Below are 116,014 nucleotides of genomic sequence, written 5' to 3'. Positions count from 1 at the left end.
AGCCAGCCAAGTGCACGCCTTATATATGTTGTTGTGAAACATGTCGGCGTGTTTTCCTGCCGATGTGGGGGGGGGGGGAATCGATTCCGGCGAGTTGGCCTTATAATGAAGCTGATGTATAAGAAAGGGGAGAATTTTCTCTCCATCAGGCAGGCCAGTCAGGAGTTGGCGCAGGCAGGAGCCAGAGCCGATCGCGCCCGCAATCAGCTGCACACCACCATTTAACGTGGGCGGGCCAATTAAGGCCCGCCCAGCATATCGCACATAGCGTTCAGTGCTACCTGTGTGGGTGGGGCAGAAGGGAGAGTCTGGGCCTGCGCTCTTTCATGCCCACGAAAGAGCACAGCAATCTCCCTGAGGCAGGAGATTAATTTCAGAATGAGAGTTTTAAATAAAGAAGGTAAAAAGTAATTTACGCATGTCCCCTCATGTGACAGCAATACATGTTTATGAAATGTGTAAAAATTATTTATTAATTTAATAAAACCTTCATGAAACCTCATCCTGCCCGTGGATGAGATTTCATGAAAAATGCAAAGGGCTCTTCGCCTGTCCGCCAACCTTAAGGTTGGACGGGCAGTCCTGTCAAATGAGTTAATTGCTTTATTAATGACCTTAACAGCTCTTTGACAGCCTGCCGAACGACAGATCGGAAAGACGCGCTGTGACACCGGGCACACAACATCACAGCGCGTCATTTTACACATCAGCGTGTGGGGGCAGGCCCCGCATGCTGAACAGAAGATTCTGGCCAAAGAGTCTCCTGAGGCCTGATGACAGGGAATTCTGCCAAGTGCACAATTGCAAACTGGTTTCATGACGTCGTGAAAACAATTTTTGGCCTTTTCATCATATTGTCCACTCATGCCACCAAACCAGCAGGCATGGAAAATCCCGGCCTTAGTTTGGATTCAAGTTTCGCAGAAACATTATAACTGCTCCTTCCTTGAGTCTAAGTTTGTGCGGTAGCATGACCATAAAGTGTTTCAAAACTCTTGAGAATATAGGTTGTTATCATCTTCTTCATTTATGGAATCAACGCTGATGCATTTTTAAAATTCATCTGACAGCTTTACTCAAACATTTTCATTCAAATCTCATGACAGTTTTCAAATAATGAGTTGAATCAGATAATTGTCCCCGTTATTTAGTCACACTTAACTAATTCCATCATCTCATCCAACTCTTCCATGCCAACCCTCACATGCCACCCCTTCCCTCCCATGCCTTTCTCATCCCATGCCTTCAATCCTTCCCATCCCATCTCTGTCCTACCATGCCCATCCCATTCCTTCCACCTCTCCCAAGCCATCCCCATTCCCTCTTGCCCTCTCCCTCCCATCAATTCCATCCCATCCCTCACAGAAACCACCTCTCCAGCCAGTGCAAAGTTATTGTTGAGATCCCCTTACCTTCTGCTATTTTTGCTCTCCATTAACCCCCTCAAACCTCTGGTGCCATCAACCATTGGGAGCTATTACTAGATTATGCTAAATTGTCACAACTGGTTATTGCAGAAGAAAGTTCTGTTGGATCCGGTGTCTACTACCTGAAAACAATTCCTGGGGTAACAGTCATTCCCTTCGGCTTTAGTGAAAAAAATGAGTCATCCTGCTGTGATACAAAGAATAGAAGACTCGATGATTAGTAGGTTTTGAAATAGTCTGTTTACTGGACGTGGGTGTTGATGCAATGGAAAGACAGGCAGGATGGTGATGAAACATTTATCGTAAATCAGGTTGTAACAGCTAAAGACAAAATTGGAACAGCAATAATGGATGAATGAGTCCAAGGAGTGTCCAAGGAAAAGTTCATAGATGCTTTCGATGTGATTCTACATATCATTCTGCAGTGAATTGTCCAGAGCAAAGAGGCAGGGTTTTTGGAGACTGATAGTGGGTTGGGAAACTGTTTGATTCAATGGAGGATTTTGCTGTAACTCTTCTGGCTTCCGTGTTTCCCGACTCCTCAGTAAGGGTGGTCAGTATAGCGTGGTGAATTTGTTAAAGATTTCTCTTGAAGCTCGGGTTTTCATGGCAGAACGTTGTTGACATCTGCGGCATTTGAACATTTGTCCCTAGCAGGGGTTAGAATGGATGAACTGTACATTGATTCCTGAGGATTCATCAAACACAGGAATGGAGAGGAGAACTGGGTAGGCTGTCTCCAGATCTCGAACACTTAGCTCGAGGTCCTGCTGCGGGAATTAAGGGATTGAAATGAGGTGATATTTGCCATGGAATAGAGGAACAGGCCAGCCTATTGAACCTAACAGGTGTGGATGGGAGTGGCTGAGGAGTTGAGCAGCAGGGGTGTGGTCCTCAGCCCTGGAGACAGCAGCCCATGAGGTTCAAGGACATCGGGAGGTGAGCAAAGGTAACTGGCAGAACTCATTCAACTGCTAAGCCTCAGCATTCACCTGCACAAAACCCTCAGACCAGCACACCTTGCAGCTCCACTCATTCCTCTTTCTCCAGACACCTCCTCACATCCCCATCTGAACGCACAATACAAACACTCACCCTCACTTTGTGCCATCTCACACCCATAACTCCACAAATGTGGTCCTTTCTTCTCCACACAATCCATTTCTCACACTCACCGTTTCTGCTTTCTCTCCTTCCAGAAGAAGAGAGCGCAGACCTGCAGTGAGAAGCAGAGAGCCAGGGACTGGCCCTCCAGTCACAGGCACCTTGATGACCACTGTCAATGTGTGTCCACCTGTTCCACTGGCAAGGAGGCCTTGTTCCAGGAGGCAGTAAATGTCAACAACGACCTGCCATGAAAGCCCAAGCCCCCAGATGTCCTGGTAATCACACATATCGAGAGAGCTGACCCTCTGCATGTAGACCCTGTTTTGGGGTCTCGCCTCCTTCCAGCTGGATCTCAGTGTTCAACAGCACTGCCCTGTGGAGTGGTCAATGGCAGAGGAAAAGGTGCTGGTGTTGCTGCTGGATTTGCTCCTTCTGCTGCTGGTGCTGTTGTTGTTGGTGTTGCTGTTCCTTTTGTTCCTCATCAGAGGTTTAAGGTGGTGCTGTAGAAGCTGTCCCTATACTGTGGGGAAGGCTGCCTTGTCTGCACTGAGTGCTGCTTTGGGCTGCGTTTGAGTGCTTCAGCTGGAATTTGGTGAGCGAGGGAGTTTGGTGAAGAGGCAAAGCGGTGATCCTTTCATTTTCTACCTTTCCTCAGAAAGAAAAACAGCGGCCATGGTTAGCAGGGCTTGATGAGTATTTCTACTGTCCTTAATATTCTCTAATCAATAGGAAGTAAAATTAAAGGGAATAATTTAAGGGTAAGTCATGGCAGGGCACCTCGGTCACGTGGAATGTTCCTCCTGTGCAATGTGGGAAGTCAGGGATACTTCCAGTATCCATGGTGACCACGTGTGCAGGAAGTGTCTCCAGCTGCAGCTACTTGAAATCAGTGTTTCAGATCTGGAGCAGTGGCTGGAGTCACTGTGGAGCATCCGCAGGCCTGAGATCTTCATGGATACCATGTACAGTGAGGTAGTCACACCGCAGGTAAAGTGTGACCACCAGACAGAGTAAAGGCACTAGGCAGGTAGTGCAGGAGTCCCCTGTGTCCATCACCCTCTCTAACAGATTTTCCATTTTGGATACTGCTGAGTGAGATGGTTTCTCAGGGGAATGCAACGAGGGCCAAGTCCGTGACACCATGAGTGGCTCAGTTGCACAGGGTGGTGGGGCGGTGGGTGGGAGATAAAGGAGTGGGAGACGAATAGTGATAGGGGAATCTATCGTAAGGGGAACAGATAGACGTTTCTATGGCCGCAGGCAAGACACCAGGGTAATTTTTTGCCTCCATGGTGCCAAGGTCAAGAACGTGACTGAGGCACTGCAGGACGTTCTGAAGGGGAGGGTGAACAGCCAGAAGTCATGTTCCATATTGGTACCAACGACATTGGTAAAAAAGAGGGATAAGGTCCTGCAAGAAGAATATAGGGAGCTAGGAAATAAATTAAAAAGCAGGACCTCAAAGGTAGAAATCTCAGGATTACTCCCAGTGTCCTCGTGCTGTGAGGTCAAGGATAGGAGAATAGACCAGATGAATGTGTGGCTGGATCGATGGTGTAGGAGGGAGGGATTTAGATTCCTGGGGCATTGGGACCAATTCTGGGGAAGATGGAACCTGTACAAGCTGGACGGGCTGCACCCCACCAGGACCGGGACTAATATCCTCGCAGGGGTATTCGCTAGTACTGTGGGGTAGGCTTTAAACTAGAGTGGCAGGGGAATGGGAACCTGAGTGAGGAGTCACAAGTGAGGGAAGCAAAGATAGAAATGAAAGACAGAAAAATAAAAAGCAAATGTGGAAGGCAGAGGAAACAGGGGCTAGCAGTAAATAGGGCCACAGTACAAAAAAAAGTGTAGAAAGACAAGTCTAAAGGCACTGTATCTGAATGCACGGAGCATTTGCAATAAGGTAGATGAATTAACAGCACAAATAGATGTAAATGGTAGATGTGATACATTAACTATTTGGCAGAAAAGAAGTAAACAACATGTAACAGCTTGTGATAACAACATTCCGCTCTCCAGTCAAAGTGTTCGGAAACTCTTCCCTTGATCTTTCGATCTTCCTCCTCATCCTCTAGTCCATCTTCCATCTAAAGAAGGCATCTGCCCATTGGGCACTTCAACCTCACCAGCACTTAGCAGCACCTCAGCCCCCTACCACCAATATGACACCAATCTATATTCCCTTTCTGGGGGGCTGATAGCTTACCCAGTGTCAATCCCTTGTCTCAGCCCTTCAGACCAATAGCTACAGGGCAGTTACCCAACAGGTTGGTTACCACCCTTCCCCTGTTTGTCACCCTGCTCGAGGTCAGTTTTAGTTTACATCACGCTGAGGGTCATATCCTGGTCTTTTCTAAACACTTGGGAGATAAGGGGGTGAACAGGACACCATTTAACAACTCAAGAATGCCAACATGACAGCCTAAAATAAGACCGTTTAGAGGTCAAAGTGTTTAGGAATCCTTTTTCCAGAAAGAAAATCAATGTTGCTTAGCTAATCCCATAAAATGCAGAAAATACCTGCTTATTGAAAACCCCAATTTCTTACAGCTGCTATTTATAGGTCATCAAACGGTAGTGGGAAGGTAGAGGATGGCATGGAACAGGAAATTAGAGATGCATATAATAAGGGTGCTGCAGTAATAATGGGTAACTCTATTCTATGTATAGACTGGGCAAACCAAATTAGCAGTAATTCTGTGGTGGATGACTTCCTGGAGCGTGTACAAGATTTTTTTTAGACCAGCACCTCGAGGAACCGACTAGAGAACAGATTATTCTAGACTTGCTTTTGTGGAAGGGGTTAATTAATAATCTTGTAGTGCAACAGAAAAAGTTTTAGGGAACAGTGACCATAACATGATGGAACTCTTCCTTAGGTTGGAAAGTGAAGTAGTCCAATCCAAAACTAGGGTCTTAAATCTAAACAAAGGAAACTACGAAAGTATGAGGCATGAGTTGGTTAAGATAGATTGGGGAACTTCATTAAAAGGCATGACAGTGGATAGGCAATGGCTAATATTTAAGGAACAAACATATGCATTGCAATAGTTATACATTCCTTTCTGGCACAAAAACACAACAGAAAAAGCAGCCCAATCATGGCTAACAAAATAAATTAAGGATAGTATTAGATCCAAAGAAGAGTCATATAAAGTTGGTCGAAAAGGTAGCAAGCCTGAGGATTGGGAGCAATTTAGAATTCAGCAAAGGAGGACCAAGAGATTGATTAAGAGGGGAAAAATAGAGATATGAGAGTAAACTTGCAAGGAACATAAAAGCAGACTGTAAAAGCTTCTATAAGTATGTAAGAAGATAAAGATTGGTGAAGACAAATGTAGGTCTCTTACAGTCCAAAATGGGAGAATTTATAATGGAGAACAAGGAAATGGCAGAGCAATTAAACAACTACTTTACTTCTGTCTTCATGGAGGAAGACACAAATAACTTCCCAGAAATACTAGGTAATCAAGGGTCTAGTGAGAATGAGGAATTGAAGAAAATTAATATTAGTAAAACAAAAATAGTGCTGGAGAATTTAATGGTACTGAAAGCCGATTAATTCTTCAGGGCCTGATAATCTATGTCCCAGGGTACTAAAGAAGGTGGCCATGGAAATAGTGGATGCGTTGGTTGTCATCTTCTAAAATTCTGAAGGTTCTGGAACTGTCCCGGCAGTTTGGAGGTGGGAAAATATAATCCCACTATTTCAAAAAGAAGGAAAGGGAAAAATGGGGAATTACAGACCGGTTAGCCTAACAACAGTGGTAGAGAAAATGCTCAAGTCTATTATAAAGGATGTGATAACAGGACAATTAGAAAATATCAACGGGATTAGGCAAAGTCAACATGGATTTATGTAAGGGAAATCATGTTCGACTAGCCTACTGGAGTTCTTTGAGGATGTAACTAGCAGAAAAGATAAGGTAGAACCAGTGGATGTGGTGTATGTGGATTTTCTGAAAGCTTTTAATAAAGTTCCACATAAGAAGTTAGTGTGTAAAATTAAAGCACAAGAGATTGGGGGTAATATATTGGCATGGATTGAAAATTGGTTAGCAGATAGGAAACTGAGTAGGAATAAGTTGGTCATATTCAGAATGGTAGGTGGTGACTAGTGGGGTACCATAGGGTTCAGTGCTTGGGCCCCAGCTATTCACAATATATATCAATGATTTGGATAAGGGAACAAAATGTAATATTTCCAAATTTGCTGACGACACAAAAATTGGTGGGAATGTGAGTTGTGAGGAGGACATTAAGAGGCAATTTAGACAAGTTGAGTGAGTGGGCAAATAAATGGCAGATGCAGTATAATGTGGATAAGTGTGAAGTCATACACTTTGGTAGGCAAAACAGAATGACAGTGTATTAATTATATTGTGATAGATTGGGAAATGTTGATGTACAAAAGGACCTGGGTGTCCTTGTACACCAATCACTGAAAGCAAGCATGCAGGTGCAGCAAGCAGCTAAGAAGGCAAATGGTATGTTGGCCTTCATTGAGAGAGGATTTGAGTATAAGAGCAAGGATGTCTTACTGCAGCTGTACAGGGCCTTAGTGAGACCACACCTGGAATATTGTGTGCAGCTTTGGTCTCCTTATCTAAGAAAGGATATACTTGCTATAGAGGGAGTGCAGTGAAGGTTCACCAGACTGATTCCTGGGATGACAGGATTGTCATATGAGAAGAGATTGGGCTACTAGGCCTGTATTCAGTGGAATTTAGAAGAATGAGAGGTGATCTCATTGAAACATATAAAATTCTGACAGGGCTGGACATACTGGAAGCAGAGAGAATATTTCCTCCGGCTGAGGAGGGTCTAGTACAAGGGGTCACAATCTCAGGATACGGGTTAGGCCATTTAGGACTGAGATGGGGAGAAACTTCTTCACTCAGAGGGTGGTGAACCTGTGGAATTCTTTACCACTGAGGGTTGTGGAGGCCAATATTTAAGAAGAAAATAGATAGATTTGTAGACTCTAAAGGTGTCAATGGGTATGTGGAGAGAGTGGGAGTATGGCACTGAGATAGAGGATCAGTCATGATCATATTGAATGGCGGAGCAGGCTCGAAGGCCCAAATGACCTACTCCTGTTCCTATTTTCTATGTTTCTATGTCTCTGGGATAGCTGGGAAGTGAGGGTCATGGTGAATGAGCTGTCAGGGCAAGTGTCATGAACGGCAGCCTCTCCCCTGGACATGTCTGCAGCTCTTTACTTTCACTCTTTGAAGGCTTCCCAGCTTGTCAATTTCACTGAACAAAACCTCCCCACTCTCTCTCACCTTGCTGCACCTGGTGAGTTCCACACAGCTTGGGAAACCCTGTTAAATTCAGAATGCCAAAATCCTCAAATAATTAGAGATTAGAATATTTCAATTAATTACCTGATCTTGTCTTGCTCCCAACCTGACATCACTTTTTTGGGGCTTTAACTCCTGTAAAGTACATGCACCCACTTGCCCAAGGTGTTATCTTGACAAAGGGTTGCAGAAAACTTGTTTTTTTTTCATGGATTGTGATGCCTGACCACACTGAGATGGCAGTGTTAATGAGGAATGCCTCTGTTGTCTTGGCTTCAATCATGGCTTGTATCTACCAGTTGATATGTTACCCTTGTTCATTCAGACTTCCTTCACAAAGTAAACTTGTTCATATCTTCTAGCCAAACATATTCACTCCTGATTAGATCAGTCAGCCAGTCAGTATAGCTCCATTTCCTTCACTGAAACTGATTGTGCATCCTCCTGCCTCAAATTTCACCAGCTTACAAATGCATTTTGATGTCAGATCTCACTGTGATAGGCATTGTGAGGGGGAAACTAGCACTGTGATGTCACAGCTTGAACCCTCAGTTAGAATGGCCACACATGAAACTGTGCCTGGTAAACCTTTGGGCTTCATTTAGGGTACAATGACTTATTGCACTAGAATGACTTATTGCATCAAAACGACTTATTGCATCAGACTGCATCAGAATGACTCACTGGAAAAAAAAGTGACTCACTGCATCAGAGTTACTCATTGCATCAGAATGACTCACTGCATCAGAATGACTTGCTGCACTAGAATGACTTACTGCATCAGAGTGACTCACTGCATCAGAATGACTTGCTGCACTAGAATGACTTACTGCATCAGAATGACTTACTGCATCAGAATGACTTATTGCATCAGAATGACTTATTGCATACGAGTGACTCACTGCATCAGAATGACTTGCTTAACTAGAATGACTTACTGCATCAGAATGACTTGCTTAACTAGAATGACTTACTGCATCAGAATGACTTGCTTAACTAGAATGACTTACTGCATCAGAATGACATGCTTAACTAGAATGACTTACCGCATCAGAATGACTCACTGCACTAGAGTGACTCACTGTATCAGAATGACTTGCTGCATCGGAATGACTCATTGTATCAGAATGACTTGCTGCACTAGAATGATTTAATGCACCAGAGAACAAGGAGCACATGGCAGTGGTGCAGTGATGGATAGATAAGACTCACTGCCTCCTGCCATTGATGTTCAAAGAATCACAGAATTACAATGCAGAACAGGCCCTTTGGCCCATCGAGACTGCATCGACACGTGAGACACACCTGACCTACCTACCTAATCTCATTTACCAGCGCTTGGCCCATAGCCTTGAATGTTATCATGTGCCAAGTGCTCATCCAGGTACTTTTTAAAGGACGTGAGGCAACCAACCTCCACCACCCTCCCAGGCAGTGCATTCCAGACCGTCACCACCCTCTGGGTAAAAAAGTTTTTCCTCACATCCCCCCTAAATCTCTTGCCCCTCACCTTAAACTTATGTCCCCTTGTGACTGACCCTTCAACTAAGGGGAACAGCTGCTCCCTATCCACCCTGTCCATGCCCCTCATAATCTTGTACACCTCGATCAGGTCACTCCTCAGTCTTCTCTGCTCCAATGAAAACAGCCCAAGTCTATCCAACCTCTCCTCATAGCTTAAATGTTTCATCCCTGGCAACATCCTGGTGAATCTCCTCTGCACCCCCTCCAGTGCAATCACATCCTTCCTATAATGTGGCGACCAGAACTGCACACAGTACTCCAGCTGTGGCCTCACCAAGGTTCTATACAACTCCAACATGACCTCCCTACTTTTGTAATCTATGCCTTGATTGATAAAGGCAAGTGTCCCATATGCCTTTTTCACCAACCCACTAACATGCCCCTCCACCTTCAGAAATCTATGGACACACACGCCAAGGTCCCTTTGTTCCTCAGAACTTCCTAGTGTCATGCCGTTCATTGAATACTTCTTTGTCAAATTATTCCTTCCAAAGTGTATCACCTCACACTTTTCAGGGTTAAATTCCATCTGCCACTTATCTGCCCATGTGACCATCCTGTCTATATCTTCATTCTTCCCACTCACTCCTCCTGCACCCCCCCCCCCAAGCCCCCCACTACCCAACAAAAGTTGTAGATGTGGTGGGATGGGGTGGGGGAGGAAATTGATTCTATCAAGACTGAGATAGTTTGTTTTTATTTTGTAAAGTAACAAGGGATTGGGAGCAAAGGTATGTAAATGGAAGTGAGTTTCAGGTCAGTCATGATATAATGGAAAAGCATAATTGGAATGAGAGCTCAACGGCTGCTCCTGTTCCAAACGTTTCTGTGTAATCCTCATTGAAATCTATTGATGTGCAGGGTCAGTGTGGAAAGTCAATCCTTTCATGCCCTAACTCCTCCTCCAAAAAATTCTAAAACACAGAACAACATTACTCATGAGGATCTGTTCACACAGAGAGCCAGTGCTGGCATAATGGGCCGAATGGCCTCCTTCTGCACTGTAACAATTCTGTGATCCTGTGAACATCCATTGCAATTTCTGTATTCAGAATTCGGATTGAACCCAAATCAAAAATACGGCTTTAAGCCCCCAGTGTCTGAAAAACCACATCACTGGCAGTTATCAGTCATGAGCATGTAACATATTTCCAGTCGAGAAGATGGAGAAATTGTAGATTAGTAAGCACAGAAGAAGGCCATTTATTATACCGAGTCTGTGAGGGCTGTTTCAAACAGCAATCAGTTAGTCCCATTCCTTGGCTCTTTCCCCATATCCTCATAATCCTTCATTCCTTCAAATATTTAGCTGATTCACTTTTGGGTTAACATGTTTCAAATTCAGTAGAATTACAAGAAATGCAAGGTATTTTACTTTGTATTTAAGAAAGTTCTTTGTACCCTCTCTGAACCATCGGTAACTCATAACCCTACTGAGCTTATATCAATGTTCATACAACTCACCATTCACCAGCAGCAAAATTATTGCTAAGTTGAGTGCAGTTCCAACACTTCCAACCATTACCTTGGGAGTAATTTTTATTTGTATCGCTGGTGATTATAATATTTTCACTCTCTTTCCATCCAGATTCAGAATCTTAATCTTCCAGCTCAGATTTTATACAGCCATGAAGCAGTGCAAAGCTCCTACACTGCCTCAGACAAGGTCCTTGAATCGGCCTCTTAGAACAGCACCTGTTACTGTTGCAGAGTGACATCTCTACATCGTGCACCTGTTAATTTTCTCTCTAAATTTAAAAGGAAGTTTTACAATATCAGCACCGTTTAGGTGTTTCTTTTGTTGCCTACTTGCTGGATCAGCCTAGTCAACGAGGCAGTGAGCTACCTGCTTCCTGTTCTGTACAGGTGCACAGTGACAGTTTCGGTTTTCAGATGCAACCTACTGGAATGCAGAGAAGGCTGAAGCCACATCACAACTTACATTCCTTTCGGAATGTTTATGAGGCTTGTGAGCTCTAGCAGCACCAGCATTCCCAGCATTACCTGCATGGTCAGAAAATACCAGAGCTGCCAGTTCCCAGGTACATTCCTGTCTCTCAAACTACCCATAGAATTGTTGGCTTTCCCCTCTATCCACCCCAAAGGGCTGTCAGCTCCTCAGAATAGTGATAAAAACAAAAAAACTGCGGATGCTGGAAATCCAAAACAAAAACAAAAACAGAATTACCTGGAAAAACTCAGCAGGTCTGGCAGCATTGGCGGAGAAGAAAAGAGTTGACGTTTCGAGTCCTCATGACCCTTCGACAGAACTTGAGTTCGAGTCCAAGAAAGAGTTGAAATATAAGCTGGTTTAAGGTGTGTGTGTGGGGGGCGGAGAGAGAGAGAGAGAGAGAGAGAGGTGGAGGGGGGGTGGTGTGGTTGTAGGAACAAACAAGCAGTGATAGAAGCAGATCATCAAAAGATGTCAACAACAATAATACAAAAGAACACATAGGTGTTAAAGTTAAAGTTGGTGATATTATCTAAACAAATGTACTCCTCAGAATTGTGAATCTCCTTTTTAGTTTTTTTTAATTTATTTATGGGATGTGGTTGTTGCTGGCTAGGCCAGCATTTATGCTTGCCCCTAATTGCCCTTGAGAAGGTAGTGGTGAGCGGCCTTCTTGAACCGCTGCAGATCATGTGGTGTAGATACACCCACAGTGCTGTTAGGGAGGGAGTTCCTGAATTTTGACTCAGTGACAGTGAAGGAATGGTGATTTATTTCCAAGTCAGGATGATGTGTGCTTTGGAGGGAAAATTCCAAGTGGTGGTTTCCTCATGCATCTACTGCCTTTGTGCTTCTAGATGATAGCGGTCGTTGGTTTGGAAGGTGCTGTCTTAGGAGCCTTGGTGAGTTACTGCAGTGCATCTTGTAGATGGTGCACACTGCTGCTACTGTATGTTGATGGTGGAGGGAGTGAATATTGAAGTTGGTGGATGGGATGCCAGTCAAGTGGGCTGCCTTGTCCTGGATAGTGTCAAGCTTCTTAAGTGTTGGAGCTGCACTCATCCAGGCAATTGGAGATTATTCCATCACACTCCTGACTTGTGCCTTGTAGATGGTGGACAGGCTTTGGGGAGTCAGTAGGTGAGTTACTTGCCGCAGAATTTCCAGTTTATTCTTGTAGCCAGTATTTATATGGCTGGTCCAGTTCAATTTCTGGTCAACGGTAACCTGCAGGATGTTGATATTTGGTGGGTTCAGCGATGGTAATGCTATCGAATGTAATCTCATCATCTCATCAAAGATCCTTAGAGAGAAAGAAAGACTATGATAAAGACAAAGACAACGAGACAGATACATACAGAGGCAGACATAGAGAGAGAGAGAAAGAGAGATAGAAAGAGGAATTTAATTCCCAATAGCCTGGACTTGATTTGAGAACAGATCCTGTAATATGAAAGGGCCATATGAATCTATTCCATCACTCAACACAAAACATGTTCTGATTCTGCATCCAATCCATCAACACAACAGTTATAAGTCAGCGGTAGAATGATCATCCTGTGTACAGCACTCGGCTTCCTGATCTGATTGTGCTCCTTAACCCAACATTGGAATAGCACCTCTCACTACACCCTGTATGAATTTATTATTTTTTAAAATAAACTTTCTTAGAAAATATTTTGGCTTATTTGACCATAATTGACTCCAAATATTTTAAGGAATGATGAACAATTTTTGGGAAGGAACTGGATTGGCATTGGCTAGTGAAAACTCATTGCAAAGAGAACCGTCCAATAACAGGGATGGAGAGGCAGAGAGAAAGTTTTGACTTTGTTTGGGATGAAAGTTTGGCACAGGGTGAAACTGACTGTCAATTCCCATTGACAAAGGCCAATTTCATGCCCAACCCCCCCATCACCCAGGACTCTAGAACAATGCTTTGCTGCTGTGTGATAGGCAAGACGTAACTTGTGTGATGGGAAGTCATTCAATAAACATTGTTTTAAAATTATGACAAAATGATGAGCTGAGTTATAATTGAAGCAGGAATTTTATGCCAAACTAATTGAATAAATGAACTGCTCCCAGTGAGGACAAAACAATCAGGCTCAGGGTTAGAGAAGATCAAACTCCACAGGTCTCCCAAGTCATCCAGTTCCATAAGTACGACGCTCTTCCTATTGCCACTTGTGCTTTGTTCACCCTAGGTCAGGTTCACCCTGCCACAAAAGCTTTGTGGGTGCACCTACACCACACGGACTGCAGAGTTTGGAGACAAGGCTCAGCACCACCTTCTCAAGGGCAGCTAGGGATGGGCAGTGAAAACAGCCTTACCAGTATGCCCACATCCCAAGAAATACATGTTTTTAAAAAGCTCCAACTCTTTCTAGATCACACTACCATCGGCTTCATTTTCCAGCCTTGTGACTTCATTGTCTAACTCTGGAACAATGTGTGTCATTTCTAATATGCATGTCACCACAAGGGCTGCAGTGAGGTGAGTCCAAAGTGTTAAAACCTCCTCCATATATAGTGGTAAAAAGTGTTGTCATGATTATCAAACCATAACTGATGACTGGCAGTGAAGCAAGTGCAACATTCTCAGCTATTTATGGTTGCTGGGTGCAGAGGTGGGTGAGATTCAGTTGAAAATACAAGCGAATTCAATTTCTGGATTTTCCTGATTTGCTTCATCTATACTTTATGATGTTCAGTAACAGAATTAGGTACTTATAGACTGGTTGGACATTTCCTCTGGGTGGGTGAACTGTGACCAATTAACCTCAAATTAGGTTTATATTTGCAACATTCAGTTATTGTTGATTCAAGCTCCTGTCATGAAGATGCGTTTTATGTCAAATAATGATTTTAATCCACCATCTGAAAACTTGAATTGAACTTTTAGAATAGACTTCTTTAACACACAGATTAAAGGTGTCTTGAGATCACAGTCAAAGGTGGAGACAGTCTGCAAAAAACCATCAAAGCCAATGATTTCAGGGGGTGTATGAACGACTCACATATCCTATCTAATTAGCAAGGCATCTATGTCAATCACCTGAGGTATTCAAATGTTGGAGATCGAACAGTGGGGCCTTGGCTAAGATAACTTTCCAGACATGAGCTATTCAAGTCACCCAATGTCCTTATTTGGAACCCTCTAGCAGTAGGAGAAGGAAGGTCACATGACAAGCCAACACTTTGCATGTTTTAAGCACATGTTTTCTCAGCAGAACTGTGGACAAGCAGCTTAGGAATAAGTCTCAAGTAGGGTCCCTCCTGCATCCTTTCTTCTCCAACCCACCTGGTAAGCTTCGAGTCCTGTTTGCTGACTGTGATCACCCAGTGATGCCATGCTGCAGACAGAGATTCCTTAAAAGAATGCAACCCAGAACAACCATCTCCCGGAGAACAACCAACTCAATCGTCAATATCTTTAAATCAGAAGCATCAAGACCACCAAATTTAGCCTGAAGCCAGCCGAGTCACCAAACTATTGGTCGTATACTCTTTTTACTTTTTATGGACTCTAATTAGGCCAACATATCCTTCCCACTCTGTAATCTGTATTTGTGTGTGCAAGCTTTGAACATGTGTGTTTGTGAAAGTAGATGCGTATTTTATTATTTTACTTAGCTTCATTTAACTATTGGAAAGCTAATCTCTTTAAACTCAAGAAAACCTATCCAGTTTGTTCTTTTATGGTCATAGCACATGAACAGTTAAGTAGTCACAAAATTAGAAAGTATATCCTTTTCCAAAACAAAAAAAATCTGTTGTGGTCAAAGGGGGAGAGGGAAAAGTGTTGACCAATTTGATTCCCTCCTCACCTGAGCTTAACACTGCAAAATGAAATGATAACAAAAAGTAACTGGTACAAAAACTGAACTGTTCCCAACATATCCATCCTACAGAGATGTGAGCAAAAAATAGAACCAGAGCTAAAGAAGGTGCTAATTTGAGGAGTGACCAAAGGTTTTTAAGGCACAAAGGAAGATGGTCATGGTTTTTGGTAGCCAATCACCTCAGCTCTTGGAACGTCATTGCAGGCATTCCACAGGGTAGTATCCTCGACCCAACCATCTTCAGCTGCTTCATCAATGACCTTCCTTCCACCATAAGGTCAGAAATGGGATGTTCACTTATGTTTTCAGTGTTAAACTCTTTTGGAAATTCTCAGATGCTGAAGCAGTCTGTGTCCATATGCAACAAGACATGGACAGACCTGAAGAGGTGGTGGCATAGTGGTATTGTCACTGACTGGTATTCCAGAGACCTGGGGTAATGTTCTGAGAAGCTGGTGGTGAAATTTGAATTGAATAAAAATCTGGATTAAAAGCCTTGCTGATTGTTGTGAAATCCCACCTGGTTTACTAATGTCCTTTAGGCAAGAAAATCTGCTATATCACTGTTCCTTCACTGCTGTGGGTCAAAATCCTGAAACTTCCTTCCCAATAGCATTGTGCATGTACCTACACCACAAGGACTGCAGCGGTGCAGGAAGAAGGTTCTCTACCAACATCTCCACGACAATGGAAAGTTGTCTCAAGTGGTGTTCCACAGGGCTCAGTGTTGGGACCCTTGCTGTTTGTGTTATGTATTAATGATTTGGATGTGAACGTTGGGGGCACGATTGGGAAATTTGCAGATGACACAAAGATTGGCCGAGTAGTGGATAGTGTAGAGGATATCCATAATCTCCAAAACGATATAGATGGGTTGGTGGAGTGGGCAGTAAAGTGGCAGATGGATTTTAACATAGAGAGGTGTGAGATCATACATTTAAGGAGGTCAAACAGTTACGGGGATTACACAATAAATGGGAATATACTAAGAGAGGTTGATGAAGTGAGAGATCTTGGCATACAAGTACACAGGTCCCTGAAGGCAGCAGTTCAAGTAGACAAAGTTGTAAAGAAGGCATATGGAATGCTCTCCTTCATTGGCAGAGGTATAGAATATAAAAGTAAGGATATAATGTTGGAATTGTATAAAACACTGGAGAGGCCACAACTGGAGTATTGTGTGGTCACCACATTACAGGAAGGATGTAATAGCTCTGGAGAGAGTGCAAAGGAGGTTTACAAGAACGTTGCCAGGGTTAGAAAAGTGTAGCTATGAGGAGAGATTGGATAGGTTGGGGTTATTTTCCTTAGAACAAAGAAGGTTGAGAGGTGACTTGATTGAGATGTACAAAATTATGAGGGGAATAGATAGAGTGGACAGGATAAAATTGTTTCCCTTGGTGCAGAAATCTAGAACCAGGGGACATAGATTCAAGATAAGTGGCAGAAGGTGTAGGGGGAAGATGAGGAAGAACTTTTTTACGCAGAGGGTAGTGGGTGTCTGGAATTTGCTGCCCAAGTTGGTGGTAGAGGCACAAACTCTAAACTCCTTTAAAAAGTACCTGGATCTGCACCTAAAGTGTTGTAAACTGCAGGGCTATGGGCTGGGTGCAGGAAGGTGGGATTAGAAAGGGCACCTAAGTGTCCTCAGGCTGGCATGATCAAGATGGGCTGAATGACCTCCTTCTGTGCTGTAACTTTTCTATGGTTCCGAGGTTCTAACTAGGGATGGGCAACAAATACCAAATTGCCAGCAATGCCCACAAACTGAAGTGTGATTAAAAAATTATATTGAACACTGCTCATAACAAATTCAGGCATCTGAGGAGAAGTTGAGATATTAGAACAAGGAGTTTGAGCTAAAACTGATGGAAATAAATTTGAACACAAGCATTGGGAAGAATATGTTCACAAAATCTGACAACCATGTGGACTATTGTTTCTGGTAAGGTCATGTGGAGTGTTAGGGGGAATTAAATTTATTGAAAGAAGAATATAGTAAGGATAGAGATAGTATGGAACGCGTGTGTTGGTTACTGATTGGATGTATTCAAATGTGCTCAAATGTATCATGATAAGATAACAGTACAGAACTAATGGAATGTAATCGATCAGGGAGCTGTGTCGTCATTTTACGGAATGGCTGCAGCTCCCTTGCATATGCTCGAATAAACCAGTTTAAAGAAACCCGAGTCTCAGGTTGCTGCGGGATCAGAGAGCGTTTGAGCTCCACTACAGGGAGGGAGTCCTTTGATATATTCTAGATCCAGTTAGATGGCATCATGGGGGAGGAGTTTATATTCTTACCTGTATGAAAGTTGTAATCTTGTGACCCAACATTCAAACTGGGTTTCATCTTAATCCTCTGTGAGAGTGGGCAGGGGAGGATGGCACAATGTTGCTGTTGACTGAAAGCTCTTGTGTGCCAGATGGTTAGTATCTGCATCATGGTGGGGAAGCTGTTGATATGTCTGTCCCTGTGTCATTCACCGCCACTGTGATACACAGAGACACACTCAGAATGTACACTTTGTAATCCGGAGACTCCCACCCCTCCAGTCCCTTCTCTGGTTGGAGGGTTGAACAAACATCCACAAACCAGTAACGCATGTGACTGTTTTGTGTTTCATTGGAGTTGGTCAAACAGGAAGCTGCTTTTCTCTTCCGCCATCTCTAGGTGTCCCACTTCCTTTTTTATCTCATAGATAAGGATGTGGCTGTGAAAGAGTCACCCAGTTTCTGCAGAGCAAACACCATCAAGGAATCAGAAATGGCACTTGGTGCTTTGTTTGTGGGTCTCTTTCTTCTGCTTCAACATGTTACAGGTAAAGATTTATACTTTCCACGAACCTTCGACATATTTCTCATCTGGTAATAATAATCTGCTGTTCTTGCGTAGATGTTTAACATAGTCATCACAGTCTTTGGTATGCCATTTTAACACGCTTTGATCATCAGTTTAATATTGCCATTAACAGAGTGAGGAGAGATTAGGAGCAATTCTTTACACAAAGGATTGTTGGGTCATGGAATACTTTGATGGGCAGTGTTTGAGGCAGAGACCATTTAAGTGAGAATTGGGTAAAGATTTGAGGTTGCGAAAGATACAGGATGTAGGCGGAGTGAGTTGGTCAGTTTGTTCCAGTGAAGAACAACAATTAAAATTTAATACTTACAGGATCTGATAGTTAACATTCAGTATTTTAGGATGATTAAGCCCCTTTGAATCCAAATATTCACCATTTTCTGCCACATTTTGTATACCCCTCACTCTGACTCTACGACAATGTTCATGTTTCTGTTAAAGTACCGCTCCTAACTTGTGTCTTGTAGGTGGTGGAAAGATTTTGGGAAGCCAGGAGGTGAGCTACATGCCACAGAATTACCAGCCTCTGACCTGTTCTTGTAGCCACACATGGTTCAATTAAGTTTCTGGTTGATGGTAAACCCAAGAATGTCGATGGGGGATTTCACGATGTTAATGCCTTTGAATGTCAAAGGGAGATCACAGAATCACACAATGGTAACAGTGCAGAAAGATCCATCATGTCTGCACCAGCTCTCCGAATGAGCAACTTCTCCCCGAAACCTTGCACATTCTTCCTTTTCAAGTAGCAGTTGTCATGGAACTATTATTGTATGTATAATTGGAAATTATTTTTCTTTTAAAAATAGAGCTTTAGTCTGTGGGTATGTCTTAATTGGATTAAAGCCAGTTAGATGGAGTGCTTTGGTGTGTACTGGTTTTGTGATGTAATCAGAGAAGTAGAAATGCATTTGCATTTGTTGAATGGAGCATTCAAGAAGGGGAGTGAAAACTGGCACCTAGATGGCAGAGACCAAGCAATATGATAAAATTGGTACCACGAAAAGGGTTTTATTGTTAGAAGAAGTGGAGTTCAAAGGGGCTGGTGATACAATGAGAATTTACATTCAATGATCTGTGCTGGGTTTAACAGGTAGCAGATTCGTGTGTGCAGGGCAGAGGCAATATAAGATCAAAGCAGCTGTAATCTACAACGGTCTCTGGAACCAAAACGAAAGGAACCTCATTTTGAAATTGTAAGGTGAAGATGCTTTGCCTGGTGTCTGGTTAAGTCTGTAGGTTGTTGTTGCCTTAATGGAGATTAGTTTGGGAATCTGTTAAAAGTTATGGTTGTAATTTGTAGCCATGTGTATATTTTTAACTTGTGTAAATTAATAAATGTTTTATAATTTGATATAAAAACCTCTTGAGAACTGGTGGTCTGATTCCTGAATTTAGAGTTGCATCTCAGAACATACCACTTAAAGCTAGTGACTGCTACAAATTTGACATTATCTCCTTTCTCTTGTAGTTTATGCTCCTATTACTAAAGCCCAGTATACTGTATTCTTTGTGAATTCTTCTTTCAACCTGTCCTGCCACTGTCAATAATTTATGCACTTATATATGCAGGTCCCGCTGCTCCTTCATCCCCCCGTTATTGTTGATATTTTTGACAAAGATGCTCTTGATCATCTGATAACACGTTGAGGACATTTGAACAGGGAATGAGGAGGGAGGTGGGTGCAGAGCTGGTTCAACGGGGGAGGGTGTGGCACAGGTGGGTTTGGATGAACACAGGACAGTGGGACAGGTGGATATGTTTGGGAGTCTTAGTATGATGGAGGAGGTTGGGGATAGGTTGTTACCTGGACAGGAAGGAACAGAAGATTGGGCTGAGGGTAGCCTTTGTAATAAGAAGTTGTGTCAACAGTTTTGAAGTAGATGAGGCAAATACTGAGGAAGGGGAGCTTATGAAGAATTCGTGAGGACAGGAGTTGAGTGAGTTGGGGCAGAGAGAGCAAGAGGATTGAAGATGCAGGTGGATGTCATTTAGGTTGAGGAGTCACTGAATGGAAGAATGAAGCAAGGAGAATAAGGAAAATGTTTTGACAACAGAGCAGCTAGTGGGAGAAAGCTGGGTGGTCATTTAGCAATGAGAAATTGCAGGAGGAGGAAGATTGTGAGCTCCTCAAAGAGGGTGAAGTTACTGGAGGAGTAAGGGGTGAGATGAGCTCTGAGGATGAATGTCCATGGTGGTTTGAGTGAGAGATGGTGGAAGATGTGGTATATCCTGTTACTGAACAGTAAGGTTTCAGTAAGTCCCAGCCTGCTCTTCAAATAATCAACATGCAGGAAACTGGGGGCACATGCAGTTCCCATGGTTCAATTGGGATTTTGTCTGCTGCCTTTGGGCTACTGGTTGCTGTGGTCACTCAGGGCACTGGAGTGGGAACAATTCAACATTTCCACCAGGATTGAGCATTTTGAGAGGATGATGATTAAGACTGCGTTATGATTGGTTACCTTTAATACAATTTCAATCTATTGCTGTCCCAGTAATTGGCAAATGTTGACACATTCCAAAGATTTGTGAATGGAATAGCAATAAACTAGTCTAGTACCAGCTCATTGTGTGGTGTGTAACAAAAATCATGATTCCTTCATTTACTGTGCGAGGCTTTGATTCACATTGAAGCTTAATGATCTTTCCTGTCTGGAATGTTATTTATCTCCACTCGATTCTGTCATTTTCCCCTGCAGGATTCACCTATCTCATCGCCCGAGGATCAGGAGATTGCACCACTCTACAATGCAATGTCCCCACTGGTGCTGGGAATGTAGGAACCTTGTGCGAAGTCAGTATTTCCAATCATCAAGCAAAAATGAACAAAACGTGTAACAAAAAAGCAAAGGAAATGACTTATTCTGGAAATATCGATCCTGAGAAGAATAATGGGCAAAAGAAGCTGCAGTGTGTAGAATGCAAAACAAATGAAGGTGAAAATAAGTCACTGACATTTGGTGTGAAGCCAGTTCGCTCGATGATATTTACCTGCGCGTTTCAGGATTCCACAGAAAAAGGATCAAAGTGTCCATCCTGGAAGACACTGACAGAGGAGGGATGTGAAAACCACAACTTGTTCTTTGTGATAAACCTGGACGGTAAGTGTACTGGGGCAGCGGAGGTATCGGGGGAAATATGGGGGAACATTGGAGAGATTTAAGGTGCAATATTAAGGGAGGTTTTCGGACAGATAATTTGGGAAATTATGGAGCTTTTATTGAGATGAAATTACAAAGCATGTAATTCATTGGAAAATACTGAGAAACAACTGACACGGATTTTGAAGCGGATGATTTTTCTTGATTAGCTATTGAGGAGGTAACAGAAAAGGTAGACGGAGAAATGCAATGGATGTAGCCCAGAAGGAAAAAACACGTCAACCAGAACGGCCGAACCAACTGCCAACCATGAATCAGGACCAACTGAAAACAGTTGATCCCAGTTGCCGGGCTGTTGGTTTGTCCCAGTTGGGAAAGCTGATGCTGGCTGCTGACTGTAGCCTGTTGGAAACAGTCATCACTGGTCAATTTTTTTTCCTGGCTGAAAAAAACAGCCCATTTTATGAAAGGTAATTAGTGAACCCGCATTTGTGCATCAGCGTGATGAGGTGTGCAATAGCGAAGAAACTGAAAGAAACTAGCTCTAAGTTTCAAACTTTTATTGGTCTAACTCAACTAAATTAAACATTACATAACAAAACAAAATTCGTCCTCTGGCTTTGGAGAGAATTCCAGACTCTCTCTAGGATCTCGATCTCGCCCAACAATTGCGCCTGTAAGTAAAATCAGGGACGGATTCTTAAGATTCAAGTACTATGCAAGTTTCACGCTGCAGTGAGTACTGTGGCATTGATCTACTTCGATGGGCTGTTGTAGCCACAATTCAGGCCATGCTCTGAAAATCATTTAAGATTAATTATCTTGCCATCATTTAGGATGTACAGGTCACAGGCTGTCTCTCCAAGGCTTGGAAGCTTTTGAGTTGACTCTGCTTCGATGTTGTTGGGGCTCCAGTTGTTGCTGCCACTGACACTCTTGCTGCAATGATGAAAAATCATTAGTGCCATTTAGGGAGGCCATTGGTCCAATGCAAATTTATGCATCTGTTTCCCATTTGATGTTGCTTTAGTCATAGAAGAAGATGTAATTAATATACAAATAAATTACCCAATTCTGAGAGTACCACAATTTCATTTTGTAGCTTTACATTCTGAGCCTCCAGAACCTCCTCCCTCTGGTAAAGGATGCCCTCTCTTCCCTCAGCCTCCTGATCTTCTTATCCCTCTTCCAAAGCTGTGATTGGTTGTGGGAAAGTGGGGACATACGTTAGGCACCCACTGTAACCCGGAGAAACTTTCTGCTTCTTCCACCTGCCCTTGGGGCCAGGAAGCTTGTGTTGGCACCTGAGTAACATGCTCATTTTGCCCAGCTACCCCTCATCCACTTGCTCAGGATAGTGGCAAGCTGACTGTCTCAGGCCTCCTTCATTTGATCAGGCTTATTCTTCTAGAGGGCAGAAATAGGCATTTAAAATGCCACAGCATTCACAGAATCACAGAGTGCAGAAGAGGCCCTTCAGCCCATCGACTCTGCACCGACACACGAGAAACACCTGACCTACCTAATCCCATTTGCCAGCACTTGGCCCATAGCCTTGAATGTTATGACGTGCCAAATGCTCATCCAGGTACGTTTTAAAGGATGTGAGGCAACCAACCTCCACCACCCTCCCAGGAAGTGCATTCCAGACTTTCACCACCCTCTGGGTAAAAAAGTTTTTCCTCACATCCCCCCTAAACTTCCTGCCCCTCACCTTGAACTTATGTCCCCTTGTGACTTACCCTTCAACTAAGGGGAACAGCTTCTCCCTATCCATCCTGTCAATGCTACTTATAATCTTGTACGCCTCGATCAAGTCGCCCCTCAGTCTTCTCTGCTCCAACAAAAACCCAAGTCTATCCAACCTCTCCTCATAACTTAAATGTTTCATCCCAGGCAACATCCTGGTGAATCTCCTCTGCACTCCCTCCAGTGCAATCACATCCTTCCTATAATGTGGTGACCAGAACTGCACACAGTACTTCAGCTGTGGCCACACCAAGGTTTTATACAACTCCAACATGACCTCCCTACTTTTGTAATCTATGCCTCGATTGATAAAGGCAAATGTCCCATATGTCTTTTTCACTACCCGACTAATATGCCCCTCCGCCTTCAGAGATCTATGGACACACACGCCAAGGTCCCTTTGTTCCTCAGAACGTCCTAGTGTCATGCCATACATTGAATACTTCTTTGTCAAATTACTCCTTCCAAAGTGTATCACCTCACACTTTTCAGGGTTAAATTCCATCTGCCACTTATCTGCCCATTTGACCATCACGTCTATATCTTCCTGTAACCCAAGACACTCAAACTCATTGTTAACCACCCGGCCAATCTTTGTGTCATCTGCAAACTTACTAATCCTACCCCCCACATAGTCATCTATGTCATTGATATAAATGACAAATATTAGGGGATCCAGCACAGATCCCTGTGGTACACCATCACATGCCTTCATTTTAGCTCTTGAAGACCATTTGCGAATGAGATTCAAGATATTTAGAGAACGTTTACACTGGCTGTATGTGTCCTCTGGTGCCTTCTTTACCTTCATCAGGTCTGCACAAGAGGACATCATCACCACTGCTGTCTGTCTTGATGGTGGTGTCGATAATCCTTGGCACCCTTCACTCTTGCACCGCTACCCGACTCTTGAGGCAGGATTTTCCCTTCGTTGGGCAGGCGCTGTGGGAGGGCCTGGGAACAGCTGTGAAACGGACAGCTGCCTGTAATCGGGCTCTGACTGTGACTTCACGTTGGCCAATTAACGGCCAGCCAGTGTGAAATGCATGCTGAGAACCTCAGCACTGCCTGGGTGGGGGCAGGAGGAGCACGAGCGCTGAAGTCTGCGCATGTGCGGCGGTACAGAGCTGCCTCAGGGAGCTGAAGAATTTTAAAATGAAAAAATAAAGATTTTACAAATAATATAAACATGACCCCACATGTGACTCAGTCACCTGAAGAGGGACAGGTTAAAAATGATGTTTTTTTATTTACTGTTGGAAATCTCATCCTGCCCGTGGATGAGGTTTCCTAAACAATGCAAAGGCTGCCTGGCCTATTCTCCCGCTCGCCAACCACAAGGTTGGATGGGCAGTGAAAAATAGTGTTCCATAACTTGCTTAATGGCCTTAATAGGCCTCTTAATTGTCGGTGGGCGTGCTGTAAACCTTCACATATGCCAGCCGGCTGAAATATCGCACGAGTGCACAATGACATGGGGACATTCACTCGATATCATCGGGCGCTATTTTACTCCTGATCAGGTTGAGCATGCGTTCGCCCACAAGACGAAAATTTCTGCCCTTGATCTCCTGACGGGTCTTTAGAGGACAGACACAGGGAAATCAAGTTTGGTTTTAAAGACTGCAGTTTAGATTCACCCATCCAGAAACAAGCATCACATTTCCAGGCATGTACTTTCAATATAAGAACGTATGCTGAGATTTAAAACTGGGAGAGAGAGAGAGGGAAGAAGGATAGGGGAGAAATGGATTTAAAGAAATCTTTGCCAAAGTGCCAACTGGAGATTATTAGAGTAACAAATATTTTTTCAATGTTGCTTCTAGATTCAAATGGAACATTTTTGACTGATGAAAGCTCCTCGTCACTGACAGTGACAGAGAGAGAGAATGTGACTTTACCCTGCCAGTTTGAGCTTAGAAAAAGCCTACCCTTCACTCTGGTTTGGATCATATCTGGAAATAACAAGTGTCTGCATTCTGTTCATATTGAGAGTTATGCAGCACATTCTAACACACGATGCTGTGTGGGTAGAGAGTCATCACAAAGAATCTCTTACCAAAGCTCAAACAAGTCCACTGATAAAGAACAGTCTCACAACCTTACTATTCACTCAGTGAAGGTGATGGACACTGGGAGGTATCTCTGTGTTGTACACTGGGCGGAGTCAGAGAAACCTATCTGGATGATTGCAGCAAACATCTCCCTTGATGTGACAAGTGCAGAATCTTCAGGTACCCTCACCTCAACATCTGGAATATCCTCAGTGACCAGCAGTGGAACTCCTATCAACAGTAAAAGTGAGTAAGACGATCTGCAATATGATGTGAATCCTTTAGTATCAATAATTCCAGCTGAGAGATTCAGGATCTGTTGAACAGTTTATACCATTGTAAATTGGTCCAGTTTTCTTCCTTCACCATTTACTATTCCAGATTCCAGCTGGAAGGTTAGGTAACCAGGATAATAAGCCCAGCCTGAATTTAATTTAGTTTCTACGATGCAGGTCCTTATACCAGCTGCAGTAACACGTGTATCCTGGTTTTGTATGCGGTTGCACTGATTTGCATTGATGGAGTAATTTGCATAATCAGAAGAGTAAAACAATCTGCCAAAGGTAAGCAATAACTTTAAAACATTTCTGCTAAATCTTGAAAATTGTATTTTAGTATCAACTAATATAACCATAGAACCATAGAAAAGTTACAGCACAGGAGATCATTCAGCTCATCTTGACCATGCCAGCCAGGTGCCCTTTCTAATCCCACCTTCCTGCACCCGGCCCATAGCCCTGCAGCTTACAGCACTTTAGGTGCAGGTCCAGGCACTTTTTAAAAGAGTTTAAAGTTCCTGCCTCTACCACCAACTTGGGCAGCGAATTCCAGACACCAACTACCCTCTGCGTAAAAAAGTTCTTCCTCATGTCCCCCCTACACCTTCTGCCACTTGTCTTGAATCTATGTCCCCTGGTTCTAGAATTCTCCATCAAGGGAAACAATTTTATCTTGTCCACTCTATCTATTCCCCTCATAATTTTGTACACCTCAATCAAGTCACCTCTCAGCCTTCTTTGTTCTAAGGAGAATAACCCCAACCTATCCAATCTCTCCTCATAGCTACACTTTTCTAACCCTGGCAACATTCTTGTAAACCTCCTCTGCACTCTCTCCAGAGCTATTACGTCCTTCCTGTAATGATGATGATTTTTAAAGTCAAAGTTCAAACACATCACATATTTCCTGATCATAGCAACATAAGAGGCTGTTCAACCCCTCGAGCTTGCTCTTCCATTCAGTTTGATCATGGCTTACCTGTATCTCAATCCCATTTACCCAACTTGGCTCCATATTCCTTAATATCCTTAATCTACCTCATATAAAATCTATCGATCTCATTGTTTATTTTCAATTAATCCCTAAAACCAGCAGCTTTTAGGGGAGAGAGTTCCCGGTTTCCATTATCCTTTGTGTGAAGAAGTGGTTCCTGACATGACCCCTGTACAGCCCTGCTCTAATGTCAAGATTAGGCCTCCTAATAGAGTCATAGGGTCCTAGAGGTCTACAGCACAGAAAAAGGCCCTTCAGCCCATCAAATCTGTGCCAGTTAAACAAGTACCTAACTATTCTAATCCCATTTTCCAGCACTAGGCCCACAGCTTGTATGCCATGGCATCGCAAGTGCACATCCAAGTACTTCTTCAATGTTAGCAGGGTATCTGCCTCTACCACCCTTTCAGACAGTGAGTTCCAGATTCCCACCATCCTCTAGGTGAAAAAATTCTTCCTCATATCCCCTCTGAATCTTCTGCCCTTTAACTTAAATCTATGCCCCCTGGTTATTGGTCCCTTCACCAAGGGGAAAGGTTCCTTCCTGTCTACCCTATCTATGCCCCTCATAATTTTATACGCCTCAATCATGTGCCCCCCTCAATCTCATCTGCTCCAGGGAAAATAACCCCACTCTATCCAATCTCTCCTCATAACTAAAACTCACCAGCCTAGACAACATCCTGGTAAATCTCCTCTGCACTCTCTCTAGTGCAATCACATCCTTCCTATAATGTGGATTCCAGAACTGCGCACAATACTCTAGCTGTGGCCTGACCAACGTTTTATACAGTTCCAGCATAACCTCCCTAACTCTTATATTCTATGCCTTGGCTAATAAAGGCAAGTATCCTATGTGTCTTTTTAACCACCTTATCTATCTGTCCTGCTACCTTAAGGGACCAGTGGACTTGCACACCCAGGTCCCTCTGATCCTCAGTACTTCCCAGGGTCTTAACATTCATCACGAATTCCCGTGCCTTGTGCCTTGATGCCCAAGTGCATCATCTCATACTTATCCGGATTAAATTCCATTTGCCACTGATCAACCCATCTGACCAAAACAAAAACAGAATTACCTGGAAAAACTCAGCAGGTCTGGCAGCATCGGCGGAGAAGAAAAGAGTTAACGTTTCGAGTCCTCATGACCCTTCAACAGAACTAGGTGAATCCAAGGAAGGGGTGAAATATAAGCTGGTTTAAGGTGTGTGTGTCGGGGGGGTGGCGTTTGGGTGGGGGGAGAGAAGTGGAGAGGGGTGGTGTGGTTGTAGGGACAAACAAGCAGTGATAGAAGCAGATCATCAAAAGGTGTCACAGACAACAGAACAAAAGAACGCATAGGTGTTAAAGTTGGTGATATTATCTAAACGAATGTGCTAATTAAGAATGGATGGTAGGGCACTCAAGGTATAGCTCTAGTGGGGGTGGGGGGAGCATAAAAGATTTAAAAATATTTTAAAATAATGAAAATAGGTGGGAAAAGAAAAATCTATATAATTTATTGGAAAAAACAAAAGGAAGGGGGAAGAAACAGAGGTGGCGGGGGTGGGGATGGAGGAGTGAGCTCACTCCTCCATCCCCACCCCCATTCTGTTTCTTCCCCCTTCCTTTTGTTTTTTCCAATAAATTATATCGATTTTTCTTTTCCCACCTATTTCCATTATTTCAAAATATTTTTAAATCTTTTATGCTCCCCCCTACCCCACTAGAGCTATACCTTGAGTGCCCTACCATCCATTCTTAATTAGCACATTCGTTTAGATAATATCACCAACTTTAACACCTATGTGTTCTTTTGTTCTGTTGTCTGTGACATCTTTTGCTGATCTGCTTCTATCACTGCTTGTTTGTCCCTACAACCACACCACCCCCCTCCACTTCTCTCCCCCCACCCAAACCCCCCCCCCTCCTCCACACATCTTAAACCAGCTTATATTTCACCCCTTCCTTGGATTCATCTAGTTCTGTTGAAGGGTCATGAGGACTCGAAACGTCAACTCTTTTCTTCTCCGCCGATGCTGCCAGACCTGCTGAGTTTTTCCAGGTAATTCTGTTTTTGTTTTGGATTTCCAGCATCCGCAGTTTTTTTGTTTTTAGCCCATCTGACCAGCCCGTCTATATCCTCCTGTAATCTAAGGCTATCCTCCTCACTATTTACCACCCCGCCAATTTTTGTGTCATCCACAAATGTACTGATCAACTTCTACATTCAAGTCTAAATCATTTAAATATACCACAAACAGCAAGGGATCCAACACCGATCCCTGTGGAACCCCACTGGACACAGGCATCGAGTCACAAAAACATCCCTCAACCATCACCCTCTGTTTCCTGCCACTCAGCCAATTCTGGATCCAATTTGCCAAATTGCCTTGAATCGCATGGGCTCTTACCTTCGTTATCAGTCTCCCATGCAGGATCTTATCAAAAGCCTTGCTGGAGTCCAAGTAGACTACGTCAAATGCATTGCCCTCATCTACACACCTGGTCACTTCTTCGAAAAATTCAATCAAATTGGTCAGACATGACCTCCCCTTAACAAAACCATGCTGACTGTCCTTGATTAATCCCTGCCTCTCCAGGTTTAGGTTAATTCTGTCCCTCAGAATCACTTCCAATAGTTTTCCCACCACTGAGGTTAGACTGACTGGCCTGTAGTTCCCTGGTTTATCCCTTCCTCCCTTCTTGAATAATGGTACCACATTGGCTGTCCTCCAGTCCTCTGGCACCTCTCCTGTGGCCAGAGAGATATTGAAAATTATTGCCAGCGCCCCTGCTATCTCCTCCCTTGCCCACTCAACAGCCTGGGATACATTTCATCCGGGCCTGGAGATTTATCTACTTTTAAGCTTGCCAGACCACTTAGAACCTCCTCCCTTTCTATGCTAATTTCTTTAATTATATCACAGTCCTTCTGCCTGATTTCCATACCCACATCATCCCTCTCACTTGCGAATACCGACACAAAGTATTCATTTAGAACCCTACCTACATCTTCCGGCTCCACACACAAATTACCACTATGGTCCTTAATGGGCCCTACTCTTTCCCTAGTTATCCTCTTATTCTTAACGTACTTGTAAAATATCTTTGGATTTTCCTTTATTTTACCTGCCAATGTTTTTTCATGCCCACTTCTAGCTCTCCTAATTTCCTTTTTAAGTTTCCCCCTCCAAATTCTACACTCCTCTGGGGCTTCCGCTGTTTTCAGTCCTCGGTATCTGCCATGAGCCTCCCTTTTTCTCTTTATCCGATCCTGTATATCCCTCGACATCCAGGGTTCCCTGGATTTGTTGGTCCCACCCTTTGTCTTTACTGGAATATGTTGGCCCTGTGCTATTCCTATTTCCTTCTTGAATGAGTCCCACAGCTCTGACGCAAATTTACGTAAAAGTAGCTGCTCCCAGTCCACTCTGGTCAAATCATAACTGATCTTATTAAAATCGGCCTTCCCTCAATTTAGAATTCTGATTTCTGGCCCATCCTTGTCCTTTTCCATAACAACCTTGAATCTAACAGATCGCTATCTGCAAAATGCTCCCCCACTAATGCCTCTACCACTTGCCCGGCTTCATTTCCTAAAATTAAGTCCAGGGCCGCCCCTCTCTTGTAGGACCTTCTACATACCAGCTTGAAAAGCTCTCCTGGATGCATTTTAAGAATCCCTCTCCCTCTAAGCCTATCACACTATGAGTAACCCAATCAATGTTGGGGAAGTTGAAATCCCCCACTATTTCTAACGTATTATTTTTACACTTCTCTGAAAAATGCTTACATATCTGCTCTTCTATTTCTTTCTGACTGTTTGGGGGCCTATAGTAAACTCCTAACAATGTGATTGCTCCTTTTTTGTTTTTATATTCTACCCATATGGCTTCATTTGAGGGGCCTTCTAAGATATCATCCCTCCTTACTGTAATACAGTAATTACTGTAATTGATTTCTTGATCAATATTGTGATAACTCCTCCTCTTTTACCTCTTTTGCTATCTAACCTGAAGACCCTATATCCTGGAATATTGAGCTGCCAATCCTGCCCCTCCCTCAACTATGTCTCTGTGACAGCAATGACATCATACTTCCATGTGTTAATTTGTGCCCTAAATGCATCAGCCTTATTTGTCAGGCTCCTTGCGTTAAAATAATTACCATCCAACCTTGCCAAGCTCCCTTGTACCTTAACTGGCCTATAATTTCTATGCCTTCCAGACTCACTTGCTCCCTCTTCTAATTTTAGCTGTACATCTCTCCCTGCTGAACTTGCTCTCAGGATCCCAATCCCCTGCCAATTTAGTTTAAACCCTCCCCAACAGCACTGGCGAACCTCTCCACAAGGATGCTGGTCCCATTCCAGTTCAGATGCAACCCATCCACCTTGTACAGGTCCTACCACCCCCAGAAACCGTCCCAATGTCCCAGAAATCTAAAGCCCTCCCTCCTGCACCATCTCTCCAGCCACGCATTCATCTGGACTAACCTCCTATTTCTATACTCACTAGCATGTGGCACTGGAAGTAATTCAGAGATTACCACCTTTGAGGTCCTGTTTTTTAATCTGCTTCCCAGCTCCCTAAATTCTGCTTGCAGGACCTCTTTCTACCTATGTCGTTGGTACAATGTATACCACAATCTCTGTCTGTTTGCCCTCCACTTTCAGAATGTCCTGCAGCCATTCAGTGACATCCTTGACCCTGGCACCAGGGAGACAACATACCAACCTGGAGTCATGTCTACGGCCGCAGAAATGCCTGTCTGTTGCTCTTACTATCGAGTCTCCTACCACTATTGCTCTTCCCCTCTTTTGTCTACCCATCCTGTGCAGTTGAGTCACTCACAGTGCCATGAGCATGGCTGCACTCCCCAGAGGAACCGTCACTCTCACCGTTTTCCAACACAGAAAAACAGTTCTCGAGCGAGATGCGCCCTGGGGATATCCTGACTACTTGCCTGACATCTTTCTTCTGACTGATGGTCATCCATTCCCTCTCTGTCTGTACTTCCGTAAGCTGTGGAGTGACCACGTCTAAAAACGTGCTACCCACAAAACTCTCAGCCTCGTGGATGCACCTCAGTTTCTCCAGCTGCCGCTCAAGCTTCGAAACACGGAGCTCAAGTAGCTGCAGCTGGCAGCACTTCCTGCACGTGATCTGTCACAGCGCAAGGATCATCTAGGACTTCCCATATGTTGCAGGCGGTACATAATATGGGACTGAACTGCCCTGCCATGCCTCTAGTTGGGAAAAAAACCTTACTTTAAGTTAAATACAGTAACAAAAGTTAAATTATTTATGAAATTTAAATAAAATCTAGAACGCTTACCTTTTCTTAGCTTAAGCTATTTTAAACTGGAGAAAAAAACTGGAGAAAAACACTTACCCACTACTCAGCAATCAGCTCTCATCTTTGTGCTGGCATCACTTTATAAAGCTTCCCTGCATTCACACTGGTTCTGATCTCTCCGCCGTTCTCTCACGCTATCTTGTGATGTCACACTTGTGATTTTCAACAAGGACTGACTGCAGGACACTCTCCCCAGGTTGCTTCACCGCAATGCTGACTGCGGGATACTCTCCCCTGTTTGCTTCACCATGACGCTGACTACAGGACACTCTTCCCAGGCAGCTTCACCGCGATGCTGACTGCAGGAAACTTCCTCGTTTTAGACTCCCGCACCAGAGGGAGTAGTTTCTCTCTATCTGTCCAATAAATTCTTTACAACATCTTAAACCCCTCAGTTAGATCACCCCTTAATTTTTTATACTCAAGCCTCATCGATGTAACCTGTCCCTACAATTTAATCCTTTCAGCATTTTAATGGATCTCCGCTGTACCACATCCAAGGCCAACATAACCTTCCTGAGGTGCAGTGGCCAGAACTGGGCCATAACCTCTACCCCTTTGTATTCCAACATCTGTGAGATAAAGGTTAACGTTCTATTAGCCTTTTAAATTGGTTTATGTACTTGTCTACTAACGTTCAGTGATTTCTGTACATGAATCCCACATTCTCTCTCTGCTCATCCAGAGTTCTTAGCTTCTCAGCATTTAAAAATGCCCTAACCTGTCTGGGGTGTGCAAAGTGGGTGTCTTTATACTTCCACACATTGAACTCCAACCCTGCCAATTTGGAAACACACTTAATCTACCAATGTCCCTTTGCAATTACTATCTAAAACACTCAATGTGTCTCCTAACTTAGTGCCATCAGCAAGCTTATATATCTGTCTCTCTATTGCTTTATCAAAGTCATTTATAACCAATTCCGTATTCCTGTCAATAGGTTGCCTCCAACTCCATGTACGTTATTTTTGATAACAGCCTCTTGTGTGGAACTTTATTGATTGCCTTCTAGGCATCTAAATAAGTCACATCCATATGCACCCCCATATCTCCTACATTCCTCCTGACAAAATTAGATTAGTTAAACTGGACTTACAAATCCATAACAAAGTACTGGAAAACCTCAGCAGGTCTGGAAGCATCTGTGGGGGAGAGAAGCAGAGTTAACACTTTGAGTCTGGTATGACTCTTCTTTGGGCCTTACAAATCCATGCTGGTTCTCTCTGATCAGTTCCGTTTTGTTGTAATGCTCAGTCACTCTGTCTTTAGTAGCAGATCCTAGTCACTTCCCCACAAATTTGACGAACAGGTGCACTGTTTCCTGGATTCTTTATCCCACCCTTCCGAAAAAATGGAATAATAATGGCGGTATTCCCACCAAAAGATACAATTCCTGAATCAAGACAGTTTTGGGAGATCTTTACTTAAAAATACCAAATTCTACTTCCACTTCCAGTTGTTTAACATTGTTTGAATCTTAAGTTATTAAATGTTTCACATGTTTAATTTTCTGTATTCCTAGTCACGGAGACAAATGTGAAATTCAAGAAATAAAATGTTTCAACGTTTCAGTATAATCCTCCCAGTCAACACTGTATCTAAGGCTCCTGGGCCTTTGTCTCTTGTGATGGGACGCTTCACTTTATTATTTGTCCCCAGCCAGAAGTGAAACCCACTAAATGTGATCTCTTCTCTAACCAGCTGGGCAGACCACATGGACCATGAATGTGAGGGTCGTAAACGACCTCCCAAAAATCAAATGCGGTTTCAGTTTGTAACATGGGAGATGCTTGAAATGCAGATAAATCTTCTCAACCACCCCGCAAATGATATAAAACGGCTGGCAGCAGATCCTTGGCTTTCACAGATTGTTCTGAAGTTATGTGGCTATCAACACAAAACAACGAGACCGACTCTGATTTTCCACTCTCACCGACACAGGGCATGAGATCCCACAGTTGAAGAATGTTTGGTTACACTTTTCGGGGCTGAAATTGGTCTTTCCCATTTTGGACTTTGAAATGAAAACGTGACACGGTGTGAAATTCACTGTGCGTTTGACACCACTGATGAAGATCAAGCTCATCCCCCACCATCCCGGTTTCTCTTTAGAAAGGACAATGCATTGCTGCTTATAATACAAAAAATATAATTAGTGTGATTGGAAGTCACTGAATAAACATTGCTTTAAAATTATAACAAAATGATGAGCTGAGCAGGAATTTTATGCCAAACCAATTGAATAAATGAAACAAAAACAAAAATTGCTGGAAAAACTCAGCAGGTCAGAAAATATCTGTGGAAAGACAAAGTTAACGTTTCAAGTCCATATGACTCTTCTTCAGAACTAAAGAGAATTAGAAATGAGGTGAAATATAAGCTGTTAAAGGCGGGTAGGACAGGTGAAGCTGGATAGAAGGCCAGTGATAGGTGGAGGTAAAGGAGAGATTGCAAAAGATGTCATAAACAAAAGGTTGAAGGGGTGTTGATGGTGGTGATACTGGCTAAAGGAGGTGCTAATGGTGACATTAAGAGTAGAAAACAGGATGAGCAAGTGACGGGGGGTGGGAGAAAAGATCGAAATGGGCTAAAAGGAAGGGTTAAAACAATGAATGGAAATAAATTTTAAAAAGTAATAATTGAAATAGGTGGGGGGGAATTATATTTTTTTTTAAATTAATAAATATGGAAAAAAGGGGATCAAAAAGGGAGTGAGGATGGAGGAGAGAGTTCATGATCTGAAGTTGTTGAACTCAATGTTAACTCCAGAAGGCTGTAAAGTGCCTTATCTGAAGATGGGGTGCTTTTCCTCCAGTTTGCGTTGAGCATCACTAGAACATTGCAGCAGGCCGAGGATGGACATGTGGGCGTGAGAGCAGGGTGGTGTATTGAAATGGCAAGCAACAGGAAGGGCTGGGTCATGCTTGCTGACAGACTGAAGGTGTTCCGCAAAGCGGTCTGCGTTTGGTCTCTCCAATGTAAAGGAGTTCTGCTTCACTTGAAAGGAATGTTTGGGCCCTTGGACGATGAGGAGGGAAGTAAAGGGGCAGGTGTTGCACCTTCTACGATTGCATGGGAAAGTACCATAGTAGAGAGTTGAGGTGTAGGGGGTGATGGAGGAGTATACCAGGGTGTCCCAGAGGGAACGGTTCCTATGGAATGCCGAAGGACAGGGGGGGGAGGTGAAGGGAAAATGTGTTTGGTGGTGGCATCATGCTGGAGTTGGCGGAAATGGCAGAGGATGATCCTTTGAAAGCGGAGGCTGGTGGGTTGAAAAGTGAGGACAAGGGGGACTTTATCATGGTTCTGGGAGGGAGAGGAAGGTGTGAGGGCAGAGGCGCAGGAGATGGGTCAGACACAGTTGAGGGCCCTGTCAACCACCATGGGTTGGGAAACCTCGGTTAAGGAAGAAGGAAGACATGTCAGAGGAACTGTTTTCAAAAGTGACATCATCGGAACAGATGCGATGGAGCCAAAGGAACTAAGAGGATGTGATGGAGTCCTTACAGGAAGCGGGGTGTGAGGAGCTGTAGTCGAGGTAGCTGTGGGAGTCGGTTGGCTTGTAATGAATGTTGGTGGACAGTCTATCACCAGAAATTCAGAGAGGTCAAGGAAGGGAAGGGAAGTGTCAGTGATAGACCATGTGAAAGTGACGGAGGGGTGTAAATTGGAAGCAAAATTAATACATTTTTCCAGGTCCAGACGAGAGCATGAAGCGGCACTGAAACAGTCATTGATGTACCAGAGAAAGAGTTGTGGGAGGGGGCCTGAGTGGAACTGGAACAAGGAATATTCCCCATACCCCATAAAGAGACAGGCATAACTGGGGCCCATAGCCACATCTTTTATTTGGAGGAAGTGAGATGAGCTTAAGGAGAAATTGTTCAGTGAGAGAACAAGTTCAGCTAGATGGAGGAGAGTGGTGAAGGTTGGGGATTGTTTAGGCCTCTGTTCAAGGAAGAAGCAGAGAGGCCTCAGACCATCCTGGTGGGGGATGGAGGTGTAGAGGGATTGGACATTCACATACGTATGTTTAGTTTGTGTTTGAGAACATGACTATTTATACTTCAGAGCATTAAGCTCAAATTCAGTCAATCTAACATTGGTTACTGAAGCATGCCTCTATAAATATAATGTGGCTCATTCACCACTGCCCACAAACAAACCGAAGCTGACGTGGTGGGGAAAGGAACATCCTCAAGGCAGATTCGGCTTCACCACACATTGGGGTATTACTCTCAAATCCTAACCCTTAAAGTAATGAGTGAGCATCCCTTGGTAATGCATTCTGTAATCCCTTCTTAGTTATGTGTGTGTTGGGAGTTGTCCAGTAAAGGCCACAAACATCTGGACCAGGTTATGGTGAAGCTGTCAGTGACATGATCAGTACCAATTAGTGACCTCTGAATGGCATTTAGAGATCAACTGAGATTATTTGATGCTAAAATCACTTAGTAAAAGACTATAATAACTCCGCTACAGATAGCACTAGAAGCAACAAGATTATTCAGCATGTTGGTTACTGAGTGAGTTACAGTTTGTAACCTGTAGAACAATTACTCTTTTCAAGTTCAAAGAAAGAATTCAAAAGTCCTAACCCTAGTCTCAGTCATGTTGACTTGTGACTGCTCTCAAGGGGAATTGGGGATTAGCAACAAATACCGGCCTTGTCAGTGAGGTCCACATCCCATAAACAAATAAAAAAGAAAAATCCGTCCCCAATAAAATACATCAAAGCCAAGGCACTGCTGAGGGGCAGGCCAGGGGCTGGGAAATCTGTTGGTGAGAAACTCGCCCCGACTTCCCAAAGCCTGCCCACCATCTACACGTCAGGAGTGTGATGGAATATTCTGCACTTGCAATATTTTCTATGGTTTCATTTTGTGAATATGAATGTGGATACTACTAACATCCCCAATTAATATCACAGGCAAATTATTACTGAACATCATATTCAAGATTTTGATGATTTTTTTTCCAGCTGAAGAATGTGGAATTGTTTAAGGACAATATTTTAAAAGAAACTTACTTCCCCACAGGTTTAAAAAGATCAGCAAGTATTAAAAAAATGCCTCTTAAATCCGTATGAGCCAGCTTGTTGAAGCCATATCTCTCAATGCCTGATTTTAACTCAGCCTAGCTGGCAGAAACTGGGCCGTGGCAGAATCAGAATTGGCCTAGTCTCACTCCAATGCCACATTTATTGCAACTTTCCACTTGGTAGCCCAGGAATTCACCTGAATCAGGTTGGAGTCTCATTATAACACAAGGGAAACGGTGGCATAATAATATCACTGGGCTAATAAACCAAAGGCCCAGGCTAAAGGCTTGGGACATAGGTTCAAAACCCACCAGAGGAGCTGGTGGAGTCTAAATTCAATTGATTCATAAAAATCTGGAATTGAAAGCTAATCTCACTTGTAACTGCTCTCAAGGGAAATTAGCAACAAATGATGGCCTCATCAGTGATGTCCTCATCCCATGAAGAAGAAAAATCTGGCCCCTATCAAATAGATCAAGCCCAAGGCACTCTTGAGGACAGGTCAGAGGTTGGGAATTCTCCAGTGAGAAACTCGCCAAAGCCTGCCCACCATCTACAAGGCTCTAGTCAGGATTGGATGAGTGCAGCTGCAACACTAATCAAGATGCTTGACAACAACCAGCACAAAGCAGCCTGCTTCATTGGCACCTTCAACATTCAGTCCCTTCACCACTGATGCACAGTAGCAGCAGTGTGTACCATCTACAAGATGCACTGCAGCAACTCACCAAGGATCCTTTGACAGCACCTTCCAAACCTATGACCTCTACCACCTTGAGAGACAAGGGCAGCAGATGCTTGGGAACACCACTGCCTGGAAGATCCCCCTCCAAGCCACTCCCCATCCTAGCTTGAAAATATATCACTGTTCCTTCACTGTCACTGGGCCAAAATCTTGGAACTCCCCCCACCACCCTAATAGCAGTGTGTGTACCTACACCACATCGTGATTCAAGGAAGCAGCTTGCCACCACCTTCTCAAGGGCAACTAGGTTTGGGAAATAAATGCTGGCCTAGCTGGTGACACCCACACCCAGAATATTAAAAAAAATGAACAGAATTCCGTCAGTTATACTGGGAGGCACCAAGAAATGGGAAGTGCAGCTATTTTTGTAGGGTCTAGAGAAGCAGTTGGTCAAATATGACTAATTTAGTTTAATGTTTTTGAGATCACGAGTGCAGTTGCCTGGGGCATCTATGAAACATGAAAACTACAGCTGCTGGAAATGTGAAAAACACAAAAGGCTGGAAATACTCAGCAAGTCAGGCAACATCTGTGGAGTCAGAAAAACTGAGTTAATGTTTCAGATCAAAGGCTTTTCATCAGAATTGGTGTCTATGGATGTTGCCCATATGGATTTTTAGAAGGCATTTTGATAAGGCTCCACAAAACAGACTATTAACAAAAATGAAAAGCACCTGGAATTGGAGGGAGTACTGTGACATGCCAGTGATTGGTTAGGAGGTAAGAAACAAAGTGGGGATAAAGGGAACATGATCTGATTGGTAGGATGTACCATGGTGTGCCCCAGAGATTTATACTGGAGCCTCAGCTTTTCACCATAAACGCTGGATGAAGGAGCAGAGAGTTATGCATTTATGTTCGCCAATGACACTGTGATCGGAGGCATTCATCAGATCCGGCAGCACCCGTAGAGAGAGAAAGGGTTAATGTTTCAGGTTGATGACTTTCCGCAAGAAGTGGAAAAAGTTAAGAGGTGTAACAGGTTTTAAATTTTCAATCTGAGAGATTGAGGAGCAATGCTCCCACTCAAACACCACGCGGGTCTTGTTCTGTGACAAATAACGTGTACAGCTACTTAAGAAAGGGACCACACACTGAAAAAAAGACAGGCTGCACACAGCAATTAAATTTTAAAGAAACATTGGTCAGGAAACAGACCCAGGAGGAATGTTAACACAGGGTCTCTCTGATGTTCGCTCCAAAACCACTAAGTCTAGCTAAGTCGTGTAAATATCAGAAATGGTTCCTAATTTCTACGATATTCTTTACTTATTTATCTCTAGAAAAGCTCACAATGAAAATGAAACTTTGTAGTAAAGTAGCCTGACTGAAAGTGATGAGCAATCTAATGAAATGTACAATGTATTTCACAACGTAGCTGAACTTCATTCAACCTGAACCTAGAAAAGCTTCCCCCCCACCACCTCACTCCCGGTTTGAGGAGGTGCATTGCATGCTTCCCACGTGCCTAACCTTCAGAGTTGACCCTAACAATGTCAGAGGTTGATTGTCCACATGGGGCACCAGTGAATCAGGTCAAGTCCTTGCAAACCTCTACTTCCTTCAATCTTGCTCAATGCTGCGTTTCCTTTGACCCTGTTTTGCCTCTGAACTACAGCTGGGCCCTACCCTGTGTAGTGGAGAACTGGAGAAGGTGGGTGGTTGGGTGGGGGGTGCACGCAGGCACAGAACATTTGTCTGGTTGTTGTTGATGGTAAACTCAACCATCCTTACTAAGCAGTATTGGTAGACCTCCTCTGCCATTGCTCACAGGACGAGCGCAGTGTAATAGAGAAACTGTGCCACCTAGTGGCTGCAGCCATTAACTAATGGCCTAATAGGGAAATTCCATTATAACAGAAAGCATGACCAGAGAAAAGGTTAATTTAATATATAGAGCTTTAGCATTTTTCGATTGTTTTTCTGGATTTTAAGCATTACTTAAAAGTGAACATTTCTGAACCTTCAATTGCTTTTGTGGTCAAGTGCTGATGGTGGAGGGGAGTGGGCACAAGGATCTCTCAACACGAGGTCACTGAGGCAATGAACTGGGACAGTGGTCATCATGCCCAGAATCTTATGAATGAGCCAATGGATTGTGCCTCAGAACTCTTCTGTTCCAGATCTTGATTAGAAGATATTATTCAAAGAGTCTACTGCAACATTGGGTTTCCAGAAACTACATGTGGAAGCAGGTTGGAGTGATTTATGCCTAGAGTATTTTCAATTCATCTTCCTCCAGACTGCAGTGGTTGCATATCAGTCTTTGGGTGGGGTTGCTAGATTAAGGGGAGACAGAGTATACTTTTCTTCTGGAAGGAATATGGAAAGGAGATGGGAGAGAAAGGGAGCCACTTACCAATACAGTGAAAGGCACCTGACATGGTCAGCTGAACATCAAGCTAATAACATAAGTCACAGTGGAACGCAGTGATTCACTGCCTCCTGGGTGAGGTCCCATTCAGTCCCATAGTTAAACCTATTGCACCCCGTACCATTCACGTACAGTCCTGCTACAAGGCCTTTCCTACAAAGCAGCCATTTACTCCTACAACGCACAGTATTGAGAACGGCAAGACTGACAATCACATATTATTTCTGCTAGATCAGCAGAAATTCTCACCCTCGACCCTTTTTTTGGCCAGTGGCACGGCCTTCTCTCAAAGTTCTCGTTAATTGCCCCCGCCCCACAATCAGCACCAGCCCAGCTCAGAGTATCAAACTGCCAATACCAAACTCTAACATTGATCACGTAATGGCTCTTGCTGTACAAGGTCCAGTCGATCACTTGTGGCTACAAATTGCTAACAGTTTGTGTAAAATAAATATCAGAAAATTGTTTTTTTGCCTTTATTCTTTATTTTAAAAACCAATCTGGCAATTCCTAGTGCATATACAATTGGTGTGCGGAAGTGTATAAGAAGGTTGGGTGGTGTCTGGCTCAGCCAACTCGATACTGGAGAACCTGCAGTCACTTGGATTTTCAATAAACTTCTATTTTTACTCAAACGCGAACCTGGGCCTCAATCAATGTGCAGTGCTATTTCTCCTTCTCTTTTTGCTCCTTCTCCTTTTTCTCACGCTCAGATTTTGCTTCTTCTTCCTCATGCTGCTTAATCAAAGCCTCCACTTCCTTCTGCTTCAGAACCTTGATGCGTGTTTTCCCATTTTCTCTGGTCAGTGTCGCAATTTCCACTGCAGCACAAAGTCAAATGGTTCAAATTTTAAAAGTTATTTCAATATCAAAGCTCTCACAATATGTTGCAAGGGGCTTCATCGAAAAGAATAAGGTTAAATAAATGAAGAAACATCTTCAAGCTGTTCCAATTATCTGGTGGATCAATACAATTTTACAGCAGGCACATTGTAGGCCAAGGCTGGACTAAACAGCACTCATCTTTCTAAATAGTGCCTGAAACAGCTGGATAGTGCTGTGGATTTCACCTGGGAGGACTATTTGAATGCAACTCCGAAAGAATGAGTATTATGGGAATACAATGCAAGACTAATTTAGGCAGGCAGAATAACATTCGCATTAAAACTGGCATTAGGTTTCAGTATAATTAGCTGGTATCATTTGGAATTTCTGCACAGCTGGAGAGAGAAATTGTTGTCCAATCATTCTTCAAGCCAAATGGAATTACATTAAAACATTTAATGAATCCTGATACCTCAATCAAGTTGCCATTCTCCATGTACCCTGGACTGCACAGTTTATCCAACTACAGGCAGCAGGCACATGGTTGTGTTTCACCCTGTCCTCACTGGACATTCATATTTCCAACAGGAGAGAGTGGCTGGTCATTGGAGACTGGGAGCCCAGAATGGCCCTTCATCTCTGCCAACAGCACTAAGCAAACCACCTACCACCCTCATTCATTTAAGATCGAGGTGAGGAGGAATATCTTTTCTCAGGGAGTCATTAATCTTTGGAATTCTCTTCCCTCAGAGAACAGTGGAGGCTGGATCACTGTAATTATCCAAGGCCGAATTAGACAGATTTATGACTGATGAGGAAGTCGAGCATTATGTGGGGGGCAGACATGAAAGTGGAGTCAAGGCCACAATCAGATCAGCCGAGATCTTTCTGAGTGGCGAAGCAGGCTCGAGGGGCCGAATAGCCTAATTCCCACTCCTGTTCTTTTTGCTTATGTGCTTATGGTTAAGGCAAATAATTCAGCACATAACAGGAACTGAATCAGCAACTACTAGATTTCTTACCACACAGGTGGTTGATAGTAGACACAGATATCATTAAATAAGGTTTTGTTCCAATTCCCCTGATAATATCTTAAGACATTATATAATCATTTTATATATAAATATTTTAAACTCAGAAAATAAAACTAGGAATATAATGAGGATTTGATATTAAGAAATTAATATTTGATAACATTTGTGAATATGACCTTTAAATTATGGCTTGTGCTAAAACAAAACCTGGATAAAAGCTTATAACACAAAGTCCTCTTACCCTTTTCAGCTGATAGTTTACTAACATCCATGGTCTTATTCAACACTTTAACTGCTAATGCAAGGGCCGACTCCAAAGTCATATCTCCTTCTTTGAAGTCTTGTTTCAGCATTGATACTGCAGCCTGTAATATTAGTTGGACCAGATTAACAAATTCAATTATTGGTTTCAAGTTATCACCAACCACATCGTCCAATAGCTCAAACCAGTTCATCAACAATCACTCCAGCAAAGTACTTTCCAACCAGCCACCCAATGAAAATAAAAATGCACTGATGTAGCACCTTTCACAACCACCAGACATCCTGAGGCCTATTTTGAACTATAGTCGCTGTTGTAATGTAGGAAATGCAGCAGCCAATTTACACACAGCAAACTCCCACAAACAGCAACACGATAATGACTAGACCATCTGTTTTGTGATGCAATTGAGGGATAAAGCTTGAGTAGGACACTATGGATAACAGCTCTCCTCAGAAACAGAAACAAACATAGGAATGTTTGACGTTCGCCTTAGTGAGCAGATGAGGCCTCTCTTTAATGTCTCATCTGAAAACTGCACTTCAAACAGTGCAGCACTCCCTCAGTACTACAGTCAGCCTAGATTTTGTGCTCGAGTCTCTGGAGTGCAACTTGAACCCACAACCTGCTAACTCCAAGGCAAGTGTGCTACCCACTGAGCTATGACTGACACTTAAAGTATAGCGTAGCACTTGAATATGAACCAGGAGACAATGTGTACAAGGATTATTTTATTGATATTATTGATCCTTTAACTTTGTTCCTGTGAGGTGCCATGGGATGTTTTAATACATTAAAGGAGCTCTATAACTATATGTTATTGCTGATAATGTGTCATAATTCTCCATGTTTAACTCTGATCACTCCTGTCTGAAAAAGGTCCCTCTCCCAGTTAACTATGGTAGTGATGGAAGCTGGTTGGCAGCTATACTGCTTCTGGCACTGCGCACACTTCCACAAATGGTCATTCCTTACAGGAACTCGGAGAGACAGCAGCACAACACAGAGCTGCAGCCACCCAGAGGTGAAACTTTCCAGCAGCAGTGGTCATTGGATGGTTACCAAGAGTTGTAACCTTAATTGGCCCTCTCTCCTATCCCAGGGCACTGAACCCAGGTATTTGACAGCAACATGCATTTATAGAGCACCTTTTAACTGAAAAAGTCCCAGTGCGTCGCAGATAAGCAAACCAGACAAAAGGAGCGACAAGACAAAGGTGGTAATATTAGACGGACTGGCCAAGTTATATCAAAGAGGGTTTTGAGGAGAAGGTGGGGAGGCAGAGAGGTTTAGGGAGAAAAGCTCAAAGGGTGGGGCCTAAACAGCTGAAGGCACAGTCACCAATAGAGAGAGAGAGGGGTGCACTACTAATATTGGATCAGCAGTGACAGATGAGTGCAGACAGCAGAATTTTGTTGCAAGATTCAGTTTGAAATGGGTTTCTAAGGCACAGGGGATATTACAGGTACAACCTTAAGCTTAATCTATCTACAGGAGCAAAATGAGTAATTTGGCTGCCTGAGGAAATTGTGCAGTCACTTCAGAGTTTCTCCTGAATCGGCCAAAATTTATTTTATTCATCTCAGGAGTTATCAATATTAGAGGTTGGGGGCGGGGTGGGGGGGGCTTTGACTGAGATGCACCATTTATTGAATAGGGCAACCACAGATGGATGTGATGGATCTTTTATCACCTTTTTTGTACCGTTGCATTGGCTTAACCAATCAAACAAGAACCAAAAATTGCAAATGCATTATGCTGTTAGAGAATTTGCTGATTACAGTCCCCAGTTAACTTTTAGCAGGCTGGCAGCCTCTGTGGAGAGAGAAAGAGTTAACATTTCAGCTTTCTGATCTATCGTAGACTGAAACGTTAAGTCTACTCCTCCCTCCGTAGATGTTGCCAAACCTGAGTATTTCCAGCATTTCCTGTTTTATTTCAGGTTTCCAGCATCTGCAGTATTTTACTTTTGCAGCGAAGGTAAAGCCAATTGCTGACTCCAGAATGCCTGCACGCCTAATTCTCCTTGGGCCAAATGTCCTTGTCCAGAATAAGGGACCTTAAACCATTGAAATCTCAAGTTCAGAGTGCAAGAACCAGTCTGAAATCTTGTATCCCACTGAAAACCGAATAGCTTTGTTTAGAAATATTCACTGTATTCATCTCCATAAATCAATTCTTCCATGCTTTGCATTAGGAACTTCAGGATAACATCATACCTCAGTAAAAGATCAAACCAATGTATCAATGCACCAGTTACCATCGCTCTTTACAAAGTCACTGCAGCCCTTTAGTTAAGATACTTACAGCACTGTTATTCCCAATGCATGTGGCTTTCCACCCTCCGTAGTTTCCGCTGGGGTCACTCTGATATAGCTGATAGCCATAGTGCTTATCCCATCCCATGTAGAGCAGTGAAACACCAAAAGGACGTTTTCCTGTCAGATTGCCATGAGAGGACGGTATAGAAAATTTAAACAGCTTTTGTTAAAAAAAAACATGCATTTATTCAGCAATTTATCGTGTCTCTCAAATTTCTCAAAGAACTTCACGTACAGCAAATTATTCTGAACTACAGCGATTAGGTAGGCAAATGTGACAGTCACCCTGCACAAAGCAACATCGTACAGACAGGAAGGAATCAGGCCCCATACTCGGCGATGTTAAGTTCCAATGGGATTAGGTGGCAATCAGGCGTCTGCTGCCTATCGCCAGGCTTCCTGGGCCTTTGAGGACAAACAGGCCAGTAGCTGTTTAGTTCCAGCAGTGCTTCCAAGAGTGGTACAGCAGGCCCTGGAAGACAGGGTGAGTGGGTGGGGGTTTGCTGGTGACAGGTCTGTGCATTTGTGCATGTGTTGAGGTGGGGGGGAGGAGGAGAGAAAAGTTGCTGTGGAGGATGGGAGGAGGGGTCTTTTGGCAGGGGCGGCCCTCTGTGGAACCGCAGGGTGCTCGAATGGGAAGCAGCCTCCCACTCCAACAGGAGGCCACCAGTGTATACCTAGCAGCCTCCTCACGCGGCATGCAACCCCCATAACAGGGGCAGTGGGGTGAGGCCCTTAATTGACCACCTAAGGGCCTCACTTGGCATGCGAGCAGGAAGGCCTTCCTTGACCTTTCCCATCCTTGACTTAAATGGGACATGGGGGGTAGGAAAGAGTCAGAAAGGCGACAGGCTGTCCACCAATGCTCCCTCTAACTTTTTCCATTCGTGCACGGAATGGATTTTGTTATGGGCACTAAATCCAGGTAACGTGCAGATGTACGCCAACGGCAGAAACAAAAATCCTGTAATATATTTTTAAAAAGCTACCAAAGTTTTGGAAGAAGGAGAAAGAATGCTACCCCAACCACTCTCACAGTAACATGCCAGTCCACAAATTACCACACTTCAGAATCACTACACCACCGTACAGGAGAGAGGCATTTGTTAGTTTTTACATCGTAGCTTGTATATCAGTAATTTCACAGAAGAAAAGTTGAATTGGTAGCAGTGATTCATGACAAGATAAGAGTCTTTTCATTCAATTTGATAAGCTCAAAATAGAAAGAGCTAAGGAGCTTTTGCCTTTTAAACTGATAGAAAATGTGGAAAAGACAACTTTGTTTTTCAACTTGAGTGTTTTCTTTACTTAAAACTGCCATGAATAGTGAGGAAAACGGCTCAGTCATTTCTTCACATCGACAAACAGTCAGGCAGAGGTAAAGTGTAGCTGTGAATTTAGAGAGAGGTTGGCTCTTGTGAACGGGGGGGGGCGGTGAAGGTTAGAGGGAGAACTATCCCAGTAAATTGTGTGAATATTAAAGGGAGAAATTACATCTGGCAACTGGTGAAGAGAGAATGGAATCCTAGGAGGGAGAATAACTGTTGAGGTAGGTTTTAAGGAACGAGCGGCATTTATTCTACCAACAGTTTTTTTGGTGTTAATGAATTATAGATTTATGAATTGTGAAGTAATAAACCGATTGACCATTTTTAAAGTGACCGTATTGCACAATACAGCCAGAAGTGAATTGGGGGAGGGGTAGTTTTTGGAAGTGTGCAGTTTAATTTGTTCCATGAAATAACCTCACAAGAACTTTTGCATTATTATTTGGAAATCAGGGCCAAAGCTTTTCACAAACTCCCTAGAAATACCTTTGTGTCGAGTCTTTGGGATTAATCTTCCTACAAAACCAGCTGCAGCAGAATGACTAGATCAGTTGTATTAACTGGCCCAAAAATCCTCTTACTTTTAATTAACTCTTTCAACTTACCTCCTGACTCACTGTTTCCCTTCTCGACCCTCCTCCTTGCCACCTCCCTCCTGCTTCCCTCTCTCTGTGAGCGAGGGCTTCAAAGAGGGCTTTCGAGAGGAAGGAAGGAAGCAAGCAAAGGAGTGAGGGGAGCTTCAAGCAGGCTGCAGGAAAGACAAGTGCTAACATAGCTTCAGGCTCCAGGAACTGAAAAGTGAATTTTGGCTGTTATTTCCACCTGGCTAATCATGTCTGTTGAATTCCTGTCATGGCGGAGTATATCAGGTTTTAGCTTGTGGGCTAGAATGACAGCAAACCTCATTTAGCCATCAGAATTTGCCTGGCTGTAATAATTAAGTATGCGGTGCCTGATGGATTATTGTGCGGCTTAAAGGGAATACTGCTGTCCACCTCTGACCTTCCCTCCTGATTCCATGCCTCCCTCCCCACTGCATGCTGCCTCCCAATCCAATCCCAGGGATGGAATTAAATTCTGCTCAATATTTCCATTGTCTCAACAACGTTTCAAAGGATAATTCGTATTGGGCAGACCAGATGATTTTGTAACCGACCAAACAGAATTATTCACCAATAGTCACTTGAGTATTGCTGAAAAAGAGACATGCTGCTGAAGCTTTTTGTCCTGCATCTGTCCTGATGAGTGTAAGAAAACCGAATTTCAAAGGGAACAACAATTCATTCTGCACGAGAAAAGGTTGGCAAGTGGACTTTGATTGGCTTGTGGACTCTGATTAGCTCGTGGCGTTGCCATGGGAAATACACCAGGGAAGTTATCCCCCAAGCTTTTGTTTCAATTCAATAAGACAAGTGGATTCTGATCAGTCAAGGTATTGTCATGGGAAATGCACCAGGGAACAGTTCTCCCCCCATAGGCAGTCACTTCTAAAAGCAGAACAGTGATAGATAGTTAAGTTCATCTGAATGATACAGCAGCCTGCAACCAGTTTATAACTAATTTAACAAGTTAATTGATTCCTTTACTTCTCTTTTCTTTGAAATAAAACTATACATTTTTTGGATTAGGGGCAGCCGCCAGGCCAATCTGTCTTAGAAATAACATAGGTGCCCCACCAAGCTGTGACTTGCCTCTATCTCTTTGGTGAAAAACCAGAAATTAGAGCTAGATTGTTCTGGGGTAACATCAGGAAACACTTCTTCACATAAAGAGGGGGCAGTGAAAACATGGAACCCTCTCCCCCACTCTTTCCTCCAAACAGCTGTTCAGGCTAGGTCAATTGAAAATTTTAAACTGAGACTGATAGGTTTCTGATAGGTTTTTGTTAGGTAAGGCTATTCAGGATTACAGACCTAAAGCATGTAAAATGAAGTTAAGATAGAGATCAGATATAATTGTTACAAGTGTGAAGTTTGTAAGATTGTTATGTTTTGGGACTGTCTCTTTAACATAAGGTAAAAGACAGGGGTCACGTGACCTGTTCTGAATTCTGCCCTACAAGAAGTTTGGGTGACTTGCTTGTTAAAAGTTAAGATTGGGGGGGGCATTGTCTTACTGGAAGAAGGTGCAAAATATTCACATCTATGAACAATGACCAGGGCAGCTGTGGATAGACTGCTCTGTCCCCAAGTTCCACAAGGAAGAGTCGGGAATATCACGTTTTGTAAATGGTTATACCTTAAACTGTCTAATTAATTTCAGGCTGGAATGCAGTTGGGGATTTAGGAGGTAGTTCATCGGATTTCTACCTGGATATAAGATCCATGTTGTCATGGAGATGTCATACAACTTTAAATTTTATGGTCACATTAGCATTTACACATTTGCTTTAAAAGTGCTTTATGCTGCCTTACCTCCGAACTGTGTGTAAGCCTGCTTGATATCACAGAGTGTCGTGACCAACTGCTCACATGGGATTGGTTCCTGGTACTGAAGGAGATACCTGTGAATATATAAGGAAACCATTATTGCAATCTGGGCACTCTTCATTATTTAGTTTGTTGAGTGTGCATAAAGAAAACACTTACACTCCTGCAATAAAGTGCAAACAGCTGAAATGTTCCCCCAATGCATTTAAATGTATTAATTGACAAGTTCTTTCTTAAAGGGAAAGACACTTCTGCATACTTGATATAAAACTATAAAACCATTCTCACCTCCAGGGCATTAAAACTAGTTCAGGTCACATTAGAAATAATTGTTTCTCCTGTCAGTGCATAGCACACTGAACTTTTTCGTTTATTGATTTTCTGGACATGGGCATTGTTGGCAAGACTGGCATTTATTACCCATCACTCTTCACCCCTTGAAAAGGCAGCGGTGAGCCAACTTTTTGAACTGGTGCAGTTCGAGATGTGAACATGCTCCCACAATGTTAAGGTGGGAGTTCCAAGATTTTGACACAGTGATGATAAATCGATGGTGATAGATTTCCAAGTCTGAGGTGGGGGATAGCAGAGCAGTTATGTTACTGGTTTTGTAATCCCGAGGCCTGGACTAATGTTCCAGAGGCGTGAGTTCAAATCCCACCTGGGGGAAAATTGCATTGTTAATTAAATAAATCTGGAATAAATGCTACTCTCAGTAATGGTAACCATGAAACTACCAGGTTGTCATAAAAATCCATCTGGCTCACCACTGTCCTTTAGGGAGGAAAATCTGCTGGTCTGGCCTGTGGGTTACTCCATGCCCACAACAATGTGGTTGAATCTTAACTTCTCTCTAAAAAGGCCTAGCAAGCCACTAAAGTTGTATAAGAATGGCAATAAATACTGGCCTTGCCAGCGATGTCCACATCCCATGAATGAATGCAATGTCAAGAATTTTAAAAATTCATTTATGGGATGTGGGCTTCGCTGGCTGGGCCAGCATTTATTGCCCATCCCTAATTGCCCTTGAGAAGGTGGTGGTGAGCTGCCTTCTTGAACCGCTGCAGTCCATGTGGTGTAGGTACACCCACAGTGCTGTTAGGGAGGGAGTTCCAGCATTTTGACCCAGCACTGTGACAGTGAAGGAATGGTGATATATTTCCAAGTTGGGATGGTAAGTGGCTTGAAAGGGAACTTCCAGGTGGTGGTGTTCCCATGTGTCTGCTGCCCTTGTCCTTCTAGATGGTAGCAGCTTTCAGTTTGGAAGGTGCTAAGGAGCCTTGATGAGTGTCTGCAGTGCAAGTTGTAGATGGTACACACTGCTGCCACTGTACATTGGTGGTGGAGGAAGCGAATGTTTGTGGATGGGGTGTCAATCAAGTGGCTGCTTTGTCCTGGATGGTGTAAAGCTTCTTGAGTGAACAAAGAACAAAGAAAAGTACAGCACAGGAACAGGCCCTTCAGCCCTCCAAGCCTGCGCCAATCATATTGCCCATCAACTAAAACATTTGCTATTGGAGCTGCCCTCATCTAGACAAGGGGAGAGTGTTCCATCACATTTCTGACTTGTGCTTTGTAGATGGTAGACAGGCTTTGGGGAGTCAGGAATTGAGTTACTCACCACAAGATTCCTAGCCTCTGACCTGCTCTTGTAGCCACAGTATTTATGTGGCTGGTCCAGTTCAGTTTCTGGTCAATGGCAACCCCAGGATGGTATGGGATTTGGATGGGAGGGATTGTAGGTGCTTTGGCTGAGACAGTGCTGTGACTTTATAAACTGGTGGATGTATCCATGAGCACCCAGATGTCCACTACAGGTGTTAACAGGCTGCAAGGAGCAGTTTGGCATTGAACAGTTATAACGTTCTGAGATGAACTGTTATAATTGAAGTTAGAATGTGGTGGGAAGACTATTTCAGCGGAAAGCTCATTCCAAACTAACAGTTAATCTTACCTCTGGGCAATCAATCGCAGCTCATTCGTAAGAACATTGGCATCAGATGTTATTCCTGCAACGCTACAAGCCATATCGCTGGGAGACAGATTTTACATAAGATGGTCGAGTCAGTTTATATCTTTATATGAAGTTTTCAGTATTAGTATTTAACAGACAAACATTTACATATACAAGTAAAACTGACAGTATTAAAATAACAATATAGAAAATTCCATCACCAGTGGTAATCTTCTGTTAAAATTAACTCTCGGCAAATTATTTAAATAAAACACAAAATTTATGTGAGGTCACTACAACCACAGGCAACTAACCCCCTCTCGTGGATGCTTGCTGCACAGAATATAGGAAGAGAAGATCATTCAGCTGCTGCATCATTCAATTAGATCACAGATGACCTGTGTTACAAATCTTTTTGATTCCCCTCCTGAACGGTCTCCTATTTTAAGATTATGTCCTCTTGCTGTGGATTCCTCCACCAGAGAATATAGCTTCTCTTTATCAAAACCCTTTACCATCTTAAACACTTTGATCACTTCACTCTTTAGTCTTCTAAACTCAAGGCAATACAAATCAAGTTTACCCAACTCTAAAGATTATTGCTAATGTTAACTCAGATTGGTGTGATACAAGCCAACAGATTCATTATTAACACGAGAATTAGGAGGAGGAGTAGGCCATTCACCCCCTCAAGGTTGCTCCACCACTTGATAAGATCATGGCCGATCTGATTGTGGCCTCAACTCCATTTTCCTGCCTGCCCCCCCATAATCTTTGACTCCCTTGTCGATCAAAAATCTAACTCAGCCTTAAATATAGTCAATAACCCAGCCTCAACTAGACTCTGGAGAAGAGAATTCCACAGGCTAATGAAGCTGAGAGAAAAAAAATTTCTTCTCATTAAATAGGAGAGCCCTAGTTTGCATCTATGTTATACGTACTCGTTTAGTTTATATATTTTTTCAGAAAAGAAAACTTCATCCAGTAGCTTGTGTATGTTGCGTCTCTCTGCAGCCAACAGGACGCCATCATTTGCTAAGATCCCCAGGCAGGTCCCAGCATGGCCAATGGCTTCCATGGCATATTCCACCTGGTAGAGCCGCCCTGTTATTTCATTAAAAGAAAAGTTTGTATTTGAATGAAACACACAGTTGAACAGCAACAATACAATACGGACCAGTAAAATAGTAAGGATGGGGAACAAATGCTGGTCTTGCCAGCGACGTAAACAACCCATGAAAGGATAAAAAACTAATTAGTTTGAATACAGAAGTATACTCTCCTGTTAAAGTCAAATTTAAGTTTATGAGCAATTAAAATCTTTATAGAAGGCCGTCATTCAGAGAACCTCACCTTCTGGCGAGAAAATGGTCGTTCGCGAGTCATATCTTCGAGACTGCAAAGGCAAACAAAAACAAAATAGGTTTTTTACACTTTACATTTCATCATATTTTCAACAAGATGACGACTCCCTTTTCCACCCCTACAATCATTTTCTCCTCTTCCTCACCAATGTTGAGGCACCTGCTTCCAGATCGCATTCAGTTGGGGGAATTACCTTCCTTTACAATGTAGGAAAACGCTGCTCTTCAGATAGGTGATTACATCAGCGTGCTGGTAAAGCAACTTAGTATGTGAGGAATAACAAGCCACATCCCAAAGCAGATTGGTTCCAATGTGCAGCAACTAATAGTCTCAATACGAACAATACTGGTACCAATTTCTGGAACATGTACCAGTTGTACTTTCAGTTTGCAGTTTTACTTAAGTCTTTGAGCTCCTTTGACCACTCAGCTTCTACTCTAACTGGTTTGACCACATTGGAGAGACGGTGGAGTAGTGCTAATGTCACTGGACTAGTAATCCAGGGGCCCAGGCTAACGCTCTGGGGACATGGGTTCAACTCTCACTACGCCAGCTGGTGGAATTTAAATTCAATTAAAAATTCTACTCTCCGCAATTGTGACGATCAATTGTTGTAAAATCCCATTTCACTAATGTCCTTTAGGGAAGGAAATCTGCCATCCTTACCTGGTCTGGCCTACATATGACTCCAGACCCACAGCAATGTGGTTGACTCTTAACTGCCCTCTGAAATGGCCTAGCAAACCACTCAGTTTGAGGGCAATTAAGGATGGGGAACAAATGCTGGTCTTGCCAGCGACGTAAACAACCCATGAAAGGATAAAAAACTAATTAGTTTGAATACAGAAATATACTCTCCTGTTAAAGTCAAATTTAAGTTTATGAGCAATTAAAATCTCAGTCACTCACCATTGTGTTCTTAAATTAGATCAAAAATCTGGGAACAGAAAAATAAATCAGTTAGTGTGTGAGATACTTTGCCGAAACAAGACTGACAGTATCTGTACCTAATAGGTTCTTAATGTTGACAACAGAGGCAATCTTTCATGAAGCATTCAGACAGAAGCAGCTTGGAACCAGAAGGTCAACACAGATGAAGGTAGCCATTTGGCCTATTTTTGCTCATCCATGAAGGCAGAGCCAAGTAACAAATCAGCGTTTCAGGGCTAGAATCAACATTAACATGTACAGCTCAGTCAATGTGATCTTTAACTCAAAGCTGATGGAATTTTGGAAAACAAAGAAACAAAAGAGGTCATTTTATGCACTTTTTAAAACTTTTAACTCATTCCTTTGTCAGTAGAAGTATAGGTTGCAGTCACACACACACTGGAGCTTTATCTTGCTAACTTATGACTACCACAAAAAAGTTTCACAAATACCTCCCAAACAAAAGCCAGTGATGTTGTGAACTGCAATGTCTGGGAAAGAAAGTGAAAGCATTTTCCATAATTAATTCTCATCCATACTGAGGAAGACAACAACTGAATTTCTCCAATATGAAGACAGCAGACATAACTGGCCTGATTTTAGCCCATTTCAAGCCATTCACTTAAGAATTAAAATGGGGCCCCAGAAATTGGAATCATGCAGTTAGTCATGTGATCTGTCACAGAAATGGAATGACTATAATTCTCACCATGAGATTATTGAATAAAAAGATATTAAACTTAGAATTCTATTTACATTCCAATGACAGGAAGTTGCTACCAACATACTAATTCTAAAGGGAAAGTCTGCACAGAAAATCTAAAAATTGATAAAATAATATATTAGTTAATCTGTAATTGGAATGAAGTTCCAAATAATGACAGATTTGTTTCGCACAAGTTTTGCTTCATTATTACTCTACGATAATAAACTAGAAAAGTCAGCTTTCCATGTCAACACAGAATGGTCCTAAAGCAGAGGTGGGCAAGCCTTGTGGCCGGAGGGCCAAGTCTGGCTTTGGAAATTGTATGGAGGGCCATATACCTCGCATCAAATTTTAAATGAGGTGCATCTGTAATTTGTTCCACATCTGTACGGAACATGCTTCGATTTTCAAAATCTGGAATTAAAAGTCTAATGATGACCTTGAAACCATTGTCAATTGTTGTAAAAACTCACCTGGTTCACTAATGTCCTTCAGGGAAAGAAATCTGCCATCCTTACCTGGTCTGGACTACATGTGACTCTAGATCCACAATAATGTGATTGACTCTTAAATGTCCTCAAACAGCCTAGCAAGCCATTCAGTTGTATGAAACTGCTAAAAAGTAAATAAAAAGGAATGAAACCAGACAGACCACCTGGCATCGGCCCAGGCACCTGAAACAACAATGGCAAACCCAGCCTTGTTGACCCTGCCAAGTCTTCCTTACTAACATCTGGGGGCTTGTGCCAAAATTGGGAGAGCAGCCACACACACTAGTCAAACAACAGCTGAGCAAAGTCATATTCACGGAATCATATCTTACAGATCATGTCCCAGACATTACCACCACCATCCCTGGGTACATCCTGTCCCACTGGAAGGTCAGACCAGCAGGCGTGGCACAGTGACATACAGTCAGGAGGGAGTTGCCCTGGGAGTCTTCAACATTGACTCGAGCCCCCATGAAGTCTCCTGGCATCAGGTCAAACATGGGCAAGGTAACTTCCTGATTATCACATACCTCACCCCTAATCCCCTCAGCTGATGAATCAGTGCTGTTCCATGTTGAACACCACTTGGAGGAAGCACTGCGGGCGGCAAGGGCTTCAATGTCCATCACCAAGACTGACTTGGTAACATCACTACTGACTGAGCTGGCCAAGGCCTAAAGGACATGGCTGCTAGATTGGGCCTACTTCAGGTGGTGAGGGAACCAACAAGAAGGAAAAACATACTTGACCTCATCCTCATCTACCTGCCTGCCACAGATGCATCTGTCCTTGACAGTATCGGTAGGAGTGACCACTGCATAGTCCTTGTGGAGACAAAGTCCTGTCTTCACATTGAGGATGCCCTACAACATGTTGTGTGACGCTACCATCGTGCTAAAAGGGATCTAGCAACTCGAGACTGGGCAAACATGAGGCGCTGTAGGCCATCAGCAGCAGAATTGTACTCAACCACAATCTGTAACCTCATGGCCCACTTGTACCAATACCACCAAGACAGGGGATCAAACCTGGTTCAATGAAGAGTGGAAGGCATGCCAGGAGCAGCACCAGGCATACCTAAAAACAAAGTGTCAACCTGGTGAAGTTATAACACAGGGCTACTTGTGTGTCAAATAGCATAAGCAGCAAATGATAGGCAGAGCTAAACAATCCCACAATCAACAGATCAGTTCTTAGCTCTGCAGTCCCACCACATTCAGCTATGAATGGTGGACAACTAAACAACTCACTGGAGGAGGTGGCTCCACAGATATCCCCATCCTCAATAATGGAGAAGCCCAGCACATCAGTGCAAAAGGTAAGGCTGAAGCATTCGCAACAATCTTCAGCCAGAAGTGCCATGTGGATGATCCAGCCTGGCCTCCTCCAGAGGTCCCCAGCATCATAGATGCTAGTGTTTAGCCAATTCGATTCACTCCATATTTCATCAAGAAACGGCTGAAGGCACTGGATACTGCAAAGGCAATGGGCCCTGACAACATTCCGGCAATACCACTGAAGACTTGTACTCCAGAACTTGCCACACCCCTAGATAAGGTGTTCCAATACAGCTACAACACAGGCATTGACCCAGCAATGTGAAAAATTGCCCAGGTACATCCTGTACACAAAAAGCTGGACAAATCCAACCCCGCCAATTACCGCACCATCAGTCCACTCTCGATCATCAGTAAAGTGATGGAAGGGGCCATCAACATTGTTATCAAGCGGCACTTGCTTAGCAATAACCTGCTCACTGACACTCAGTTTGGGACCTGCCAGGTTCACTCAGCTGCCGACCTTATTACAGCCTTGGATCGAACATGGACAAAAGAGCTGAATTCTAGAGGTGAGGTGAGGGTGACTGCTTTTGACATCAAGGCAGCATTTGACCAAGTGTGGCATCAAGGAGCCCTAGCAAAACTGGAGTCAATGGGAATCAGGGGGAAAACTCTCTGCTAGTTGGAGTCATACCTAGCAAAAAGGAAGATGGTTGTGGTTGTTGGAGATCAATCATTTCAGTTCCAGGACATCACTGCAGGAGTTCCTCAGGGTAGTGTCCTTGGCCTAACCATCTTCAGTTTCTTCATCAATGACCTTCCTTCCATCATGAGGTCAGAAGTGGGGATGTTCACTGATGATTGTACAATGTATAGCACCATTCGCAACCCCTCAGATTCTGAAGCAGTCCATGTCCAAATGCAGCAAGCCTGGACAATATCCAAGCTTGGGCTGACAAGTGGCAAGAAACATTTGCGCCACACAAGTGTCAAGCAATGACCATCTCCAACAAGAGAATCTAACCATTGTCCCTTGACATTCAATCGCTGAATCCCCCACTAACAACATCCTGGGGGCTACCATTGACCAGAAACTGAACTGGACTAGCCATTTAAATACTGTGACTACAAGAGCAGGTCAGAGGCTAGGAATTCTGTGGCGAGTAACTCACCTCCTGACTCCCCAAAGCCTGTCCACCATCTGCAGGGCACAAGTCAGGAGTGCAAGGGAATACTCCCCACTTGCCTGGATGAGTGCAGCTCCAACAACACTCAAGACGCTCAACACCGTCCGGGACAAAGCAGCCCACTTGACTGACACCCCTTCCACCAACATTCATTCCCTCCACACCAACGCACAATAGCAGCAGTGTGTACCATCTACAAGATGCACTGCAGGAACTCACCAAGGATCCTTCAACAGTACCTTCCAAACCCACACCACTACCATCTAGAAGGACAAGGGCAGCAGGCACATGGAAACATCACCACCTGGAAGTTCCCCTCCAAGCCACTCACCGTCCTGACTTGGAAATATATCACCGTTCCTTCACTGTCGCTGGATAAAAATCCTAGAACTCCCTTCCTAACAGCGCTCTGGGTGTACTCACACCACATGGACTGCAGCGGTTCAAAAACTACCACCTTCTCAAGGGAAATTAGGGATGACCAATAAATGCTGGCCTAGCCAGTGATTCTCATATCCCATAAATGAATTTTAAAAAACTTTTAATGCTGAATGTCACATCCAGTCCTGCCCTCAATCATTTCCAGGTGAACAACATGTCCCGCCTTTGGCCACTGTCCTCTACAAACTGCACCCGACAGCAGAAATCAGGTTTACTTACATGGTGCTGCTCTCAGTCTCCTCCACATGTACTGCCCTCCTCTTGAGGACTGCCTAATTTGTCTCAGGTTATACACGCAGAGTAACATAGGAACATAACGAAGAGCAAGAGTAGACCATACGGCCCCTCAATCCTGCTCTGCCATTCAACACTATCAAGCTGATTCTCAACTCCAATTTCCCGCTCACTCCCTGCATCCCTCGATTCCGCGAGGCCCCAAAAACCTGTCGATCTCAGCCTTAGATATATTCAACAATGGAGCATTCACAACCCTCGGGGGTGAGAATCCCAAAGATTCACAACATTTCCAGTGAAGAAATTTCTCATCCCGGTCCTGAAGTACGGCATTCTACTTGTTAAAAATATAACCAAGGACCTACCCGCCCCCGCACAAGGACCTGAGAGACCTTATGACACTAGTTGTTAAGGTCAAGGAAGCTATGGCCAATATTCATCCCTCTAACATTCTTGTTTGTCAGACCTTAGAATGTGCAGATTGGTTGCAGTGTTTTTCTACATTACAACTGAGCTTCAAAAATTACTTCATTGACTGAAAAGTGCTGGGATGTCCTGAGGTCTCAAGTTGCTCATAATTGTCACCATTGTTATCTATTACGAAGTTAGTGACCATGTGGCCTAATGGAGGCAGGCTCAGAGGGCTTTGTGAGGATTTTGTTAGATTTTAGGGCTCTTTCTGTCCACCAATAGCAACTGGGTGGCTGGAGAGCAACTTGGAACACCGGACCCCTCAGAGGACAACATCCCATGGGTAAATTTAATCAGGGAGAAATTTTGTTGGAAGACAGAATAAAAGGTCTGAGGATTGAGGCAGAGGCTTCTAGAGTTTTGAGGAGTGGGAGTGGGGTGGGGGGGTGTGAATTGTGACAATGGGGACATAAAAGTTTGGGATATTACCCATGGAGGCTGCACTCGAGGTTACAGGACAAGAAGCTGCTTTCTATGCCCACTGAAGCTGTGCTCCAGTGTGCCCAGAGTTGTGCTAACACAGGGCAGGCCTTGACTGGTAACAAACAGAAGCCCATGGGAATGGGTTGGGGCTGCAGCACAATAAGGTGTGCACCCAAACCTAATTCAACCTTTTCTCCATCTCACTTAGGGCCTTCAGTGGGAGAATCTCCCAGTCTCTGAACTGCAAGGATTTACTGGAGATACTGAATAAAGATACAATCCCAAAGATGGGGTCTTACCCTAAAGGAACACTGCCTCTGGCCATCAATCATTGACTAACTTACCCAAAACCGACTTCACCAAGTGACTGCGGCTGAGTAAAAGCTTCCACCGGCTATAGCTTCTCCACCCTCGTCCTAAAAAAATTGTATGAAAATCTAACATTCCTGTTCACCAAGACAGGACCTTCAGGCATCAACGTGAGCTGACATTTAGGACAAAGGATGTTTCCAGTTAACACTCAAGATCCTCTGTTGTGCACAGTCTTGCACACAGGGGAACTCTTATCACGCCCCATTGACCAGCCCACTGAGTGAGGTGACTGCTGTACAGTATACACCCCCATGTGAATCCATCAAAGATTAGCAATGAAAACCCCACCACAATTCTTGCAGAAATGTCTCGACCAGACAATCTGAGGCCATACTTATGATGGAAAGAAACAGAGTTAACGCTCAAGTCCAATATGACCCTTCTTCTGAACCAGTTCTTAAGAGTTATATTAGACTCGAACAGTTAACTCTGTTTCTCTTTACACAGGTCCTGCCAGACCTGAGTTTTTGCAGCATGTTGTTTTTATTTCAGATCTCCAGCACCTGCAGTATTTTGCTTTTCATGACCATACTCATGATGCCATCTAACTCTCCCTGCAAAGAGCACAATGAATTGATAGACAGCAGTCCATAATCTTGCCTCACCACTCTATTCATCTACAGATAAAATCTACGACTTAATCATGGACCACAAAGCTCCCTTCCCCATGAAAGCTTGTTGCTCAGTTTCAGAAATATCATGTAAAGTTGATGAAAGGTAATACAAGTCTCAGGCGAGCTCCTTACAATACCTGACCTGTCACCTGAACACATTCCTTATACAATTTATCTATCTTGTTCCTTTTTGATTGCATCAATGGATCCAAAATTCACAACATAATAACCAAAAGAGCCATCAATTTCACTCAGATGAATCGGGCTCACTGGGGTCTCCTCCTTTGAGTGAATTGAGACCACAGCTGCACTCTGTGCACTGTCTCAAACTAGATTCTTATTCCTAGGCCTCAGAAGCATTCTCTCAATATGGTTCTTGTCAATGCTCTTTCAAGTTCTTTACTGATCAACCCCCAATCCCTTCTCCCCTTACCTGGAGAGTTCATATCGAATACAATTCTGTCACCACACCATGTGGGTAATAAGAGTGTGGAATCCACTTCTTCCTCCTGAACTAGTTCTTAAGTACTAAGTCAGTGTAACATCCTCTAGAGACCAAAAGGATATGGTCGCTGATTTGAAGGCCACTGGATTTAGCATCCCATGGCACAAGAAAAGACAAACCCATCTCCATCAACAACTTTACCCTACGAGGAAATGATTTAAGGTCACGTGTGTGTTAATTATGACACTCCAGAATGTAGCCCCTGATCAGATCCGATCTCACTTAAGCTTATTAGCCTCCTGACATATTGCACTGATATTGTCTTTAAAGCCATGTAGCACAACATGAGTAGCAGCAAAACAAGAACAGAATTACCTGGAAAAACTCAGCAGGTCTGGCAGCATCGGCGGAGAAGAAAAGAGTTGACGTTTCGAGTCCTCATGACCCTTCGACAGAACTTGCGTTCGAGTCCAAGAAAGAGTTGAAGTATAAGCTGGTTTAAGGTGTGTGTGTGGGGGGCGGAGAGATAGAGAGACAAAGAGGTGGGGGGGGGGGTGTGGTTGTAGGGACAAACAAGCAGTGATAGAAGCAGATCATCAAAAGATGTCAACGACAATAGTACAATAGATCACATAGGTGTTAAAATTAAAGTTGGCGATATTATCTAAACGAATGTGCTAATTAAGAATGGATGGTAGGGCACTCAAGGTATAGCTCTAGTGGGGTTTTTTTTTATTTATATAATGGAAATAGGTGGGAAAAGGAAAATCTTTATAATTTATTGGAAAAAAAAGGGAAGGGGGAAACAGAAAGGGGGTGGGGATGGGGGAGGGAGCTTACGACCTAAAGTTGTTGAATTCAATATTCAGTCCGGAAGGCTGTAAAGTCCCTAGTCGGAAGATGAGGTGCTGTTCCTCCAGTTTGCGTTGGGCTTCACTGGAACAATGCAGCAAGCCAAGGACAGACATGTGGGCAAGAGAGCAGGGTGGAGTGTTGAAATGGCAAGCGACAGGGAGGTTTGGGTCATTCTTGCGGACAGACCGCAGGTGTTCTGCAAAGCGGTCGCCCAGTTTACGTTTGGTCTCTCCAATGTAGAGGAGACCACATTGGGAGCAACGAATGCAGTAGACTAAGTTGGGGGAAATGCAAGTGAAATGCTGCTTCACTTGAAAGGAGTGTTTGGGTCCTTGGACGGTGAGGAGAGAGGAAGTGAAGGGGCAGGTGTTGCATCTTTTGCGTGCCATAGGAGGGGGTTGAGGAGTAGGGGGTGATGGAGGAGTGGACCAGGGTGTCCCGGAGGGAGCGATCCCTACGGAATGCCGATAAGGGGGGTGAAGGGAAGATGTGTTTGGTGGTGGCATCATGCTGGAGTTGGCGGAAATGGCGGAGGATGATCCTTTGAATGCGGAGGCTGGTGGGGTGATAAGTGAGGACAAGGGGGACCCTATCATGTTTCTGGGAGGGAGGAGAAGGCGTGAGGGCGGATGCGCGGGAGATGGGCCGGACACGGTTGAGGGCCCTGTCAACCACCATGGGTGGAAAACCTCGGTTAAGGAAGAAGGAGGACATGTCAGAGGAACTGTTTTTGAATGTAGCATCATTGGAACAGATGCGACGGAGGCGAAGGAACTGAGAGAATGGGATGGAGTCCTTACAGGAAGCGGGGTGTGAGGAGCTGTAGTCGAGATAGCTGTGGGAGTCGGTGGGTTTGTAATGGATATTGGTGGACAGTCTATCACCAGAGATTGAGACAGAGAGGTCAAGGAAGGGAAGGGAAGTGTCAGAGATGGACCACGTGAAAATGATGGAGGGGTGGAGATTGGAAGCAAAATTAATAAATTTTTCCAAGTCCTGACGAGAGCATGAAGCGGCACCGAAGTAATCATCGATGTACCGGAGAAAGAGTTGTGGAAGGGGGCCGGAGTAGGACTGCAACAAGGAATGTTCCTCCGGCCCCCTTCCACAACTCTTTCTCCGGTACATCGATGATTACTTCGGTGCCGCTTCATGCTCTCGTCAGGACTTGGAAAAATTTATTAATTTTGCTTCCAATCTCCACCCCTCCATCATTTTCACGTGGTCCATCTCTGACACTTCCCTTCCCTTCCTTGACCTCTCTGTCTCAATCTCTAGACTGTCCACCAATATCCATTACAAACCCACCGACTCCCACAGCTATCTCGACTACAGCTCCTCACACCCCGCTTCCTGTAAGGACTCCATCCCATTCTCTCAGTTCCTTCGCCTCCGTCGCATCTGTTCCGATGATGCTACATTCAAAAACAGTTCCTCTGACATGTCCTCCTTCTTCCTTAACCGAGGTTTTCCACCCACGGTGGTTGACAGGGCCCTCAACCGTGTCCGGCCCATCTCCCGCGCATCCGCCCTCACGCCTTCTCCTCCCTCCCAGAAACATGATAGGGTCCCCCTTGTCCTCACTTATCACCCCACCAGCCTCCGCATTCAAAGGATCATCCTCCGCCATTTCCGCCAACTCCAGCATGATGCCACCACCAAACACATCTTCCCTTCACCCCCCTTATCGGCATTCCGTAGGGATCGCTCCCTCCGGGGCACCCTGGTCCACTCCTCCATCACCCCCTAATCCTCAACCCCCTCCTATGGCACCACCCCATGCCCACGCAAAAGATGCAACACCTGCCCCTTCACTTCCTCTCTCCTCACCGTCCAAGGACCCAAACACTTCTTTCAAGTGAAGCAGCATTTCACTTGCATTTCCCCCAACTTAGTCTACTGCATTCGTTGCTCCCAATGTGGTCTCCTCTACATTGGAGAGACCAAATGTAAACTGGGCGACCGCTTTGCAGAACACCTGCGGTCTGTCCGCAAGAATGACCCAAACCTCCCTGTCGCTTGCCATTTCAACACTCCACCCTGCTCTCTTGCCCACATGTCTGTCCTTGGCTTGCTGCATTGTTCCAGTGAAGCCCAACACAAACTGGAGGAACAACACCTCATCTTCCGACTAGGGACTTTACAGCCTTCCGGACTGAATATTGAATTCAACAACTTTAGGTCGTAAGCTCCCTCCCCCATCCCCACCCCCTTTCTGTTTCCCCCTTCCCTTTTTTTTCCAATAAATTATAAAGATTTTCCTTTTCCCACCTATTTCCATTATATAAATAAAAAAAACCCCCCACTAGAGCTATACCTTGAGTGCCCTACCATCCATTCTTAATTAGCACATTCGTTTAGATAATATCACCAACTTTAATTTTAACACCTATGTGATCTATTGTACTATTGTCGTTGACATCTTTTGATGATCTGCTTCTATCACTGCTTGTTTGTCAATACAACCACACACCCCCCCCCCACCTCTTTGTCTCTCTATCTCTCCGCCCCCCACACACACACCTTAAACCAGCTTATATATATTTCAACTCTTTCTTGGACTCGAACGCAAGTTCTGTCGAAGGGTCATGAGGACTCGAAACGTCAACTCTTTTCTTCTCCGCCGATGCTGCCAGACCTGCTGAGTTTTTCCAGGTAATTCTGTTTTTGTTTTGGATTTCCAGCATCCGCAGTTTTTTTGTTTTTATCTCTATGAGTAGCAGCACATTGAACGTTAGGAATAAGAGTAAACACAGGCCATCTCCAATCACTTCTCATCTAAAAGGGCTACAGCATGGCAGTTAGTGCAATATTCTTAAAACATATGCAATACCATGTCTTATATTTACAATACATTTACGTGCAAAGTCTTGTCTATGGCATGTTAGACACCAGTAATATAGTCAGGCAAGCTCTCTAGCTAACAGTCTCTGTCATAAAACAGCATCTTCTCCGGCCCAATGTAAGTACTGCCCCGGGTGGTGTACCTGCTGCTGACGCCAGCAGTAAATTGCCCTCAGCATTGGCCAGAGTCAGCGGAGGGACATCACGCTTTCAGAAAAAAGATGGCAGCGGAGACACTGCAACACCCCCCACCCCCCCCCAACCCCCCCCGCGGTTAGAAGCTGCTACTGCACCGTGACAGGATCCCAGTCCTAATGTTGACATAGGAAGTTTCTATGTTCAGATGGAAAACCCGGGGGCGGGGGCGGGGGCGGGGGCGGGGGCGGGCCCTCTCTCTCCCCGCGCGCACACTCACTCTCACTCCAGGCCCGAAGCCTCCACAAAGCGAAACCGAGTCGCCGACTCACGGTGACTCCGGGATTCCCCCTCCCCCCAGGCCGGGAGCCCGAGTCCGGCCGTTTCTCTCTCCAATCCCCCGGGAGGGGACGGCGCTGCGGCCTCGGGCTGGCCGGGGGTCCGGGGTCACTCACCTCCCCGCCCGAGGATGAAGCAGCAACTCTGAGGCGCGAGGCCGCCCCGGGGGGGGAGGGGAGAGGAAGGGGTTACCTTCCCGGACCCCAGGCCCCGGGCCCCAGCTCCCGGCTCTCTCTCTTCCCACGGCCCCCCAACACCCCAGACCCCAGACCCCGGCTCTCACTCACCCGCCGTCGCTCTCGCTCCTCCAGGCCTCCCGACCGACGAGACGTTGAACGAGGTCAAGAGCGGCGATCTCTTGGAATCCGGGCGACAGCGCCACCCGTCGCCCGGGAGGACACGTCACTTCAGCAGCGGCAAGCCAAACACTGGGGAAGTTGGGGATTCTGGGGGAGAGGGGAGGGTGGGGTGAGGGGGTTCTAGGGGGTGGGGGTAGGGTGTTCTGGGGGGGTGGGGGTGGGGGGTTCTAGGGGATAGGGGATGGGAGTGGGGGGTTCTGGGGGGTGGGGGTGGGGGGTTCTGGGGGGGTGGCGGTGGGGGGGTTCTGGGGGGGTGGGGGTGGGGGTGGGGGGTTCTGGGGGGGTGGCGGTGGGGGGGTTCTGGGGGGGTGGGGGTGGGGGTGGGGGGTTCTGGGGGGGTGGCGGTGGGGGGGGTTCTGGGGGGGTGGGGGTGGGGGGTTCTGGGGGGGTGGGGGGATGGGGTGTGGGGGAGATGGGGGGTGGGAGGTGGGGTGTGGGGGAGATGGGGGGTGGGAGGTGGGGTATGGGGGGTGGGAGGTGGGGTGTGGGGGAAATGGGGGGTGGGGAGAGGGATGGGGGTGGGAGGTGGGGTGTGGGGGTAATGGGGGATGGGAGGGTGGGGTGTGGGGGTAATGGTGGGGTATGGGGGGTGGGGTGTGGGGGGAATGATGGGGTGTGGGGGGAATGGGGGGAGGGATGGGGGTATGGGGGGAGGGATGGGGGTGTGGGGGGAATGGGAGGGCTGTGGTATGGGGGGTGGGGTGAGGGAATGGGGGAGGGGTGGGGTGTGGGGGGAATGGGGGAGGGGTGGGGGGAAGGGGGTGTCGGGGAATGGGGGAGGGGTGGGGGGAGGGGGTGTCGGGGAATGGGGGAGGGGTGGGGGGAGGGGGTGTCGGGGAATGGGGGAGGGGTGGGGGAAAGGGGGTGTCGGGGGAATGGGTGGGGGGTGCAGGGGAGGGGTGGGGTGTGGGGGGAATGGGAGGGCTGGGGTGTGGGCAGAATGGGGGAGGGGGTGGGGTGTGGGCAGAATGGGGGAGGGGGTGGGGTGTGGGCAGAATGGGGGAGGGGGTGGGGTGTGGGGGGAATGGGGGAGGGATGGGGTGTGGGGGGAATGGGGGAGGGGTGGGGGGAGTGGTGGGGGAATGGGGGGGTGGGTGGGGGTTTGGGGAATGTGGGGTGGGAGGGGGAATGGGGGTTGGGGTAATGGGGGTGGGAGGGGGAATGGGGGACGGGGTGGGGGAGGGAGGGAATGGGAGGTGGGGGAGTGAGGGGGAATGGTTGGAGGGGAGTGAGGGGGAATGGTTGGAGGGGGAGTGAGGGGGAATGGGGGTGGGGGAATAGGAGGTGGGGGAGTGAGGGGGAATGGTTGGAGGGGGAGTGAGGGGGAATGGGGGGGAGGAGGAGGGGAATGGGGGAGGTGGAGGAGGAGGAATGCGGGGGGTGGGGGAGGAGGAGTGGGAATGGGGGGGAGGGGGAATGGGGGTGCGGGAGGAGGGGGAATGGGGGGAGGGGGAGGAGGAGGGGGAATGGGGGGTGGGGGAGGGGAAGGAGGGGGAATGGGGGAGGGGGAGGAGGAGGGGGAATGGGGGGTGGGGGAGGGGAAGGAGGAGGAATGCGGGGGGAGGGGGAGGAGGAGTGGGAATGGGGGGGTGGGGAGGAGAAGGCGGAATGGGGGGGAGGAGGATGGGGGAGGAGGGGGAATGGGGGGAGGAGGAGGGGGGATGGGGGAGGAGGGGGAATGGGGGGCGGAGGAGGGGGAATGGGGGTGGGGGAGGGGGAGGAGGAGGAATGCGGGGGGAGGGGGAGGAAGAGTGGGAATGGGGAGTGGGGGAGGAGGAGTGGGAATGGGGGGGAGGGGGAATGGGGGAGGGGGAGGAGGGGGAATGGGGGGAGGGGGAGGAGGTGGGTGGGGGAGGGGGAGGAGGGGGAATGGGGGAGGAGGAGGGGGAATGGGGGGTGGGGGAGGAGGAGTGGGAATGGGGGGGTGGGGAGGAGGAGGAGGAATGCGGGGGAGTGGGGAGGAGGAGTGGGAATGGGGGGTGGGGAGGAGGAGGGGGAATGGGGGGAGGGGAGGAGGATGGGGGGTGGGGGAGGGGGAGGAGGAGGAATGCGGGGGGAGGGGGAGGAGGAGTGGGAATGGGGAGTGGGGGAGGAGGAGGGGGAATGGGGGGGAGTGGGAGGGGAAGGAGGAGGAATGCAGGGGGAGGGGGAGGAGGAGTGGGAATGGGGGGGTGGGGAGGAGGAGGAGGAATGCGGGGGAGTGGGGAGGAGGAGTGGGAATGGGGGGTGGGGAGGAGGAGGGGGAATGGGGGGAGGGGAGGAGGATGGGGGGTGGGGGAGGGGGAGGAGGAGGAATGCGGGGGGAAGGGGAGGAGCAGTGGGAATGGGGAGTGGGGGAGGAGGAGGGGGAATGGGGGGGAGTGGGAGTGGGGGAGGAGGAGGGGGAATGGGGGGGGGAGGAGGAGGGGGAATGGGGGGGAGGGGGAGGGGAATGGGGATTGGGAGGGCAAGTTGGGATAAGGCGGGAAGGATGCTGGGGGGAGGGGGAGAGGGAAGGAGGGGGAGAGGGAAGGTGGGGGAGAGGGGGTGAGGGTAGGGTTTCTCCCTATCTACTCTGTACAGAACCCTCATGATTTTGAATGCCTCTATAAAATCCCCTCTCAACCTTTTCTTCTCTGAGGAGAACAGTCGAAACTTCGCTAGTCTATCTACGTAACTGAAGTTCCTCATCCTCGAAACCATTCTCATTAATCTTTTCTGCACTCTCTCTAATGCCTTCACATCCTTCCTAAAGTGTGGTGCTCAGAACTGTTCGGGCCCCATCCCAGCTCTGCTGGTACTTTACCTATGGGGTGATGAGGCTCACACCATGTGGGAAGCCTGGTAGATTTAGCTGAGGGGGCTGGGGTCAGGCAAGGGGAGGTGGGGACCTCACTTGTACGTCCCCTGAGCCCATCGGAGGCATCCCCCCCCCACTTTAACCCTTCACCCAGTCTCTTGCATCTGCAACTCCCACCTCCCCCACCTGTCTCACTGAGACCCCCCGGTCCTGTACGTACCTGGTCTCCTGGGTGTGGTGTGACTGCCTGTAGTACCAGAAGTGGCCACTGCATCTGGCTGGCACTGCTGTGACTTCAGTGCTCCTTGCCATCCAATTGGCCGACATCTCTCTAAGGTGGGCCTTCCTATCGAGATACGGACAGTAGTCTCGCTTTAATTCAATTAAATCAGCTCCCAGCATTAAATTATTGCACAGCAGCTGTTGGGATTGTGGGCGGGCTTCCCCACCCCCGACTTTTTAGCCATGGGGGTGTGGGGACCATGGTGCCCTGTAAAATCCAGCCCAGAGAGACTGATGAAATGGGCAGGCACATGGCAGATGCAATTTAACACAGAGGAGTGTGAAGTGATACGTTTTAGAAGGAAGAATGAAGAAATGCAAGATAAACTTAAATGGTGCAATGTTAAAGGGCTTGTTGGTGCAGAGAGAGCCGGGGATGTGTGTACACAAACCTTCTGAAAATGGATGGACAAGTTGAGAAAGCTGTTTAAAAAAAACCACAATGGAGCCTTGGCTTTACTAATTGAGGCATAAAGTACAAAAGCAAGAAAGTTATGCTAAACCTTTATCTTATTTCTTACAAAACACTGGCTAGGTCCCGGCTGCAATATTGTGTCCAATTCACAACATTTTAGGAAGGTTGTCAGGGCCTTGGAGAGCACAGAGGAGTTTTCCTTGTGCGGAACCAGGTATGAGAGATTCCAGTCAAGTGGAGATCTACAGAAACTAGAATTATTGTCCTTAGAGCACAGAAGGTTAGGGGAGAGGTGTTCAAAATCACGTTTCCAATGGGAGAAGGCTCCATAACCAGAGGATGTCATTGCAAGGCAATTGGCAAGAGAGCTAGAGGTAATATGAAGAAATATTTTTGAAACAGCAAGTTGTTGTGATGTGGAATGCAGTGTCAGAAGAGATGTGGATGCAGTTTCAATAGTAACTTCCAAAAGGAATTTGAATAAATACTTGAAGAGGAAATATTTGTTGTCAATGTGGAAAGGGCAGGGGAGTGACACGAATTGGATAGCACTTCCAAAGAGCCTGCACAGGCATGATGGGCTGAATGGCCTCCTTCTGTGCTTATCATTCTACGAAGAAATAATTACCACTATAGTGAGTTGAGAGTTTCAGTAAGGGTGAACAGGCAGTGGAATCTATCATTGAGCTAAGGAACAGCAAAAGATGCAAGGCTGATGGAAGTTGTATTTGGCACTGTGCTAGCTTATGGTGAATCACAACAGTGTTAAGGAAGTCATTGTGGGCAGCTGAAGTTCCTAAATATTAGAGACACATTCATTCACCAAGAATGCAATAAGCAAATCATTTAATGATAATAAGCCCCTTCACTGAGTGATACACTGCAACAAGTATACAGGGATTTGTCAAATTTCCACAAAGTTAAGAGAGTGAAATCAATTCTGGGCAATATCAGAAGAACTGTCTCTTTGTCCTGAACTTTCAGACAGTTATTGACCCAGTAATACTAACATTGAACAGCAAGATTTCATTCTCTTTAAGTTTAAGAGATGGAAAGTTTCCGAGCAATTTCCTGACCTTCTGCCATAACTTTAGGAAGATTCCAGTGATACCCATCTCACATACACTGCATGGGAGGGTTCGTGTCTTATTATCTCATTGACTTGATTCAGTAAAGAATTTTAATCAGAGTTTCAATGTTTCCTCATCCTTGACCTTGTATTAGAGGGAAAGGATGTGTGGGGATATCCAATAATACCTCAGCATACTGTGTGGCTCAAGAACATCTTAAAGTTTCTCAAACAAAGATGAAGGAATGGCACATAAAAATACTGTGACTCGAACATTTCAACCAAGGGATGAGGTGTTAGTGTTACTGCCTTTACATGAGGATCCTCTGAAAGCACAGTTCAGTGGTCCATACAAGATAGTTAAGAGGGTTCGTAAAGTAAATTATTTGATAGACTCCCCAGATCGCAGGAAAAAGAACTGGCTCCGTCACATCAACTTGTTGAAACCATATCTTCGTAGAGAGGAGAAGAGGAAGGAGCAGCTATGTCAGGTAGTAAGGAGAGTGGAGGATGACGGAGACAGTGAGAGTGAGGCAGGAGGAGATTTAGACAGTCCATCAATTGAACCTCCTTTGAAATGATTAGCTAATCCTGAAATATTAGGGCAGTTAGATACCATGTTCTCATACTCAGAGGTAGGACAATGAGAAAAGCTAGTGAGGTTACTTATCAAATTCAAAGGAATTTGCAGGGATGAACTAGGGTGTACAACTATAGCTGTGCATAATATGGATATAGGGAAGTCTTCTATAAAACAACGCCCTTATCATTTAAGCCTGGAGAAACAGGCTCAGGTAGAAGCAGAAATCCAGCACGTGTTGAAAAATCACTTAATTAAACTGCTGTTGGCTGCCTTAACTTAACTAAATCCTTCAAGGTAGCGATCGATGCCAGTGAGTTGGGGGTGGGTTGCAGTCTTATTTCAAGAAGATCAATCAGGCACAGAAAAGCGAGTGGGATATTTTTCTAAAAAGTTAAATTGGTGTCAGAGAGAGATATTCTACCATAGAAAAGGAAACTGGCTCTAAAACATTTTGAGATATATGTCTGTCATTTCTGCAAAGAAACCTTACTATAGACTGACCATAATCTCCTGGACTTTATAGAGATGTTTAATGTCAGACTGTTTCGATGGAGTTTGTTACAATAGCCTTATAACTTGAAGATTGTCCATATTGCTGGAAAAGATAATGTAAATTGCTGATGCGTTATCCAGAATGTAATTTTGTTAGTATAATATGGAAAGCAAAATATCTGAACCTATGCAGAGATTCTGTGTAAGGAGTGAGTGAGAATGGGTGAGTGCACGTTTAAAATTTTTATATGTATGTTGCATATGTTTTGCAATGAAGCACATTTGAAAATGGTGTTTCATTCCTTACTGGTGGAGGCATGTGAGGAACCTGGTTTTGGAAAATTCGAAGGACATTGAATTTTGGACATTCTTCCTCCTGAGTTATTTTTAAAAGTTTGCAATATTAATTTGGGCTGTGACTATGCCATTCTTCAAGAAACCAGGGGTCAAGATAGATATCCAGCAGGGAACGCCTGGAGAGGGAGGAGATACTTTGTATATCTAAGTTAACAAAAAATTGCTGTTGCCAGGCTCTTGCTGATTGGTTTAAAACACCTGGCCTAAGAGAAGTATTCTCTGAACATCTTAGTCTTTAAAACTCTCAGGCAGAGGGAGTGAGAGCAAGGTTGCCTTAGCAGCAAGCTGCAAGACAAAGACTCTCTCTTTCCTTCTCTCTGCCCCACCTTTGTGTTAAACCTTCCTCAGAAACATCTCATCAGAATAAATCATCTGGTTTTTTTTTAAGTCTACAAAGCTGTGATAATTTAAAGTCATCAGGGACAGTTTCACCGACAAATCCATTTGAAAGAACTTCCAGATCTATTGTGATCAGAGATCTATTAGATCAACAGCGTCAAGATCTCTTCAAATTTTAACCTTTTAAAATAAACTTTCCCATACTCCAGTCTCTGCAGAAGAATATGTTTATCTAGTCCTGTTTTGTCTTTGTGTGTGTGAGTGTATGGGAGTTTGAATATCTGTTTATTAAAAAGGGGGAAATTGTTACACTTCTAAACTACAACTTGTAGGTTTAACAGTTTATTAACTTGTTTTTAAAAAGTGCGTTGTTTTATAATAATTTTTTTTTGTGTTTACTGAAAGAAGCCTGGTTAGCCATTTTATTCTGGGAATAACAGTAACAACAGTAATAATTGGCCAGTTTTGTGGGCGAATTAAACGTTTAAACTATTGTTGCAACCTGTGGCGAAGTGGGGCTAGAATTAACTGCGCACTCCTCCCATCACCATCTGTAACATAAGATTGGGGTCTCTCAGGATTTGAAGCACAAACATTGAGTGATTGGATGTAGGTTAATAAGAATTGTTAAAGGATAAAAGACAGCTACCAGGTTTCTGATTCATTGGTATCTGACATAGCTTTGGAAGTTGTTATGACTTTTTTAAAGATGGAAGACTTATCCCTGACTGGTTTACAAAAAGTAACCAAGGCTAAGCTAAGGGAATTGACAGATAAGTTGAAATTAGTAAGTCATGATAGAGGGGAGGAAAGTTCTGAGGTAGAGGAGTAAGTTAAAGTTAGAAGTAACCAAAGAGGTGAGGAAAATGGAGATAGTTGAAGTAACAGTACAGGGAAGCTCTGAGGGTAGGAGTGACATCCAAAGATCTAAGTGTTTCCATTGTAACAAAGTAGACACATTCGGGAAAATTGCTGGAAGTTGTGTGGGAAATCCATGGGAGTTATTGGGGTACATAAGGATGATTCAGAAAAAAAAGCCCCAACTTAAAATACAATTGATCAAGTTGTAATGTTAACTCCAGTTGTGAGTCCAAGTGTGAACACTGCTATGAGTGTGGGTGAGGTGAACAAGGTACCTGAAAACTACAGGGAATTCTTGTTAAAAGGAACAGTAACTCCTTATTGTTCAAGTGAAGCAGGTAAACCTTTTGTTCATTTGTGTGATGTGGGAGTCGCTGGCTAGGCCAGCATTTATTGCCCATTCCGAATTGCCCTTGAGAAAGTGGTGGTGAGCTGCTTTCTTGAACTGTGGTGTAGGTACACCCACAGTGCTGTTAGGAAGGGAGTTCCAGGTTTTTGACCCAGTGACAGCGAAGGAATGGCGATATACTTCCAAGTCAGGATGGTGAGTAACTTGAGGGGAACTTCCAGGTGGTGGTGTTCCCATGTGTCTGCTGCCCTTGTCCTTCTAGGTGATAGAGATTGTGGGTTTGGAAGGTGCTATCGAAGGAGCCTTGGTGAATTCCTGCAGTGCATCTTTTAGATGGTACACACTGCTGCCACTGTTCGTCGATGGTGGAGGGAGTGAATGTTTGTGGATGGGGTGCCAAACAAGCGGGCTACCTTGTCCTGGATGGTGTCAAGTTTCTTGAGTGTTGTTGGAGCTGCACTCATCCAGGCAAGTGGACAGTATTCATTCATGCACAGTACTCCAGTTTTGGTTCCATCAAAGCTCTGTGAAATTGTAGCAAGACTTCTTTATTTGTATATTCCAATCTCCTTGCAATAAAGGTTAACGTGCCATTTGTCTTCCAAATCGTTGGCTGCACCTGCATGCTAAATTTGACCCAGACTTTGGCCACAACGGATAGGCTCTCCATCACAGCGAAAATCCCGGAGAAGGCCGAAATTTGAAAATCCTGCCCCCCGAGCCAGGCATTTCCCAATCTGCATGGGGCAGGAGTTGGGCTGGGGTCCGCGCATGCACAATTCACAGAGGTAGCTGTCCAGTTAAATCACCATCTACTCTGCTGAGTTCTGATTTTTGTAGTCCAGCCATGTGGATCCTAGAGCGCACTGAGCAGATCAGGTCGTAGGAGATCTGTTCTCTGTGTATTTGCTTTGGATAACCCCTTGGAGAGGTAAGGTATCCCTGTGAAGTTCCATTGAAGTTTTCAATTAGTGATCCAGAAGTTCCAGGAACTTAACTCCCACAGTTCTCTAGGGAGTATGAGGGTGGGACTGCTCTCTGCCAGGACAATTTTCCTATTGCTCCAACTGAGTCTTGCACCCAGGTGCGCATAGCACTTCATCCAAGGAAGCATACAGGATGGGCCTGGTACCCTCTCACGCACAATCAGTAGAATCCAGTCAATGCGAGCAGCCAGAGCCCAGGGGGAGGTCCAAAGGTCATGAGGAAGAGACAGTGGTACGAGCTGGGGTCAGGAGGAGGAGCAGAGGAAGTACAGATTCCACTCTGTGGGGAGGGTGTACATACTGAGGACATTATAGCTCAACATGATAGAAAACCAGTGCCGAAGACTCAGGTTGAGCCATGATGTTGAGACAGACATTTGTCACATGGTGCAACAACTGGAGCCACAATCCATCTTCTCCCATGACCTGCCGGTGGCTGTGAATGTTACCGTCACATTGAACTTCTCAGTCGGCAGCACACAGATGAATTAAGGAAATGACTAATGCCCTGTTCGCTCATGTGGGGGAGTAAATTAGTTTCCCCATGGATCTTGAGTGTCGGACTCAAAAAGCTGTAGTATAAGAATCTAGCACATGTAGGGTTAATGTGGGACTGAGTACAGTATCGCCTACGCAGTGATTTAAGACAGCACATGACCCTCAGCCAGGGTCAGTTCAGTGTTGGACAGAGCCGTGTGTACCAGCAAGCATGGAGACATCTCCTAGCTCGTACCCTTTACCGTATATTTGTAAATAGTACTAAGAGTCAATAAAGACTTACCTTTAACCTACATATGGGTAAGTGTACGAGCACGTCTACAGATCTACTAAACTATAACCTACACCTACAGCAAGGTGGCAGCTGGTGAAAAAACCCAAGACCTTGCAGAAAATGCAGAGAAAAACTAAAATGCTGGAAGGCAGAAAAAATCCAGCAAAGCAGTCAGACCTGAAAAGAAGCTCCAGAAACAGAGGAAAAATCGACTGGAAAAACCTCCAAAGAAAAGCCTGGAAGCTTGAGGCAGAAATGTAACATTCCTTACTGCAGTAGAAGACTCCATTGAATCTCCTTTGGAAGTCCAGCTTCAAATTCTGGAGTGTCAGCTGCCCAAGCAGGGATGAGCTAAATCTTTTAAAACTCCAGGCTGCAGCAAGCCCTGAGAAACCTTCAAATAATTCAGAGTCAGAAGCGCAGTTTGAAAAAACCCGTCGCTAAGACCCCAGTCCCCAAGTCAGCGGTCAAGCACGTGGCGTCCAAGCTCACTCCTAGACGGAAAAAATAATTAAATTAAATAATCCGGGGGGGGGGGAATTGAGACTTCTAAACCTGACTGAGAGAAAGCAAAAGCCAGGTTTCGACACATTTGTGACTTTAAAATAAAACACCAAGCAAGAGAATTCTCCAGGCAGGCAATCTGGGCAGCCGCCATTGAAATTTTTTTGTTGAAGCGCGATTGCCATTGAAGCAGAGCCAGCCAAAACCGGTAAGTGCACCTTTGCCTCCAAGTGAATGGCGATGCCATCTTGAAATTCAAAAAGCTCTTAAAGCCGAAGCTATACTTCTAAATTTTTAACCGTGGATCAGACTTCCATTCTTCCAGAGCAATTTTGGCTAAGGCGAGGGCCAAACATGACCCAAAATTGGGCACCTTGGAGAATAAAATCTTTAGATTACAGCACTACATCAGGAATATGTCAGAAATCAGAAAAAGTACGTTAACATGCTTTTATACTCATTTGGTGCATTTGCAGATTAGGTAACCCTAATGCAAAGCATTGGTGAGTCTTCAACCAGCTTCGATGAAATATTAAAAGCTTTTAATAAATACTTTAATCTTCAAGTTGTATAGTTCACAGAGCTTGAAAAGAGGGATAGAAAACCCCAGTAAAGCTATGGAAGAGAAAAGGACATTACCAGAGCAAACCACACGAGGGCGTCAGAGATGCCAATAACTTTCCAGAAGTCAGCCCCATGCATTACCTGAACCGCAACAGCAGGCGGCAGTGTGGAGCAAGCAGCTGACTGTGAATGAAGGAAAGCTATCTGATGAAGCCCAAAATATATAAACCCAGCAAAAGGAAAATGGAATAAGGTTGGAAAATGCTCACACCAAAGCTGAATTGGAAGATTTGAAACACAAAATTCAAGATGAGTATATAGCTTAAACTAAAGTCTTCAATGAACCAAACTGTTCAAGATCTGAACAAACAGATTTCTGAGGCATCACAGGCACCAAGAGGAAATAATAACTTTGAATTCCATTGTTGGCAAATCGAAGCGTGAGTTAGGAAAAGCAGAAAATACACTCAAGTTGTTGCCTTGAAAGAACTGAAGATCCAGTTGGCAGAGAAGACTAGAAATTCTCTATATTCTGGGCGGAAGACAAAAGGCACAAGAAAGAGACTACAGAGCTAAAGAAAATTGTTGGACATTTAAAAGAAAACTTAGGAAAACGTTACATTTTCAAAGATATATATGAAGAGATGAAAATTAAGAACCTCGGCTGGGATTTTCCAGTCCTGCCCACAATGGGCCTGACTGTGGGAGGGAGGGAAAATTTGGTGAGCCAGCAAAGTGCCCATTGACGTTCCATGGGATCTTCCGTTCCCATAGCGGGTGAGACCAGAAAATCCCAGCCCTAGAATGGCAAGACCAAGTAGAACTTCTCACAAAAGAGCATGAAGAGTCTCAGAAACAAATAGCAGAAGTGCAGTTACAGAATGTGGATGTGAATAATAGCGCAGAGGGATTATGCTCTTCTAAAGGAAAAATGATCGGCACAGAGAACCAACTTTCATGTGTGAAAGATTAGTTTGCAAAGGAAAAATAAAAACTGATGAGAACACTGGAATGCTGCTCACAGGAAGCAGAACACTTGAAAAGATTAAAGGACAAACTTGTACAAGCAAATTGAACAAAGATAGATATTCTTACTATCAAAGTGAATAACCTCACACTTCTCCACATTATACTCAATCTACCACCTGGTTTTTCACTCCCTTAACAAGTCTATATCTCTTTGCATCCTCTTTGTGTCCTCCTTATAGCTTGCCACCCCACCCACCAATAGATGGCTTTGAGTTCTTTAATCAAATTCTCTAAAAGGTAGTCATACCTTGGTGGGGGGGGGATAGTTTCATCTTAAAAACAGTTTTCAATGGGGATTCCACATTCAGTAGGTAACATCCAAAGCAAACAGGGTCCCTGGATTTCAAAGGAGGAATTTTTGATCAGAGTTAGGGCTCACCAAGCTTTTGCTCGTCCAATCCTGGAGTACGCAAGTTGTGTGTGGGATCCTTACACGGCGAGAGATGCAAATAAGACTGAAGTGATCCAAAGATGTGCTGCATGATTCTGCACGAGTCAGGATGGGGAATGCATCACTATCACACCCTGGATCAAAGATTTGGAATGGGAATCACTACAGTAAAGGAAGGAGAAAAGTAGAGTGACCACGTTACACAAAATATAGAGTGGACTGGTGGGAATTGACAGAAACAGTACCTGGTGCCCTCTGGCTACTCTCCTCCTTTTTTATATATTTGTAAAAGGACTTACAATTTTTTTTATATTGCTGGCTGGTTTACTCTCATATTCTATTTTTTCCCTTATCATCAACATTTTTGGTGGCCCTTTGCTGGTTTCTAAAATCAATCATCTGACTCACTACATTCTCTGCAACATTATAAGCCTCTTCTTCTATTCCAATGCTATCCTTAACTTCTTTAGTGAGGCACTAATGGGTCTTTCATTGGGTTGTATTTTTGGTGAATGCTTTGCATTGTTTTTTTAAATGTTTCCCACTGTTTATTTATCGCCATACACTTTAGTCTATTTATTCAATCAACCTTAGCCAGCTCACCGCTTCATACCTGTGTAATTATTGCTGAAAAGAGAGACATGTTGCCGGAGCTTTTCATCTTGCACTCATCAGGACAAACGAAAGAATGCCAAACTTCAAACAATCACAACAATTTATACCGCAGGAGAAAAGGGCTGATGATTGGTTGGCAAGTTGACTCTGATTGGCTGAGGCATTGTCATGGAGAAAATAATTGGGAACTATATTTCCCCACCTAATATGGAACTACTTTCTTGTCTAGTACTGCCCAACACTCTCACTTCATGTACCTTATTCCTCTTTTCTCCTGCTATACTCATCCCCCTGCAAATTTTCTTTAAACCTCCCCCAACCACACTGGTGAACCTAGCCACGATAACAATGGTCCCAGGTTTAGTCCTGTCGAGGTGTGGCCTGTCCCATTTGAATAGGTGACCCCCACCATAATGTCCTAAAAATTTGAAGCCCTTCCTCCTGCACAATACCTCAAGCATTAATTCTCCTTATCTTCCTTTTCCTACACTTGCTAGTATGTGTACTGGGACCAATCCAGAAATTACTTCCTCCGAGTTCCTACTTTTTATCTTCCTCCTTAGCTCTTGAAAATCTGACCATAGGACCTCAGTACGTGAGCCTTCTGTATCAATGGTACCACATCTTCACTCCCTTCCCCTTGCAGAATATTTTTCACCCTCTCTGTAATGTCCTTTACCCTGGTACCAGAGAGGCAACACACCATTCATGATAAAAATAAAAATACATGGAAAAACTCAGCAGGTCTGGCAGCATCTGCAGAGAAGAACACAGTTAACGTTTCGAGTCCGTATGACCCTTCAACAGAACTAAGTAAAAATCGAAAAGAGGTGAAATATAAGCTGGTTTAAGTGGGGGGGGGGGGGGGGGGGGGGTAGAGCTGGATAGAGGGCCAGTGATAGATGGAGATAGCCAAAAGATCTCATAGACAAAAGGACAAAGAGGTGTTGAAAGTAGTGATATTACCTAAGGAATGTGCTAATTAAGGGTAGAAAGCAGGACGAGCAAGGTACAGATAGCCCTAGTGGGGGTGGGGTAGGGTGAAGGGAAGGGATCGAAAAAGGCTAAAAGGTAGAGATAAAACAATGGATGGAAATACATTTAAAAATAATGGAAAATAATGTGGGCATGAGAGCAGGGTGGAGTGAAATGGCAAGTGACAGGGAGGTCTGGGTCATGGTTACGGACAGACCGTAGGTGTTCTGCAAAGCGGTCATCAGTCTGCATTTGGTCTCTCCAATGTAAAGGAAACTGCATTGGGAGCAATGAATGCAGTAGACTAAATTGAGGGAAGTGCAAGTGAAATGCTGCTTCACTTGAAAGGAGTGTTTGGGCCCTTGGACCAAGATAGCAAGAAATGAGTTCCGTGGGGTGAGGAGAGGGGAAGTAAAGGGGCAGGTGTTACATCTTCTGCGGTTGCATGAGAAGGTGCCGTGGGAGAATGTTGAGGTGTAGGGGGTGATGGAAGAGTGGACCAGGGTGGGAATGATCCCTGCGGAATGCCGCCGGGGGGGCGGGGGGGTGAAGGGAAGATGTGTTTGATGGTGGCATCATGCTGGAGTTGGCGGAAATGGCGGAGGATGATCCTTTGAATGCGGAGGCTGGTGGGGTGATAAGTGAGGACAAGGGGAACCCTATCATGGTTCTGGGAGGGAGAGGAAGGTGTGAGGGCGGATGCGCGGGAGATGGGCCGGACACGGTTGAGGGCCCTGTCAACCACCGTGTGTGGAAAACCTCTGTTAAGGAAGAAGGAAGACATGTCAGAGGAACTGACATATTTTGAAAGTGGCATCATCAGAACAGATGCGACAGAGGCGAAGGAACTGAGAGAATGGGATGGAGACCTTACAGGAAGCGGGGTGTGAGGAGCTGTAGTCGAGGTAGCCTTGGGAGTCGGTAGGCTTGTAATGAATGTTGGTGGACAGTCTATCACCAGAAATTGAGACAGAGAGGTCAAGGAAGGGAAGGGAAGTGTCAGAGATGGACCATGTGAAAATGATGGAGGGGTGGAATTTGGAAGCAAAATTAATACATTTTTCCGGGTCCAGACGAGAGCATGAAGCAGCACCGAAGTAATCATCGATGTACTGGAGAAAGAGTTGTCGGAGGGGGCCGGAGTAGGATTGGAACAAGGAATGTTCCACATTTCCCATAAAGAGACAGGCATAGCTGGGGCCCATGCGGGTACCCACAGCCATACCTTTTATTTGGAGGAAGTGAGAGGAGTTGAAGGAGAAATTGTTCAGTGTGAGAACAAGTTCAGCCAGATGGAGGAGAGTAGTGGTGGATGGGGATTGTTCGGGCCTCTGTTCGAGGAAGAAGCGGAGAGCCCTCAGACCATCCCGGTGGGGGATGGAGGTGTAGAGGGATTGGACGTCCATGGTGAAGAGGAGGCAGTTGGGGCAAGGGAACTGGAAATTGTTGATGTGACGTAAGGTGTCAGAGGAATCACAGATGTAGGTGGGAAGGGACTGGACAAGGGGAGAGAGAATGGAGTCAAGATAGCAAGAAATGAGTTCCGTAGGACAGGAACAGGCTGACACAATCGGTCTGCCGGGACAATCCTGTTTGTGGATTTTGGGTAGGAGGTAGAAGCGGGCCGTCTGAGGTTGGGAGACTATGAGGTTGGAAGCTGTGGAAGGAAGATCTCCAGAGAAGATGAGGTCAGTAACAGTCCTGGAAACAATGGCTTAATGTTCAGTGGTAGGGTCATGGTCTAGGGGGAGATAGGAGGAAGTGTCTGCAGTTCCATTGGTGTCTGCGATACCATTCATGTTCTTGGTTACAGAAATGCCTATCTGTCCCCATAACTATGGAATCTCCTATAACAACTGCTGGATCAAAATCCTGGAACTGCCTCCCTAACCACATGGTGGGTGTACCTACACCATTCAGACTGCAGCGGTTCAAGAAGGCAGCTCACCACCACCTCCTCAAGGGCAATTAGGGGATGTGCAATAAATGCTGGCCCAGCCAGCGAAGCCAACATCCCATGAACAAACATTTAAAAAATTCTCTGCATTGCTGTTCCCTCCTGTGCAGTCCCTTGACCATATTGCCATGGTCCGGACTGCAATCCTTCAGGGTCTCCTCACTTCCAGCAACATTCAATACTGATAGAGGCCTTTAAAATTCTGAAAGATTTAGATAGAGTGGATGCAGAGAGAATGTTTCCCATTGTGGGGAAGAGCATAACTAGAGACCTTCAGTATTATATAGTCACCAAGAAATCCAATAGGGAATTTAAAAGAAACTTCTTTACCCATAGGCTGTTGAGAATGTGGAACTCGCTACCACAGGGAGTGGTTGGATTGGATAGTATAGATTCACAAGTATAATATGAGTGCATACAATAGTGCAGATAGACAAGTATAGTGTAACATGTCTACAATAGTATAGAAAGACAAGTATGGTGTAAGTATATAATAGTATGGGTACACAAGTATAGTGTAAGTATATATAATAGTATGGATACACAAGTATAGTGTAAGTATATATAATAGTATGGATACACAAGTATAGTTTAGGTGTATACAATAAAATAATCTTTAGAATGATCGACCAAACGGAGTTGGCGTATTTGGTGACTGCTTTCATGCCTTCGGAGATGGTGTGTTCGGCCAGTTCCCCTGGCAGCATGAGGCGGACAGCGCTCTGGATCTCCCTCTCCGAGATGGTGCGGCGCTTTTTGTAGTGAATGAGGTGCGAGGCCTCGGGGAGGCGACGCACTTGAAAACGTCGACAATGAAGGAATTCATAACACTCATGGCCTTGGACGAAGCCCTGGTGGGAGGGTGGACCTGGGTCAGCCCCTTGTACACGTAAGTGGAATAGCTCTGCTTACAAGATTTCCTTCGCTTCTTGGGCGGCTTCTTGGTGACTTTAGTCAGCGACCGCTTCAACGCCTGGTGGGACGCACCACCCTTAGCCACAGCCACCACCTCAGGCATTCTGCTCAACTTGGATAGATAGACAAGCATATGAGGGAGAAGGGAAGGGAGGGTTAAGATATTAGATTTAGATGAGGAAAGATGGGGTGAGCCTCAAGTGGAGCATAAACAAAGGCATGGATTGGTTAGGCCGAATGGCCTGTTTCTGTGCCATGTATCCGATGTAATCCTATGGAGTCGTTATGTTGTAAACCAGCAGCTGAGGTCATGGTATCATCTTCAAATTTGACTCAATTTGTTTGAGTCCCCGATTCAAATCTGCACTCACGCCAGATGCAAATTAGCTTTGACTTTTGGAGAAATGAAATGTGCACCTTTAGGAGTGGGATCTCGACACTCATGTCTCCGATACCAACAGGACCAGCATTACCATTGTTACTATATCCGCTGACTTAGCAAGTGTCAACTCAGTTATGGCAATGTGAACTGTTCTTTCGAAACCTCAATTTTAAATTCAGCAATAAATAGAGATTGTGATCTCTCCCCACCTTTGATCACGCTGTTAATCATTAGTCCAGGAGCTGCACTATGGAATCTCACAAGCATTGATATATCGCCCCCAAAATTCATGCAAACCTGGCTTGGAACAGGGTGACTGTTAGGGTCACCATTGTGTGGGTCACCATTGTGTTTCAGACCAAGTGAGCAGTGGCAAAGATTTGAATTTTTCCTTAACTGCACCACCCATCTTTATAAGGACAAAGATCATCTCAGATAGAAGGTAAGTGGTTCAACAGGTAATAGCTGGTCCATGTGACTCCTGAACATGTTCTGGACACGGGAGTAAGTTGGAGATAAATTTTAGAAAGAAAGAAAGGTAAGATTTGTTTTTCATGATCACCAGACATCCCAATGCACTTTACAGCTAATGGAATATTTTGGAAGTGGAGTCGCTGTTGTAATGTAGGAAATTTGGCAGCCAATTTGCACACAGCAAACTCCCACAAAAGTGATGTGATCATGATCGGAACACCACCACCTGCAAGCAGGGCTAGGGAGAGAAATCATGGACCCCGATGCTTCTCCTGATTCCGGGCCTCTTATTCCTCCCCCCACCAACCCCCCACCACTTTACCCGCTTCCTCAATCACACATGATATTTTTCCCCTTTTCCAGATTCACAAATCAATTCACCAAATAACCACGGAAAGGCCCTAGTAAAATGACAAAGCCCATTGTTGGCATCTGCTTGCAAATATTGTCTGATATATATGCAGCATGGGCCATTAGTATTAAGAGCAGTTTTATCATGCAGTGTTAGTTTATGTGCACCCTATAGGTGATCCCACCATTAAACAAACCAGTGAGTACAAAATTTACTTTAACAGCATCAATGTAATATTTAACAGGAAAATATCCCATTAGTTATTTATAACGTTGTGCAGATGATAACAATGATTTCGGTGACTGCCTCAGCCCTCAGTAACATGTTCTGGACATTGCACCATATGGACATGGTGACAGTAAATTGATATTTGGGGGAAATATTCAATACTTTTAACCCAGATAAACTGCACAAGATCTTTTACATTTTGTAGATGTAAAGAATTATTTCTTCTGCCTGGGTGCATGATATATTCAATATAATTATTTCATGCAAGAGCTGTAATTGGATTCTATTTTATCAGTAATCTCAGTGGGTAGAAAGATCAAATGACTCCTGAGCCACAAAGTGGAATGATTGAACAACATAGGTCTTCACTGTCAGCGAGAAACGTTGGAGCCCTCAGGCATCTCTGTGCATCGCAATTTATAAGAGGCTAGAGGACAAAGACTGAATGGTTCACAATTGCATCTGTGTTTTCTTGATCAGCAAGTCTGAAGACTCTGCAGCTTCTCATTACAATATATTTGCAATATCTACTCTGCAACACAACTTTATTATAATATTTCAATGCTCAAAAATCTCAAAAAGCATCAAGATACAGTGGAGTCATAGGTAAGTAGACAAAATGACAAGATTGAAGTCAATGGGGAAGAGTCTTGAGAATCATGTGCAGTGTAAAACAGGTTACTGATTCACTGAGCCCATTATGCACTCCTGTTCTGGTGTTTTCACCCCATAAAGCCCGCTCACAGTAAATTCTCATCATAAATAACCAGAACTCCACCCTCTGTTCACAAAATAATTATGGATAACAAAGGCCATCTAGTCCTGAATGACATATGAACATACGTATTAAAGCAGATGTAGGCCATTTGGCCCCTCGAGCTGGTTCTGCAATTTGATAACACTGCCTACATTATATCAGTGACTGCAACTTGAAAGTATTTAATTGACTGTAAAGTGAATTGGGTCATCATGAAAGGTGCTGTATGCATATAGGCTTTGTCTTTCTTTCATGATGCCTGCATTAGGCAGAGTGGCAGCAGCAGTGGTGAAATTGGAGGCCAAATGCTGATTCTCCAAGGATAACTAATCACACAGCAATCAATTGATGTTAGGAAAGTGGCTACAAAGAAATCACTGCATTTACAAAGCCATTCAAATGTGTAGCTAATCCCCCTCAACCTCCCTGCACCGATCCCCCTCCAACCTCTCCTACAACTGCTTTCCTAACTGCCCCCCCACTCCCCCCTAACCTCCCCCCAACCCCCTCCAAGCTCCCCCCAACACTCCTCTAACCTCCCGCAAGCCCCCACTCCAACTACCCCCGAACCTCCACTCCAACCTCCCCCGAATCTGCACTCAAACCTCCCCTCCAACCACACCCCTCCCAACCCCCAGCCTTCCCCCCACCTTCCCCCCACACCGCAACTCCTCCGCCACCTCCTCCAACCTCCCCCCAAACCCCTCCTCACCTCCCCTGCAACCTCCCCACCCCTCCTCCAACGTCCTTACCTACCTCCCCCCCCCCCCGCCTCACCCACCGTCCCACACACAGAGCATCCAATGGGTTCTAAAATCCCAGGGGTTTCACTTGCCATTTTTCGAGCAGGAACACTCCCCTGACAGTTGTTGAGTCGCTGTTGACCTTCGAGCAGCTTCGTGGATTTCTGGCGGGCTTTCCAAAAAAAAAAAATTGGACCTTGTGAAGGTCGGAAGCAGCAGTCCGGCAACTCAGTGAAATTGACACTGACACTGACAAAGCAGCTTTAAAAAGCTCTGCTTCCGATTGTTTGAAGGGGGCCCGTGGTTCTGGCTACTCAGTCTGGACGATGTGAAAGTCCATTTAAAACACACTGTTTGGCACTATGCTCTCTCCAGCCCTGCCTGCAAGTTCCCCTCCAAGCCACTCACCATTCTCACTTGGAAATATATCGGCCGTTCCTTCACTGTCACTGGGTCAAAATCCTGGAACTCCCTCCCTAACAGCACTGTGGGTGTACCTACACCGCATGGACTGCAGCGGTTCAAGAGGACAGCTCACCACCGCCTTCTCAAGGGTAATTAGGGATGGGCAGTAACTGAACGAATACAGAATACCAGGCAAACTCCCCCACGCTTTAAAAATTGCTATGGGATCTTTCACATCCAGCTGAGAGGGAAGGCAGATCTCGGTTTAATACTTCATCCGCAGGATTGCACCTCTGAATGTGCAGCCTTAGTACTGCACTGGGGTGTCAACCCATGTCATATGCTCCAGTCTCTGGAGTGGGATTTTCAACCAGGGTCTTTTCACTAAGAGGCTACCCCCTGAATAGTGGCTGAGGTTAAATGCTCAATCTATAACTGCCTGGTAGGTTGTCCAATTTGGGTGGAATTATTGACCCAACAGATGGTTGAAGTGCAGATTGGAACAGATTTGTCCAGCATTAGCAACAGGAGGAGGCCATTCAGCCCCTCAAGTCTGTTCCACCACTTGGTTAGATCATGGCTGATTTAGATGTTTAATACATTTATCCCACCATGTTTTAGCCACATTACTGGATACCTTTAGAAACAAGGAGAGGAACTTCTAGGTGATGGTGTTCCCATGTGTCTGCTACCCTTGTGCTTTCAGGTGGTAGATTTGCAGGTTTGGAAGGTGCTGCTGAATGAGCCTTGGCCAGCATTTAGCCCTCAATTAACATCATTAAAACAATACCTGATCATTTATCTCATTGCTGTGCTCAAATTGCAATTCCTACATTACAAAGTTCCTCACTGCGTGTGAGCTGCTTTAGGATGTCAGAGGCCATATAGTGTGTCATCAGAGGTCTCTTTAAAAGAGGGGAACAAATGTTCAGGCTTTTGTATGCACAGGGATGTATTTGTTTGTAGTCCCCAGTTGGAGGTTTCAGGAACTGTGTAGAAAGTGGATTACGATTTGAAAGCTTGTGTAGCTTTTAATTCTCAGTTGGCCGGAATTCTGAGTTCCTTGAGATTTCCCATATGAATCTCTGAGTGTTCGAGGATGAGCTGCCAGGTACAGTAATGGTTTCATTCATTAAATAATTCTAAATGAAAAGTTTTGAAAGTATCCTCCTGTTCCTTCGCTACCTCCCCATTCTCTTCCTCTCACACCCCTTGCTCGTCCTTTTCCCAATTTTCCCCCCATCTGTCTGATTCCCGCCTCACCCCACCACCCCCTGTCAGCTCTCACTTGCCTCAAGACCAATTGATGTGTACAGGAGTGTGGGGGGAGGGGGCATTCAGGGCAGGAAAGGTTGTGTTTAGCTCCTCTGCCTACTCTTGCACGGCTGTTTTCCACATGGATGGAGCTTGGGTGAGCTTGATTTTTTTTTTGCAAAAATATACTTTATTCATAAATCTTCAAAAACATTTCGAACTATTTCAAAATCACCATTACAAAAATACAATCAGGTTCAACTTTTACAACATGAATCGCAAGGTGTATCAGTACAAACAATGAATATTACAATCATTGGCAGACATACATTTTAATCTGTACAGACTGAGGGGCTCTTTACAGTTCCCAGCCCCCCAGTGCACTGTGGCAGAAAAGTCTTAGGCAGCGACCCTTCCCCATTGCGCCTTTGTGGCGGCTGCCCCAAGCTTAACTGTGTCCCTCAGCATGTAGTCCTGGACCTTGGAATGTGCCAGTCTGCAACACTCGGTCGGGGACAACTCTTTGCGCTGGAAAACTAACAAGTTTCGGGCAGACCAAAGAGCGTCTTTCACCGAGTTGATGATCCTCCAGCTGCAGTTGATGTTTGTCTCGGTGTGTGTCCCTGGGAACAGCCCGTAGAGCACAGAGTCCTCTGTCACAGAACTGCTCAGGATGAACCTCGACAGAAACCACTGCATCTCTCTCCAGACCTTCTTCGCAAAGACACAATCTACAAGGAGGTGAACAAAGGTCTCTTCCCCACCACAGCCATCTCGAGGGCAACGTGCAGAGGGGGTGAGACTCCTGGCATGTCGGAAGGATCTTACAAGGAGGGCCTTTCTCACCACCAGCCAAGCTACATCTTGGTGTTTGTTGGAAAGTTCTGGCGATGAGGCATTCTGCCAAATGACTTTGTCAGTCTGCTCAGGGAACCATCCCACAGGATCCACCCTCTCCTTCCAGTTTCTAACGCGTGCCCTGGTCCCTCCGAACCATATCCCCAGCACCTTCAGGCCATCCGCCCTGACAGTGAAGGGGACAAAGGATCGGTCAGCCCAGTTCCCAAAGAACATGGCCTCACTCTTCCCACGATTTACCTTGGCTCCCGAGGCCAGTTCGAACTGGTCGCAGATGTGGATAAGTCTGTGCGCCGACAGCGGATCCGAACAGAAGACGGCGACATCGTCCATGTACAGGGAGACTTTGACCTGAGTGCCTCCACTGCCTGGGATCGTCACTCCTCTTATGCCCGGGAAAGGGTTCTATGCAACACACGAAAAGAACAGGCGAGAGAGGGCAGCCCTGCCTGACTCCAGATTTAATAGGAAAGCTTTCTGATTCCCATCCATTGATTGAGACTGCACTACTGATGTTAGTGTAGAGCAGTTGGATCCAATTGCGAATTCCCTCCCCAAACCCCATTTTGGAGAGCACATCCACCATGTAGGTGTGTGATATTCTGTCAAAGGCCTTCTCCTGATCCAGGCTGATGAGGCAGGTATCCACACCCCTGTCCTGTACATAGGCAATCGTATCCCTGAGCAGCACGAGGCTGTCAGAGATCTTCCTGCCCGGCACAGTGCAGGTCTGGTCAGGGTGGATCACTAATTCCAGAGCGGATTTGACCCGATTGGCGATGACCTTGGACAGAATCTTATAGTCCACATTCAACAGTGAAATAGGTCGCCAATTTCTAATTTCCTCCCTTTCCCCCTTGTGCTTGGGTGAGCTTGATGCTATCTGCCTGCAGTGGAGGGAAGGGTAAAGAGTCAGAAATATTCCACGGTGACCCTCGCTGCTTATATCCCCCAAGGTTCCCACTCACCAACCTCCCCCATGACAAAAACTATCTTCTTAACTTGAAGTTTATAATTTGTTATTAGCATCCTCAAATCTCAGGAACAGCAATAGTCTCGGGCCAATTTCTCTGTGACTGACGAATTAAGATCTTAAACAAAAACAGAATTACCTGGAAAAACTCAGCAGGTCTGACAGCATCGGTGGAGAAGAAAGGAGTTGATGTTTCGAGTCCTCATGACCCTTCAACAGAACTGGGTGAATATTAGGAGACGGGTGAAATATAAGCTGGTTTAAGGTGGGTGGGGGGAGAGAAGTGGTGGGGGGGGGTGGTGTGATTGTAAGGACAAACAAGCAGTTATAGGAGCAGATAATCAAAAGATGTCACAGACAAAAGAACAAAGAGGTGTTGAAGGTGGTGATATTATCTAAACGAATGTGCTAATTAAGAATGGATGGCAGGACACACAAGGTACAGCTCTAGTGGGGGTGGAGTGGAAAGACTAACAGGGCATAAAAGATATAGATTTAAAAATAATGGAAATAGGTGAGAAAAGAACAATCTATATAAATTATTGGAAAAAACAAAAGGGAGGGGGAAGAAACGGAAAGGGGGTGGGGATGGAGGAGGGAGTTCAAGATCTAAAGTTGTTGAATTCAATATTCAGTCTGGACCATCCCCCTTCCTTTTGTTTTTTTCCAATAATTTATATAGATTATTTTTTCCCACCTATTTCCATTATTTTTAAATCTATATCTTTTATGCCCTGTTAGTCTTTCCACCCCACCCCCACTAGAGCTGTACCTTGGGTGTCCTACCATCCATTCTTAATTAGCACATTCATTTAGATAATATCACCAACTTCAACACCTCTGTGTTCTTTTCTTCTTTTGTCTGTGACATCTTTTGATGATCTGCTCCTATCACTGCTTGTTTGTCCCTACAACCACAACCCCCCCCCCCCCCCCCCCCCCCCACTTCTCTCCCCCCACCCACCTTAAACCAGCTTATATTTCACCCCCCTCCTTGGATTCACCTAGTTCTGTTGAAGGGTCATGAGGACTCGAAACGTCAACTCTTTTCTTCTCCACCGATGCTGCCAGACCTGCTGAGTTTTTCCAGGTAATTCTGTTTTTGTTTTGGATTTCCAGCATCCGCAGTTTTTTGTTTTTATCTCTGAATTAAGATCTTAAATGCTTGACACAAATAACTTGTTTGAACTCCAAAGGATGAAGCACCCTTGGGAACTAGAGGCTTTTTGCTGTGCTTCATTTTTCTAGTCACTACTCAGGATGCAGATGGTTGGAGTTTTATACAGAAAGTACAGCACAGAAACAGGCCATTCGGCCCAACTAGTCCCTGCTGGTGTGTACACGCCGCATGAGTCTCCTCCCATTCCGTTTACGTAACCTCAGCCTTTCAGTATCTTTCTATCCCCTTTTCCCACATCCTTTTGAAAGCATTTGTGATATTTGCCTCAAACACTCTGTGACAGTGAGTTCCACATTCAGCATTTGTCCACTCACTGCAAGCCTTATCATGAACCTTTTATAAAAGGATCCATGTATATTTATCACCAGAGATAGTTGGTGAGGGATTTTTTTTTTTTGGGAACCCCTATATAAGTGCAGCAGAAAAAGGATTCCTAACCAGACAGGAGATGGTAGCCTAGTGGGTAATGGGCCAGTAATCCAGAGACCCAAGCTAATGCCCTGGAGGTTATTTCTTTTCAAACAATCATGTGCAGGGTTATGGGCAGAAGGCAGGAGAATGGCACTAAGTGAAATGCTGACTCGAGGAAGTGGTGCAGACATGATGGGCTGAATGGCATCCTTCTACACTGTAATGATTCTGTGGGACATGTGTTTACATCCCTCCATGGCAGCTGGTGGAATTTAATTTGAAAAAGAAATCTGGAATTGAAAATTGTCCTTCCCTGGTCTGGCCTACATGTCACTCTGATCTGCAGCAATGTGGTTGACTCTTAACTGCCCTCTGAAATGGCCTAGCAAGCCCTCAGTTCAAGGACAAATAGGGATGGGCACCTATTTTTTTTATTCATTCAAGGGATGTGGGTCATTGGCTGGGCCACCATTTATTTCCCACCCCTAATTGCCCTTGAGAAGGTGGTGGTGAGCTGCCTTCTTCAACCGCTGCAGTCCATGTGGTGTAGGTACACTCACCGTGCTGTTAGGGAGGGAGTTCCAGGATTTTGACCCAGTGACAGTGAAGAAACAGCAATATATTTCCAAGTCAGGATGGTGAGTAGGCTTGGAGGGGAACTTCCAGGTGGAGGTGTTCCCATGTATCTGCTGCTCTTGTCCTTCTAGATGGTAGTGGTCATGAGTTTGGAAGGCGCTGTCTAAGGAGCCTTGGTGGATTCCCGCAGTGCATCGTGTAGATGGTACACACTGTGCATCAGTGATGGAGGAGTGAATGTTTGTGGATGTGGTGCCAATCAAGTGGCTGCTTTGTCCTGGATGGTGTTGAGCTTCTTGAGTGTTGTCGGAGCTGCACTCATCCAAGCACCAAACTCCTGACTTGTGCTTTGTAGATAGTGGACAGGCTCTGGGTAGTCAGGAGGTGAGTTACTCGCTGCTGAATTCCTAGACTCTGACCTGCTCATGTAGCCAAAATATTTAGTCCAGTTCAGTTTCTGGGCAATGGTAACTCCCAGGATGTTAATAGTGGGGGATTCAGTGATGGTAATGCCATTAAATGTCATGGGGTGATGGTTAGATTCTCTCTCATTGGTGATGGTCATTGCCTGGCACTTGTATGGCTTGAATGTTACTTGCCACTTGTCAGCCCAAGCCTGGATGTTGTCCAGGTCTTGCTGCATTTGGACATGGACTGCTTCAGTATCTCTGAGGAGTTGCAAATGGTGATGAACATTGTGCAATCATCCCCACTTCTGACCTTATGATGGAAGGAAGGTCATTGATGAAGCAGCTGAAGATGGTTGGGCCGAGGACACTACCCTGAGGAACTCCTCCAGTGATGTCCTGGAACTGAGATGATTGACCTCCAACAACCACAACCATCTTCCTTTGTGCTAGGTATGACTCCAACCAGCAGAGAGTTTTCCCCCTGATTCCCACTGACTCCAGTTTTGCTCGGGCTCCTTGATGCCACACTCGGTCAAATGCTGCCTTGATGTCAAGGGCAGTCACTCTCATCTCACCTCAGGAGTTCAGCACTTTTGTCCATGTTTGAACCAAGGCTGTAATGAGGTCAGAAGCTGAGTTACCCTAGCAGAACCCAAACTAAGCGTCAGGTTATTGCTAAGCAAGTGCCGCTTGATCACACTGTTGATGACCCCTTCCATTACTTTACTGATGATGGAGAATAGACTGATGGGGCGGTAATTGGCCGGGTTGGATTTGTCCTGCTTTTTGTGTACAGGACATACCTGGGCAATTTCCCACATTGCTGAGTAGATACCAGTGTTGTAGCTGTACTGGAACAGCTTGGCTAGGGGCGTGGCAAGTTCTGGAGCACAAGTCTCCAGTACTATTGCTGGAATGCTGTCAAGGCCCATAGCCTTTGCACTATCCATTGCCTTCAGCTGTTTCTTGATATCACGTGAAGTGAATCTAATTGGCTAAAGACTGGCATCTGTGATTCTGGGGACCTCCAGAGGAGGCTGAGATGGATCATCCACTCGGCACCTCTGGCTGAAGATTGTAGCAAATGCTTCAGCCTTATCTTTTGCACTGATGTGCTGGGCTCCTCCATCATTGAGGATGGGGATATTTGTGGAGCCTCCCTCTCCAGCGAGTTGTTTAACTATTCACCACTAGTCATGACTGGATGTGGCAGGATTGAAGAGCTTAGATCTGATCCGTTGGTTGTGGGATTGCTTAGCCCTGTCTATTACTTGCTGCTTATGCTGTTTGGCACACAAGTAGTCCTGTGTTGTAGCTTCACCGTGCTGACATCTCATTTTTAGGTATGCCTGGTGCTGCTCCTGGCATGCCCTCCTGCACTCTTCATTATAACATTATAATTCGCATCCGGTGGACCTCTTCAGGAAATTGAAAGCATCTTGTCCTTAATTGTCCTAGTTGACCTCAGTAAGACCAGTTTAAAAGTCCCTAAAAAGCCTCAATGTCTGTGTTTTTATTTGTGTAGTTAGGTCACACTAGGATACTGCATTATGTCAGCATATTCTAAGCTTGTCTGATTAATCTCCCTTCAGTGAGATGGCCTGGTAACCATCTGTTTCCTCACTACTGAGAATGTGTGGGTACCAGTAATGTCCTTGTTCTTATCTCTACCCAGTCCATTGATAACACATCCCATTCATTCCACATTGCTCCTTACAGCTGCTTGGCTGATTCATTATATCTGCTCATAGATAGTCAATGAGGTAATGTTTCCACTGCTCTAGACCTGGTCTTGCATAGTCGTTGCAGAATAATTAGTAATCTGTGGATATATTATAAAAGCTCACCATGCCATTTCTTACACTGCTGTGAGAAGCAAAAGTGACTCCAGCTCATTTCAAAACAGACAGCCCACTTAGGAAGTTTCACTATTGAACTGTGTAGTATGATTTCTTATTTTTTGTGCATTTTACAATTGAATAGATCTGAACAGCAGTTTTAACCTGTTATGCACTGTTGGGCCAGAATTTTATGTTCGGCAATCGAACATAATTTGACGCGCGATGACATTGGGCATGTGTCCCGACATTATCGTGTGCCCGCGCGATATTTCATTCGGTGGGCATGCGGCGGAGTTGGCTGCGTGCCCACCGATAATTGAAAAGCCTATTAAAGGCCATTAATGAGTTCATTAACTTGAAATGTACGCTGCCCGTCCAACCTAACGGTGGGCGGGCCAGACAAAAAGCCCAAACGGCCTTTACATTTTTTAGGAAACCTCATCCACGAGCGGGATGAGGTTTCCTAAAGCTAATACAAATTAAATAAAACCTTTATTTTGAAAGTAAAAACATGCCCCATCTCTTGTGACACGATCACATGAGGGGACATGTTTCATTAAATTTTAATTGCCTTTACTAATTTTTTTAAAAAGCGCATCAATCTCCCTGAGGCAGCTCCGTGCCTCAGGGAGATTGAAGCACTCTTTCGCATGCATGCTTGAACTACACATGAGGCCCGACTCTCCCCCCTCTCCCCTCCCACACAGGCGGCGCTCAGCGCTACCGCTCATGATCCACGCATTGTGTAGCCGACCGCCCCGCCCTCTCCTATTGAATCTGCCCGACGAGGGAAAAAACTCTGGCCTTGGGGTTTCCCTATATATAGCAGAGAACCCATGTACACTGTTACAACCGGGACCTGAGTGAGGTCCCCTGATTCGTCAACTTCCCCAATGGGACCCCAATTTTGTTATGCGCCCTGAAGAGGATGAATGAGCTGGCTCCCCTTCTTTATTCAACCCCCTCGGCTGGTCACAGCAGGGTTAATTTAAAAGGGATCCCTTCCCCTGTGGGTAACTTTTCCCAGTCCAAACATATTTTATATTATCGAAGGAGCCAATTTAACCAGGCTTTCTTGAGTCAAAGAAAGAGTAAGTTTATTCATTACTAGAACCTGAGAAAAAATTAATAAAAATGCAGCACACAAACACACAGATCAGAAATGACATGTTAAGAGTCCAAATAAAAGTTAAAAGAATTATACGAATCAGTCTTTGGCTTCTCCGTGAGGCATAGGTGGTAGTACATTGCGGCCGTTAAGTTGGGTGATTCCAGTAGAGCTGGAAGATTTGGCAGGTTCACAGTTAGTTTGGAGACACTTGGTTCTGCAGGGAGGCTGAAAAGCTGTCCTATTTTCTTTGGATTGTGGCCTTTGCTGAGCTTTGCCTCCAGAAACAGAGAGAGGGGGAGAGAGATCGTTTACCTGCAAGCTGCAGAGGGGTGACTAGCTTGTTCTTCTACTTGCTATCACACATCAGCACATTAGCTTTTTAACTAATTTTTCCCTGCGTATTCTGGAAGGGAAAAAATTCCCCCTCGTACCAGTTCTTTTCCTCTCGGACCGTTTACACATTCTGAGATATAAATCAGCAGGTGATTTTGGATGTCTGCTGATACGTGCAAATCAATCTTTTGTTTTTGCAACCACAAGAGATTAAAGTTCAGTCTTTTGCATCTTTCCTTTCTCTCTTTCAAGTACCTCTGTTTGAAGAAGGCCTTGAAACCTTTCAGGTGCCACATTCCATTTCCTCTTGGGGCCATTCTGTCAAGTATAATCCACATAGGAATTTTCAGAAAGTGTTCACTTCACATTATCAGCCATTTTTTGCTCAGTGCCTTTACTTGTATTTCTGTTTAAACAAAACACAGGTCTTCCTTAAAAGTTCAAATTGCCTGCAGGTGCTGTTAGTCCCCTGTCATAACACACTGGAGTTTCCCAATCTGAAAAACAGATCAGGTACATATCCTATAGCTTGCTGCAAGTCAGGACTCATTCTGAAATTCTCAGTTGATCACTCAAAGATGGCAGATGATTAAAGTTCAGGGCTTAGTTCCTAGGATACTCTGTCTGCTTTGTTAGTTCTTTCTGTAATCAGTGAAGTAGGAAATCAGACTCCAATCTTCAACTTAATGCAGCAAGTCCTTGCATAGTGTTTTGGTTGCATTCCTGAAAATCATGACTTTAAGTGAAACAACTTTAAGCGCAGAATTTTCCCCCCATTGAGGGGGGGTTTCAAGACCGGGTGTGTGGAGGGGGGGGGGGGGCGCCACCGTTTTACGTGGGCAGGCCAATTAAGGGCATGCCCGCGAAAGAGTGCACTGATCTCCCTGAGGCTAAGTGCTGCCTCAGGGAGATCGGCTAAACATTAAAAAATATTGAAAACAGAAAAAAAAATTTCCCTGATGTGTCCCCTCATGTGACACTGTCAACATGAGTTGGGACATGCCCATCACTTTTGTTTCACTTTTATTAAAAATTTATAAACATTTATGAAACCCCACCCCACCCGTGGATAAGGTTTTCACGCTTTTTCTAATGCCCGCCAGGGCTCCCAGCCTGCCCGCCAACCTTAAGGTTGGATGGGCAGATCCACTAATTATGTTAATGACTTTGTCAAAGGCCTCCATTGGCCTTTGACAGGTCGGCAGGCGCACAGCTGATTCGGCTGAACCCCCGTCGACCTGAAAATTTAAACGACACAGGGTGATGTCAGGAGTTCCGCCCGACATCACCACGCATCATTTTACGTGTTGGCGAGAGGGCCTTGCACCCCCCCCCGCCCCACCCGGCCTGAGTGAATCATTGGTTCCCATAGGAATCAATGCTAAAGCCGGAGTTAGGTTCCTTTGGATATCTCTTACCTGGAAAAACCAATGTACAAGTTGAAATCCTGTATCACATGGAGCACTGTGCATTCCTCGCTAAAATAACTTGCAAAATAAAATAAGTCACTAAACATACAAAAGAATTGCTGTTTAAATTCAAATTAGATAACACCAGTGTCTGTTTCTCCTTATGCATTCCCCCTACCCACTTGGGTTCGGGGATGACTTGCCTCTGCTCAGGTTTGGAGGGTTCTCAAATGGCTGATAAGTCCACTACGTGGTCTCCAGACTCTGCCACGTCTGAGCTGGTGTTGTGTGGAAGGTAAGTTGGATGAGTTGCTTGGGTTTTTCCACCCCTTCCGCTGCCTTGACTTAACCTCCGCGTGTTCCCGACAGAGTGTCCCTGTATTCGGTACCTTCCCAAAGGAGCCTTCTCCCATTTTGGTCAGTCCCTATGAGACGGTGGAGACATTTGACCTCTTTGGGGTTGCTTTGAGGACATCTCTAAAGGCTTTCAGTGGAGGTGGCTTTGAGTGATTCATCGGTGCTGACCCTCACCTGTTGAAAATGGCTTCTGCCTCACCTGCGGAAGACTTGAACAGGGGACAGACCTGTGGGGACTCCAGAATTAATCAGACCGTTAACAGAATCAGCCTCCCAAAGAATACACCCTGTATTTTTCACCCAGACCAGGCCTGAGACAAAGAAAGCAATTTGACTGTACCTGTGGACGGTGGCAAATTCCTCTCTCACACAGACTTCAATGGCTTTTGCACCTCACCCCCCCTCAAGCAGTCCTGAGCGCCAAAATTGAAATCAGCTGACAGAGTCAAGAAATGGGCCCTTTTTTTTCCTCGGAGATGAGCATCCCAGGCTTCAGCTTTTTGCTTGCAAAGAGAAAAACTGTGGTGTTGGGTATTCTTTCTTCAGAAATTTGCCTCTGGGTTTTTTTATACACTGACGTTCCCTTGACGTAACCACGGAAGAGGCCAGAGAGTCGGGCTGAGTGACTCCCGCAGTCACCTGCAGCCTGGACCTGTTAATGGCCACCTTGGACAGGCCCAGGGGCAAGCTAACAAAGAGGTCCTCCAATCTGCCCGTCCCTTCTGCTCCGGGTGTCCAAAGGGCAGGGGCGTGGGGCTGAAGTGCAAAGAAAACTTGAGGAGCAGCCCCCTCAAATATTGGAAGAGGAACTGCAACCTCACACATCTTACACGGCCGTAGAACATGGACTTCTCAAGGCAGCAGACAATACAGACAGAGAGTGTAGTCACTGTAGTAATGCAGCAAATGTGACAGCCAATTTGCACACAGCAAACTCCCAATCTGAGAATAATCAGATTATCTATTTTGGTGATGTTGATTGCGGTACAAATATTGGCCAGGACACCAGGGATAACTCCCCTGCTTTTACATCAACCTGAGGGGGCCGACAAGGCCTCAGTTTAACATCTGATCCAAAAGACAGCATCATCAGCAGTGCAGCACACCGCTGTCGGCATTGTCGTACTGCACCAGAGGGTCAACTTGATTTTTCAGATCCTACAGCGGGACTTGAACCCATGACTTTCTGACTCAGGGACAAGGACTCTCCCACTGAGCCACGGCTGATACAAAGCCCTGTGAATAAATGAATAAATTTTTATTTTCTCCTTTCATGGGATGTGGGCATCACTGGCAAGGCCAGCCTATGTTGGCCTCCCCTAATTGCCTTTTAATTAAGTGGCTTGCTGGGCCATGTTAGAGGGTAGTTAAGAGTCAACCACATTGCTGTGAATGTGGAGTCACATGAGGAATTCTCTCCTTATATGTGCTCAAGATACTTAATCAATCAATGCCCTGCACGTGTATACCTTTAACCTCAATAATACACATTAACATACATTAACCTGCTTACAGGGACTGGTGTTTGAACAATTTATACAATAATGGTTTTGGAGGAAAGAGCATGAACTATAACAATATTTCAAAAACACTTTAACAAAACACCTGTTGATGATGCTGTATAATGATTAAAGTCTCCAGTACTTGGCATCACAGAGACAGTGTATGAGTGAGTTATGAATAAGTTACATTTGTTGGTGCATCACATTCTCTTATTTAATCAGCTTCATTATTTTGGTCTTTCTCAGATGTCCTGTACAGAGAAACCTGCTCTAACCAAACCCTCATTGAGCGAGGCCCAGGCTGTTGAGTTGGTCGAGCGGTTGTATGGTCTGAAGGTCTCCAGTGTCCAACCGATGCCCTGTTACGATGACCAGAACTTCCACATCCTGGTGTCTGAGAGCCAGGAGATCGGAGATCACAGTAAGAGCTATGTCCTTAAAGTGATGAACACTGTTGATAGCCAAGATGCCGATTTGATTGAAGCACAAACACAAGCCATGATTTTTTTGAACGAGAAAGGATTTCCTTCACCCACACCAATCTCAACCATTGATAGCAAGATTATGTCATTGGAAACTATTGGTAAGTATTAGTTCTTGGTTATTGGAGTCAGGTTACAGTTGACCAGCCAACACGCCTTTAAAAATTTTAAATTTATCTTTTTATAAATGTCCACATTTATATAAATCCTTGTGAACACTATAATTGATCAGAAATCAGTATGTATTGATATCACTCAGATTTCAATGGAATAAGACAATTTAACAAGAACATTGTGCATCATCTTTTACAGGTTGTGGGGAAGAATATAAGACTCATATGGTCCGGTTACTGACCTACCTCCCTGGAACTCCATTGTCCCAAATGCCTATAGGACCTCAGATCTTGTACAAAGCTGGCCAAACTCTTGCCCAAATGAACCAGGCTCTTGCAGTAAGTCAGTGTACCTTACCTGAAGAATTATCTCTAAAAATGGCCATTTGTGACACCCTGGGAAACTGTGATGCAGATCAATCTGTGAGGTTTAGGTCAATGATGCCTCCTAATGTAATAGATCAGACCAGCTTTGAAGCTTCTTTAGCCTGACAGTACAAAATATATCATGAAGTGATTCCTCAAAAAGCTTCCTTCATTACATGTGGTCGGCCGGCATGATAGAGGTGCTCCTAAGCATCAAAAAGTAGGAAGTTGGATATCACCAACAGCTGAATTTTGGAAAGATTTGGTTTTGTCTTTTAAAAAAACTGTAAAATATCCAGATGTTCCACCTCAAGGGCTTTTGGTGATTATATCCAGAGCCATGACAATAGGTAAGATGTTGCTGTGAGTTCCTTGAAGATTTTTTCTAATAGAAAGAGTCACAGTGGGAGAAGAGGCCACCCAAGAGACAATGGTCCATTAGGAGATGTTAGGAATGGAATCTGCTTCCTGGTGGTTTGTTAAGTATCAACTAGCAGAGACTCACCAAACATCTGCGGTGAAATTAGTATGTTTATTGTAACAATGCTTCTATAAATCCACATCCCAAACCCTCTCTTGCCGTTTCCATCTCATTCCTTTCATCCTTCTCGTATCATCTTCACCCAACCGCATCCCACATTTCCCCCTCCCACACCTTCTCCCTTATGTGCCCCCCATCTCGCTCCCCTGCCAAGCTGCTCACCCTTCCATATCCAGCTCAAGCCATAACCCTTCCCATTGCCAAACTCTCACCATACCTTCAGCCCTTTCCCATGCTGTGTCCCCACCCCAAGACTTCATTCCACTCCCAATCCCACAAGTTGGGTAATGGTGCTGTTGGTCTGTTTTTGGGGTTTATTTCCCTCCATCGCCCACTCACACGCCCCCCGCGTTCAGCCTCCCCACCCCCACCCCCGGGCCCCTGCCAGTGCCTGAAACAGTTAGCAGCCTCACACCCTCCACTCGACACCACATCAGAGCACATCATCCTCAAAGCAGCAAGCACCAGGTACAACTCTCAGAAAACTAGGCCTCTTTTTGGGCCGGAGGGGTTGGGGTGGGTGGAGCGCTGTCATAGAACACGTGCACAAATACTGCTCGCTCCTCACCCTGTCAGCTGCAGAGTGAAAAAGTGACAAAATTAGTTGAAACAAATACAAATGGAACAACGGAATTAGTTTGCGATGACTGAATGTAGCTGCTCCCAGTGACCCCCCAAATGAATACATTAAGTGCCTCACATGCTCCGGTCCTCTGTGTGCCCTACCTACCTCCAGGCTCCCCCCACCAAATGAGCCCACTGACCAATCAGAAAAGTGTGGACAGACAAGAGCTGTGTATTATTAACATAGATTTTGCACGCTGATGTTGGGTGGGGATCAGCTGCATCGAATGTTTGGCAGTGCAGACTGAGTTCACCACAGTTTCCCCTTTACCTGTAGCACTGCTGCATATCCATCTGGGTCCAACGTCATCGTTTCCTCTCTCCTGGGTCAGATATGAACGTTTTCAGTACTGGAACCTGGGACTGTTGATTCTGTGTTGTGCAGGGAGACAGGATTCCACAGCAGATCCCTGGGAGTTATTGTTATCGCACAGCACGATCCAAGTATTGGTGATGGATTTATCTCATTGTCAGGAATTCCAGCATCCTACCCTGAAGAGTCTGCAGCGACAGGATTTCCTCTGGAAGCTCTCAAACACTCACATGCTGGACAAGTACCTTCACGCACTGGAGGAGGGAAGCGATCGCCAAATAGTGGAGCAAATTATTCAGCAATTCAAGGAAAAGATACTTCCAAATCTCAGCAAGTTTCGTAAAAGTAAGTGGCCACCTCTCTTGGGCCAAAACCCTACGGGGCTGAAATTTCTAAAACCGCTGGACTCGATGTCCCATCAGTTATACGGCTGACTTGACAATCAGATCTACTGTAGTCAACAGAATCGAATATCGGGCCGAGCTTATAACAGGTCATCCATAGGCTAGTACCCAGAATGCACTTCTACCCCAGCCGATCCTAATACTTTCCATGTGAGGCAGAGAGAAAGTGAGAGTGAATCTCCACCATCCCCCAAACCGGTGTCTTCCTATTTGTTAATTTAAACGATATTGATTACAGTTTCAGTCTGTAATTAGGACTGAGGATTTACATCAGACTGGAGTTGCCACATTTCAGAACTTACTTTCATGCACAAAAGATTAAGACGAAACATAAGAACAGACACGAACTTAGAGCAGGAGTTGGCCACTCGGCCCCTCAAGCCTGCCTCCCCATTTGATAAGATCATGGCTGATTTGATTATGGCCTGAACTCCACTTTCCGGTCTGCCACCCGGTGACCCTTAACTTCCTTGTCAATCCAAAATCAGCCCATTTCCGCTTGAATATATCTAATGGCCACTGCTGTCTGGAGAAGAGAATTGCGCTGACTAACAAACCCCTGAGAGAAATAAATTCTCCTCATCTTCGTCTCAAATCGGGGAGCCATAATTTTAAAACCATGCCCCCTGGTTTTAGACTCCCCAGCAAGAGGATACATCTTCTCGCAAATACCCTGTCAAGTCCCTCAGGATCCTTTCGATAAGATCACCTCTCATTCCACTAAACTCCAATGGGTATAGGCTCAACCTGTCCGACCTTCCTCATAAGATATAACTCCCAGGAATCAGTCGAATAAATCTTCTCTGAGCTGCTTCTAATGCAATTTTATCCTTTCTTAAGTAAAGAGGCCAAAACTGTACACAGTATTCTAGATGCTGTCTCACTAAGGCCCTGAACAGCTGTAGTAACCCTTCCTTACTTTTATACTCAATCCCCTCTGCAATAAACCTCGATCCTGTCCAGAGTTACCTCTCTCCCCTGGGAGCCAGCAACAATCCCTCCCGAAGGCTCGAGTGTGATACCGGCAGTTGCCACAGTTTCTGGTGGTGCTGCAGTTGCTGGAGAGTTGCTGGCCTCTGATTGGCCTGGAATTTTGGCCTGCTTGATTGGTTGTGATGTTGCCCAGGTAAGTGCCTGATTGCCTCAGAAGAGGGCTGGGTCTCCCGGAGAAAAGCGATGGGGGGGTTTTCACTGCTATTTCAGTCGGTGAGTGGGCCGCCCCATTGGCAACTTTAAAATCCACCCCTTCTTTCTGTATCCACTCCATTAGGTAACCCCATAGCCTTCTGATTCCTCTCTGTCTCTGTAAAATCCTCCAGCCCATACAACCCTCCCGAACCGTGAAACCTCCTTTAGCCCATACAACCCTTCCCTAACCCTGTAAATTCCTCCAGCCCATACAACTCTCCCTAACCCTGAAACCTCCTCCAGCCACTACAACCTTCCTTATCTCTGTAACATCCTCCAGCCCTTAAATGTTCCATATCTCTGTCAGCTCCCCCAGCCGCCCTACCTCTGTATCTCCTCCAACCCCTACAACCCTTCCTGTCTTTGTGACCTCCTCCAGCCCATACAGCCCTCCCTATGCCTGTAACTTCCTCCAGCCACTAAACCTTCCCTATCTCTGACACCTCCTCCAACCCTTGCTACCCTCCCTACCTCTGTCACCTCCTCAGACATCCAACCCTCTATCTCTGTAACCTCTTCGATCCTCTACAATCTTTCTTATCTCTGTAACTTCCCCCAACCACTACAACCCTCCCTGTCACCGTAACCTCCTCCAGTCCAGTGACACTCTGCGATCTCTGCATTCCACCAATTCTGTCATCTTGAACATACCTGATGTTCTTCACTGCACCATTGGCAGCCATGCCCTCTATAAATCTCAGTCCAAGCTGCTTTACTATGTTAATAACCCCCACCCCCAGTACAGGTTCCACATGACCTACGACCCAGGGTCCCATTGGAATACCAGGCGCCAACATTTCAATATATTGATAGCTGATCTCCAGTGGCATTGCTCACAGTGAGAAGAAAGTGTGACAGTGAATGTGCGACCAAGTGAGTGTGATGTTTTAACAAGTGCGAGCTATATAACAAAACCTTTAATAGAGCGAGATGTTCCCGTTACAATTTATAAGTCTTGAGCGATGGATGATAAAACATTGTAACGTTTGTGTCTTTACCAGGCCTAAATCATGGAGATTTCAGTCACACCAACATTCTAGTACAGCCTGTTCATTCTTCAACTGAGCATTCCAACCCGACTCACCTACAGCAGGAGTTGGACATCTCTGGCATACTGGACTTCACTGACATGAATTATGGTTACTGTGTATATGATGTGGCCATTTCCATAATGTATCTGATGCTGGAGAGCAGCGATCCCATAAGAGCTGGAGGCCATGTTCTCTCAGGCTACGAGAGTGTGACCCCTTTAGTCCCTGAGGAGCGAGACGCTGTGTTTCTGTTGGTTCTCTGCCGGTTTTGTCAGTCTCTGGTTCTGGCAAGATACAATATTCTGCTTTACCCTGAAAATGAGGAGTACCTTCTGACCACAGCAAGAACTGGCTGGAAGTGTTTACACCAGTTGTGGTCGCTAGGTAAAGAGGCAGTGGAAAAGATTTGGTTTGAGTCGGCCAAGTCTCCTTGCACTTGATGCAGACCCTGTTGGTTCTGCACATTGGCAGCTTGGATAACAAGGGCACTTTTCAGAGCAGAATTAACCAATATATTCAGCACCATATGTGCTTTAAGTTCCAAGTTATTAAGATACATTCTTAAACCACTTTTCACTCCCTTTATGCTTGGCTTTCTTAACTGTTACAAATCCAGCTGTAAAGCCCAACCTCTAGACCTCTCTACAACCATTTCAAATAACTCCAGAATTTCCTTTGTCCAGTCCCAAAATGGGAAGACAATGATCCACAGTCTGGTTACCATCTGTAACATCAGATCCTGATCAAACACCTCTCTAACTCCTGAGCTTTCGATATGCGACCTGGACAAACTGGGATGTGCTCGTCCTGGACACCGTGTGTCTTTGGAGTTGGTCCCAGAATCTGTCAACTTGGATACATCAGGACATCTATTTCTTCAATGTGAAAGTATCCAACCACTGTGAGGAATAACTCTTGGCAGTTGACCTCGTTAACCTCTGAACCTGATTGACCTGTGGGCACTGGAGACCAAAGCAGGGAATTAATCTCCTCTGAACCACATGCAGTCACTGACTACATTATGAGTGAGAATGAGAATGCTATCACCCGAATAGGACTGACATTCCACAAAAATTTCCTCCCTCCACATCTTGATTTGTTATCCCTCTGCAATGGCTTTGATCGAGGTATTTACATTTACGTTCAACCACTGAATCAAGGATCCAAGAATTCACTGTGAACAATACTTAACAGTGCCAATGTGAACCCAAGATAGGCCAAGACTCTTCTACTCCAGACCAGCCCACAGGTTTTTTTCAATATTACCTTGTTTGCTGCAGCTCAGAAGCATTTCATTGGCTGTGAAGCACTTTGCCACCTCCTGAGGTTGTGAAAGGTGCTAAATAAATGTAAGCCCATTTTTTTGTCTAAACAGTTATGGAAAGACCTGCTGCTACTTAAGGTACTAATGGCCTGAGACCTTGAAAGATGGCACAGTTTCAATTATTCCGAAGCCCGATGTACTTCAGAAATGTTTTCTGTAATGCTCGTGGACCCAGCGTCTATTAAAACAACAATACACAACTGTGAAAAGTTTTGGGTTTTACTTTTGTTCTGTTAAAGTGTTTGTGAGATGGCTGCTGTTGATTATTTCAGGAAAGCCAGTGAATACTTTCACATTGAAGAACTAGATGTCCTGATGTGTCCAAGTTGACAGATTCTGGGACCAACTCCAAAGACACATGGTGTGCATGATGAGCATATCCCAGTTTATCCAGGTCATATATCAAAAACTCAGGAGTTAGAGAGGTGTTTGATCAGGATCTGATGTTACAGATGGTAACCAGACTGTGGATCATTGTCTTCCCATTAAACACAGTCATCTACAGAAGGAATCTATCCTTTCCTCTCCTCCAGCCACACAACCCTCCGTGAAATCTGTGCTCATCTAACTCTAGCCTTTGAGCATCCCCAATTTTAATCACTCCACCTTTTGGTGGCCTTGATAACTTTAGTTACATAGGGCCTAAGCTCTGGGATCTTTACCTCGCTTTTCTCCTTTAAGATATTCCTCAAAAGCTACCTCTTTCACCAATGTTTGGCCAGCTGACCTAATATCACCTTATGTGGCTCCATGTCCAATTTTGCTTTCGATGCTCCTGTGAAGCCCTTGTGAAATAAGATTATGTTAAGGTGCTAGATAAATACAAGTTGTTGTTGTTGATTAAAGTTGGCCATTCTTCCTCTTCCCATCAAACTGCCACCCAATCAGTGACTAATGTCACGCTGCACACAAACTATTCTTCCAGTAGCAAAAAAGCTACTGAAGCCAGGAATAGTAACAGGCGTGAGAATATTGCCAGATATATATGTTATATATCAATATGGGTATTATCGGATGTTATCAGGTATCTTCTTTTGCCCGTATGCTGGGGTATTATTGGATATTCCCACACATCCTTTCCCTCTAATACAAGTTCAAGGATGAGGAAGCATTGAAACTTTGGTTAAAACTCTTTATTGAATCAAGTCGCTGAGATAATAAACACAAACCCAGCAATGCAGTGTATGTGAGGTGGGTATCACTGGAATCTTCCCAAAGTCATGGCAGGAGAGTAGGGCCAGAGTTTTACATTGATCGGGCGGGCATGTGCCCAACCTGAGCACATGTGAGATTGCGGCAAATTACGTCGGGTGCGTGACCCGATGTCATCGCACACGTGAGCATTATTGGGATCAGCGGCGCATGTGGGAGTCAGAGCCACCCCCGCCGACAATTAAAGGGCAGTTAAGGCCATTAAGAACCCTGTTGTCCACGATTTTATGTTGCCCGTGCGATTTCTCACTCGTCCCACGGGCTGGCAGCCTGTTTTTAACCAAACCTCATTGGAGAGCGGGATTAAAACGATCCAGAGCATTGCCATTGTGCGTAGTGAGGAGTTTAGGAGATAATTTGCTGCTGGATGCTTAGTGAAACTTGACAGCTTTATCTCTGTTTTGAGCTTCAGCCTTTGCATTGCTAACCTTCATTTCAGGACTCACTGGTGCCTCCAAGGCACTTGGAGGATTTATACCGTGTAGACCCTTCCAGTAACCAGACTGCCTTCTCTTTCCCTGTTAATGGGGATTGTGTACTCCTCTGGTGGGACCTCCTCCTCTGAGGAAGAGGGCAGCAGAAGGGAGAGGAGGTCAGGTGTCCATAGGCAGTGTCCAAGGGAGAGACCTGTGGGAGGAGAGGTGCAGGCACAGGGGGCGTGGGGCCAGCAGGAAGTCCAAGGTGTAAGGGGCCACAGAAGATGCCACTATCCTGCTGTCAGAATGTACAGGCAGCGATGCAGCTACCTCAACATGTCAGAGTTACAGTGCCGAATGAGGCTTCACCTCTCCAGGGAGACTGTGACCTCCATATGGAGATGATTGGGCCAGAGATCACCCCCAACTGTGTGGGTGGACACCTCATACCTGTGGCTCTGAAGATCACAGTGGTCCTCAACTTCTATGCCTCTGGTTCTTTCCGGGGGTCAGCGGGGGATCTGTGTGGAGTGTCCCAATCAACTGTCCACAGTTGTGTCAAGCTGGTGACTGATGCTCTGTTCAGACAGGTCATGAAATTTATTCATTTCCAGACAGATGAGGTCAGCCAGGCTGAACGAGCCAAAGGCTTCACTGCGATTGCTGGGTTCCCCCACATGCAGGGAGCCATCGCCTTGCACATGTGGCCTTTAAGACGCCAGTGGGTGAGCTGGGTGCCTTCATCAACAGGAAGGGCTTCCACTCCCTGAATGTCCAGATAGTTTGTGACCACAAGATGCGGGTTCTGCTAGTCTGTGCAAGGTACCCTGGCAGCTCCCATGATGCTTAAATCCTCCGACACTCATAAGTGCCAAGGCTGTTCATGACTCCAGTTTGACTGGATGGACGGATGCTGGGTGACAAGGGCTATCCATTGAAAGAGGCTTCTGACACCTCTCCACCACCCAAGAACAGAAGCAGAGCAGAGGTATAATAGGAGTCATGCCTCCACAGGGCAGTGATATAGAGGACCATAGGTCTGCTGAAGATGGGATTCAGATGCCAGGACTGGTCAGGATGGCATTTCAATATCCTCCAGAACATGTGTCCCTGATGGTGGTTCCATGCTGCACTCTCCACAATCTGGCTCTGGCAAAGGGAGACCCACTGGAGGAAGAGGATCTTGAGGCAGCTCCATAGGTCACAGATGATGACTCCAGTGGTGGATCGGATGAGGAGCCCAGGGAAGAACACGGTGAGGACATGGAGGCTGACCCCTGGAACCTTCAGGGAGGCAGGGACATCAGGGAGGCCTTGATTCAACACTCCTTCAGCTAGTCTACTAAGGCACTACTTCCACCTCATGCCAGGGTTGCCACCTCCTTACTGGGTGTTTGAAGTGACCCATTCCAAAGTCCACCCAGTGCCTGTGCAATAAAGTTTAGAGATAATGGTGTGCCCTGCACCTACAGAACAAGTGAAGCATACTCAGGCCATTAGCACAAAAGCAAAGTTTATATAATGTTGGCACCCACAGGAAATGAACAGAACAACATAAGATGTTAATGGTCGCAGCAGTAAACAAATTAACAAAACATGGCAGAACAGAAGATCACTTGTGAACAGTCCCTCTTGTGCTCATGGTGCCTTAAATTTATGTTTACGAGTTCTGCATCATGGTGCACCCCCCACCCTCGCTGGTGGCAGCTTTGGAGCCAGCCTGCTGACTCTGCTCTCCTGTTGGCCTTGATGACCTTGGCGATCATCCTCTGGCCAGCAGAGCCTGTGCAGACCCTGCCTGGGAAGGAGCAGCCAATGCCACGGCTGGGCATCTCCCCGGGCATCGCTACAGCCTCATCAGATGCGACGGTCACTGGCAGAGGAGCTGCTGCTGTCATCCAGAGTGCCCTGAGAGGAGCTCACAGAGACGACAAGAAGCTCATGCGCCAATGTGACGTTGGTCTGGACGTCCCTGCTCGCTATTGATAGACAGGCACCTAGCAGAGATACTAGGTGCCTCATTCATCACCTGAGATCATTGCCTGTGTGAGAGCTTGCATGTCCGAGTGCTACGCCAGGAACACCTGATTCTATTCCTGGAGCTGCCTCTCCATGAGAGTCGCCGCTCTCTCAATGGAGGAGGCAGTGTGCTTGGTGCTGAGGGTCAACGCAGAACTCATGCCCCACATGGACTCCTCCATGACAGAGACCATGACATGCAAACCCTCAGGTTACTCCACCAGATCCTCACGCACGTCCCAATGGAAATCCAGCATCTGCTGCCTAATGGACGACTCCAGAGGCTGGTCATCTGCCTCAGACTCAGCCTGTTCCTGGTCTCCAGCAGTCCTCCGACAGCCGGTGCCCTGGTCACCTCCACCTGCTCCTCATGCGAGTTTGCTGTGCTCTTACCGCTATGCACCAACATTGTAGCTGACAACCTAATGCCCAACGAGATGCTGGTATCTGCGCTGGTGCCTGGTCAGAGAGGGGGTGTGACGCAGCATCTGATGGGCACTGGTCCTCCAGCGTCAAGGGTGCCTCATCGGGGTCCTGTAATCATTTGCTGAATGGTGATTCTAGGGCAGAAAAATGACACGTCATTACTATCAGTCATCACACTGTCACTGTGCATGTTAGGTACCCTGGTGAAGCAATGGAGATCTCTATCATGGTGCCATCATTTTTCAATGATCAATGGGGACTCCAGATTTGAGGTTTCCATTACAGATGAGACAACACAATAACATTTACATACTCTGACACACTCACATTTGTGCACTGGACCCATACCTTTGTCAGAGACCCCTGTCTGGCCACAACCACTGGAAGGAGCTGGGCCCGACCATTCCATCTCTAAGGCATCCACCTCGTTCCTTGTCAATATGAGCAGGTTTCGGGGGGTGGGGGGGTGGGGGGGGGGGGGGTCCTCCACCTGTCCTTGACCTCTTAATATTGTTATGGCTTCTTTCCTCCTGAAAGGACAGAGGAGCATTGATTAATCCGCTCTCTACCTGCAGCACCACTGCAGCCTGGACAACCCCACCTGAGGGGCACCTCGCAGAGCACATCCGAGTTGTGGCCCTCAACCCGCAAACCAATCAGGCCAAGCAGCCAGAGGTCACCGCCTTGGCCGGCGCTGATGTCATTGACACTTGGCACTCAGACTCTTACACCCCTGAGCACCACAGCAGGGGTGGGGACCAGCCAGACATTAACAGTTCTCCACACAGATCCATGCCAACTCAGTCCTCATCCTTGCTGAGCACAGCAGATCATTAACCCTTTTACGGGCACTGTACCCATGTGCACCGCACAACATCATGGCCGCTGACATGGGCTGCCACCTCTGCCCATGCTTTCTTGGTCAGATGCAGTGGCCTCCTCTTGCCATCCCTGGGGGTGAGGATGTCCCGCCTGGCACTGACCCCCTCCACGAGGATTCCCAGGCACTCATCTGAGAACCGTGGAGGGCCGAGCGCCCACAGGACTTGTCCTCCCGCCTGGCATGCCCAGCAGCTGCAGATGCCATTGCAGCTGACCAAAAAATGTTTCGTCAAACAACTCCAAAGCTACAAGGTGTCCCCTGGCAGCCCCCAGGGAGCTGCCTCCGCCACTTTTAAATCCCCCACCAGGTCGCCATTGGACCTGGCGCCCCATTGGTCTCCCACTCCCACCCAGCCCTTCCGACCTTTGAGCAGACGTGTTTCATGTTGGGTGACCCTTAATTGGCCCCACCCCCAGCGTGAAACGGCGTTGGAAACGCAATGTCGCTCGGGAGCGGATTATACACCCTCTTCCCGACCCACGGGCTCAGCGCACACGCCACATGCGAAATTCAGGCTTAGGGAATTGCTCGGGAAATTTTCCAGCCCTTAAGGAAATGAAATCCTGCTGCTTGATGTTCGTATTGCTGGGACAATAACTGTTTTAAAATCCTGGGCAAAGAGAGACTTCTGATAGAGCCCAGAGTGTATTTCACCCCCTTAACATTGTGGAAATTTGACAAATCCCTGTATAATCGTTGCAGTGTATCACTTAGTGAAGGGTCTTATTATCATTAAATGATTTGCTTGTTGCATTCTCAGCGAGTGAATGTGGTCTCAAATATTTAGGAATTTCGGCCCCTGACCCTGAAGGGTCTGGATCTTGAAGAAGATTTTCTCGTGGAGTCTTTCAAACAGACATCACACTGGAGGGTGGCGGTGGGTGGATGTGGGGCGAGGGGGTGGTGGGGAAATGGGTGTCAAATTGCGAGATAAGTTCCTCAACAATTCAAAATCAAGTTGCTTCCAAAGCAAAAGAGCTTCTGTAAGAGTGGGTCTCTGCTCAGCTCGGCATTTCTGTCCATGGAGGTCCCTTTAGATGCAGGTTTTAGAGGATATTGTCACACATCCTTTACCTCCAATACAAGTTTAATGACAGGGGAACATTGGTTAATAATCTTTATTAAATCAAATCAAAGAGATATAAAACATAAACCTTAACGTGGAGTGTAAATGAGACATAAAATCCAATTATAACATTATAATTCACATCCCATGTACTTCTTCAGGAAATCAAAAGCTCCTTGTCCTTAACTGTTCCAGTTAACCTCAGTAACATCAGTTTAAAAGTCCCCAAGAAGACTGAGTGTCTGTATTTTTTGTGTGTGTAGTATTAAGTCACTCTAGGGTGATGCATTATGTCAGTGCGTTCTAACCTCATCTGGTTGGTTATTCTCCCTTCACAAGTCTGCTCGATACCATCTGTTTCCGCACTGTTGAGAAACTGTGCTTAATTCTTATCATTTCCCAGTCCATTGATAACACAGCCCATTCATCCCACAACACTTCCCTACAGCTACTTGGCTGATTTACTATATCTACTCATGGATGGTCAAATGACGTAATGTCTCCACTGCTCTAGCAGTGGTAGTCATTGCTGATAAAGCAGTAATATGTGGATATTTTATAAAGGCTCACCGTGATAATTTGTACACTGATGATTAAGGCAACAGTGACTCCAGGTCATTTCAAAACAGAATCCAGTTGCATACAGTGTAAGTTTGACAATTTGTATTCAATATCTTTTAATATTTTTGTGCATTTTACATGTAAATAGACCTGACTAACAGTTTTAACCTGTTGTAGAGATTCTCTTCACATGTTAGAAAATCACTGTACACACTGGGGTTTCGCTGTTGGAAATGACAGAATAGGCAGGCATCCTACGTATTCTATAGCAAGAGATTCACAGCAAGTCAAGGCTCATTGTGACATATTTGGTAGAAAACTCAAACATGGCAGTGGCTAAAGATTCAATCTTGACAAAGAGAGAGAATGAAAAGATGATGGCAGTTCATAGAAATGGGGACACAAACATCTTCTACCGACATGTAAATAGTAAGTGGGTAATACAAAGGAACTATCATATTTTTCCTGATATTACTGTGGGGTGGTTTGATGCAGGCTTGTGTTTGAGGTTGTATGTTTCTGTGTGCGCGGCTAATTTATTTAAACTACAGACAGTCAGACTGCAACATTTGAATCATCAAGACAGTTAAGTGTAAAAAATAGGCATTTGAAATGGTAATGGACGCTGCTTCTCTAATGAGAAGCAGCGTAAATGAAATTTGCATTTTTAGATAAGTGGAGCGGTTGTTGGTTTTTCAAAGGGACATGGTAAGATGTTTACAACTGGAAAGATAAATAAGACAAGTAATTATGTTTAATTTTCTCCAAAAGTGCTGGCCTTAATGATAACATGAAAGATTTTTATATTTTAGGAAAAGTAATTTCCAAAGACAGGTGGAAACAATGGGATAAAAAGGAGATATATTTAAAGAAGGATAGAAGGTTCTATGGAGGTGGCCAAGTGAGATCTTGACCGTGTGAAACAGACTTGTGAAGAAGCAGCCTCTGTCCACCTCAGAGAGCAGTGCTTGATGGTTCCAGAGTGCAAGATTTTTTAGAAGACTTGGAAGTCCATTGTACAGTGAGAGGGAGAAAGAAGCTGTGAAATGCCTCCCTTATAGAAACAGTGGGTGCTTGTGGTAATCTTGCTGGATGTTTTATAGATCAATAATCTGTTTTGGACTGTTGCCTAAAAAGGATGCTGTATGTTCCTTCTGTCGGGTCGCTTTGCTCAGCGAACATGGTCACACGCCTATTCTGCTTCCACCGATAATTTGTCAGCATACTCTTCATGTGAGTGAGTTGGCAAACAAGGTACTGCAGAGACCAATGTAAGGTGAAGCACATGTGGTTTATTAACACAAGGAACAGCACTAACCCATGTGTGCTTCTCAAATCCAGACCCTATTCTAAACTACTTATTAACTTGATAGCCTATGCTACTCAATAATTGAGTAATATAGTCATGTGGTCAATCTGCTCATATTCTCTTAAAGCTGTATTGCACCTCAGATTACCACAGGTGTGTAGTTGGGAGTCTAGTTAAGTAAAAATCTTGTGGGAACTGTTATAAAACTAAAAGTAACTGAGTAACGGAAACCTTGTGTGTTTAAGTTTTCTTTTCTTAATAAATGTTTTAATTTTATTTTTAGCATCTCTGAAGGTGGTAGTGGACTCGTTACTTCTGACTTAAGTGCATGAACCATCTCGGAATAAATACAAATTGCAAAATCGTCGTGATAGCGTGGCCAAGTTTCCCTCTGGGATTTGGTCAGCCTGGCAAAAACCACCTGCCATATCGTAACAGTAAACGGCCTGGGGTCTATTATGCACAATGAGGTTGATACGTTCTCTGAGGTGCAGCTCAAGGCAAGGATGCTAAATGAAGAATATGCTGACAAATTATCCGTGGAAGCAGAGATAGCAGAAGTAATGGATGGGCTAAAACTGATTTGTAGGATGTACTGGAAAGGCTGGCAATGCATAGAATGGATAGGCCATAGCATCACAGAATCATAGAATGGTACAGCACAGAAGGAGGCCATTAGGTCCATTGTGTTCATGCTGGCCCTCTGAAGGGGTAATTCACCTAGTACTGTAATTTGCTCGTAGCCCTGCAATTTTTTTCCTTTTCAGACAATAATCCAATTCCCTTTTGAAAGTCTCATTTGACCCTGCTTCTACCACACTCTCTGACAATGTATTCCAGATCCTAACCATTTGCTGAGTGAAAAAGATTTTCCACGTGTCTCCATTGCTTATTTTGCCAACTACTTTAAATCTGTGTCCTCTGGTTCCCGATCCTTCCGCCGATGGGAATAGTTTGTCCTTACCGACTCTGCCCAGATCCCTCATGATTTTGAATACCTCTATCAAATCTCCTCTCAACCTTCTCTTCTCCAAGAAGAACAGCCCCAGCTTCTCCAATCTATCTACAGAAGTTCCTCATTCCTGGAACCACTCTCTCAAATGCCTTCACATCCTTCCTGAAGTGTGGCACCCAGAGCTGGATACAATACTGCAGCTGAGGCTGAACCAGAGTTTTATACAAGTTTAACATAACCTCCTTGCTCTTGTACTCCAAGCCTCTATTAATAAAGCCTAGCACACTGTCTGCTTCATTAACCACCCTCACTCCCCTCCCTCACCCTTGACAGTGTTCACTCCCCTCCCTCACACCCCGAATGTTCACTCCCCTCCTTCACCCTCGATAGTGTTCACTCCCCTCCCTCACACCCTGAATGTTCACTCCCCTCCTTCACCCTCGACAGTGTTTACTCCCCTCCCTCACACCCTTGACAGTGTTCACTCCACTCCCTCAGACCCCTGAGTGTTCACTCCCCTCCCTCACACCCTCGACAGTGTTTACTCCCCTCCCTCACACCCTCGACAGTGTTCACTCCCCTCCCTCACAGCCCACTTTCTGTCACCTGCAATGATTTATGCACACATACACCCAGGTCCCTCTACTCCTGCACACCCTTTAGATTGTAAATCTTTGCGTTCTTCTTACCAAAATGAATCACTTATCTACATTAAATTTCATCTGTCACTTGTCTGCCCATTCCACCAAGCTGTCTATGTTACTATCCCACTTCATGGTTCACCATGGCCCAGATCTTACAGTCAGTCTCCGATGCTGACTGTGATTTAATCTGCCCATTTACTGTACAACCCTAGAGCCTTTGCACCTTCTGATGTGGGTTCCAACAGGGATAGAGGGACGAACTGAGCCGGGAGGCAAATTGTTGAGTGTAATTCTAATGCATCCAGGCCCCCTTTCCTCATCATGATCAGAAGACAGGCCCCTTAAGGTCTGTTTTTAATTCATTGACTTACATTGTTTTAAATGGAGCTGTCAACACCAACACTGCACAGCCTCACCCCACTGACAAGGCAAACAACCCTTTCAACCCCACAACACTGCTCACCTCCCTCCCTCACCCCCCAAGACTATTCACACCCTCCCTCAGCCCCCAATGGTGTTCACTCCCCTCCTTCACCTCCCAAGACTATTCACCTCCTCCCTCAGACTCCCAACAGTGTTCAATCCCCTCCCTCACCTCCCAAGACTATTCACCCCCTCCCTCACCCTCGACAGTGTTCACTCCCCTCCCTCAGACCCCCAACATTGTTCACTCCCCTCCCTCAGACTCCTGACAATGTTCATTCCCCTCCCTCACACCCCCAAGTGTTCACTCCCCTCCCTCACACCCCCGACATTGTTCATTCCCACCCTCACCTCCAGACAGTGTTCACTCCCCTCCCTCACACCCCCGACAGTGTTCACTCCCGTCCCTCACACACCCGACAGTGTTCACTCCCCTCCCTCACACCCCAGACAATGTTCACTCCCCTCCCTCAGACTACTGACAGTGTTCACTCCCCTCCCTCACACCCCAGAGTGTTCACTCACCTCCCTCAGACAACTGACAGTGTTCACACCCCTCCCTCACCCTCAACAGTGTTCACTCCCCTCCCTCAGTCTCCTGACAGTGTTCACTCCCCTCCCTCACCCTCGACAGTATTCACTCCCCTCCCTCACCCTCGACAGTTTTCACTCCCCTTCCTCAGACTACTGATAGTGTTCACTCCCCTCCCTCACCCTCAACAGTGTTCACACCCCAATCTCACCCTCGACAGTGATCACTCCCCTCCCTCAGTCTCCTGACAGTGTTCACTCCCCTCCCTCACCCTCGACAGTATTCACTCCTCTCCCTCAGTCTCCTGACAGTGTTCACTCCCCTCCCTCACCCTCGACAGTATTCACTCCCCTCCCTCAGTCTCCTGACAGTGTTCACTCCCCTCCTTCACCTTCGACGGTGTTCACTCCCCTCCCTCAGTCTCCTGACAGTGTTCACTCCCCTCCCTCAACCTCAACAGTATTCACTCCCCTCCATCACCCTCGACAGTGTTCACTCCCCTCCCTCAGACTCCCAAGTGTTCACTCCCCTCACTCACACCCCCAAGTGTTCATCTCCTCCCTCAGCCCCAACAGTGTTCAACCCCCGCCTCAACCTCTCCTCACCCTACCTGAATCCTCGGCCCCTCCCCCCCCCCACTCTGCTATACTCTTCGTGTGGGCAGGGAGTAGGGAGTGGGGAAGGAGGGGGTTGAAAGTGTCTGGGGTTCGGGTTGGGGCGAACATTGTCAGGAGGGGTTGGGGGGGCTCGGGGGAGGTAGTGAACATTGCTGTGGGTTTGTGCTTTAACACTCCAGCTGATTGACTCGGAGTTACGTTGGTTTTATACCCGCTATTCCAAGTTTTGTATCAGCTGGAAGTTTTGAATTTGTGTCTGTACACCGCAGTCTAAGTCATTAATATATATCAGGGAGAGCAGGGGGTCCTAACACTGATCCCTAGGTTACTCCACCATAAGCTTTCCTCTTTGTTTCCTGTCACTCAGTCAATTTTGTATCCATGTTGCTATTGTCCCTTTTAATAGGGCGGTGGAAGCACCAGATGGCTGGAGTGTGGCAATGATGACACCTTTATTCAAGATAAGGTGAAAGGACAGTATCAGGAACTACAGACTAGTAGTGGGTAACTGCAGATCAGTGGTGGGTAAGGTTTTGGAAACAATAATCAGGTTGATGAAGGGAACGCAGTGGATGTTGTCGATATGGATTTGAAGAAAACGTTTGACAAAGTTCCACATGAAAGGCTGTTTAACCAAATTGATGCTTGTGGAATAGGAAGTTCAGTGTCAGTTTGGATAAAAAAAAATTGGCTTAAGGACAGAAAACAGAGAGTCATGGTAAATAATTATTTTTCAGACTGGAGGACGGTAGACAGTGGTGTTCCCCAAGGGTCGGCGCTAGGTGTATCTGTATGGGACTTACATCCTGGAATACAGAGTGAAATTTCTAAATTTGCTGATGATACTGAACCTGGAGGTGTGGCTGACTGCGAGGATGAAACAAATTACCTGCAACAGGGCATAGACAGGTTCACACTGGGATGTTCACCACCACCACCACCCCCACAAACCCCAACAGCGTTCACCCCACTCCGTCAAACCCCAACAGCGTTCACCCCACTCCGTCAAACCCCGGACAGTGTTCACTCCCCATCTCACCCTCGACAGTGTTCACTCCCCTCCCTCAGCCCTTGACAGTGTTCGCCACCCTCCCTCAGCCCTCGATGGTGTTCGCTCCCCTCCCTCACCTCCAGACAGTGTTCACTCCCCTCCCTCACCCTCGACGTTCACTCCCCTCCCTCAGCCCTTGATGATGTTCACTCCCCTCCCTCATCCTCGATGGTGTTCACTCCCCTCCCTCATCCTCGATGGTGTTCACTCCCCTCCCTCACTCTCGAAGGTGTTCACTCCCCTCCCTCACCCTTGACAGTGTTCGCTCCCCTCCCTCACCCTCGAAGGTGTTCACTCCCCTCCCTCACCCTTGACAGCGTTCACTCCCCTCCCTCAGCCCTCGACAGTGTTCACTTCCCTCCCTCACCCTCGACAGTGTTCACTCCCCTCCCTCAGCCCTCGATGGTGTTCACTCCCCTCCCTCAGCCCTCGACAGTGTTCACTCCCCTCCCTCAGCCCTCGATGGTGTTCACTCCCCTCCCTCAGCCCTCGACAGTGTTCACTCCCCTCCTTCAGCCCTTGATGGTGTTCACTCCCCTCCCTCACCCTCGACGGTGTTCACTCCCCTCCCTCACCCTCGACGTGTTCACTCCCCTCCCTCAGCCCTCGACAGTGTTCACTCCCCTCCCTCACCCTCGACGTGTTCACTCCCCTCCCTCAGCCCTCGACAGTGTTCACTCCCCTCCCTCACCCTCGACGGTGTTCAATCCCCTCCCTCACCCTCGACGTGTTCACTCCCCTCCCTCAGCCCTCGACAGTGTTCACTCCCCCCTCACCCTCGACAGTGTTCACTCCTCTCCCACAGCCCTCGACAGTTTTCACTCCCCTCCCACAGCCCTCGACGGTGTTCACTCCCCTCCCTCACCCTTGATGGTGTTCACTCCCCTCCCTCACCCTCGATGGTGTTCACTCCCCTTCCTCACCCTCGACAGTGTTCACTCCCCTCCCACAGCCCTCGACGGTGTTCACTCCCCTCCCTCAGCCCTCGACGGTTTTCACTCCCCTCCCTCAGCCCTGGACAGTGTTCACTCCCCTCCCTTAGCCCTCGACGGTGTTCACTCCCCTCTCTCACCCTCGACGGTGTTCACTCCCCTGTCTCACCCTCGACGGTGTTCCCTCCCTCACCCTTGACGGTGTTTACTCCCTCCCTCACCCTCGACGGTGTTCGCTCCCCTCCCTCACCCTCGACAGTGTTCACTCCCCTCCCTCAGCCCTCAACAGTTTTCACTCCCCTCCCTCACATGCCCTTTCATGTGAGGGGCCACATTTCAATTTTTTTCTCTCACTCACTGGGAAGGTGAACAAATTTCAGAAGGATAGGGAATTGGAAATTTATCTCTGTTAATGAAAACAACAACAATATGCATTTTTATGAATGGGCTTCAAATGAGAAGAATAGTTTATTAGCTTATTTCCTCCTCACCTTAATGGATTAGTCTGCAAAGGGCCGGCATGGATTTGATGGGCCAAATGGCCCCCCTCTGTTCCCTGATGATGTTATGACTCTAGGAGCTGAACCTGGGACTGTTGATTCTGTGTTGCGCAGGGAGACAGGATTCCACAGCAAATCCCTGGCAGTTATTGTTATCGCACAGCACGATCCAAGTATTGGTGATGGGTTTATCTCATTGTCAGGAATTCCAGCATCGTACCCTGAAGAGTCTGCAGCGACAGGATTTCTTCTGGAACCTCTCAAACACTCACATGCTGGACAAGTACCTTCACGCACTGGAGGAGGGAAGCGATCGCCAAATTGTGGAGCAAATTATTCAGCAATTGAAGGAAAAGATACTTCCAAATCTCAGCAAGTTTCGTAAAAGTAAGTGGCCACCTCTCTTGGGCCAAAACCCTATGGGGCTGAAATTTCTAAAACCGCTGGACTCGATGTCCCATCAGTTATACGGCTGACTTGACAATCAGATCTACTGTAGTCAACAGAATCGAATATCGGGCCGAGCCTATAACAGGTCATCCATAGGCTAGTACCCAGAATGCACCTCTACCCCGGCCGATCCTAATACTTTCCATGCGAGGCGGAGAGAAAGTGAGAGTGAATCTCCACCATCCCCCAAACCGGTGTCTTCCTATTTGTTAATTTAATGATCTTGATATAGAGCCAGAACCACTGAGGAGCGGCAATCATAGTCGAAATGGCACTCTGCTCCTTATTACTTAGCTTTGGTGGGAGCTGCTCATTTCTGGCCCCACCTTCTGACTCAGGCCTGGTGAGAAATGTGCAGCATACCGGCTCCTGGGACTCTTTTGTGCGGGGCAGAAGCGTTGGCGGTGGGGGGGGGAGTGCTTTTTACAGCACCAGCTGCCGTAAAGCGGTACGTTTTGCTGCTGTCAGAAGCCAGGGACGAGGTAG

General features: G+C 45.5%; 4 protein-coding genes across 6 annotated transcripts; 2 read left to right on the top strand and 2 right to left on the bottom strand.

The window, feature by feature from the left end:
• The first annotated feature begins 17,895 nt into the window (after positions 1 to 17,895).
• On the top strand, positions 17,896 to 33,748 carry LOC121272098. Its single transcript, XM_041178542.1, has 6 exons — positions 17,896 to 17,991; positions 18,500 to 18,528; positions 20,736 to 21,137; positions 24,713 to 25,186; positions 25,393 to 25,503; positions 33,254 to 33,748. The coding sequence occupies exons 3-6, from the start codon at positions 20,858 to 20,860 to the stop codon at positions 33,328 to 33,330; spliced, it is 942 nt and encodes a 313-aa protein (XP_041034476.1). The 5' UTR covers positions 17,896 to 17,991; positions 18,500 to 18,528; positions 20,736 to 20,857; the 3' UTR covers positions 33,331 to 33,748.
• Positions 33,749 to 40,174: 6,426 nt separating this feature from the next.
• Positions 40,175 to 63,373, bottom strand: psma4 (proteasome 20S subunit alpha 4). Its single transcript, XM_041178361.1, has 9 exons — positions 63,285 to 63,373; positions 52,140 to 52,167; positions 51,219 to 51,261; positions 50,807 to 50,969; positions 49,866 to 49,943; positions 47,897 to 47,985; positions 44,141 to 44,271; positions 41,813 to 41,936; positions 40,175 to 40,533 (listed from the first exon to the last, which is right to left on the bottom strand). The coding sequence occupies exons 2-9, from the start codon at positions 52,140 to 52,142 to the stop codon at positions 40,379 to 40,381; spliced, it is 786 nt and encodes a 261-aa protein (XP_041034295.1). The 5' UTR covers positions 52,143 to 52,167; positions 63,285 to 63,373; the 3' UTR covers positions 40,175 to 40,378.
• Positions 63,340 to 101,741, top strand: LOC121272006 (hydroxylysine kinase-like). 3 transcript variants are annotated; one of them, XM_041178359.1, is made up of 5 exons: positions 63,340 to 63,413; positions 95,393 to 95,729; positions 95,941 to 96,080; positions 97,747 to 97,930; positions 100,179 to 101,741. In XM_041178359.1, exons 2-5 carry the CDS (start codon positions 95,393 to 95,395, stop codon positions 100,646 to 100,648), a joined length of 1,131 nt encoding a protein of 376 aa, XP_041034293.1. In that variant the 5' UTR covers positions 63,340 to 63,413; the 3' UTR covers positions 100,649 to 101,741. The 3 variants fall into 3 exon arrangements, with proteins under 3 accessions (XP_041034293.1, XP_041034292.1, XP_041034294.1); XM_041178358.1 differs by lacking the exon at positions 63,340 to 63,413 and adding an exon at positions 83,884 to 84,042; XM_041178360.1 differs by lacking the exon at positions 63,340 to 63,413 and adding an exon at positions 93,498 to 93,582.
• Positions 79,337 to 79,693, bottom strand: LOC121272013 (putative histone H2B type 2-D). The gene has a single exon (XM_041178372.1). The coding sequence runs from the start codon at positions 79,691 to 79,693 to the stop codon at positions 79,337 to 79,339; it is 357 nt and encodes a 118-aa protein (XP_041034306.1).
• Positions 101,742 to 116,014: the final 14,273 nt, after the last annotated feature.

Source organism: Carcharodon carcharias, chromosome 32, assembly GCF_017639515.1.
Source record: "Carcharodon carcharias isolate sCarCar2 chromosome 32, sCarCar2.pri, whole genome shotgun sequence".
In the NCBI taxonomy this organism is placed as follows: Eukaryota; Metazoa; Chordata; class Chondrichthyes; order Lamniformes; family Lamnidae; genus Carcharodon; species Carcharodon carcharias.
The sequence above is the reverse complement of the archived record's forward strand: the minus strand, read 5'-3'. Positions and strand labels throughout refer to the sequence as shown.

Bases quoted from the DNA above. Each gene is read 5' to 3' on its own strand.
- psma4 (XM_041178361.1), bottom strand. The intron at 41,937-44,140 runs GTAAGTATCTTA...CTAATATTACAG, and splicing joins GCATTGGGAATAACAGTGCT to GCTGCAGTATCAATGCTGAA. The intron at 40,534-41,812 runs GTAAGAGGACTT...TTTGTGCTGCAG, and splicing joins TAAACTATCAGCTGAAAAGG to TGGAAATTGCGACACTGACC.
- LOC121272013 (XM_041178372.1), bottom strand. From the start codon at position 79,693: ATGCCTGAGGTGGTGGCTGTGGCTAAGGGTGGTGCGTCCCACCAGGCG.
- LOC121272098 (XM_041178542.1), top strand. From the start codon at position 20,858: ATGAACAAAACGTGTAACAAAAAAGCAAAGGAAATGACTTATTCTGGA. The intron at 21,138-24,712 runs GTAAGTGTACTG...TGTTGCTTCTAG, and splicing joins CTTTGTGATAAACCTGGACG to ATTCAAATGGAACATTTTTG. The intron at 25,504-33,253 runs GTAAGCAATAAC...TTCTCTAACCAG, and splicing joins AGTAAAACAATCTGCCAAAG to CTGGGCAGACCACATGGACC.
- LOC121272006 (XM_041178358.1), top strand. The intron at 96,081-97,746 runs GTAAGTCAGTGT...TCTCATTGTCAG, and splicing joins AAATGAACCAGGCTCTTGCA to GAATTCCAGCATCCTACCCT. The intron at 97,931-100,178 runs GTAAGTGGCCAC...TGTCTTTACCAG, and splicing joins TCTCAGCAAGTTTCGTAAAA to GCCTAAATCATGGAGATTTC.